The sequence below is a fragment of the Cupressus sempervirens genome, chromosome 10, assembly GCF_028749045.1.
Source record: "Cupressus sempervirens isolate cs-2001-9-10 chromosome 10, ASM2874904v1, whole genome shotgun sequence".
Taxonomy (NCBI): domain Eukaryota; kingdom Viridiplantae; phylum Streptophyta; class Pinopsida; order Cupressales; family Cupressaceae; genus Cupressus; species Cupressus sempervirens.
This window is the reverse complement of record NC_143127.1, coordinates 506,694,127-506,838,305: the sequence shown is the minus strand read 5'-3', so window position 1 is coordinate 506,838,305 and position 144,179 is coordinate 506,694,127. Positions and strand designations below refer to the sequence as shown.

General features: G+C 34.8%; 1 pseudogene; it reads right to left on the bottom strand.

Annotated features, from left to right (window-relative positions):
- Positions 1-41,610: 41,610 nt before the first annotated feature.
- Positions 41,611-109,366, bottom strand: LOC149534887 (vacuolar-processing enzyme-like; annotated as a pseudogene).
- Positions 109,367-144,179: the final 34,813 nt, after the last annotated feature.

The window sequence follows — 144,179 nt, the reverse complement described above, 5'->3', positions numbered from 1 at the left end:
GTCTTTACGTGGAATAATAGGAGATGTGGTGCTGAGGCTATTTTAGAAAGACTTGACAAATTTTTGGTTTCCTGTTATTGGGGGAACAATAGGTGGATTACCAGTTCAAAAATTCTTGATTGGAGAGGCTCTGACCATTGGCCTATCAAGCTCTCGATTACTGCTTATGGAATCACAAAAAACCCTTCTTTTAAGTTTCAGTTAATGTGGTTAAGAGATCATTCCTTGCAGGACCTTATGGTGGATTGGTGGTATGAGGGGATGCCTGCCCATGGGACGGCAATGTATACATTTTTTAAGAGGCTCCAACATGTTAAGTACAAGCTTAAGAGGTGGAATAAACAATGTTTTGGGAACTTACAAGCTCAGAGGATTGCTGCTCAATCTAAGTTAGACAACATTACTCGGTTCATTCGGGATCAAGGGAGGACCCTTGATCTAAGTGAAGCTAATTCCTTGGCCCTAAAAGGATTAGAAGAGTGGGAGCTTCAGGAGGAGATCTTTTGGAAGCAAAAATCTCGTGTTGACTAGCTTCATGAGGGGGATAGGAACACTGCGTTCTTTCATAACTCGGTTAAGGCTTGGAGATAGGGGAATTCCTTCTCTTTGTTGATCACATCTAAAGGGGCTCATCTTTCTTCCACTATTGATATTTCTAGGGCTGCGGTCAACTATTTTTCAGATCTCTTCTCTAAGGAGGATCTTGATGCTAGGGAGGAGGAGAGGGTAATCTTGGATTGCATTCCTCACCTAGTTTTTGTGCAGATGAATGAGGTTCTCTTATATCTTATTTTGCTATCTAAATTGGAAAAAGTGGTGTTTAACATGAAGAGACATAAGGCCCCCAGCCCGGATGGGTTTTTGATTAAGTTCTTTCAGGAGTTTTGGGAAATAATAAAATTTGATCTCCTTGAGGTGGTTCAAGAATCACATAGGAGCAAACAGATGCTCAAGTCCATGAATTCTACTTTTTTGGCTCGTATACCAAAATAGGAAGGGGCTAATCAGCTAACTCAATTTAGACCTATTGCACTTTGTAATGCTGTTTATAAGATTATTACTAAGCTGATTGCTGAGAGACATAAGCCTCTCCTTAGTTCTCTAATTTCTTCGGAGCAGGGGGGTTTTGTTGAAGGAAGACAAATTTTGGACGGTGTTGTGGTTGCAATGGAAGCTATTCATTCTATGGCTAACTCTAAGGAGAAGGCTATATTTATGAAGCTTGACATGGCTAAAGCTTATGATCGGGTGAGTTGGGAATTCTTATAGAACATTCTCTTGGCGTTTGGTTTTGATGAGGAGTGGGTGAATTGGATTCTTAGTTGTCAATGGTGAACCATCTAATTTTTTAGTGCCTCTCGGGGACTTCAGAAAGGGAACCCCTTATCTCCTTATTTATTTATCATCATGGTAGAGGGTCTTGGAAGATTTATCAAGTCTCAAGTGGAGTGAGGTCTTATTCAAGGCTGGAGTTGGGATGACTCTATCCCTTCCTATTCTTACCTTTAGTTTGTGGATGATACTGCGTTGATGGGCATTGCCAGAGTGAGTGAAGCTGTGAACTTCAGGCGATCCCTAGACGTCTATTTGAAGGCTTTAGGATAGTGTATCAATGATGACAAATCTTCCATTTACTTCTTCAATACCCTTTAGTCTATTCAAAACAAGATTGCTAGGATCCTTAGATTTCATATTGGTTCGCCTCCCCTAATATACCTTGGGGTCCCTTTGGCACTGGGATCTCAGTATAGGGTGTATTGGCAAGGGATCTTGGATAAGTTTTAGAGTAAGGTCAACCATTGGAGTTACAGGTGGCTTTCTTCTGTTGGGAGAGTGGTTCTTCTAAAGACTGTGGTGCAGTCTCTCCCTATTTATAGGTGTTGTGTGCAAGTGCCCCCTGCCATCTTTGTGAAGGATTTTGATGCTCTTTCCCAACAATTTCTTTGGGTGGGAACCCTTCTCTCATCAAATTGGATCTTGGTTAAGTGGGAGCATGTTTGCAGGCCAAAACATGCTGGGGGCCTTGGTCTTAGGTCTATGACACTTGTTGTCATGGCCTTGGCTGCTAAGCTGTATTGGAGATGGTGCAATAATTAGCATTCAGATTAGGCTAGGATTCTTACTCACAAGTATTTTCTTGGTGTTGAGAACTCAGATGTGCTGCATCTCACTTTCATGGGGAAGGGTTCTTGTGCTTGAAATACTCTTAAGAAGGAAGCCCAGCTAATTAAGGAAGGTCTATTTTGGATTTGTAATAGTGGATCAGATGCTTAGTTTTGGCATGATTCTTGGGATGGCCACCCACCCATGCTCTCTTGCTTTCCCCAGCTTCAGCTTCTTTGACATGCTATTACTAATGTTGGCTAGTTTAAGGTGGAGCACTTTAAAATTGTCAAGTATTTGGGTTAGGTGGAGGTGACTTGCTGGAAAGATTCTCAAGAGTGGCCTGCTAGGGGCTCTAAAGAGGACCGTGCTCTTCTTTCTCATGTGCTAGAGGATAGGTTGTGTAGCTCCCTTAAGGGGAGGGATGTTTTGGCTTGGAGTCCTAGTCTAAAGGGAAAATTCTTTGTGGCTCAATGCTCTACTATTCTTGATAGGAACCTTTATGGTCTAGCTAAAGTTCACTGGTGGAAGAAGATTTGGAATAATTTTTCTTGGCCCAAATATAATTTTTTCCTATGGTTGTTAGCTCAGAAGAAATGTCTCACTTGGGAGAATCTTCGCAAGAGAGGTTTCCAAGGACCTTCTATTTGCTTCTTATGTGCGCATAATGAAGAATGTATCTCTCACTTATTTTTTCTCTGCCCTTTCTCGAGGGAAATTTGGCATAGATGGTGGGAGGTTTGGAGCCATGGTTGTGTCCATGCCACTTCTCTCATTGATTTTTGGGATAGCTTGGGTAGGCCCCCAGCGAAGACTTCTTTCTTGCAGGTTGCCTGGATGGTTGGACCAATTTTTATTCTATGGAACCTTTGGTTGGAGAGGAATCACATGATTTTTTGTGACTCCGAGTTAGATAGTCTTTAGTTGTGGAGGAAGATTCTTAGTAGGCTTTAGGAGACTATTTTAGCAAAATGTGACATGTCTGAAAGTATAGATCCTGTGATCAAGCTATTGTGAGAAATTTGAACCTAGATGGTAATAACCAGGGACACACTCTTGGAAGAAGGCATTGTTATGGTAAGCAATGGGCATGTAGGGTTGGGAGGTGGACTCCTCCCTCGGTTGGAATCTTGAAGATCAATATAGATGGCTCTTCTTGAGGGAATCCTGGTCATGCTGGTATTGGTGCCATAGGTAGAAGTAATGATGGTGGGGTTGTTTTTCTTTTCTCTATCTACAAGGGTCAACATTCTAATAATCTGATGGAGGCCCTTGCTATTAAGATTGATATTGAGAGAGGATACTCTTTAGGATGGAAAAAGATTATATGTGAGTCCGACTCTGAAATTGTTGTTGATATGTTGAATAACCAGAGATTGGAGAATGTTAATTGGAAATTAGCCTCTCTGGAAAGACAAATTCTAAGTCTTTGTAGTTCCCTGGATTCTGTTTCGTTTCCTTATATCCCTCACAAATGGAATAGAGTGGTGGATTGTTTGGTGAAGTGGGCTTCAGAGAATGTGGATAGTTGGGAAATTAGAGGAAGGGATGAATTACCTTCGAAATATTGTGGGATTATTGATCAATTGTTATTGGAAGATAGCCATATGTAGTGTTGTTGTGGGCCTTTGGCCTTTGCTCTGTACCTTGACATTATTTGAATAAATTTTTACCCCTTTTTCAAAAAAAAAAAAAAATTACTATGAAGGAAGAACACATAAGGAAGGATAAAGGATCTTTTTTCTAGCTTGAGAAGTCCTTTACTTGGCTATCATAAAACAAAATCTTGTTAGAATAGAGAATATTGGCTTCAAAATATTAGAAAGATAGGATATTTATGTATCTCTCACATTTCTTAGGATTCAAAATTTAAGATAGGCTAACCACAAGATCTAATTTTCTACCAAAACACTTCAACGAGGCTATGGTTCAAATTTTGGCTTAATCCTCAGGGAATAAAATGCTTTATGTACTTAGGAAATATAATCAAAATTTAAATAATAATTCAAGAAGATATGTGATAGATGTCAAATCAGGGAGAGGTAGGTACTTAGATTAAGTATAATAGACATGCTATCTCAGAATCAATTAAATGATACCTAATGTAGAATCAAACTATGAGTGCTAAATTTTTAGGACGATGCAACTTCTATGCACATCATACTTTAAAAGATTCAAACACTTTTGTCTCACACTTTCTTGGATCCATTCCCCCTTTCAAATCTATTTTTTATCTTCATAATATAGCTTTCATGGTTGCTTCAAACATCAGTATTCTTCCATTTTGCTCTATTTTTTTCTCTTGGAAAACCAATTGCCTCTTACCTGTGTAATTCTCTAGAGTAAGTTCCATGTCCTTTCTCCAACCTTACTAATACTGATTGCTCCTCTTGAAATCATTGAAGGCTTAATTTTATAGATATTAGAAACATTGAGAGGCATTACAATGTGGTACACAAATCTTCCCTTTCATTTACCTTAAATTAACTTTCAAAATTCTTATGAAAATGTGTAAAATTCCTCATCAAATGCATTGAAATATGGAATCTAATATTTCTAAATTATATATCAAAAGACTTGATATTGTAAACTTCTTTCAAAAGTGTATAAAAATAAGAAACAAATTGTGTTCTTTTATAAATTGAAGTCTTAATTAATTTTCCCAAAACCCACTAAAATTTTCTTCCATTTTGGCACTCAAGTTAAAAGAACAAGAATAAGAAAATAAATTTAAAAGGTTATTTTCTTTATGGAAACTTCCATGAGGAAAAAAAAAGAGCAAATTAACCCATTTAAAATTTATTATATTTCAATTTCTCCCTTCAATGTTTGGAACTTTAAGATTATGCAATATAATACTATTAAATAGCTTGTTTGCTTCTCATTTTGAAGTTAAAGCCAAGCCTTGATGAAAATTATATTTGTTGGAATATTATGGAAAGGTAGGATGCTAAGAGGGGGAGTGAATCAGTATCCTCTAAAACTTTGACCTTTAGAAAATTTAGTAACATTCTTATCCTTTTCACAACTTGGTAACCACATAACACTAACCACAATACTTGTAAATGAATATAAATTTGTCAAATCTAACTTATGTCAACCATTAAACCATAAATATAAAGTCATAAGATCATCACACATAACATAAGTATATGGTCACACAAAAACCCTTAGTTATAGGGAAAATTACAGTGGGGATGGTACCCACAAATCCATCACTATTGCAGTAAGAGGGTGCCTTGTTAGGGCTACAATATCTTTATCACTTCTATTGAATTACTTTGTTAAGAGTATGCAATCATATATTCTAGGATCTACCTTCCTTAAGGATTTACAACACTATTCTAAGTGCATACTCAATTAATACATTTACATAAAGATTCTTCACCTCAATCATAGAAACATGTTTCATGCTCGAAAAAAAAGTTTACATAATATTTTGTGCCATTACAAACTCATATATAAAAACTACATAACTTGACACATATAACCGTTGACACTTGGTCGTGCTTGATTCTTCCACCTAACCCTCGACATATACTATGCTCGGCTTACATTGTTTTCTCTCTAAATTGGTTGATGCATATGGCACTCAAAATATACATTATCTTTCCTTCTAGATATCTTGAAACCCACTAAATTATTGTAGACTATAGGTTGCTCAACACATATTGAACTTGTGAACTTCTCTTTATAGCTTGGCCTTCATTGTTGCTCAATCACAATGTTGACTGACCAAATCTGCCTTGTAAATGACTAATTTTTTTGCACTAATAGACAATACCAAGATTTGATTTAGGGTCAATAATCTCCCCCTTTGGCATTAGTGGCAAAAACACTTGTTATAATAAAAAATCTGACATAGCCCAAATCTTCAAAAATTTAGCCCCAATTAAAGTGTGCTCCATACCTATAGCTCAATCATTTTCAAAAAAATTTAGCATTAGATCAATAAACTATGCCTCCTTATTACTCCAATACACATAACTCTCCATTCTCCCATGTTTCTATTTAAAAATTACATTTACATTTCCCCTTCATACTTTATCATACTCATTTCCCCTTGTTTTTGTCACTTATGCCAAGTAGTGACACTTAACTATGGATTGGGGATTATACCAAATTCATTCAAAAATGGGTGGTGTAATCTAAAGATAACATCCATTGTTTTGTCTCAATTGTTCTTGGGAGTCTCAAGAACTTGTCTCTCTATCTCCAATCTAGCTTCTAGATCTACCATATTGTTAGCTATAGACAATTGTTGACTTTGAATAAGGTCCTTTACAATATACATATGTCTTTGCATCACCTCTAATTGAAGTAATAAAAATGCTTGAATAGACATGACCTCTGATCTGATGTTACATTCCTTGTGCAATAATTATGATTGCTTACCTTGCAAAAATATGACATTAGAAAAATATATTGAACTAGAACTTGGGTCCATGTTCAGGTCTTTAACACTCTTTAGTAGATCTACATTAATCTTATCCATCTTGTTCCAAATTTATTTTGTAAATCCTAGGAAATTACATATTTTAGAAAATAATGTATTTACATTCTGCAGTAACTGCTCTAAATCAGTAACAAGAGTGGAGAGTTCAACCTTTTTAAGTGCAATCTCAACTCCTACTTTCTCTAACACTATTCTCAAACTTTCTTTCTAGCCACTTAATGAAAATTTATTTTTGTGTCTATGTCAAGATCATTGAGTTTCTCAACAATATTTATGAATTTTTCTATTATGGGGGCATTTTCATCTAAATTATCTACATCAATAGTCTTAAGAAATATATCTTTAATATCATATAGCACCTATCTTTGTTGATGATCTCTCCTCAACTCCTCTTGCTTGGAATTTTTGTTTAATAATTCACTAAGTGTCCTTATTTGATCAACACTTTGATTAGATGTGTCCCAATTATGAATCACAATCTCTTCATCAAGAGTAATTGGTTTATCCTTCATGGTCTATGGAGACAGCTTCATCTTTCTCTTTAATCTCTTTCCTTTGGAATTTGAAGTATTGTAGCTTGATTTTGTTTGTCGTAGTCCTTGTGTATGAAATTCTATATTTTTCCTTTGTGTCTCCTCTTTAATATCCTTAGCCTTCTAAGGCTCTACATATTTCTTTTTCTCCTTAATATTGTTCTCCTCAGTAGTCTATTGTTCAGATTCATTCTTCTTTTCCTTGCCATCATCAATTTTGAGTTCTCTAGTGGCATTTTGTTGTCCAACATCTTTTTCTCCCTCACTAGGTCCTATTGAAATTGATCTATCACTAGTAGTAAACTAATATTTTTGTCATCTTGACTCTTTCTATCTTTCTCACCATCTGTATTAACATTATTATTATTGTCCTCTTTGACATCATCCTTCAGTTCTTGTCTTTCACCTTCATTAGTTGGCTGAATCTATTGCTCAACTTGACTCACATTTACATAACCTTGAATAACATCTAGACTAAGTGAAACAATAAGAATAGTAAAGATAATAGGTGTTGAATCTACTTATTGTGTGGTCACCTATATATCAATCTTTGGATAATCTTTAACTTATTCTAACACTTGATTTGGATTCAACAAGATTTCATGAGTTGACTTGGATGTTGGACCTTCCTCCTTCTTCTCTATCTTAGCTAGCACATGACCATCACTTCTACTTTAAGGTTCAACCATGAAATTTTCTTCTTGTTTCATATCCTTTGCTGGCTTAACCTTTAGTTCATCTTCAATCACAATTGTGTTGGTTTATCCTTCATCTTGTTAAACAATGTCATCATTTATGTCCTTTGTATTATCCAATTCTACATTTTTAGGTTTAGTTTCTCTTCCTCACCTTTCTTCTAATCATAAGACATTAGTCCATAGATTTTATTCCATATGATTTTACTCTCTTCCACTACATTTTATATTTTACATTTCAAAATAGAAAATTCTCTTCTTTTAGGAAAAAATTGTTATTGTACTCACTCATAGATTTATAAATTTGTTTCCTACTCATCACAAGCATAATATGTACCTTCCTTGATTTGTCTCTCAATCTTTAGTGCATATTTCCATCTTTCATCTATCTTCCCATTCAATTCATTAAGTATCAAGATACCTAGATCTAATGGCATATACTTGAAATTTTCCATCATATCAAGAACTAATTCTTCAACCTTTTCTTATCTATTGTATCCAATTTATCATAATTTATATATTTAAATCCTACCATACCTACACTCTAGATTATGCACTTTAATTCTGAATTGACTAGTGTCATCTGACTCGGTCTTTTCTTCTTCTTCATTATCATCATCATCATCTTTCAATATTATAACCTTTCTTCTCTTCTTCTTTGAGGGTTTACTCAGCTCATCCTCTTCTATGACATTTTCCCTCTTTGTCAAGATCTTTCCTTTACTAGGCTTAGAAACTTTAGCTACTTCTTTCTTGGGTTTGATCACTCCTACGATAGATGTCGTAGTCCTTTGCCTTGTAACTCTTTGAGTTGCAGGGATAGACTTTGTGACCTTCTTTTTTCTTTTTCTTCCATGTGGATCAACATACACTATTTATTTTCCTTTTCCTTCCACCTCTTCTTCTTCATTTCCTTCCTTTTCATTACTTGACATATCTTCACATTTTTCCTTAGTGATCTACAATGGTTGTTCTTGTTTTACTCCTTCTCCAAGTTCTTTGTCTAAACTCTCTATCATGCCTTTCCTCTTCTTATTTATTTTGGGAGCATTAATATGCACTATGATTTTTACCTTGGCAATCTCATATCTACCAAATGGCTTGACATCTTTTTCAATAGGCTCATCCAACAAAGCTATAATAGTTGCAATAGCCTCATCAATGTTGATTTTATATGCTAAAGGTCTTAACCATGCAATTCTAGGGATGACTCCTATACATAAGTTATGTATGCGTCCACTAACAAACAAATGTCATCATAGTACTTATTTACTAAGGATTTTGGAATCCTTGTCCTACTCTTCATCTTCTTCTTAAAATCTTCATAATATCCATCCATGACTTTTTCAAAATTGTCTCCCAACTAATTGATAAATTCATTGATTTGTTGCGTGACATGTTTCTTCTTTCTCTAGGTAACATTTCCAATTGTAGGGAAATAATTTTGAACATAAAAGAAACTATAGACAAGTAAAGAACCAAATTTACACATACTGTTCGTTGCCTTCCTAATGCTCTCCAAGTTCTTAGCCTTCATAACTATGATCCTTCTTTACAATCTTCCATGCAACATCCATAGCTACACAAGGAATGTTGTCTAATCAGCTAGACTGATAAAACTTATGTGCAATAACCCTAACCATAAAATCAATCTCTACATCTTTAATGGTTGAAATTGACATTCTAAGTTTGTTCTACTTTTCCAATGTGTCAGTGTCAATAGTCTTCTTTCTTTGGCATCAAATAGTTTTTTTACTTTTCCATAACAGGATAGCCAGTGACATGATGAATTTTCTACCTTGTTATCTCAATTGGTTCTCCTTCCAACCATAACTTCATATCATGGATTCAACTCAACAAAATCTTAATCAAATCAATCTTGAAAACCCTTGGGAAGTCTAGGGCATGTGTAAGCCCTTTCTCAGAAATATGCTTATGTTCATCCTTCAACCTTCCATCTACACATAGTTTCTCATATTTACTTCTTAATAAACTAACCAACCTCTCTAATCTTACACATGTAGCATGATCACACATCATGGACCAAAATAACCCTTGATAGGATCGAGGATATGGTTGCAGAAGAATCTCCCATTGCTGCAATCTCAGGATATGCCTTGAATATTGGTGGCTTGCATACTTGATTTCTAACCAATTCAACATTACTAACCTTTGTTTCCTTTGATTCCATCATCTTCTCTGCAACTAATGAGTTGGATTCCATAACCACTCTTAGGGTGTGATCTCACAAAATTATACTTCACTTGACTGCTAAAAAAATGCTCACAAATCTGCTTCTAATACCTATGAAATGCACTACGATCTACTCAAACTCGTTCAACCACACACATAAATAGCTCAAGATCAATTCTCTCTTAAAAAATTGAGTGCAATGTGATTAAAATGAGAGATAAAATTCACTATGTAGGTCAGAAATGTGGTTTTAGGGTGTCACTAATGTTTTATATGTATAGTTGGTGCATTATAAACTGTCTTGGCCACTACTATGAAAATTGGAACTAACAATTTAATTTGAATTCGGCCAAAACCATGATTTGATCATTGTTAAATAATTCACTTGGCCACTTAACAATTTTTAACCTTTAATACTGACACTCGTCCATTAAAAACTTTGCAACTTGGCATCCAAACATTACCTTGATTGATATTGAAAATCTATCCTTATGTTGCATCTAATCTTATGCTCATTTGAATTTTTACACTTTTAATCTTAGGAACTAATATATAATTTGACAATTTGAAATGCAGTTCCATACTTCTTTATCTTAGTTTGTGGTGGTGGAATCACCTAGTCCATTAGATTGGGTGATTGCAACTACTGCATTTGATATTTTGCTTCCTTCATATTTATTCTTCTAGGTTTGATTCATCTTGCTTCTTCAACATTGACTTTGTCTTTTCCATTTTTCTCTTCATCATTGGGTGTTTATGCTTGGTTCCTACAGTCTCTACTTAGGTGATTGAACTTCTAATAGTGAAAGCATACCTTGGCAAAGTTCTTCTAGTTTCTTGATCTTCCTTTGAAATGTGTTCTTGCACAATTTTCTACAATAGGTCGATACCTTGCACATAACTAAAAAGTGACCCAAGTATTGTAGTACTAATTTATTGCATTATCTTTTCTAGTTACATTGCCTTGACATTTAGATGCCCAACTATGCTTTGCATTAGATCTACAATTGTGTGCCTTGTGACCATACTTCTAACACGTGTAGCAATAACCTTCAAATATAGATGCAACTAGTGTCTTACTAATGTTTTATTTTCACTTATATTCTTGATGTCCATACTTTTTGCAATTAAAGTAATAACCATTAGATTATGTTTAGCATTGGACTTACTAGTTTTGCTCGTACAAATATTTATTGTTTAAGTTGATTTTCCACAGTGATAGCATGTAGGCTTCTTGTTATTTCTATATCACCTAATTTAGTAGTGCAACATGAATAGTAACTATTAAACAAAAGCATTAACAATACTAAACAAGCCAACACTTAAGATAGGATCGAAGGTTATCACCACAAAAGGAAGCAAACCAAGAATGGTAGGCTCCTAATGGTATAACACATGATACAAAGGATTTGTCCCTAATAAGAGGGGATGTATGCTCATGTTGTGCTCAAGCTTCCAAAAGATGGGGGGTTTTACCAAATGTGTGTATGGATGAGGGTTTCAAACAATGGAGGTATGGAGGGATTTTAGCATTATGATGGTATTTTGGTAGTTTTCAAGCTCTCAAAATAGAATTATAACATTGCATGAATAGTGGATGATATTTGTGAAGGGAGAGGGTTCCATTTATAGGCCAAGGGGTAGAGAGATGGATGGTCAGGATTCAAGGACGATAAGATGGCGAGGGAGGGTCAAGATGCACTCAAAAGAAAGCACATGGATTATGCTTGTTTAGCATCAAAAGGGAGGTGACACTTGTAAGAGGGATGTAAGAGTCATCAAGTGAGGTGGAAGAGATATTTTGAGGATGTGAGAGGTGTGGTTGAGTTTTTTAACTTTGGCTTGGGTTAGCAAGTCTTAACCCTTTCTTAAAGTTGTGCACATGTTTAGGAGGAGGATTAGGATTAGCTTAGAAAAGGGGTTAGGGGATAAGTGAGGTTAGTATGGGTGAATGGGTTGGATTAGGGGTTAGGATAGGATTTAGGAAGGCTTCAGGGGTTTAGATATTTTATTAAATGATGTATTTAATAAAATGGGGATATGGGATTAAATTAAATAGATTTGAGAATTTATTTAATTTAATAGAGGAATAGGGATTTAATTGATAAATTGATTTTAGATGATCATTTGATTTTATCAATTGGACTATAGTTAATTTAATTAATTAATTAACTAGGGGATGATGATTAATTAATTATATAGCAAGTATTTAATCAATAATGTCCTAGGAGAAGACTAAATATGACTACCTAGTGATGTAATCAGATTTAGGTGTCTACACTTTGGTTTCCCATTCATTTGATCTACACTCTTTGATGACTCACCTTTATCAGTAGATGATATGTGTAATCACCTAAAAATGGTCACTTAGACTATTAGCCCCCTTCTCAGCATTTTGGCTAAGTTATTTAAATATTTGCCTAGGCCAAATTTCTAAAAATTAATTTATTTGATTTTATCCTGTAGTTTGACCACTATATCCTAAGTCTATATTTGATTAAAAGAACATGTCCCCTTTTAATTAAATAAAAGACCCCATTCTTCCAACCCACTCTAATGGGCACACATAAAGACTTCTTCATATTTACAAGTTAAAAGAAAAGACTTTGTCTCGCATGAAAAGTCAAGTCATTTCTATTGGTGGAAATGGTCTTGCACATGGATGATACCAAAAGTCAACTCCCACCCTTGATCACCCATTTCTTGATCTTAATCTCAACCATTCATACATCTTTAAAAGAGAGAGTTCTCTCCTTCTCTAAGGATCCCATTTTTGAGCTATTGTTATGTTGCAGGTTTACTTACAACATTTTGTGGAGAACTTCTATCTTCTTGTCTCATTATTGCATCCTCGTGCTATCTTAGCCTCATTTGAATTTATCTAGTTCCTTTACAATAGCATAGTAGACCTATTTTAATTAGGATGGCTTGGTAACACTTTCATGTTATTAGCATAGTTGCATTGTACTTTCATTCTAGCATAGTTTCATCTTTGCATTACATAATTGATAATTCTTAAACACTAACATTCTTTCTCTTGTCTAAAGAATCTCACATTTAATGGTGTACTAGCAAGGGCTACATCTATAAGGCTTAGCTAAGAGCTATCTTATTGCTTTTATTGTATGTCTTTCACACTCCATGACTAGGGAGCTCTAAGCTACAATTCAAGCTTTCCAACCCATGGAATAGTGCATGTCAAAGACCTTAATTTAAAAGGATACTGACTCTTGTTTGTAGGGTTGCCTAAAAATAAAAATAAAAAACAACCAAGTGTTCTTGTATTTCCTTCCTTTTATGTGCGACAAAATACTAGTTTCTCATTTTCCATAGGTACATAAAATTTGTAAGTAGGGTCTTTTGGTGGTAGGAAAGTATGCTCTTCACCCTTGAGGTGAATCATAAATCTTATCCCACCCTTAGATCTCAAAAATGAATGGTATACTCCACTTTTTAGTAGTTTTAATTAAGATTCTTGGTGTGTTTGGGGGAAGTGATTGGAATAGGAGAGTAATATCTTTGCCCTTGAGGTGAATAAAAAATATTGACTTCCAAGAGTGGATCCATTTTGTTGCTATCTCTTAGAAAAATATTACCTTTAGAGGGTCTACTATTGGTGGAAAGATACCAAAAGGATCAACCCAAAGTGGGAATAAGAAAAACCTAGCTAACCCAACCCACTATAATCACAAATCCCCTGATAAAGGCCAAAGCCTTGGGGCCATAGCACTTTTCTTCACTTATTATAAGTACTTGTGGGATAGGGACCATGAAAAAAATACTAAGTAAGAATTCTTAAGGTACTCTTGTGGCCATGAGGTTCATTACCTATCGCAAGGTAGGGTGTCCTATTCATAGGTTCAAGAGGAGTGTTGCAAACATGACCCTTTCTAAACACCATAGGGATAGAAGATACCTTATTTATTTTCTCAACATCTTGGTGCAAGGATTGATCCTAGTGGACTACCCAGATCACCCCAAGATTTTACACTCATCATTTGTGTCCCCTTGGTTGTGCCAATGGCATCTCCATGACAAAGCCAATATCTATTGTGGGAAACCACTTTGTGTGAGGCAAAGGGGCATCAAGTGTAGGCCAAGGTGTTGAGTAATGAACTGTGACCTTAGGTAGTTCTGCTTGGAATGTGTCTTCGAATGTGACAAGACTTGTGTAAACATTCTCAAACATCAAAGATGGCATTAACATTCATACGATTTTTCTTTTGATATCCCAATTGCTTGGGCTGGAAAGGTTGCTTTGTCCCTTATCCAACTATTTGGGACATGTTCATTTCCCTTACTTTTTTCAAACCATTTTTTTTTCTGCTGCAAACTAAAGTTTTGTGTTGTCAATATTGCATTCTAGTTCGAGACATTCAAAAAATAAAACCAAAACATATGTCTTTTAAGCTTTAATTGCATTTCCCATAGTTCACTAGCCCTTTATCCCATGACTTCCTAAGAAATATTGTTTGATACTTTGCACCTGAGAAAGTATTGCATGGTAATTTAAAACTATACCACACTCTAGTTATAAAGGTCTATTGCACTGCTTTGTGAAAATTACAGCATGAACCAAAAGTATCTCTTGACTGTAGAAAATTTTATTATATGATCATTATTGTTGATCCTATATCACGTGGCTTACTGAGAAGTATTTCCTAGCCTCTATTGCTTGCAAAATTGAGTCAAAATTGCATCATAGCTTATTTAGGGGTGTCTTCACTATGTCCTTTCTGAGTATAGTTCAAAACCTTCATGTTTGGTGTTTTTCTAAGTTGAAAGGTTGGGTCTAGTTTGTCAGATGCGAGCTAAAACATCACTAATGATCACTTGTAAAAATTTGATTACCTTGTTTTTCTAGCTATTTTCTATCAAGCTTCTTGCTTAACTTCATAGCTCGAGTCATTAGTGTTGTAATTTCTTGAGCACTCTTGGCAAGCCACTTGCTTATTTTATCTTTGACAAGTGATCATTTTGACCATATAAACTCTAAGTCTGAAAAAATAAAAAAAATCATCCCATCTCATTAGACAAAGACATATCCTTACATGTTAGTTGTGAATAGGCTCCAAGTCTATCAACGAAGTCATCCTTCATTCACTTTTGAACAATTGACAACTCCAACAAGGTGTCCTCATAGACAACCTTGTGAAGAAGAACTTGTCTCTGATAAGCCAAAAGAGGATAACACTTGGCACAATCCACTCTATAACTTTGAGAACCCTTTTGATACTCCCTTTGATACTCATAGGGCTGAAGACAATGTTTCACTCACCATGCATCTTGAAGAGAGGAATCACTGCCTAGAGAAACTCTTTTCACAAAAAGAAAAATAAGCACACTTAGAAAAATAAATATTTCAAGAGGATATATGCATGTCCACTAGGGAGAGATCTTATCATCAAGACAAGATTAATTCTCATACACAACTATGAGAATATACATGCACATGGTTAATATAGAAATCCTTTCAAGAGTCACCCTGTTGGTGGTAATGGTGGAAACAACACACCACTTAGGTCTCCAAGAATACACATAGAAGCATGTCCATCACCACCTAGACACTCACAATCACATCATAAAAGTGAGATAAATGGTGAAATCACCAGTGAAGATCTTATTCAATTCTAACAAGATGAGTTTTCCCAAAGGCTAATGCTCAAAGCCTTAGAGAAGAATGGTGACCAATATTTCCAATATATGACTTATTGGGGATCGAAACTCTTGCGTGACTTTGATGTGAAAGGGATCATTGAAAAGAGAGAACCCACTAAGGCTGAAATATTGAGGGAAGAAATGTGAGAGCTCAAAACCCAACTTGCTCAATTACAAGTAGTCAAAGAACAACCTAAAACTTCTTTTTTTGAATCTATATGTGTTCTTCCATTCGAAAGAAGTCTCTACATGGTCCCATTTCCTAGGGATATAGAGGTTCCCAAATATGATAAATATGATGGAAATGGTGATCCCTATGATCATGTATAACACTTCTATGCTCTTAGCATGTATTTATGCATGAAGACACCTATCTCATGAGGTTATTTCCTAGGAGCTTAAGGGGACAAGCTATGGAATGGTTCACAAAATTTCCACCCCCCTCAAGTCATTTGATGAGCTTGTACAATTATTCATTTAGGAATATTATTACAATATTCAAAATCCTATCACTATGTTGGACTTGTGTAATGCCAAACAAAAACAAGGTGAGCCCTTTGCTACATATCTCCAACATTGGAGATCCTTACACTAAAGGTACAATTGATAGATTCCTAAAATTAAGAAAATTGACATTTTTGTAATCATGCCATAATTGAACTATACTATGACCTTAGAATACAATTATTCACATCCTTCAATGACATGATTGAGAGCACTTACTATTGGCCATTTTTTCCCCACATTCAACCCATCACTAATACTTAATTAGAGAAACCTTCAATGAGCTAAGTTCTTTGTAGAGGGTTAACATCATGCTAAAATTGGTGGCTAACATTTCATGTTACCTCAATCACTTCATTGACTGAGTTGGCTCGATTTTCTCTTGCTTAAGTTGACCCATGCAGATGTGATCCAATGGCTTGCATGTTTTAATGAGAATATTTTTCCATCCTCCTGAAAGTACGAGATGTTGTCATTCTAACATTTCTTCATACTTAGGAATCTTTGTGAGGCTCTAAAGTCTAGATTTACACAACGTGGGAGAGAGCCCCATCTCTAGTGCTTAAGTTAACCCAACATACACATGCATAGATTGATGGTAGAGATTTAACAGAAGATTAAAAGATCACCATCTGTTTTGTCAAATGGAAAAGCATATGATGTTGCCCCACATTGCCATTCTAATGTTTCATCATGCTACAATGTTTCTTCAATGCTCCAAAGCCTAAAATTATGTCATGCTACCACACATCACTATTGCAACATTTCTTCATGTTGTAGAGTCTCCATGAGGCTCCAAAGTTCAAAATCGCATGACAGTCTTGGATTTGGCACATCTTGAAGGGTTTCCTTGCCACATCTGGGTCATTCAACTTAAGGGGAAGATCTTCATTGATGGTGGTGACTTAATCTCTTATTGGGGAGATTCCCTCACCATCTAGGTCATTTGTTTCAAAGAGAAGACCTTCATCAATGGCCAGCAATTTTTTTAAAAGAAAATCAGATCCCCCCATGTGGTCAACCTTGCATATTGTGGGTAGATAACACATCTTGTTATCCCTCCCCATGTTTTCTTCTAGTGGCATAAATCAAATTCTTGCGGCCATTTCATGCCATTAGGGCCAGTTCTTTAGTGTTGAGTAACTTCTTAGGCCTTATTTCTATGGTACCAATGCACTCCATGCCTCTTTAATGCATATAATGATTATATTTTTGGTGATTTGATCTCTTACACCTAGATGCATCATTTTTTCTCTTCCTATCACTTCCATAGGTAATCACACTTCATGTTCAGATTTTCTTTCTAATTCTCAATTATTGCTCTCATTTGCAACTCAACTCCACTTGGTTGGGGTTTGAACTTGATGTAAACATTAGAGTGTTAGAAGCAATAGTCCACCAAGATAACTAAGAGGGGGGTGTGAATTAGTTATCCAACAATTAAAATATTTATCAACCTTAAACAATCTTATCCATTCAACCAAAGTAAACAACAACCATAACAAGATGCACATAGACAATTACACCAGATATGTTAACTAGGGAAACCCTTGATTAGAGGGAAAACTTTGGTAGGAATGATGCCCACAAGATGATGTGATAATATAAATATTCCTTGTCAGAGGATGGACCATGTTAGGATTTTATTATAACATTTAGTACATATGAGTCCCTATTAGGAGACTTTAAATCCTTGTTAGGGGATTCCAACCCTGGTAGGAGTTGTAGTACAATGTATGCAAGAATAACCCACTGCCCAAACATGCAATTCCAATTACAAGAAGAGCTCACTACCCAAACAAGTAATTTACTATTAAGTTCCTCTTTCCTCTATTATATCAACCAAACTAATTATTTTTAGACCTTTTAGACTAGGTCATGAACCTCAGATCCAAGTATCCAACTTTAGATCACTCAATAAAACCTCGGCAATGAAGTTTCTTTCACTTTCACTTTGTTGTACTCAACTTCGCATTCCACTCTCTCTGTTGCTTATAATAACTTCTTCATGTCATCCATGATAAAGTAAAATTTCCTTCCTTTATATTGAATCCATAAAAATATTCCCTAAGTTGGCTATTAGACCTTCTCAAATAATTATTATAGGACCACATTAAGAACATGTTACACTTAGCGATAAGATTTATCTTTCGCCTTGCAACTTAAATAAAAAAATTTACATGCAATATTATGATGAGTTAACTTAGCCACATTATCACCAACATGTCTTCTTCACATCCTCAACCTTGATTCTTAGAATAACAATTCTACTAAGAGATATAACAAGTTTACCAGAACATGCCTCTGTAAACTCCATCTCAGAACAAACATCACCAAAACTTACATAACTTCTTCTAGACTTAACATTTCACCTAACATTAACTACATATACTAAATACTTAGAAGTATCTTCCATAACCTAGGATAGTGAGAATACTCAACTATTCATTCATACCAACTTGATCTTTTTGTTGTTCTTCTGTAAAATACCATAGAAAATTGCTATGTTGACATCAATGATAAACACAGTCATGAATGTAACATATCTACAATACTCCCCCATAGGAATATCATTAGCATTCATGCTTCCAACACAGAGTTGTGCCTAAACTCTATAAAGGCAAGTTGTAAATATTTATGAAGGATTCTTCTCTGTTGATATTTTGCAGTAGTGTTATGCTCTACAACTTTTGTCTTCCATTAATAAAATAGCAATATTTCTTACCTCTTCTTGTCATTCATTATTGTGCATGCCTTTTTCCTTGTTTTGAAATTTCCTTTCCTTTTTTCTTAGAGTTATATGGTGTTTTTAATTTATTGATAATTATTTTATTATGAAGATATCCTTCCTTTCAACATTTAATCAATTCTAAACCTGCATGTGAGTTCTTTGAAGGTGGATTGGAGTCTAGATCTATGTATTGGAGTGTTTCATTGATGTTTTGTGTAATTTTGGGTAGAGTTGTAACCATAGTTCTATCTTGGCACATCACCTTTCCCTTTCAAAATTTTAATTTATGTTCTCCTTCTCCCTTTTCCTCTCAAGTAGTAGTTTAGGTGCACCCTGATAGTGAGAAAACTGACCTTCTCTAGAGATTTACCCTCAGAGTGCAAGTCCCACACTTGGAGGTTGTTTCCATATTACACAAGGTCACTTAAGGTTCATAACTCAATCAAGGGTGCATACTTTTGTGTCAATAGTTTTTGGAACACCCAGTGGGATAATTATTTAAAGATTTAAATTAGTTTCCAGAACCTCCACTAGTCATACCACAACTTTTGGCACGCCTAGTGGGACATAGATTTAGCTTTATAAGTCCACTAGTCAGCCGATATGTGACCTATTCATTAAGAAATTGGGCATTTTTCTTAGTGTAATTAGCCTTTGGAGGCCTTCCATCAAACACCATGTTGAATCTAAGTGCATATACTAGTTTAAATAGACCTAGTGTTGGTATGATTTTTATAGTTTTATGTTTCCTTAAGATTTCTATGAAGTTGTATCCTTAGATGCCTTATCATGGACCCACTTCATAGAGATTCCTCCCATTTTCCCCCATTTAATGAAGAGGCTAGTTTTACTCTATATCTTTATATTATTTTTGTTCATGAATGTGTTGAGATTTCCCCCTACAAGTTCATATCAGTACAAGAGTTCCAGGAGCAACAAGACATGGAGAAATAATCAATCCCATATGTTAATTCCTCCTTATGTTTGGTCTCCCCTAAAACATTTCTAAAGGGTTCATCTCTGTCTGTATTTTGTAGCATTGTTATGCTCTACAACTTTTGCCTTCCATTAATGAAATAGTTCTATTTCTTACCTATTCTTGTCATTCATTATTGTGCATGCCTTTTTCCTTATTTTGAATGTTTCTTTCCTACTTATTAGAGTTCTATGGTGTGTTTAATATACTGATAATTATTGTATTGTGAAGATATCCTTCCTTTCAATATTTAATCAATTCCAAACCTACATCTAAGTTCTTTGAAGGTAGATTAGAGTCTAGATCTATGTATTGGAGTGTTTTATTAATGTTTTGTGTAGTTATGGGCAGAGTTGTAACCACAGTTCTATCTTGGTGCATCACCTTTCTATTTCAAGATTTTAATTTTTGTTCTTATTGTCCTTTTTCCTCTCAAGTAGTAGTTTAGGTGCATCCTGATAGTGAGGAAGCTGGCCTTCTCCAAAAATTCAACCTCAAAGTGCAAGTCCCACACTTGGAGGTTGTTTCCAAATTACACAAGGTCACTTAAGGGTCATACCTAAAGAAAGGGTGCATGATTTTGTGGCAACACTTACCATATTGAGGATTTTGTTATTAAGAAGGGACATCATGTTAAACAAATATAAGAATGGAAATAGAAATGGCGAGTATAAAAATAAACCTTGAAACAAGAAAAAATACATCATTAATGATGGAGTCATAGATGCTCCTAAGAAAAAGAGCTAGCCTTCCATTTGTCTAATGTTATTTATGCTGCCAAATAATAAGAGACTTCAAAATCTCAACCCTTTGACAAAACTAAGAAGTCTTCTAAACTAAAATGTGTCTACACACTGATGGTAGAATCATACGAGGTAGTCCTAAAGACCTTGCTTGCTAACAAGCTTATCACATTACCTGACAACACCCAACCCTATGACCCAACCATCTAGTCTATTTGGTGGAGAGATGACCACTTTTTAAACTACCATAGGAGTAAGGGACACACCACAAAAAATTCTTTCAAGATTAAGGATGTCATCCAAGACCTCATTGATGGAGGAAAGGTTGTTACAAATGGCTTAGTTAAGAATTATGATCACAAGTCCTTTAAGAAACCATTACCTAAGTATGAAAGGGGTAACCATCTCATGCTAACAAGAAGGATCATGATACTAAGATAAACTACACTTACACTGATACAGACAATGTAATCAACATGTTGGAACCCGTTGAACATATTTGCATGATGTGTCCTAAATTTGACAAGGAACCAGACTATGATACTAATGATGAAAATTCTAAAGTAGTCTCAAAAACACACAGCTCTTAGCAAAATTGTAGAGACACTCGGCCTAAGGTAACTCTTAAGGTGACATAATATTCCTCTTCTCATGGTAAGACACTTAGCATTGTCACTAGGGGGCAATCTAAGGTATTCCTCAAAGTAGAAAATGATCCTAAGAATACATATTTCCATCTTTGAGTTGCTAGAATTTTCTCTTTTGGACAATGAGATTCTTGAAAAGGCTTTACGAATAGCCAATGTCCCCACAAATATTGATGTTGAGAGGTTCCAAGATATGGTCAACCACATCTCCTTGCCTCACTATCTCACTTTATCTAAAGAAGATGACAAGTCCCTTGGTCATCCACACAATCTAGCCCTCTATATTTAATTCCAAATCTTTTGCACTTTAGTTCACCAAGTTTTGATAGACAATGACATTGGGCTAAATATTATCTCCTTTAATTTAATTCAACAACTCAGAATATCAGAATTTTCTATCGATCCTAGACAAAAAATTAATATCAAGGCATACACTAAAGATGAATGATCTTCTAAAGGCCTAGTTGTGCTACCTATCCATGTGAGTCCTATAGAGAAAGATGTGGTCTTTAAAGTCCTAAAAATCCTTCTTGCATATAATCTATTTCTAGGAAGACCATGGATCCATGAAATGCAAGTTGTGCCATCGACATACCATCAATGTATTAAATTCCCATTCAATGGTGTAGAGATCATTATTCTAGGGGACAACTCCATGTCTATTAACATGCTCAATACTACAAAAATGCTAGTCCCACATAATCACTCTTCTTGTGATCTCAAACCATCCCTTAAGGCATCTGAACAAAAACTGAAAATAATGAGCCTTGGTATGGGAGAATATAATTTAGATTTTATTCTCGAATTACTGGTTTCTCCAAGATCTTATGGAAAATCTTCTAAGAAAATGAATCCCTTGGCTTCTTCCATGACTTTCTTTGGGACCTTTGTCCAGTCATCCATTCCTTTAGAAGAAGAGAAGGAAGACCAAGCTTTAAGAGATTAGAACTATAGGGAAGAACAAGATGTTGAGGATGTTATTGTTACTACCCCTATTTCTCCCAAATACTATGGAAAAGGCTATAAGTTCTTGAAAAACATGGGCTATCATGGCCAATGATCCTTGAATGGTGACACAAAGGCTCTTGTAGAACCCCTTAGTCATACTAAGGGAAATAAAAGCAGAGATACTATTGGTTTAGGCTTTGGTAGATGATGAATTACCAAGGTTCAATAGAATGACCCCTATGGCTAGTGAATCAGAAGATGGTGATCCACCCTTTGCTACATTCTCTACACAAGAAGAAGAATTCATGCCCCCTACTTTCCTCCTTTGGGGAGAAAAAACAATGATCACCAATAATGATGTTGAAGCCTTTACATATAGACAACATGAATCTGATAATGAAGATCCTAATAGAGGTAGAATAAGAGAAAATATTGCTTGACTACTAGCCCAAAATCAGAGTATCAATTTCGGTGAATATGGATGGGAATCTCTTTTAGATGCCTCTTGTGAATTAGAAGTGGATGTCATACATGCCTATATCACCCAACCCAATGTAGTTGATGAGTCTAGTCTAGGTTCTAATGAGTTTGGTTCACAATTTGCTTTAGTGGATCCCATTGATCCTTCTAGGCCTCCTCTTGATTTAGATTCCTTTGGACATTTCTCTATAGGCTCAACTTCTCTTATCACTAGAGATGATTCCTTCCATATAAACAATCTGAAATCTTCCACCTCCCTTTCACTCATACACCTCAATCCCATAGATTGGTCTATTCAACATCAAATACCAAAGCTACCATCCTTCCAAAATGACTATGAGATTGCCTTCTATCTAAATGCTATTGAACCTATGGTGTCTTCCATTAGTGAACCAATGACTTATATGATAGAGACAGATATCAAGTACCCCAGTCACAAAATAAAGAGAAAAATGAAAAAACAAGTGTTCAGATGTCGAAAACCACTTTGTGGCGGTATCTAAACCTCAAAATAGTGAAAATAAAGACATATCCAAGGGAAAAAAACCTCTTTGAGGCACTTGAGGATGAGGTTCTTGGTAGTCTCCCAAGCTATTTTCAAGACAAGTCATCAGTTTTGATCGAACCAATGTAGCCAATCAATCTAGGTATTGAGGAGTCTCCTAAGATAATAAATGTGGCTCAATCCCTCTCATTAGAAGAGAAAGACCAATTTATAAGTTCTTTAAGGAACATAAAATCATTTTTTTATGGACCTATGTTGATATGCCTAGTCCTGATACATAACTAATTGTGCACCATCCCTCCATAGCTCCTGGCATCAAACTAGTCAAACAAAAGCTGAGAAAAATATATCATCATATGGCATTGTTAGTTAAAGTTGAGCTTAAGAAACTATTAAATGCCAAATTCATTCGAGCTATTGACTATATGGAATGGATCTCTGTCATGTCCCCTAATTAGGGTAATATAAGTAAATTATTATGAATAAATAAATATATTATTTCTTAATGTTAAAAGAAATATTGATATATTATTAATGGTATAATATATTATTAAAGAATAAATAATAATATATTACTAAGGTAATAAGCTAATATTAAAGGTGAAATAATTATTAAATAAATATTAATAGTAGTGCATCAAGCATTATTATATAATATTGATATATAATTATTATTATGATAGTATAAAAACATATAAATAAACGATTAATGATATTAGATTATGAAATGGACATATTCAAGGATAATATTATAATATAACTGAGAATTAAATATTATTATAAATAATATATAAAGAAAATATACTATGTAATAGTATTAAGAATAATGATACTACTAATATTATTATTAATATAATATATAATATGTTATAATTACATTATAAATCAATAAGATGGTAATATATCTAACTATTATCACATTTGAATATAAATACTATTGATAACTAAAGATAATGAATTGATTAACTAATCATATATTGAATATCACTGATATATTAAAATAATAACTTTGTTCAAAATTTACAATGCAATATATATCAAATGAAAAATGAGAATTTTGAAATATAATATTGATAGTAATGACCTATTATATATAATAAAATATTAAAATACTAATGTTAAATATTATTTCAAAAAATAAAATATTAGCATTTATTATAATCAATACCAAGTGACTCAGAGCAAGGTCATGACCTTTCCCTCAACACCTTATATATTCTAACTATATCAAGAGATTAAGAAGGATAATCATATCTAATATCTACTCTTCAGAATGAATATCAATATCCATTATCAATGCCAAGAATAATATACACTAAGGGACTTTGACTAAACAAATATCAATTAAGGGAACTAACCATTCCATTGGTTAGTTATACACATAATGATTGTATTAAGCAAGCAAGTCTGATTACAAGCAATTATATAAAGGTATGATTAGAAGGGTGCAATTAAACAATAACCAAGATACGATCAAGGAAATCTATGACTATTTGGTAATTAATGGATGCAACTATTCAAAGATATTTAAGGAGGGTCAACCCTCATGTCCAATGGTAATATATTGTCGGTATCCATATTTCATCTGCTCAATCAACATTTACCTTTGGCATCAAATAGGTTGCATAGATGGAAGAATAAACCTGAAGATCCATCATCATAGAAAATGTGGCAAAAAAAATATATAAAAGGGAAAAGTCGGAAATAAACAATGACTCCCAAAATGGATTCATTACAAGTGGTATGAGAATAGAAATCCTGCCAACCTGTGAAGAATAGTTTATGAAATCAATTAGAGGATATGCAGAATGCCGAGTTCAAGGCAGCAGTAGCAGAAGACGAAATAGTGAATAAAATTGAATCTGGAGTCAAAGAAAGGAATGCTAATAACGTGTATGCAAATAATTTGCTTTTACAGATTGCTAAAATAGTGGGAGTTCCTACTGATACCTCCACCTTGAAACAAGAGTTTGAAGAGTTTAAAAAGGATATGGTAGATGCCCAACTTCAAAAAAATCAAGTAGTGGTTCTACAAATGGAACAAATCATCAGATTGCTTGGTTGGGCAAATGTTGCATCATCTGCCAAAGAGAGAGATCAGAAATACCACGACAAGAGGATCTCCTTGGGTAGTCATCCTTTGCCTCCCTTACAATCTTGTTATTGCCCGATTTCACAGGAAGTAATGGAAGATCCTATTGGGATTTGCTCTGGACAGACATTTGAAAGGAGTGCTATTGAAAAATGGTTTGCAGAAGGGCATACGACTTGCCCTTTGACTAACCACATGCTCACCAGCAAGGAGCTCAGACCAAACATCATCCTGCAAAGATCCATACAAGAGTGGAAAAATAGAAATACAGTCATCACAAAATCTCTACTGAAACCTAAACTAGAGCCTGGAGAAGAATAGGCTGTGTTGTATGCTATAAATGAGCTTCTGAGATTAAGTGATGAGAAAAGACGTAAAAATAGCCTACATACATTGCTAGCAATGAGATAAAATGACGTCTCCTCTAAGGTTTCTGTAACAATGTAAGATATTTTAGTACCACAGTGCAAACTCAAATTGTTTTACTAAATGATGGACAAATCTACTCAGGCTCACAACGAAGTACATCTTTTGGAAGAGGCTATTATTGATACAGTTTAAACTCACTGCATAACTTTATGTGGATAAAGAGAAAATGGCAGTGAAGATGTGGGTTGAATGTCTACGAACCTGTTATATATCAAGGGCATTAAAATGACAAACCTAAAATATCATTGTCACGATATTAGTAGGCACCAATGGCATCGGGAATGTTATTTATTTCCGCATATATCTATTCATAGTACTAGAACCTAATTCATTGATGAAATTTTTTTGTGTTCAATACCATCGAATTGAGGAAGTATCTAGTAATGATAATAAGTAATAATGTGAGTGTGCTAGTGATTAATGTCAAAAGGAGGTGTATAAAAATATGCTTCATTCTAAGTTTGATATAGATGTTCTATGAAAGTGGAAAATGTGATATGATAGTAGTGATATAAATCACAACTTCTATGTACCTGTGGGTGGCAGTATGGAACGATTCCTCATAGTGAATGATATTGCTGATAATGAATATCATAGAGGAACTGTTCTCACGGATGACCAACCAAATTGGATGGTAGGTTGCTGCGTGGGCTCAAACTGATCAATTTACATTCAATTATCTCAGAATATCCTTCAAAGAGTACATATTGAGCAAAAGATGGTGGTATTGCTTAGGGTCAATACAAAATCATTGAGAGTTCTTTCTCCATGTACATTCTACAAGTCAACGTCAATGTGAACTTGATCAGGGAATTCCAGCGGCAATCATGATTATCGAAGAACAAGACCATTACAAAAGGAGAGAACTCATAATTCTATTTCCTTCCTCCATTCAAGAGACACATCAATCACATACCAAAGACTATTCGGGAAATAAGTACTTGTAATACCTAACCCTAATCACATAATCAAAAGGGGTGAATGAATTTACTTCCCGATATGGCAGAATTAGAAAATAAAAGATATGGCTCTCAGATTTGCTTCCCACACTAAACATCTCGGAGGATAACCCACGAGAAACTCTGCTTTACTTCAACGAAACAAGACATAGGCATAGGGGTGGCCTGTTGCGAGAAAAATTGTGGAGCCTATTGGAAAAGGAACCACATTTTGTCATCGAAGAAGGATTTTGCAATAGCGTGGGCCGTGGGCAATCTATACAAGGTATGCGAAATGCAAAATTTTGCGTGCATCCAGCTGGAGATACCCCCACTTCTTGTCGCCCTTTCGACGCAATCGCTAGCTTGTGCATTCCAATTATTATTAGTGACAACATTGAGCTTCCATTTGAGGGCATGATCGACTATACAAAATTTTCTGTGCATGATGCATTGCAACCAAAATGGCTTGTTAATCATCTTAAAGCCATAAGTGCAACACAGCAAAGGAAAATGAGTGAGATTATATCTCAAGTTCAACACATTTTTGAATATGAGAATGATCATCTTGTGGGCATTGGCCCTGCCGTCAGAGACGGTTTAAGACATCCATCTAGTGTTGAGGAAGGAAACTCTGCCCAATCGATCAAATAATTAATCTGCTCTTCCAAAGTGCACGAATCAATGACTTGTTGGATTACAGATAACATCCATAATAACATTTGAAATGTCAACACTGCCAATTGCAGCCATGAGTAGCATCACTGTGATGAAAATGGACATCATAATGTGTAGGGAGATGACCAGTAATGAGAACAACCCCATAAAACCTGTCTAACATATAAAGTAAAATTTGAAATCAGAAAGTTTTGCATGATATATTCATCTCAATGTCAGAGACAGCATAAGAAGCTTCCAACAAAAGAGGTGAAACTTTTGGTATATGATTGAAACTATTGCACTATAAAGAATAGAAACATATCAAAATTGGCGATGATGGAAAGAGACGTGACACATTTTAAACATGTGCAAATAGCATAGTTGGTTATTATAACTAATAACTAACTCCTTCGCTTCACTTTTTTCTCAAATAATCTAAGTTAAGAAATGTAGAAATGAAAGATTATTCAAAGGCCATAATTGTGGCAAGAAAAAATAATGGGGCCTCATCGATTTCTATTTAGCAAAGGACCACATCAACACGAAGGCAATATCAACAATGGAGAAATAACACAAGAGGATGCTTAGTACTGATCATTGTTTAACCAGGACTACAAAATCATATAAAGGATATAAATATATTATTCCAATAGTTAGTGATATCGGAAGAGATAAAGCACGGGAAAAGATTAAAGAGAATATTGTTAAAGGTAATATTGAGGTAATGTTAAGGTAATTACTATTTGTTTATTTCGTCATGAATCTATGAATTAAGTGAATGATAGATTACTCAATGTATTTTCTAATGATAACGAGAATACATATTAAAATATATACATTGAGTATATATATACATAAGGAAATAAACAAGGGAAAGTGGATAAGAAGTTACCCTATACTCCTAAATCATCACTTCAAAAGCATAATGGTAATGAGGTATGGTAAGGAGGTAAGTTATTCATATATTGTTACTATATGGAAAATTGTTATATTGTTATTAGATGAAAAATTGTTAACACAAGATATAGTTATTAGTATCTTTCCCATTATTGACATATGTAGTTATTGAATAGTCTAACTCCTACTATCAATATCCTGACTAAATAGTTATATATAAAATAAAATGGGATCGATTTTCAAGTTGACAGGAAATAATCAATTATCATATTATAATATGATAATTAGGATTAAATAATGATCAAATGGGTTGAGAAATTAAAAAGGTGTTGCATGAGCCATGTCAAATGTTATCCCACCACTCAAGTGAAGTATTAAACACCATGGAAATATATGAAACGAGGTGTAGTGACCTATCATAGTTTAGTGACTACTGGTTTTACACCTGACATTACAAAAAAGTAAATACATGTCCATAAAGTAGTGTATATTCCAAAAAAAGAAAGAATTTAACTAATTATGATAGAAGGGAAAGACATGTGATTAGATAGTACATAGGGGTCTATTTCTCATCCACATTATGACCTCTTAAGATAGGGAATTGGTGGAGGGAGAGGCAGAGTAAATTCGAGCACTTGACAGATATCCTCCAAGGAACTGCTTGTAGCTTGTTTCACGCACCCTCTGCACTGTCAATCTACCATCTCAAGATGATCATCATGAGGAGAGAGAAAGATTCCTATTCATTAGATTAACTCTCATCTTCTCATCCACACTATGATATCCTAAGGTAGGGAGTTGGTGGAGGGAGAGGCAGAGTAAATTTGGGCACATTACATTTATATCCTCTAGGGAATCGCTTGTAGCCTATTTCACATGCCCTTTGCACCGTAAATCTACCATCTTATGACCATCATAATGAGGAGAGAGAAAGATTCCTTCAAAAATATTATGTAAATGAGAAAAGGGATCACCACAAAACTCATCTTTTCTTTAGAGCTATTATATGTTAATAATTATGTGTTGTAGGATCCATGATCAAAAGGCATATTAGGGAAGTACATTTTTCATTCCTTTTACTCTACTTCATTGTGAAAATCAACAAAGAATGTATGATGTTTCTACATCGTGTATACTTTGTGTCTTCATGCATTAATGTGTCTTCTTTGTGTATGCTTCGTGTTTGCAAGTACTCAGATATTTACTTCATGCATTATGACATTAACTACATGCATACCTTATGTATTCTTTCATTCTAGTGTATAACTTGTATATTGAATTCACAATAAAAGTTTAGTATAAACAATCATTGCTTGAGGACAAGCAATTTGAGGAAGGGCGAATTGTCATGTCCCCGAATTAGGGTAATATAAGTAAATTATTATGAATAAATAGATATATTATTTCTTAATGTTAAAAGAAATATTGATATATTATTAATGGTATAATATATTATTAAAGAATAAATAATAATATATTACTAAGGTAATAAGGTAATATTAAAGGTCAAATCATTATTAAATAAATATTAATAGTAGTGCATCAAGCATTATTATATAATATTGATATATAATTATTATTATGATAGTATAAAAATATATAAATAAACGATTAATGATATTAGATTATGAAATGGACATATTCAAGGATAATATTATAATATAATTTAGAATTAAATATTATTATAAATAATATATAAAGAAAATATACTATGTAATAGTATTAACAATAATGATACTACTAATATTATTATTAATATAATATATAATATGTTATAATTACATTATAAATCAATAAGATGGTAATATATCTAACTATTATCACATTTGAATATAAATACTATTGATAACTAAAGATAATGAATTGATTAACTAATCATATATCGAATATCATTGATATATTAAAATAATAACTTTGTTCGAAATTTACAATGCAATATATATCAAATGAAAAATGAGAATTTTGAAATATAATATTGATAGTAATGACCTATTATATATAATAAAATATTAAAATACTAATGTTAAATATTATTTCAAAAAATTAACATATTAGCATTTATTATAATCAATACCAAGTGACTCAGATCAAGGTCGTGACCTTTCCCTCAACACCTATATATATTCTAACTATATCAGGAGATTAAGAAGGATAATCATATCTAATATCTATTCTTCAGAATGAATATCAATATCCATTATCAATGCCAAGAATAATAGACACCGGAGGGACTTTGACTAAACAAATATCAATTAAGGGAACTAACCATTCCATTGGTTAGTTATACACATAATGATTGTATTAAGCAAGCAAGTCTGATTACAAGCAATTATATAAAGGTGTGATTAAAAGGGTGCAATTAAACAATAACCAAGATATAATCAAGGAAATCTATGACTATTTGGTAATTAATGGATGCAACTATTCAAAAATATTTAAGGAGGGTCAACCCTCATGTCCAATGGTAATATATTGTTGGTATCCATATTTGATCTGCTCAATCAACATTTACCTTTGGCATCAAACAGGTTGCATAGATGGAAGAATAAACCTGAAGATCCATCATCATCATCATCATCATCATCATATATATATATATATATATATATATATATATATATATATATATATATACAAAAGGAAAAAGTCAGAAATAAACAATGACCCCTAAAATGGGTTCATTACAATCGCCAATGTTGTGCCTATGTCAAAACATGACAAATCCATCTGTCTATGTACTAATTTTAGGGATCTTAATAAAGCATGCCCAAAGGATGACTTTTTTCTACCTAAGATTGACATGATAGTGGACATGACTATGGGTTATGAAATGCACTCCCTAATGGATGGTTTCTTTGGGTACAATCAAATTAAGATATCTCCAAAAGACCAGAGAAAACAATTTTTACTTATGCATGGGGAACCTTCTATTGGAATGTAATGCCATTTGGGCTTTAAAATGTTGGCACTACCTATCAAAGGGCCATAACCACTACCTTTCATGACATGATGCACAAAAACATGGACTATTATGTTGATGACACTTTGTCCAAATCCAAACAAAGAAGCACTTACTTGTCAGACTTGGCTTTGATATTGGACCATATGGAACAATTCCAACTGAGGCTAAATCCAAAGAAATGTTCTTTTGGCATCATGTCAGGAAAAGTGATAGGGTATATCATCTTGGATATGGGCATAGAGGTAGACATTGAAAAGGTACAAGCTATCATGGACATGCCACCTCCTAGAAGCATTAGCCAACTGAGGAGTCTTCAAGGCTGCCTTCAACCAATATGGAGGTTCATCTCTCAACTTGTTGATAGGTCACAACCCTTCAACAAGAATATACATAACGGTGCATCCTATACATGGAATGAAGAATGTGAGAAAATCTTGACTCAAATAAAGGAATATCTAGCCAAGCCTCATATTCTCATGCCTTTGATTCAAGGGAAACATTGATCCTCTATATCTTAGCTACAACAAATTCATTAGGAGATTTGTTACAACAACAAGATGAAAATGGGAAAGAAAGGTCCATTTATTAAATCATTCATACCTTGTTAGCCTATGAGATCAATTATAAATACATTAAAAAGGATTTAGTAGTAGTATTTGCATCCCAAAAACTCATATATTATATACTTGCACATACTACACAATTGGTTGCAAAAATAGATCCTTTAAATACCTCTTAAGTAAAGCTACACTTATAGGTCGACTTACCAAATGGATGATGATTCTTTCCAAATTTTAAATTCTATGTGTTGAACGTAAAGCTATTCAAGGACAAGCAATTGTTGATCAATTGGCTGAATTCTGAATTACAGAAAATGCTCCAATGCAGATTGACTTTATAGATGCCTCTATTTTGTATGTACTGAGAGAACATGGAAGATGTTCTTTGATGGCTTATACACTCAAAATGGATCTAGTGAACAAGTTTTTTTAGTTACACCTCACAGCTACACAATCCCAAAGTCTTACAAACTATTGTTTCCATGCACTAACAACATAGCTAATTATGAGGCTTTGACTAATGGGATTAAAATATTTGTTGAATGAAGAATCAAAAAATTGCATATCTATGGGGACTCCCAACTTGTCATTAATCAAGTCAGCAATGACTACCAAACTAAGGATGACAAGTTAGTACCTTATAAGAAGCTAGTTGATGCCCTAAGGAATTATTTCACATTTGTAACATTCCAGCAAAGGACTAAAAACAAGGGTATAGATGCTATGGCCACTTTAGCATCCATATAAGAATTGCAAGAACATGAGTCTCGCTTTGAGTTTTTGGTGGAATAATTATGATACCCAATCCATGACTCCTCTGACAACCATGTAATCTACACTATTTTTGGCTAAAAATCCTCTTGCTATTCCACCATTTTTTCCTACTGATGTGACCAAATTATCCCTAAAAATCTCACGCGCAATAAAAATTTCTAGCTCATTCGCAATGCCTCACACTATACCCTTGTCTCTAGTGACTTGTATAGGAAGGGTCTAGATGGAACACTTCTTAGGTGCCTAGAGATAGAAGACTCTAAAAAGGCACAAGGTGAGTTACAATCTGATTCATGTAACTCGTTCAATGAAGTAGAATATCAAGCTTTTGTGTTTCCAGTTGAAGGAATCCATGACTCAATCAGTAGTGATCAGTTTCATTTTCAGTCTGATGTCAGTTATTATGATCACGCTGATTCATATTTTCATAGTGAGCAAGGTGTAGAAAGTTTGTCTGATTTTTATATGCACTATGAAGATGATGATAACAGTTTTGTTTTGCCTAACGAAGTAATTGAAAGTGTTGATATGATGGGTGAAACAAATAAGGATGAGAGTTTCAGTTTGCCTCAAAAGAATGTAAATGAAAATAAGGTGTATGATAGAGGTAAAAAGTTTTGAAACTTTTTGGTGGCCTGGGGCCATCCCTTGTATATAGTTAGAGTAGTTTCCTTGTTTTCAATAAAGCCGTTCAGGAGATTTTTTGCTGTCAGGTGTGTGGTCTGCTTTTCCCAGAGATCTGGAATCTTGCCATGCCCGCAAGGGGCATGCATCCCTAGATAGGGCCACTGTTGGGACTAAAAATTGCATCCTTCAATTTTACTCACATTTCAAAAATTTTGAGAAAATCAGGCCTATAAATGCTTGTGTACCCGACTGTAACTGTAAAGCCCCAGAGGTGTTAAATGTTTCTAACACTTTTTGTTCAGCCTATCTAAGTGTTCCATGAAGTTAAAATGTCATTCCAAACTATTTGGCGAAGTCTTGTTTTGAGCAAATTTCAAATCTGCATTTTACCCTAAGTGTCAAACAGCGACAGGAGGCTATGTTTACCATTGAATATCTTGCACCCATAAATGTTTCACGACTTACCACTTTGAGAATGTCTAGTGTCCATACCCAAGAACCTATGTTTTAGATTTTGCATCGTTTCGAGACCGTTTGACTAGGTTTTGAATCCCTCAAAGTTGGTCATTTAAATTTGTCATGTTGATGCACATTGCACATAGTTCTGGGAAGCCCTATTTGACGAGTAATAACTTTTGACCAGTTGATCCAAATGTTGAAATTCCTATTGCATTGCATTGTAGGCATCAGAGACTTGTTATATTTCAAGTTTCATATCATGACGAATCCGTTTGATTAGTTTTCAAGCGTGATTCCAAATGGAATTTTTGATTTTTTGCTGGTGTCAATATTTGCAGATTGATTAGCAGGCATGTTCGTGGCATCATAAATCCTAACCCGTGATTGGTCAAGTCAAATGGTTTGTTCCCCTATACTATCCACTAAAAATACTTCGAGTGTGTCAATTTGCAAGTCATGAAGAATCCATATGCACACTTTTCCAGGTCAATTCTGTTTGCCAAAATCATTTTTCAGTCAATGTTCCTAGTTACAAAATTCTGAGTAGTCTACTTTGAATGTTCGCCATTTGTGCCCAGTTATTCATCATGAACCCAAATAGCATATTCATATTCACCTCATGACATAGAATCAATGTCCTAGTTTTTGTTTCCCCATGTGCTCATTTGCCTAGTTTTTCGAGCCAAATCCAAACCCAGTTTATGGTATTCTGACATGTTTTGGTGCAGGTAATTTTGAAGGGGTGACTTTGATGGTCGATATCTTTTGATCCTAATGTCATCATGCAACGAGTTTTTGCATGCCTGTTGAAAATGTTAGAGAGAATAGAGATCCTGAGTTTCGAAGCTTGGTCAAGTGTTTATGTCAATTTTTAAGGCCAGTCAACAGACCTCCTGGTGCAAATTTGACAAGTTGGAAAAAGTTGATAAAGTGAGTTTTATTTGATTAATCAGTGATCGAACTTATTTCAAATCAGTTTGAGATGTTCAGTTGGTCAGTCTGGAGTATCAGTTGCCCGAAAATGAAAAAAAAATTTAGCCGAACCCACTTTGGGGCCGACTAAATTCATCAGAGTTGGGACAACCATTAAGGATTCGGTTGTTGATATGGTGAGTAAGTTGAATGCTTCTGAAATGGAAAACATGGGGTTGAGAATTGAAATTGATAACAAGTGGCAAAGGTGATGAGGATGCCTTTTTGAGAATGAGTCCTCGGAGGTACTGTTTTCTCTCTGCTTGGCCGAACAAGATAGAACTCAGTTAAAAGAGATGATGTTTACAAATTCTCACTGGTTTTCATTTGAAGAGGAGTCCAAGGGAACAACAATAGCAATTCTAGTTTCCTCACCTGTAAGGATGGATGATAATCCAATAAAACATCATTGATACTTCAACTCTCAATGATTTTTAATAAACAACTGCCTTTGATGCCAATATATGTAGTGATCAGCATGGACTACAAATTCATAATAAGAGCAGCTACCATATTAATAGCTAAAGAGCTCAAAGCCAAGTTTGAGGGGCCATGCAAGGTTGTCAAGGGTGTTCTTGGTGCTAATTGAAAAAGAGAGTGGTTTCTGATCATGCTGCTATTTGGTTATAGGAGAATATGGATGGACTGCCAACATGGAGATTAAAGAGGAATAGAGCTTCATGAATAGATTGAAGAAAGTTGTAGCAAGAATAAGCTGAAGCCACTGCAAACCAATTGCCCCATGCTAGTCAAAGAATCAAAACATGTCAAGTTGCAAATAAAGAACAATCCAAGCTGCCAAGGAAATAAAAAAGAAGAGAAGGCAACATTAGAAGAGTAAGCTGACTCGAGGCAAAAAATAGAGCTCTGCTCATGCAAAAAAGATAAAGAAACATTGAGAAAAATGACTGGAGCAGAGGTGGTAGCAAGCAAATGAAATCGCCCAAGCTGGAGATTGCGAGTTCCATGCTAAGAAGCAGAGCAGGCAGGGCATCAAGGTTTTGAAGCCGTGAGCAAGAAGGTAGGATCCCATGCTAAAAAATGCATCTAATGCCTAGCAAATGATGAAGATGCCTAGTCAAACTCGCAGACAAAGTAGCAGTCGATGTGAGCAGGGGCGTCCACTAGCAAGAAACCAGTCTCAAAAAAGACTGCAGTTCAAAGAACATATGTAGTCAAAAGAAACAAGAGTCCACGTAGACAATATGTGGAGGAGCCCGTGGTTGTTTGGAAGTCTGAAGCAATTAAGAGGAACTCACGTCTTGAGAAATAAGCATCCACGCCTGGCAAAAGGAAGATAAAATCCATAGTCAAAGTCATAGGTAAATGGAGGAGTGATGGCATTGGATTAATCCCATATTGCTCAGGGAATGGATATTATTTGTCCTTAAATAATAGAACAATCATTATGACTTGTATCTTATGAGAAAGGCTTTTGGAAAAGCCACAGCCTTATGTGGGGCCCGTGGGGTCAAAATGATAAATTTTGGCGGTCAACGCAAGTAAGATTAGCGTAAGGTTGGGAAGATGGAGTTAGGAGGTTCACGATCTTACGCTGAGGTAAGAGCAGAAATGACAATGAAAAGGAATTCTGATGTTACGCTTGCGTATGAGCAGAGGTCAAAAGTGAAAGGACACCCGATAATTCCCTCATGTAAGAGTGTAAACCAAAATTTGGAGACCTCCGGTGATACATGACTGCATAGCAGCGTAAAAGAAATTGGCGCTCGTAAGAGCATGGAACAAATTTTAAAGCTTCCTGGGGTTACGCTTGTGCCCGTAAGAACGTAAAGCCTGTGTCAGCGTAAAGCAAGTGGCTAAGCAGATGCACGTAAAGGAAAAAATTAAAGCCTCTGATGCTACGTGAAGTAAAATTAAAGGATTGATTAATTGATATTAATTAATTAATTAATTAATCTTCTATATAGTGCATAGCCAGTCAAACTTCGACAAGTGGTGAGGGCAGAAAGAGAAATGATTTTAAAAGTAAAGTCCAAATATTCAATGGATAGATCATTAAAATGAAGGATTTGAAATAAATTTAAAGTTTATATAGTTCAACTATATAAATCTTTTAAATTTTTGAATTTTAATGCTCTGGTTCAATCCAAAAGCCTGAAATTCAAATGGCCATATCAGGGGCATTTTTTATTAGAAACAAGCAGTGCAGCATACCGTTGGAACCGAGAGGAAGTAAATTTTCCGAATTTGGGATCAGATTATGCACAGGTCTTTGCGGGTTCAGTCTATAAGTGGATTTTCAATTTTTAAAGGAATTCTCAGTGTAATTACTGGTTTTCATCATGAAGCATCAAAGTTGGTTCCAAAGTAGTTTGAAAGGCTTGGTAAAGTTTAAATGTGAAGAAAATCAGTTTCTTGGCTTTTAGAAGTCAAATTTTAAACTGATTTTCATTTTACCATGAGTAAAATCAAGAATCAAATCAATTATTTCTTTTAATCATAGTTTCAGATATTTGATGCTTTTAGAGCCATAATTGAAAAGGATTTGATTCAACATTTGAGGGAAAAGATCTGAAAGTTGTTTTGAACCTGTTGAGAAGGTTTTTCCAAGTTGACAGATGTCAGTTGCAGATTTAGATCCAGGAATTAACTTCTCCTATATCATTCTTTCTTTCTTTCATTGCAAGGGTTCTAGGTCTTTTGGAGAAAATTGGCACATTACTATAATACCAAGGTTTTTGGATCCAGTTCTGGATGCATTCCCAATACTGAGACACCATATTCTTCAGCAAATTCTTCTTGTATGAATAGTTATAGGAAGATTAATACAGATAGTTCAGATCTATTAGGTTGTTTCATGTCTTTCATTTCATGCATATGATTGTATAATTTCAAGGAAATAATACAAAGAGCAGTAGATGATTGAGTTTCAGTTGAATCTTGTCTCCTTTATCAACTAATTTGCAATGTTTTACAGTCTTTGACTTAGAGCTTAGGTTGTGATTGCAGTCCCTTAAGGTTGTATGTTATTCATTGTTGCTTATGGCCCAAGAGGTTGTGTAAATGCTTCAGGGAATCAACAGGGTTGTAGGTTTACTGATGGGGATATCATGTAAGAATGGGATTTAATTTGAGCATTGATGTCGATTTACAAGTCAAATAGATAGATCAGATATCTGAAGATGCATATATGTCTCAGATATTCATATGTATGTTTGTGATTGATGGGACTGCCCAATGGTTAAGGCACTGATCAATTACGAGATCATTAGGTCTTATTATTGCATACCTGAGGTTTTGTTGAAATTCAACATTATTAATCAAATGTTATTTCCATTTTATGTTGAAGGACTTAAAAGTTTAATCCTCACTCAGCTTGTGAATATTCTAGATCTGCATTTAGCTACCGCATATCTGCGTCATTTCATGAGCCTTTAGGAGATATAAGGGGTTTCAACCTGCTTAATAGATTTAGGGATATGTTTTGCATTGGTACGGTATCAATTGAATCTTAGGTCCACCTGCCTAGGTTTAGCAGAGCCTGAAGTAGAAGAAGGGTCATACCTTATAGTTGGCCCTATGTCTGAAATGATATGTTGATAATGGGAGTTAGCTGCCCCTAGATATGTCATGTTCTCATGGGGATAATTGAAAACCCTCCAGTGTTTTCAAACACCAACATATTGCTATGGTATTTTATCCTCTACTATCACTGATAATGGAGGGCAATTAAAAATAAGGATCTCAAGCAACAATGCAAGAAATTCAAGATTAAATAGCATTGGTCCTCTATATACTACCCTTAAGGGAATGGCCAAGTTGAGATTTTAAAAAAAACACTATTAAAAATCCTACGTTGAACCGTTCACAAATTAGGTAGGGATTGGCATCTACAAATCATTTCACCACTATGGGCTTACAAGACTACTATACACACTCCTATAAGGGCTACACATTTTTCACTAGTCTATGGTTTTGAACTTGTCCTCCCACTATAGGTCAAGATTCCCTCTTTATGAGTCTCTCTACATGGTTTAATTATTGATGAGGACCATAGAACTATCATGATCCATGAACTAGAAACTCTAGATGAGTGTTGCAAGGCCATTTTTTATCACATGAGGGCCTATCAAAAAAGGATGTCCACTAAGTATAACAAAAATTCAATCCTTTTGAGTTCCAAGTGGGTAAAATTGTTCTTCAAGAAAATCCTAAGAACCAATAGAATAGGTAACATAAAAGAAAATTTCAGCCTAATTGGTTATGTCATTACATCGTCACAACAACATTCAGTCTGGTGCTTATGAACTTTCTACTCTTGAAGGAGAATAGTTCCATGAGCCTATCAATATCCTACATCTAAAAAAATTCTATGCTTAAGGCTCTCATGGCTCAGTTGTTTATACATATCTTATGATCCTGAAAAAATCCAAAAAAAATCATATATGGTGCTAAAATAATCCTAAAAATAGAAAATTTCCTAAAAGATTACCATCTTAGAAAAAACCTAGCAATAGGCATTTTGATGCATCATCAAAAAATATATAAAAATATATAAAATTACAAAAAGTCCTGAAAAAAATTCCAAGTGGTGAAAACCTAGAAATAGGCATTACTTGATACCCTCATACCTATGTCTATCATTCTCACTTCATGCTCATTCAGTTTATAGTACCATTCCTAACTCGGAATCAACTCTTTTCCTTGTCTAGGGGGCATGGTTGCTTAGCTTATCAGGGTCTTCTTATGCCTTAAGGGTTTCTCTAGCAACTTGTCTAAAATAATATTTCTCAACACTTTACCCCTTGACATCAAGTGTTTCTCAAAACTTCATGGATATCTTACTTATAGACTAGGATGCCACGATATTTCTCACTCTTAGATGTGATTCTTAAAGATATGGCCATGTGACTTACACATACACACACACACACATAAGCTTAAACTTGTTGAGACATGTTGAACTTTATCTTCTTTGTGTGTTGTCTATTATGATTTCTTTGTTGAATGTTCCCTCCCTAATAGTCTTTCGAGGATGTCATAGACTAGAAGGTTGGGGGCATGGGGCATCACTAGTACATTTGGGCTCATTTTTTGACCTAGGTTGGTCAAAATTTGAACCAACCAATTAGTCAAAAAAAATTGCGTCAAAATTTTGAACAACATACTGGTTGGTCAAAATTTTGACCAATCCATTGGTCAAAAACTTTCCAAATCCCTTGGTGCAATTTCCACCAGGCATTGGTCAAAATTTTGACCAATGCTTGGTCAAGTATTGGTTGAAATTTGGTTGAAAACCACTAGGAGTTGGTTGAAATTTTGACCAAGGCCTGGTGGAAAACACCCAGGTGTTGCTCAAAATTTTGACCAATGATGGTGGAAAACACCTAGGCGTTGATCAAAATTTTGTCCAATGCTGGCAGAAAACTACCAAGCATTGGTCAAAATTTTGACCAACACCCGGGTGTAAATTTTTTTCAGGCATTCTATAAAATAGTTCACATGCCTTGCATATGATTTGACATTTTGCATGCATCTTGCACTCTCTCATCCGGCTGATGATGGATTATAGAGAGTGATCTGAAACGATGATGCTAAAAACACACACACAATCAAATCCAAAATGAACTTGCATTATAAATGGATTGTGGAAATCTAATATATATATGTTTAAGTTGTGATTGTGCTGGTAGACATGCATGCAAAATTAACATTATCAGATTTCCACAATCCATTTGTAATGCAAGTTCATTTTGGATTTGATTGTGTGTTTTTTTTAGCATCATCATTCCATATCACTCTCTATAATCCATCATCAGCCAAATGAGAGAGTGCAGGATGCATGGCGCAAAATGTCAAATCATATGCAAGGCATGTGAACTATTTTATAGAATGCCTAAAAAACACCAACAATAACTAATCAAACTATCTTAAACAATGACAGTAACTAATATGCTTCTTCATTAATATGCTCAATACAATAAGTGAACTCGACAACTATGCACAACAAGTTATATGCTAAAAGGAAATCATTTAGGAGATACAGAATATGGGGAGAGTAGGAAAATCCCTATTTGACACTTGCTCTAGAGTATGAAGTTGCATAGATTGAAGTATTTGGGCAAATGTTTTTTCAGAACCACATTTATAGAGGTTGGAAATTGATTCATTGGAGTCCCTTATCTAGCATAGCTTTGGCTAAGGCTAAGTTGGAGTATCCAAAGGGACGCATATCAAGAAGTGTTTATGCTATTTTCAAGGTGGTTAATGTAGTAAATATAGCTACTAATTTGCTCAAAGGACTTCTACCTAGTTTGGGTTTGGCTATCTAGACTACAACCCCATGGACAATTCTTAGAAATGCTATTATTGTAGTCAATGGTCAACTTCTTTAAGAAATGGTCTAGGTAAGAACAAAATCATCTGTAGATACTACTACAAAAGGTGTTAAAAACCTTTTTTTGAAAGCAACCAACATATTGTTGTTGCAGTAGATTTAGTCAGTACTCTACAATTGAAGTAGGGGATTCAGCTTGATGTATTTGAATATTTTGTAGTTTAGGTCTTGAAAATTACAATTATATCCATCCCTTAGAAAATAGGGAATACCTTATTGTTGTGGGTGGAGATTACATAATGACAGAATCTAGAATAAGGCTGGTTCATATTGCTCTAGGCCATAGCCAAGAAGATTTTTTGACTAGCATGAAATATAAGCTTCCAGTACTATCTCCTATAGATGATAATGGCAATTTTACTAAAGAAACTAAGCAGTTTACTGGTTTGGATGTCTTGGGTGATGGAAATGTGGCAATTTTCAAGAGCTTAGATGAACACTTCACTGATAATATCATCCATAAAACCCTTGTCTTTGCATGGCCATCTTGGATTTACCAAGCGATAAATTGTGAGCTTCTCATTTGGGAGGTCTTAAATTCAAGTCTACTTGAGCTTAATACATAATCTCAACAAATCTCAACAAGCAACAATAGCATCATACTCAAAGAGTCCTCTTATGTTCTTGTATTGAATGAATTGGACCTTGTATGCTTGTAATTAAGTTGTTTTCACTATCCGAAACCATGAAGAGAAATGTAGGTGTGGAGATTAAGGACTCACCATTGTTTTGAGATAGTCCCAGTCATCAACTAAGGGCTGCCCAGGAAATCTCACAGTATTCAGCACCAAAGGACCCATTTTAGAGCCAAATAAAAGCTTTCCAATAAGCTTCACACTCTTGTCAAGATGCATGTGATGTTTCATCACGTCAATCAAATTCTTTTGTGCTTCTAATTTATCGGTGGAATTCTCCATAGATCTTTTATATTGACCAAAGGAATCCATTCCCTCATTAGCTTTAAGTCAAAAATATACATTCATTTGTCTAAAAGAATGTAATAAATTGATTACAATAGATGATTCATGTAATATGTTTCATGGCAAATACAAGGAAGTCAAGTCTGAATCTATGTTAAATTATTGTTGGAGCTTATCTGATATAGTTTTAAAGCCTAAAAACATATTTATTAGTCTAGATCAAGTGAAAAATAAAAATGATAATTCATCAAATCACTTTCCCATACAAATAGAGACATGATTACCACCTTTTTCCATAGGTAAAGAAGGTCTACATCCCACTAGTTTATAGCCCTTGCTTTCTTTTCATCAAAAACTTCTTCAATCCCATTATCAAAGGTGAAAGTAGCATTAGCATTTTCAAGGGCACTTCCCATGTATAGAAACAAATGCTTTCTGCTGATAGGGATGTCACCGTACTGCATTACGTGGGTTCCAGTCCTGTATGTGTTATGATCTGATGTCCTCATTTTAACTTGTTAATGATTTTTTGTATCAATATATGCAATTTAAAAATATCAAGCACCTTCTACTTCCACTTTATTAGAAATAGGATCAAATGGAGTTGGTTTTCTAGTATATTTACTAAGTTCAATAAAAACCCTAACTATTAATGGTAGTACTAGCACCATAACCCATTATAAAATCTAGAAAGTGAAAATTAGCACTTACACATGAATGTGATAAATAGAAAAAGAAACATAAATATTAAACCCCATGAAGTAAGTGCGACATGTCTTAAAGCCATAAGGAAAGTGCAGTCTAACTAGTGTTTTGTTTGTTCAAACTCCAAATTAAATGTCCTAAGTAGATTCATTGAATCAATCCCCCGATTAATACTTGAGAAACAAATTTCTATAGCATTTAACATAAATTAGGGCCATGAAAAGTTATCACTTATATTATCTCCAAATTGTGCATCTCACTGCCATTCACATTAAATTAGTAAAGAGTTGTGTGCTCAAGATTGCCCATATAATGAATTTTATTTGACTGATTGTTGTTATTTGAAAGAGAAAATATTAACTTGTCTTCCATCCATGCAACACTGTACAAATCTCCAAGGCATGTGAAATACTCTTGAGGGGGTGAGGGGGACATTCCGGGACAATAAGTTCCCCAGCTATTTTCTTCTACACTGGCAGTTGTTGTAGAGTAGATATTCAGACCTTTTGGTAGAAGACCTTCAAAAATGCTTCCGCTTTTACATGCCTCGATATAAATGAGCTAATGATGCAAACACTTAAATCAATGAGCCATGAAAGAAAGAAAACTAAACATGGACTTAAAGTGCATTGCTAATTCTTCAAAAATGAGGAAAAAAGAATAGTCCTACATTTCTTAAGTGGTTGTATTTCCTCACCATTTCTTTAAATGTGCCAGAAGCATGATTTTTCTTTACGACTTCAATGAAGTCATTTGCAAAAAGATAAGGAAGGGTGGGCATGCCTACAATCACAACCAACATCATCATCACCTCTCTGTATCATAGCTACATAAGTCATACTGATTTCTTCTAACACATGATCAGAAAAACACTAGAATTGTATTTGCTACATATGATGGAGACTTCAAGTGGAAAACGTTAGAGATTTCCAATAAAAAGCTATAGTTGTAGAAATAAAATGATAAATGAATGAATGAATGAAGATTTTTAATGACATCCATGAGACTAATCAGTCTAATGGACCACGAATCAAAGCCTAAATGATTACACATATTAAGTTGACAAAGGATGTGACATGGAATGGCTTAAGAAAAATTCCATTCTTTTATGACTAACATGTTGCAAATATCTGAAAATGCATATTAAAGAAGACATTAGTGAATTGGGAGGAATATGCATAGTTTTCCCTATCTAAGATGGTTGAAAATGCATCTTGTTCTGCAAAAGACAATAAATGAATGATCGACCATATTAAGCCTACTAAATAAGTGACATGGAATGACTTAAGCACGATTCCATTCTTGCATGAGTTTTAAGCTATTCCAAATGACTGCAAAAGCATATGGAGGAACATATTAGAGTGTTGTCAAGAATATGCATAGATTCTTTTAGGGTAGGATTACTATTTTTCTAGAAACAAGCCAAATAAATCTGATCAGTCCAGTAGAGAATCTGTAGAAAGAGAGGTTAAAATTCACTATTGTGACAATTTCAGAAACAATGGGATATGTCTCTATCATAAATGGGACAATGTCAATCGAAAATTCTTTAAATAACAATCCAATTTAGTATATGGAGGGTTATACAACCTAGAGTAGTCAAGAAATCTATTCTGAAAAATAATGCAAAAATGTTCAGCTTTTAGATTCTCTTTAGTTTGAGTATTCATTGGCAATTTGGAAATTCCACTAGAGATAATTAAAGACAATAATTAGAATTTTAAACAAATATAGTTACTCACCAAGTACTCCAAGTCCTCCATGATCAGAGTAATAGATGAAAATGTGGTCATTGGGGCCACTATCCACCACTTTACCAAGGAGGAGATCTTTCATGCACTCCAATGCCCACTCTCTAGAAAGGGTCCCAAAGAACTTGACAAGGGTCTGAAAAGTTTTGGAATCAATAAGGGAATTGATAGTTTCTATTCAATTTCAAGAGCATAGGATGTTTCATAGACCTATGGCTCAATAGCATGGGTGTTGACAATGACATGTTTGATATCAGGCAACTCTGTATAGTGTTGTAACCTAACTTACAATATTAGTGATGCATAAATATTTCCTAAGAAACCATTTGACATAAGGAAAAATGGAGTAAACCTAAAAAATATTTCCACAAAAATTCATATAGACAATATTTCATACAAAATATTCAATCTATATTAAAGTTCAAGTGTACTCTTAATGAATCACCTACCTGAAGTGCGCGCATATATAAACTAGCTTTCTCACACAACTATGATATACAAGGATGGTCAGAGTGACTAAAAATTCCATTTGCCAAGATAGCATCAACAACATTAGGGAAAATGATCAAATTAATCTCAAGAACCTGCAAGGAAAATAAAATTATAAAAGACAAACCACAGTAATTTCTACAATCAACAATGTATAAATAGTTACATTTGCACTCTTTCTAGACTTTGCACATTAGTGTACTTTTAAACTAGGTTTAAAAGCTAGTTGATTCATGATCATATTAACAACTTGCCTTAGTTTGAATATGTGCATGTTCTAGCAAATTAGGCTTCAAAACGTCCAACAAAAATGATGTTGCTTCATGGATCATATTACGTTGCATATAGATTTAAATTGGAAACAAAAGTATAGTAAGTTACAAAGAAGTTTCCTTATGGTCTCCGCAGTCTACTAAACCTTTTAAACATTTTTGATTCATCTTGTAAGATACTATCACCCTAGCTAACACCTTTCAAGGCTAACACTAAATGAAACACTCCATTGCATTTTCTCAAGCTATGTGTTCTTTTCAATAGTAGACAGCAAGAATGGTATATCAAACATTCAGATACTAGAATTATTGGAGAATGGTATTTATCTAATAGACAACTAGCTATGAAGAAACTAAACCATTTTTATTGATGCAAGTACATCGAGGAGTTTATAATCTAGATAATATCAATAGCCTCTTTCTTATTCCTGATATTGGTAAATGAAAATTCCTCGATTGGGGTACTAGTTAGCAAAACATCATAATCTTGTAAATACTTAAAATTAAATATTATCAAGCTTGTAATAAAGCAAGGAGTGACATTGCTTGCCATTTGGTGTGACATTCCTCCTTGCAATCAAATAAATTTTGTATCTCATTTTAGTTCTCTATGCCTTGCAAGGCATGCTATAGTGAGCACATGCAATTGTCAATGTTGGGATGTCAGCACGTTATAGGAAAGTGGAGGCACGTTATAGATTTCCAACCATTCTTTGACAAGTTTCAATTATTTTTCAATTACAAACATCATAGATGTTACAAGAGAAACTTACCAATGATATATGCCTAAGTCACAATCCATATTTATAGGCATAATAAAAGAAACCTTTGGGAATACCACAGACCTACAGATTTTCCACCCCTCTTCATAAGAATTCCACCAACTAGAGTTGCCCAATAGTCTCCAACAGTTGACCAAACAATGGTCTAAATGAATGGGGAAATTTTGTTGGTATTTGATTAAAATAAAGGCCAAATAACCACATGTGAAAATCTACATTTACTATGTGGTACAATCCATCATAATCTTATCGAAAGGCTACACCTTTTTGTGAAACACATCAATTTCAAGTAAGACACCAGTAGTCTTCCAAGCTTGACCTGCTAAAGTCATCTCTGGAAGGATGAGTTTCTATAAAACCACCTATGGTCTTTAAAGATGTATTATGGAATGGATTGGTATTATGTTATCAGGAAGTACACAATGCAAATTTCCTAAGGCTTGGCCAGGTCCTCTACATGATTCTTCTACTCAGGCCACCCATGCAATAAGATTGGACTTGTTTATTAAGCCCATACAACATACTATCGACAAACCCAAAAAAAGATCACACAAAATGACAAAGGTAGGGATGAATTACCATCAATAGATTCTCTCCTTAGCATTTTCAATCTTAGATCATAAGCCCTTCTCTTACATCTTTTTGTTGATGATCAGCTTTCTATAAAGGAGTTTCTTCATTTTTGCACTTCCCATTGTTATGTCACTTCCACATTTTTGTCCAGAGCTATAAAGACCCCAAAAAATAGCTCAATATCACAAATCTATTATAGAGTAAACACCCAATTAGTTAATCTAAGCATTGATGCATGATATATGATATCATTTCATCAAGTCCAAAGTTTCTCCGAACATTCAAAAATGGTGGAATTTCAAAAATTAAAACATAAACTGATCATAATCTATCTCTCTAAAGATTCAAAAACAATTGAATTGAAGAAATTGAAATATGCAACATCATTATTGTCGATACTTACCAAATTTTTGGCCCTTGGAAGGTTTCCTCTTTTAGCAAGATTCACAATAAGCTCAAAGTTGTTGAGGTAGAGAAATGCAACACATACATTAGTTAATATATGGAGAGCATTAAATGGAAGGAAAACTTCAGTCAAAATACCATTTATCAAAAAACCATCTATCTGCTAACAAAAGGCACAATTGTAGCTTCACTTGGTTTCAAGAATACTATAATATTCTCTACTTAACAAGGTCAACCACATGAAGGTGGAAACTCATCTGGCCTCACCCCCCTTCCCCTAACATCAATCTATATCCCCCTTTAACATCTAATTACATACTTCATTCATTTCATTCATCCATTTATGAACTATAACATTCAATCAATACAATCACATAACATTCATTAAAATGATATAAAATTCATTAATACGCAATAGTGATCAAGACTTTATATTATATTATCAAAAGATTTTACAAAAGTTTTGTTCTGTTCAACTGCAGGGACCAGGGGAAAAAGAAGAGGGCAAAGAAAACCCCCAGTATAGCCCAGGACCGGAGTCTTGTATACATTACAGATGCCCTTTATAAGGGTCTTTAAGAAGGCATACCTCCTTTTATACATGGGGAGGATTTTTGATAGAAGAATCTCCAAAAATAAATACAAGGTTGGATCAAAATCCATCTCAACCAGATTCCCTTCCCAACATATTGGGGATTACAAATAATAATGACTAAGAGGGTTACAAATATCAATGTTGGAGGAAATTGGAGTGACAAAATTTTGAGGAGATCTCTGGTCTAGTTAAAGAAATGGTGGACACTAGAGGTGAATGTTGTAATCCTTGAATAACCTACAATAAAAAACAATATTACATGGCAATGAAAAGAAGGGGCATAAGGGGTTAATAGGTCTTACCCCCCTAAAACAAATATTTGACAAGTCACCTATTCTCAAAATAGGAATTTGCAAAACTATTTAGCACCTTACACTTCTAGCTTTGGTCACAAATAGAAATGTACATATACAGAGGAGAGTGTATGAATGATTCAGATCTGCATATGTATACATATACAAGTATATATACTTGTGGGAGATAGTTTGTATATATATATATATATATATGGAAATATACATTTAAACATATATATGTATATATATGTATATATATATATAGACATACATACATATATACATATATGGAAATATACATTTAAACATATATATGTATATATATGTATATGTGTATACACACACACACACACACACACACACACACACACACACACACACATTTATATTAGAGATTAATTTTCACTAGTGATTAAAAATGGCAGACAAAAGAAAAGAAGGAACAACAATTTATTATTCTCCTTAGTATTGCAGGGACGTAAAACAATGAGTTCAATATCAAGTGTTGTCAAATTAATGGACGGTCATATGCTGAATCATTTCCAATCAGCATAAATCAACATAGAAGCTATACGAAAGTATGAAGGAACAATCATACGGTTGACTTACCTCAAACAAGCTTCACCCTCAGAGCCAATTCAATAGTACGTGAACCAAAAATACAGAAGTTGTGAAATGAGAAAAATATATTAAATAGGGTTGCAAACAAGAACACAGGTGATATTTTTACTCTTCACAACGATCCCCCTTATGCCAATGGAGATTTTCATATTGGGCATGCCTTAAACAAGATATTGAAAGATTTTCTCAACAGATATATGTTGCTTGAATGGTATAAGGTGCACTATGTGCCTAGTTGGGATTGCCATGGGCTACCCATTGACCTCAAAGTTCTGCAGTCCATAGACCAAGAGGAAAAGAAAGAGCTCATACCATTGAAACTAAGAAACAAAGCTACTTAATTTGCCAAGAAAACTGTGTCTTTATATATGTTTAAACACATATATAACATGTATGTTTATATTCAAGCAAATGCAATTGGTAGGTATAAAGCTAAATCACACAACCTTTGCCTACATTATTGATGCCTGTGCCAAAACAAGAGCTTTGGAATAATCTATGGACATGCATTAAAGTATAAAAAAAATTTGTCAGATGTTGTAGTCACAATTTCCATGGTAGACATGTTTGAAAAATGGAAGCATAGACAAGGCATGTGAATTTTTTGATATAATTCATGAACAAAGTGTGGTCATGGTATAACACTCCTAGTTTTTTATGTGTTGTTAAACTCCTTTACCAAACTCTTAGTTTGTTTTTGGGTACTTAAAATTGATAGTACAGATATAAGAATGGTAGAGATTAAGCCTTGGAAACCATGAAACATATTGGGTGAGCCAAGGATGGTGCCTTGGAGGACACACAATAAAATAGTTTAATTGCCTAATGGTATCACCTTGTTATCAAATTTGATCAATATAAAAAAATTCTATCAAGACTCAACAAACTTTATCTTAATTACTTGACATCAATGATTGAGAATTTCAAATCAGTCATAAATCAAACAAAATTGTTTCTCTGATGTTTAGATCATAATCCAAAAATCAAGTTGATGTTTTTCAAGTAAACATTTAACATCAAGCATCTATGACCTCCTCACTTCTATCAATCATTGGTATTGATTTTTTTCTAATGTCACATTCTAGAACACTTATGAAATTCATCTCTGAAGCTAATTATAGGCTATCATAACTTTGAAATACAAAGAAGTTTTTTTTTGCACAAAAGCATATTGGGACTTTCACAACATGATAACTACTTAAATAGATATATCATATTAATTTAACACCAAAAATTAAATCCAATATGATTACAAGTATCAATACAAGAAATCAAAAGTTGAGCTTACTCCTTAATCCTATGTATCCTCAAAAATCTACAGACAATAACATTAATGTAAGAGAGATACAAAGATATCATTCCTACCCTACATAGTTTAGTGATCTAACAAACACACCTTTAAATTCCCACTAATCAGTGGTTCCTAGTCCCATATGTTTGAAAATTGGAAGCATAGACAAGGAATGTGAATTTTTTGATAGAATCCATGAAAAAGGTGTGGTCATGGCATGCCATGATTGTCAAAAATGCATCAAAATAGATTTGATGAAATTATATATATGTTTAAGTTAAGATTGTCCTGGTAGACATGCATGCAGAATTAACAATCCCATGGATAGTTCCTAGAAACATAGTTGTTGTAGTCAATTGTTAGCTTCTTTACATAGTGGTCCAGGTAAAATGAAATAAGTTTTTCTATTTCATTGTTTGGTTTTCACAGAGTGCGCGAAGGAGCTAGAGCATGCAATTTTGTTGTTGTTGAATTTTAGCATTTGTCAAAGTAATTATCTGACTCACATATACATACCTATGTATATATATGTATGCATATATGTATATGCATACATATATACACATGGATATGTATACATATAAGCTGAGTATATTTGATACCTTTGATTATAGTAGGCTTGTTAAAGACACTTGCTATACTACTGATCTGCATATGTATACATATATAGGTATATATACTTATGGGAGATATTTTGTATATATATATAATTGATTGGGTTTCTAATCTCGACTTGCTCAACATTGTTGATTTAAGGCCTCTTCTTCCAACCTTGCACTTTCTTCTTTGCAGGTTTTTCTTAAACACAACTCTACATCATCCCCAGTTTCAAGCAATTTGGCAATACATCTATTTGCTACAAAAAACAATACCCATTTCTTGTTTTGGTTTTTGATAGGTCTTGCTCAACTCTTTCATTTGGAGAGAAGGTTTCTATCATGGTAGTAGCACATAAAACATCTCAAGATAAAACTAAAGATGAAAATGAGTAAAAGCATATGGTTGACTTACCTTTGACAAGTATCACCCTCAGAGCCAATTCAACAGCACGTGAACCAAAAATATAGAAGTTGTGGGATGAGAAACAGATATTAAATAGGATTGCAAACAAGAACACGGGGGATATTTTTACTCTTCATGATGGTCCCCCTTATACCATTGGAGATTTACATATTAGACATGCCTTGAACAAGATATTGAAAGATTTTTTCAACATATATAAGCTACTTGAAGGGTATAAGGTGCACTATGTGCCTGGTTGTTATTGCCATGGGCTACCCATTGAGCTCAAAGTTCTACAGTCCATAGACCAAGAGGCAAGGAAAGAGCTCACTATTATTACATACAGGATCTCTAATAGAAATACTAATAAAGATAATTACAATCTTATCTTTCTTGGTGCTGATGTATGGATCTTTAGATTTATTCATCAATGGCAATTGTTGACAATGTGTATTCTAAACCTGTAGGTTAAATCGATCTTAGGACAGCAATATATGTTTGTACTTGATATGTTGCATTGTCTCCAAGTTCGATGAGCATATATAATACATGGAAGAGTCATGTCCCCCCATAGGGGCATGACTCTAGGTGGCCAAAGGCCACGTAGGGTCATGACCCTATAGGGTCATGATAATATCGAAAGCTTTGTTTAGTTAATAGATAACAACACCGATATATATTGGGTGTTTAGACAAAGCAATAAGTCCAATACTTATCGAGAGTAATACAAAACATTGTATAACCATTCAATATGCATAGCAATCATCATCAGACTTTGTTTGAGATAATATATAGCCTGATTCAATATTGGATGCTTGTATAATAAGAGATAGCAACATTAGTGATTAAGAACGCAATCCCTGATCAGTATAGTAGCCAGTGTCATTTAGGCAACCCAATATGAATCAGAGGCAAACATAAAAACTTAGATACTTTTGTGTGTGTGTGTGTGTGTGTGTGTGTGTGTGTGTGTGTGTGTGTGTGTGTGTGTGTGTGTGTGTGTGTGTGTGCGCGCGCGCTTATATGCATATGTATATATATGCACAGGTACATATAATCTGATAATTACTTTGATAGATGCTAAACTTCAAAACTCACACCATTGAAACTAAGAAAGAAAGCTACTCAATTTGCCAAGAAAATTGTTGATCCTCAAAGGAAATCATTTAGGATAGGTACCATACATAGAGAGTGGTTTCAAAGCTCCTTATTAACCAACATAGCCACTAGAGGATAGGCACCATACAAGAGTGTTCTAACTCATGGGTTTGTCTTGGATGAGAGGGGTCTAAAAATGAGTAAATCACTAGGAAAAGTAATAGATCTACTTGTTGTAATTGAAGGTGGAAAGAATCAAAAGGAGGATTCCAAGTATGGAGCTGATGTCCTAAGACTTTGGGTTTCAAGTGGGGATTATTCTGGTGATGTAATGATTAGTCCACAAATTTCCAAGTAAATGTCCGATATATATATATAAAAAATTGCATGGAACATTGAGATATCTTCTTTCAAATCTTCATGACTGGAAGCTAGAAAATTATTTTATTTACAAGGATCTTCTAATGATTGATAAGTATGCACTATACCAAGTAGCTAGTGTTATCAAAAACATCAAACAGAGCTATGGGAGCTATCAGTTCTATAAGATTTCCCAAACTATTCAATGTTTTGCAAGTGTAGACTTATAAAATGTTTACTTTGATGTTGCCAAAGATCGGCTTTATGTTGGTGGTAGAAATAGCCAAACAAGGAGGGGTTGTCAAACTATTCGTGTGGCTCATCTACTTTTCATTATGTGGGCTATAGCTCCAATTCTACCTCACATGGCCAAGGATGCAATGGAATAAACATGGGATAAACTTGCAATTTTTTTTGAAGGTTTTGTTATTGAATTTCTAATGGCATTTTGCACCCTGTTATTTCTCCATATGGCACAATTTGCATGTTGCAGTCTGTGCCTAATGCTTCAAGCATATTGTTTGTGTGATAAGGACATTTGATGATTGATAGCATTATAGAACTATCTAGGCCTAAATTTGCTGTAAGTTTTAGTGTTGGAACAAATAATGTACTGCCAAGTAGTTTTGTTAACATCTCATTGTTGTCATCATATTTCAATCAATTCAATTTATGGCATATTTTTTGTATTCCAAATGAATACTATTTTTGTTATCTTTCAATCATGTGAGCACTCATTGATTTCATTAACAATTGCCATTGCCTTCCATTTGAAATATGTATCCTTCTCTCAAAACAGTCAATGTGTAGTATATTTATTTTTCTCAAAATTGAAGTCTTGGAATAAAAGAAAATCCTCTACTTTTTTTAACTTGTAGACTCCTTTATTCATCTTTCTTGGAGTTCTTATATTTTTGTGTAAGTGAATATTGATTTTTTAAGCCCCTGGACAAAATTGTTTTAATTTGGATGCTTTGTTCCCCTATTAAGGCATTGTCAAGAATCCTTTGAATAATAGGAGCCTAAACAATGTACATTGCTAACATTGAGATATAAGATTGAAACGATAGAGAAAGATTCTTTTGTTAAATTTAGAAGAAAGCAACTAGCAGATATGCATGTAAAGAAAAAAGAGCATTCATTCAAAGAGATGCATGTAAAAAGATGACTAGGGGTGGCAATAGCAACTAAAATAATTTGATCGACCAATCTTGTGGATCATCATTGAACTATTCACAATTACCTCATAAAAAATGAAATATTTGAACTATAATAACTTTGTCTATGATGCATATAGGTCATAGAAACAAGCAATGAAACTTTAATCCTTATTCATCCACAATGATACCATCTCTAGAGATATCATTTCCCAGATATAGTTCATGTACTAGCCAAAAAAGTACTTATTTTTTGTGGTACATAATTTTAATTCTTCATGCTATTGAGTATAATTGCATGGTTCTGAAAGTGTTATCATTAGTTTTCTTGAGGTGAGGACAAAATACCTTATAGGTAGTTCTAAATAACATTTATAGGATGAAATAACTTTAGGACAAGATACCTTTTAGGTCTAAATAACTGAGTTGGTCTAGAAGTAGATAGAGAAGCATGGTAAATAATTCTTAACCACAAAAATATGTTTCAATAGCTTTTTATCTTTATTCTCGAGTCTCATTCTGATCTGATCATAATCATAATTAGATATTAGGTCATATTTGGAGAAGCTACATGCAACTCATCAACTGACTATTCTATTCTAGAGACAAAAAAACTAGTAATTTTAAGCTTTCTTATTTAAGTCATGATAATCGATTTACATTCAAAAATAAGGATCCTTTATTTGTGTCTAATATTATAAGTCAATATGGTGGCATGGTGCTATTAAGAAGCCATAGTTTTTAGCGATATCATTGCAGTGGAGAGTTTCTTGTTGAAGTCCTAAAATGGAAGAATAGTTATTTCCAAAGGTATTCACCTACATAGGAATTATAGCAATGTTTCATACTTGTTCAATATGTAGGTGTTGGTTCATTTAGTGAACTTGTTTGATGATTGAAGTGTTTAGCAAGGTGGAAATTTTATTATGGTTTCTTCCCACATGATCACAAAAGATTATTCTCAATAGCATGATTTTTGGAAGAAACTGATTTCTTTTATTATGATAAGATTGTTTATGGACACAAGAGACTAAATAGTAGTTCTAAGTGGTGACTTGAGTTATTCTAGTTTTGATCAACCTTAGACATAATAGCGTGGACAAGCATCCAAGAAAGGCACAATCCTTTAGACCATTTCTATTCCTTTAATACCTTCTTCTAATAAACTGAAGCATATTCACAGTCAAAGCACAATGATTGTTTGAACAGATCTCATGAGCTTTGGAACACACCTATCATTCTTTCTTTGTTGTGACTATTTGATAGTTCAAATAATATCTTTGATTACTAAATATTAATTGGCAAGCATTTATATTTTTGTACTACTATTTGGTCATGGTGTAGTGAGTCAATGATAAGCATTATATTTGAAACACAAATAATTACTATGGTTAATATTTCAAATCTGAAACATCAAATTACAACATAGACATCCAATTTGCATTATAGTATGACCATTGTTTGACAAAGTCCATATAGAGGAGTACAAAAATTTGGCACAAATAGACAAGGTTATTATAGTGGCATCAATTTGTGCATCTTGCTAGCCCGATGGTGTTAGGGAATGAACATAACATGAGCAAGCAACCTCATGCTCATAGTAATTACCTTGGAGAAAGCAATTCAAATCTAGTTATAAATGAGGACGAGGAAGAAAATAGAATAAACATGGGAGACTAGGATCAACTAGAACACCCTATGATAAAACTTTACGATGGCTAAAGCATTTTACAGGCTGATTAAATTTTGATCTAAAACATTAACACACATATATGCACTAAAGTTGAAACAGAAACCTAAAACAATGCTACCTGTCGTGTCTTTCTTGTGACATAATAATGAATTAGGATCTTGTCCTCCCAAAGCAAGCACTTGCCTTCAACTTTTTCTTGCACCATAGAACACGCCACCACAATTTTTGTAAAGAATAATTATAGGATGGGGTCTATCCTCGGATGTACTAAAACACATGTATTATATGCTAACTCATGGCACATCCAAACACCACTTGCAAGGCTCAACGTGGCCCCTGCTGAAATGCCTCCCATCATTAATGCATTCTCATTTTGCAAATGTTGGTCTACAAAAACACCACTCACTCCCTTTCATCTGCAAAACACCCTGGTACACATGATGGTCAAATCCCCTTTACTTTGCCCATTCAACAAGTGTGTATTTCTCTTCACACGAAATAGAACTTTTTTTATTTTAACATAATGAAGCCCATGTTGGTCAAAATTTTGACCAACAAGGGCATGGATTTTTTTTAAAAAGATGTTTTTCCTTGCATATTCCAACCAATTTGACCCCATTTTAATAGATGGTAAAAAAATTTGGTCTCAAAATGGGGTCAAATGTACTAGTGCATGTTTTACTTTTTTTCTACTTGTGGGTATACTTTGTTAGTCTAAGGTGTTGAGAGCTTTTGTGCTTGTCCTACTTGACACTTTCAATCTAAAATGTATCACCATTGTTTGTTTTTGTATGACCACACTCGGGGGTTATCCTGGCACTTATGCCTTGATGTAAGTGTAATCTTGCGATATAAAATTAGGGAATCTAACTACATTAGTCATCTTGACCTATATACCTTTGATGCTTAGATTGGATTCTCACATATATATCTAATATATATCATATTCATATCCTCATAGTTATACTAGTGAGCATTTTATGATCTTCTAATGTTCCTAATAATGCTCTGATGAAATTAGAGTCTAAAAGTTATGTGTCCTTCGCAAGTAATCCACTTTCTCTACTAGTTTGTGTTGTAAGATTGTTTTATCTTAGTCTTTCATTTTTTATATGGAGAGAGCTCTTTCTTCACCTTTCATGGACATTTTAACTAATTTTGTTCATTACTTCTTATTCTTCCTCTTGATCATGTCCTTTGTGTTAGAATATATTGTCTACCAATATGAATGAGAGTGGGGGGGGAATCAGTTATCTAACTAATATCACAATTATCAAACTTAATAAAATCTTACCATATGAGCAATTTAATTAGAAACCACAACAAGATACTCATACACATTAACACTAGATATGTTAACTAGGGAAACCCTTGATCAAAGGGAAAACCTTGGTGGGGATGATACCAACAAGATGATGTACTAATATAAATATTCATTGTTAGAGGATGGACCATGTTAGGAGTCTATAACAACATTCAGTACATATTAGTCCCCATTAGGAGACTTCAAATCCCTTTTAGGAGATTCCAACCTTATTATGAGTTGTGTCAACCCTATTTGGAGTTGTGGAAGACAGATGGACCCACTATCCAAACAACTTTAGGGAAAGACCAATGAACCCACTATACAAATGATCTCTATATTATTCCTTGTTGTATAATATAAATGAATAGCACTTCTCCTTCCTATTTCTCTGTCATGTCAACTGGACTTCTACTCCTTCTGATCTTGGAACTAGATCACAAATCTTACATCCAATAATCCCTTGGATTGCTTACTCACATTCACCAAACACTGCTCATTTTCACACTTAGCACTCAATACAATGGTTCCAACACTTCTTATAAACAAGTAAAACATATTTCCTTTATATTGTATCTTCAAATAATTCCTTGAGTTAGCCTTGAGGCTTTCTCAATTAATTATAATAAGATAATTAATTAATTCATAGTTACAATAACACTATCGATTCACAATCTATACAACTTCTCACATGTGTGACACTAGGACTTGAACATTTATTGATGTCATCATCAGACTGTCATATGTCAATGGCTAACAACACATCTCCAGATTATATCTTTTTTAGACAATGTAATACAACAATTATAAATTGCTTCTTAGGTACTCTATCTCTATATTGCTCTTTGTAAATCAGGTATAACTTTCATACATCTTTGACTCAGGTATTGTGCATTGAACCTTCACTTCAGGACACTATATCAAACATGTCCATGAATGTGCATCATCAGACAATAAAAACATTGTTTGTATAACTAAGATCTTTGTCTGCTACTTTACCAGTCTTCATAGACTTACTACTATGTTGACATCAATGAAAAACACACTCATGAATGCAACATATCAATACTCTCCATTGCTTGGCATACTCCCCCAATGTAGTATCATCAAAAATTATGCTATTAATTTCCCCCTTTGGCATTGATGGCAACATAGATGAAAAACATTTAAGTTCCTAGAATAGAAAAATAGTACTTTGTTGTTGTTTTTTTATGTTCTCATCTTTTCAAATCTTCTTCATCAATAAAATCTAAAAAATGTTAGAACATTGTTATGTTCTTCATCTTTTTAGGATTGACAACAATTTTTCACATTAAATAACTCAACATACATCAAAATTCCTCATGTTTCATATCTCCCCCATAGAGATATTCCTCCTTCCTTCTTACATGAATCTTTCTAAATCTCCCTAATAAAGTAAAGATTTTGATGCACTCTTCTCTCCATATATACTTAGGAGATTTTTTTCATGCATATTCTCTGCCATTGACATCAATGAAAAAGGTCACATTATGTCAATTTACTGCTCCAAGTCTTCAACCAATTCAATTGTCCAAAGACACTGTACAAGAACAAATACTAAGAGTCCTTAATGACTCAACTCATAACAGATACACCCCCATACAGGAAGCATTAGCATTCAGTAGAGTCTAACAATAGTACTTTGTACCACTAGACTAATGCAATATCTGCATTATCTACTTAGAAGTAGGTAGGGGCATAACCCCAAGTGTATACCTCAAGTACTCAAATGTATCTTTACATAAGGGCTTCATAAAGATATCCATAATCTGATCTTTAGTACTCACATATTCCAATCTAATGTCTTTTCTATTGTGTTCTCTCTCAAGACATGATACTTAATAGATATATGCAACACAAGATACTTAATAGATATATGCTTAGTCTTAGAATGCAACACAAGATTCTTGGACATACTCACTATACTTGTGTTATCATAGTTTATGATAATAGATTCTATAAACTCAATCCTGGTGTCCTTCAGCATCTATTTTATCCACATAACTTGATTACAATTATTTGTTGCCACTACATACTATACCTCAACTATACTCTGTGAGATACGATCATGTTTCTTGCTTAGCCAAGAAACCAATCTTCCTCCAAGAATAAATGTTCCACCACTAGTTCTCTTTTTATTATCCATATTGCCTAACTAATCCACATCATTATATGCACATAGAGTGAAATCACTTGATCTGCCATACCATATTCCATAATCAGATGTTCCTTTCAAATATCTAAATATCTTGTTTATTGATGCATAATGATACTCCTTAGAATTAGCTTCAGATCTAGCTATAATCCTTATTCAATTGTCTATATCTGGTCTGGTGTGAGTTAGATATTGCAAACCTCCAATCATAAATTTGCACTTCTTCTACTTAATTGTAGGTGGCTAATCCTAGCTAGATAACTTGTGACCAGTTATCATAGGTTTACCAATAGGCTTACAACTTTCCAATCCAAACCTTTTCAAAAAATATTTCAGGTACTTATCTTATGAAATAAAAATACCATCACTGTTTTGCACAATTTACAATCCTAGGAAAAACTTCATTTCTCCTATCTTGGTCATTTCAAACTCATTCTTCATTTCTTTAGAAAACTTATCACTTTCTCAATTTCTTTCAAATACAAGTTACTATCTATCATACCTTTAGAAAATCCAAGTTTTGCCAAATAGCTATCCAACCTTGCATACCAGGTTCTAGTTGCTTGCTTAAGTCCATATATAGTTTTCTTTAGTCTATATAAAATATCTTTGTCTTCTTCAGAGGGAAGCCGTTAGGTTGCTCAATGTAAACCTCTTCTTCAAATTCTCCTTTTAGGAAGGTTGATTTAACATCCATCTAATATACTTTGAACTTCTTATTCGCTACTTAATCCAAGAACATTCTTACTACTTCCATTCTAGCTACAGTGGTGTATGTGTCCTCATAGTCTATTGCTTCTTGCTATGAATATCCTTTGCACAAAAGTCTAGCCTTGTTTCTTACAATGTCACCTTGCTCATTCATCTTGTTTCTAAATACCCATTTGGTTAATATAGCATTCTTGTCTTTAGTCTAAGAACTAATTCCCATGTTTCATTCTTCACAATATGATCCAGTTATTCATTCATTACTTGAATCTAATGATCATCTTTATAGGCTTCATCTACACTCTTAGGTTCAACTTGAGAAATCAAACATATCTCTTCATTAACTTTGTTTATTGTCATCACACCTTTATCTATTCTTCCAATTATTTTCTCTAGAGGGTGATTCTTTCTCCTATTCCTATTAAAGGTTGGAATTGTTAACTCAACTCTTATCTCATCTCTTGGTTTAGATCTATGTTCTCTTGTTTTCTCAACAATTGTACATCATTCTACAGATCATTCTTAGTCTCAAAGAAAACTTCTATATTTTGTCTAACAATTCCATTATTAGCTTCATCAATAATAGTTACTAGAGCTTACTCTTATTTTACTTCCTCTTCCTTAACCATTTCAAGCTTATTATCTTCATCAAGAGGTGAACTCTTTCTAGATTTTCTTGCTGTCATAGGACATCTTGATGAAAAGTGACCAAGCCCTTTACATGTCCAAAAAATGAAAATTTCCATACCTTTTGGCTCTCTTTTCATAAGTAGATCAATGTCTTCTTGGATCTTCATGTCTTCTTAGGATAATGATTTACTTGCACTTCTATTCTTTTGTATGCAACAAAATAATTCTAGATCGGGAAAATCAAGGCTCAAATCTTTACACATATCTAACAACTCACCAAGAATTTATATCTTCTATGAGACAAAAGTTCCTCTATCTCACTTTGGACTATCTCTTCTTGCCATGATCCACCAAAAATTTTAAGATTATCTTTCAAGGACTTAAAGCTCTAATACCAATTGTTAGAATATATAGTCCACCAATATGACTTGGGGGGATGGGGGGTGAATCAGTTACCCAACTAATATCACAATTATCAACCTTATTAAACTTTAACCATATGAGAAATATAATCATAAACCACAACAAGATACTCATACACAATAGCACTAGATATGTTAATTAGGGAAACCCTTCATCAGAGGGAAAACCCTGGTGGGGATGATACTCACAAGACAATGTACTAGTATAAATATTCCTTGTTAGAGGATGGACTCTATTAGGAATCTATAAAAACATTTAGTAGATATCAGTCCCTATTAGGAGATTTTGAATCCATGTTAGGAGATTCTAACCTCATTAGGAATTGTACCAACCCTGTTAGGACTTGTGGAAGACAAATGGACCCACTATCCAAACAGCTTCAGGGCAAGACCAATGAGGCCACTGTCTAAATGATCTATGTAATATTCCTTGAAAAATAATAGAAATGAATAGTATCGCTCCTTCCTCTTTCTTTGTCCTATCAACTAGACTTTTGATCCATTTGATCTTGTAACTAGATCACAAATCTCACATCCAATAATCCCTTGGATCACTTATTCGCATTCACCAAACACTCTACTCCTTTTTGCACTTTGCACTCAATACAATGATCACAACACTTCTTACAAACAAGGAAAACATCTTTCCTTTATACCATATCTTCAAAATAATTCCTTGAGTCAGCCTTGAGGCTTTCCCAATTAATTAGTATAAGATAATTAATTAATTCCTAATTACCATAGCACTGTCAGTTCATAGTCTATACAAATTCTCATATGTGTGACACTAGGACTTGCGCATTTTTTGATGTTATCATCAGAGTGTCATATGTCATTGGCTAGCCATGTATCTTCAGATTATATCTCTTTCAAACAATGTAATACACACATCATAAACTACTTCATAGGTACTCTGTCTTTGTACTGCTCTTTGTAAATTAAGCATATCTTCCGTACATCTTTGACTTGAGTATTGTGCATTGAACCTTCACATCAAGACACTATATTGAACATGTTCATGAATGCACATTACCAGTTTTCAAAATATTATTTGTACAACTAAGATCTATGTTTGCTACTTTACCAGTCTTCATAGAATTACTGCTATGTTGACATCAATGAAAAACATAGTCATGAATGCAACATGTTAATACTCTCCAATTTTTAGGATGTTTCCCCATTGTAGTATCATCAACATTCATGCTAACACTTTTTTCCTTGTCAATCACATCCAATCGCTTGCTTCTTCTATACCTATCATCATAAGGGGTTAATCTCATCGTCAAATCTAACCTATCCAAATATCACATTTTCAAAACATAAGTTTAAATCATAAACATTAGAGCTAAAACATGTGTAAGAGAGCTATGTGAGCATATAAAAATGAGCACACAAATTGAGCATACATAAGCATTAGCATGTGCACACATGAGCACTATCATATGGAATATGAACACATGTGTTGAAACATCCATATAGAACCATCACATTAGCATAAGATGAGACAAGTACACAATGAAATCAATTGAATCAAGTATCTCATATATATATATATATATATATATATATCAAAGTAAATCAAGAGTACATGTACATGTGAGATCCAAAATTTGGATAACCATTTCAAAATACATATATACATCAAAATGTGTCATGAGGACATCAGCCTAGACCTAGTCATAGACCTAAGACTGACTCCTACCCTCTTGGGATAGTGATGGTCATGATGGAGGAGCCTATCTCCTATCTAGTGGTTGTACTACATCCTTTTATCTCCTTGCTCACTCTAAATAATTAGGAAGCCCTTATCCTAGTGGTACCACACCCTTGTACATAGCACAATAGTAAGTTGCCCGCACATCATGATGCTTCACCTCTCACCTCATTGCATCCCTCTCCCTATAGAACTCCTCACTATGTGTACACTCATCAATGAATTATTGGTCCCATACAATGATGATAATTTGTGTCACTTGTATCTCTACCTCCTATGCTCAAATGTGAGCATCCCCAGCATCCTCTCCATCTACCCTTACAAGATACTCCTACCCCTCTCTACCCTCCTCCATCTCACCAACCACTCTACCTTCTCAGGCTCATCCTCCTGCTCATCCCTTGTGGGCCCACTCTTTGATCACATTTATTTCCCTGTAGCCCACCGGGTTGTACTCCCCACCTCCATCCACCTGACACCTCTGTTGCCTTCTCCTTCGTCTCCACCATCTCCTCCCTATCCTACTACCTTTGGTAGTGCATCTATTCTTGTAAACTAGAGAAATAGATGTCTCTATATCTCATATAGATAGGCTAGATCTACTCTCATGTTTGTAAGATCTGGATGATAGTCCCAAGGCTCTCATTGTATGTCTTAAAGCTACCTGATAGTCCGTCATAGGCAACCATCCTTGATCCTCCTCACCCCTGAAGTAGGTATATGTATTAGTCTCTATGGATATACCCTACCACTACCCAAATTGTCTCCACACTCTACTAATAACAAAATTCTCAACAATATCCAAGTATCTTCCAATGAGTGATCTACTCTAGCACACATGCTCTAGCTCCAATGCATCAAACCAGATCATGCACTAACTATATGGTCTTCATAAAAATGATGTTAGCTCATCAAATAGTCACCTATAGTGATAAATATCTCCACTGTGAGTCAGTGGGATGAAGCCAATATATCTATAGATGTAGGGATGGCTTCACTCCCTAGGCTGAACCCATGGCCACACTACCACAATATTCTCCCACGCCCAAATTTGGGCCAAAATTGTACCGCAGGCCCATGTCCACCCCTCTCGATATATTATCTCATGGAGCTTGTGATACATGTCTCCAAGGATCTTTGGTCCCCCTGCCATCCTTTAGGGCCATCTAATTAGATCTACTACTAACTAAACCCAACCCAAAGGGAAGCCCTTTTGGCTCATGTCTATGACTAGGACCTGGGCTACCAATGACTAGACAAGGTAGGCTACATGATATTGATCCCCATACTAATCTATCAATCTTTCCCAGCTAAGATGCTAGTCTAAAATGGTGATATCCTTGAATAAATAATGTACTACCAATCTCCCCTTTGTTGAGGTCTAATCATAGTAAAGTTGTGACATGCAAATGCTCATATTAGTATGCCTCATATGAAAAACCAAAAGCACAAATCTCAAGACACACAAATCTCAAGACACATCTATCACACTCACTAGAACACCATGGCATGGTACATGAAGGATGCAATACACATCCTCGAGAGTGATTGTGGCCTCACCAGTGGGAAAATGAAAAGTGTTCTTCTCACTATGTCAACTCTCAGCCAATATTGTTAATAGCCCATGGTTCACCTGGATATGGGGCATATGTAGCAACCATAGTCTCTAATGCTTCAATCTCATCATCCTCTAGGTGTCCCATAACTCATAACCCGACCACCTTAGGGGCTTTGATCAACAATGTTGGAAAAACTATCTGCATGACCAAAACAAGAAACAAAATAGCATCAGTACCAACCATAATGGAACAAGTAAAGCTCTAAGTAGCCAAGCATGAAATAAAATAAAATTCATATGCTCAAATTCTTCTTCTAAACATGAAAAATTCTCAAGAATAATTTGTGTGACACTTTTTGTTGATACAATGTCATTTGATACTTCTCATAAGAAGTGTGCAATACTTTTGTGTCGCGTAATACTTTGCACGGTGTCATGTGATATTTGGGTACCCTTGATATGATACAATTTATAGACTCATGCAATATATAATTTTTATCAAAAGTATCATGTGATACTTTTTTATAATAGGCGTATGATGCTTTTAAAGTATCACATGATATTTTGCACAAAAATCATTAAAAAAACACATGAAAATGTGTCAAAAAGTGCAATAAATAACCAAAAAGCTTGAAAGTTTTGAAAACTTACTTGGGCCTCATACTCTTGAGGTTGCTTATGCAACTAGCAACACTTGAGCTAGTGTTAGCGAGTAGGAATCCCTATCAAAGTCCTTATTATCTCTCTCAAACCACTCAAAATCTCTTAAATTCACAAAAGACAAAATGAGCTGAAAATGACCATTGACACCTTATATAGTCCTTTGATCCATTTTCCAATCTCCTCAAAATTCTATGAAAATTACACCCCTAGCTAATTTTGATATCTTGGATCCATTTTGGGATCAAAATTGATATCCAAATACATCTTGATGGTTAAAATTGCATTTTAAATTTTCTTCTTCTTTATGTAGTTAGCTGACCTTTTGAGGTCTAATCTTTGAATCTTTGCTAGAGCATCTTCATTTCTTCACATCTTCATCATTTCTAAACTTCTTACCTACTTCAATTCATTGTGTTTCACTTTTCTACTTGATTTAACCTAATTTTAATACTTTATCATTGTTGGTCAACTCTAGTCAAAGTGGGGCATTCTATCACTTCCTTGTGGTCACTTTGGGATTCTAATAACTTATCTATCATCATGGATCTTTCTCTATCTTGATTTGATCATACCTTGTTCATTTCTACATCCCCTTTACCTCATTTTGATTTTGATCCCAAAGGGGCAAGAATATTCTATCAATGCTTGCTTATTATAGCTATCTATTTCTTAGGAGCATATGCTTGACCTTTCCATTCTCTCTTGATCTATCTTATTTCCTTAATGAGTCCTGATATTATCTCTTTCTCCTAGTGTTTAGTACTACTGCTATCAAGTTGAGTATTTATGGGTTGCTATCTAATTCTGCACTTTTGTTCTTCGAAATTAGATCTCCCTATCTGTTGATGCCTACTTGGATTCTTCATTCTTTGTCATAATTTGTTCCTAGATTGATCACACATTAGTCAAAGTAGGGAAAATTTAATCACCTAAAAATGGTCACTTAGACTAGTATCCCCCTTCTTAGCATTTTGGCTAAATTATTTAAATATTTTCTTGAGCTTGGTGGTTGAGGCTTGCCTCCCCTGCTCTGATTTTGTACTCATTTCTTTTTGGATGTTCTATTATTTAATTTTAAAAAAAAATCAATTTATTTGATTTTATCCTATAGTTTGACCAATTTATCCTAAGTCCATATTTGATTAAAAGAACATGTCCTCTTTTAATTAAATAAAAGAACCCATTCTTCCAACCCACTCTAATGAGCACACATAAAGTCTTTTTTTCTATTTATAAATTAAAAGAAAAGACTTTTGTCTCACATGAAAAGTCAACTCATTTCTATTGGTAGAAATGATCTTTCACATCGATCATGCCAAATTTCAACTCCCACCTTGATCACTCATTTCTTGATCTTGATCTTGATCTCAATCATCCGTACATCTTTAAAAGAGAGAGCTCTCTCATTCTTCAAGGATCCCATTTTTGCACAATTATTATGTTGTAGGTCTACTTATAGGCTTTTTTGGAGCATTTTATAGAGGACTTATATCTTCTTGTCTCATTCTTGCATCCTCATTCTAGCTTAGCCTCATTTGCATTGATCTAGTTCCTTTACACTAGCATAGTAAACCTAATTTAATAAGGATGGCTTGGTAATACTTTCATGTTATTAGCATAGTTGCATTGTGCATCTCATTCTAGCATAGTTTCATCTTTGCATTACATACTTGATAATTCTTTGACACTGGCATTCTTTTGGTTGTCTAAATAATTTCCCATTTCATGGTTTACTAGCAAGGGTTTCATCTCTAAGGCTCAGCTAAGAGCTATCTTATTGCTTATATTGTATTCCTTTTGCACTCCATGACGAGGGAACTCTAAGTTGCTATTCAAGCTTTCTAACCCATGGAATACCTTGGATAGAATTTTTTAGAGGAGTGTACTTTCTTAGTCTACAATATAAACTTACTATAAATTTTCATGGTTCCAAAACACACACCCTATTTTTTACTTCAAAAATGCGGACCCCCCTTTTTCTTAATTTGACTCTCAGAAGTTTGTTCCTCAGAATAGGGTATCTTACAAGGTGCCTCAGGGAATGGAACTTCTGTAGTTCAAGTTTAGGAGTATGGTCAATTAGCCTCATTCAAAATCTACTAGCTAGGAAGACCAATTTATGCATAAAGGCCAAAGGTGAACAAACGCACCAAGTGCACATGTGTACCCTAGCAAGGTGCGATATGTATGTTGCCTTGACTTATTTTACAAGTATGTAAAAACACACCTATGCACCTTCCCAAGGTGCACTAGGTGTGTCCCTTATTAGGTTTACAGATGATGACACTTCACCCAATTAGCACACTAGGTTAGTCGGTTCTTGTCATTAAGTGACATTTTTATCCCCTAGCACTATCATATTTATGTTTATCTTTTATAGGTCATCATGGCATCCTCATCACCTGTGGTAGAAAAGATTACCATGGTATTTCATGTGCATATTCAACATAGATGCCTTGGGATTTAAAATAAAATAAGTAGAAGGAGTTCAAGTCCATAACAATATTGTACTATACAGAGGCTATAAATCATCAAAAAGATCAGGAATAAGTACACAAGAGTGGTCCTAGACCTCATTTAACCAAAATCTAAAAATCATTTTTCAAATGTGGGAACTTTTTATTTTTTGGCAAATTGAGCACCTTGGGCAACTCCTTGAAGGTGTGCTAGTATGAAAAGGTGTGTTAAGTGTGAAGGTGCACTAGTATGAAGGTGCATTGGTACAAAGGTGTGTTAAGTCTAAAGTTGCACTAGAGTACATATTTAAAACATCCAAAGGCCCCCAAGATTAACATGGCTTCCTCATCTTCTACAATAGCTAAGATCGCACTCAAACCCATGACTTTCAAGTTCCAAGGAGTGCCCAAGAAGTCATACTTCATGGATTTACACTAAGAAGTGAGAGATACTAAATGATGCTAGATGTTATACAATAGAAGAACTAGATACGATCAATGATTGGATTGAGAATATACATGATAGTAATAAGGTCATGTTATCTATGTATGAAGATATTCAAGATATGCAGAGAACACATGCCCAACTATTAAAAGTGGATAAATAGTACAATGCAGCCAACTTAGAGATTTTCTATGATGACTCTAGAACACAAATATGATTAGTGAAAATAGTTGTACAATAATTCAAGCATCATTTGAAGCAGTATCCTCTAAGGGTGATGTCAGATGCATTTTCAAAATTGAGGAGACACTAAGGGAGTTGGACTCTAAGCTAGATGATTTTGAATAAGGCAAGAAGTTTATGATTTCCATACGAAAGTGAGGGGAAAGTATGAAGCTTTAGACTTGTTATATCCTTAATAAATCACCTCTACCATTCAAAATTGTAAAAGGGAACATACAAACATCATTTTGGTTTAAGGTCAACAAGACCCAGATACTGGAAAACTATGGACTTAGAAATATTCTCACTTTTGGGAAATTGTGGACTTAGAAAAATCATGTCAGTATTGTATTTTTCATAAGGTTCACCAAACATAGAGGTATGATTTTCATAAGGTGTGTCAAACATAGAGGTGCACTTTTCATAAGGTGCACAAAACATGGAGGTGCACTTCTCACAAGGTGCACCAAACACAAAGGTGTGTCGACAGTTTTTGAATCAATTGTGATGCACCAATAGTTAACTACCAATTCCTATTTTTGAGCATTCCATGCACTTAGAGCACATTTTGATGGTAGCTTAACTCCTATAAACAACTAGTGAAGGTCGAACTTGCATTTGTTTGAAGCTCTAGTGACTCCTAGATCATCTCACGGCTTCTCTCTTCTTATCTTCTTCTTCTTTAATTATTTTTAGTCATGCAAAGGTGCGAGCACCCATTAATTGATATAAAAAAGGGTGGAGACCTACTTAGTACCATTTAGAAAGTCAATTTGTATATAATTGGCTTTATTTTATTTATTTTTTAGCTTAGCCTTTGCATTAGAAGAGCTCTCACTCCTAACACAAAATAAGGAGAGGGTTTCTTATAAATAAATGGATGTAATATGTACTCTAAGATGATATTTTGATGTAATACTAAATGTTAGTGGTGCTCTCATTCTGATTATAGTAGATCTTCTTGGAGTGTGCTATTTTAAATGAATTTATGTTCATGAATAGTAATGGACCAGTCAATGGTTTTGTTGTGTTACTATAATTGTGCAATCTTTTAGTTCTGGTGTTTTCCTTATGTTAACAAATTTTGTTGGTCTGATGAGTTGGAGAAAGGATCATTATTGTTCTTGCATAGAATTTTATCTTTTGCATGCACACTTTTTTGTGGTTGTACAATTTGTTGAATCATGAAACATCTTTCAGTTATCATTAAACTTCTCATTGATAATTGCATCAGTGGAGTTGAGGAAGTGTTGCTCCTAATTTTATTGGTTTCCTACCATATCCTTTTGATAATTCAATTTACATATGTGTTGTTTCTTTAGCTTATGCCTATTAGGAATTTCCTTTTTCATAATTTTCTTTAATCTCTCATTAATCTATCTTTGTTATTTTCTTTTCAAACATGTGGTTAAAATAGGAATTCATATAGTACCACTAATTATAAATTAAATTCATCATAAAATTAAAAAATACAAAATGTGTTGGTTTTGTGGTTACGTTTCCTCAAAGTTGTGCAGAATTAAAAGATACCACCAAAGCCCTCCTTATGAACATACACATTTATCTTTGATGTAGCTACCCAACTGGTTTGAAAAATAGCCATCTGGAACCTTGCAGTTAGTCATTGATAAGCTTTTCAAGAGAGAGATTCATGAGAATTTCTTCTATTAGCATCATTCCAAATGACTGCTCAACAGAAGTGGTAATAGAAGGAGGGCATGAAAATCACTCTGCCCAAAAGAAAAGTTTTTGTTTGATAGTTTTGCAAAATTCATAGTTTTTTTTTTTATACTTTACTAAGAATCATAAGGTGCACCATGTCAGAAGGTGCACTTTTCACTAAGGTGCACCTGTCAAAAGGTATGCTTTTCACCAAGGTGCACTTTCCAAAAGGTGTACTTTTTTGCAAAAGTGTGCAAACTAGAAGATCTTGACCCACAATCTCCCTTTCAATGAGCATTGAGGTCTTCACCCAACAAACAATAGTTCTAGGACTCAATCAATTTTGCAAGCCTCCTAGCAATAAAGGGATACGTAGGCTCCACCCACTCATATTGAAAATTCCATCATCATCATCCACTCTACATTCTACTTCAGCCATTCCCATCATCATGCACCATGGATTTTTTCATTTCCCAAAGTTCACCATTGAACCTAGCTGGTTCATTACATGACTTGTCCCAAAATCTTGAATTTTTTTCCCAGAGTTCATCTATGGAGAATCATGAACAATAAAAGATTATATTAAATTTTTCAAGGAAATCTATAATCAAAACCAGATTCACCATATGGACATGGTCTGTCACTTGTTCCCTTATACTTTTGGGGAAATGAAATTCAATTGATACCTCAATCTACCACTAGCATCAATCAGAGATAGGAACTCTTGTGAGAGAATTTTTTTGGCATAACTCAAGGTCTACATTGATCTAGCTATCCTACATCATCAATTCATCTCAATTAAGAGGGATCCCCACAAGTCTATTTCATAGTTTAACCATTGCTTCTATAGGATGTATCAAAGAATGGGGTTTCCTTACACTGTACCACAAGAGGCTTCCATCTAGATCTATTTGGGAACAATGGATTTGTTAACTTCTATTTTTCTAAGAAGGGTCCCACATAGAGACATTGATACCTTTGAATATGCCTTCAAAGAGGTCATTACATTCATGAATCAGGTAGATCACCATGGTGGAGGGAATTTTTTGTCTTCCTTCATTTTGAATAATACGAAAGCCATACCACCATTTCTAGCAGGAGTGTAAACTGTGCCCAGTCAAATGGCCTTGTTTAGTCCAATACCTTTACTACAATAGGTTGCTCTTACTCCAATGTCAATAATTAAATATTCATTGTATGAACCCCAAAAGACTATATTCTTTGATTAGAATACTTCTCCACCTGCTAAACTTGATAATTATATGGCTAGTTCTTTTGAGGCCATGAAGAAGACAATGTCTCTTTTATCCAATGAACTCATCAAAATAAAGTTGAAATCCTCAAGAAGCTAAGGCAATCATCTAAGACAATTTGTTGTCTATTGCTAGACTTCTAGTATCTTCCTTTAAGCTTCTAGGTTGGAGTCAAATTAATCCAATTCTTTCTAAGAGTCCAACTCTAGGTTAACACAAGTGGAATTTCTTCTCATAATTTATCTTTAAGCTTGCCTATGCAATATTCCAAGATTTTCTTGCTTTGCCTTCTCCTCAAGCCTTCATTGTGGGAATAATGCAAATTTAGTATATATTGGTCCTAGGTGATTTAGAACTATGGGGGATTGTTGTTGAGCATCTTCCCCTTATTAGAAGAAATCTAGGAATTAATTAGATCGGTAGAAAATTGTCCATGGATGTCACTTTTAGAGTTTCACCTATATGCCTACTCCTCTATTGAAAGTGAAGCTGATTTGGTGAATTTTTGACACATAGAGGAAGATAACCTCCAAAAAAATGGACTATGAAGGACGTAAGTGTTAGAAATATTAATTTCTACTAATTGTCTGATGCTTCTAGATTATTAGGTTTAGGTTTAGAGTGTGTTGGTTAAAGTATTTTCTAGAAATTTGAGTCGGCTGTAATATTTTCCAGAAGTTTGTAGATATTTTGTCTTCTTGGCTAATGCTAGATTTCTCTAGAATATTGTATGCTTGCCTATAAAAAGGCACTATGTACTCATTTGAGATCACGGTGAATGAAATAGAATATATTTTATTGTACGGCAGCACATTGTGTTGTTATGTGTTTTTGTTAGTTTTCCTGCTGCCCACCCAACAAATTGGTATCAAAGTCCAAGGTTAAAAAGATCATGGAAAGATAAAGATTTCAAAGTACAAGGATCAAAATCTTGGAGAGTTGAAGACTACAAAGTTAATGACTAAAAAATGCTGGTAAGAGTTGAGCTTGTGTGAAGCTTTGTTAATATTTTGTGTTGAGAAGTTAAGATAGCAAATGGAAATGTAGATAAGGTTGAAAATGAATGGGTGTTTAAAGTTATAATTCTATGAAGAGGAAAATGCATGACTTGATTTTTTTCAGATGTGTTATTATACTAGTTTTCAGAAAATGAATGAATGAAGTTTCATGTGTTAATTGCTAAAAGGGGTAAATATTTATTTGTGACAAAAGCTTTGAAGAAGTTCATAAAGAAATATTGAAAGGATACAATAGTGAGTTGTTGAAAAAGGATAAAGTGTGTTTAATCTCTTTTGTTTCAATGGGAAAAGTTGGTAGAGTTCAAAAAGAGAAGACAAATAAGTTAGAAGAAGAATTAGTGATGGTGAAGAAAGAAAATGCAAGATTATTGTGTGAAAAAGATATTTTACAAAAGGAATTGGAAAAAGTAAGAAATAAAATGGGAGAAGAAAATTATAAATTGTTAAATGAAATTAGTGTCCATATAGAGGCAATTGAAGAGCTAGAGGATAGGCTAAAAAATTTGGAAGAAGTATATAATTGGCAGATGAAGGAAACATGTATGCTTAGAGAGAAAAATAAAGAATTAGAAGAAAAGTTAAATTTGTTTGATGATGTTGAGAAAAAGAACAAAGTTTTAGAAGAAAATGTGAAGAAATTGGAAGTGAAAAATAATATGTTAAAGAAGGAATTGTCTACTTTGAAATAAGAGAATGTTGGAATAAGTAATTTCCCCTTCAAATGAATTGTAAAAGTATAATAGAGGATTCTAGAAATTCCTCGATGGACAAATAGGGTTAGGTAAAGTTTTGGAAGTCGTAGATAATTCTAGAAAAGTCTATTTGTGTTTTTTTGGCTAATTTAGATGTTTCCAAAAATTATCTAAGACCTCTATAAATAGAGGCATCATGTAATGTAATTGACATGGACAAAATGGTTATTGAAATATATTACTACCATAGCAAATTGAGTATTTTTCAGTTTTAGTTTGTTTTGTCCATCTACCTTCCACAAGGTGTATTCCTGGGTTTCTACAAATTGGTATCAGAGCTAGGGCAAGAAAATCCTATCACCATTTGTGATAGATGAATTAGAGTCAAGTTAATTGGGAGCATCCCATCATTATTTTTTGACAGAAGTAGTTAATCATTGGATAGCTGAAGAAGGAAGGAATTTTTTAGTCACCATTTGCGACAACAAAGAGAATTTTCTTTTGCAAAGCAAGGTTATTTGGAGAACCCTATCACCATTTGTGACAGATGAAGCTATCAAGGGGTAGCTGAAAGAAGACATGATTTTGATCAAGGTTATCAATGAATCCTATCACTAGCATTTGTGACAGATGAGGCAAGATATTTTCAAAAATTAAAGGCCGAAGCCTTGGAAGACATTGTTCATCAAGAAATTAAAGGATATGAGGCATTTTGGGATCAGGAAAAAGAAAGGATTTGGATTCATATGCAACAACATTTGAGGTTGAAATTAGGGGGGAGTGTTGGAATGAGTAATTTCCCCCTCAAATGAATTGTAAAAGTATAATAGAGGATTCTAGAAATTCCTCGATGGACAAATAGGGTTAGGTAAAGTTTTGGAAGTCACAGAGAATTCTAGAAAAGTCTATTTGTGTTTTTTCGACTCATGTAGATGTTTCCAGAAATGATCTAAGACCTCTATAAATAGAGGCATCATGTAATGTAATTAACATGGACAAAATGGTTATTGAAATATATTACTGTCATAGCAAATTGAGTATTTTTCAATTTTAGTTTGTTTTGATCATCCACCTTCCACGAGGTGTATTCTTAGGTTTCTACAGAGAAAAAAATGTTTGAATGTGAAACCATTTGTATGTGATGTATCTTGTGACACAAATGATTTAAGTGATTATAGGATTGAGAAATGTGATTTTGCTAAAGCTAAAAGTGTTTGTGATGAAAAGTGTAAGAAAGTAAATGACAAGAAGTTTGCAGATTTTGTTTGTTATGATAATAATAGTATTGGTTTAAAGATTATGGAAAGAATGGGTTTCAAAGGTAAAGGTCTAGGAAAGGATGAACAAGGATTAAGGAATCCAATTGAGACTACAATTAGGCCAAAATATGTAGGTCTTGGATATGATGCAGGTAGTGGAAAGACGAATAAAAGTTCAAGAGAATCATAAAGATTGTGCAATGTTTGCATTGTAACAAGAAAGGGCATACAAAGGATAGATGTTGGGATATAAATCCTTGTAATATTTGTGTCTTGAAAAATCATTGTGATAAAACATGTTGGAATAGAGAGTGCAATAAAGATTTTATGGCAAGTTGTATCAAAATGGATTGCAGATGGAGCTAGGATCAAATTGGTATAGAATTGTAGGAATGATTAAAGGTTTATTCAAGTACAAATGTTTGAGTGTAAGAAGGAATGCAATAGCATTGGGAAATAGATTAGAGCAAGGCATCAAAGAGGCAAAAGGTTATTAGTAAATCCTGCCATTGGCATTTGTGAAAAATGAGGCAAGATTATCAAGATTATCAGTGGATCCTATGAAAAGAGGAAATTGTTGGCAGCCAATTGTTGATAAAATGTTTGTAGAAATTAAAGGTTCGACACTACTCATGCAGTAACATATATGAAGATTACATGGCACATTGGAACTTGTATGCTACAAATTTTGATAGTAGAAATTAGGGGGGGAGTGTTAGAAATATTAATTTCTACTATTCATCTGATCCTTCTAGATTATTAGGTTTAGGTTTAGGGTGTGTCAGTTAAAGTATTTTCTAGAAGTTTGAGTCGGCTGTAATATTTTCCAGAAGTTTGTAGATATTTTGTCTTCTCAGCTAATGCTAGATTTCTCTAGAATATTGTATGCTTTCCTATAAAAAGGCACTATGTACTCATTTGAAATCATGGTGAATGAAATATAATATATTTTATTATGCGACAGCACATTGTGTTGTTTTGTGTTTTTGTTATTTTTCATGTTGCCCACCCAATAGTGAGTGGAGATGTCTAGAGAAATGTATTTAAAGAAAATAAGTCACTAAAATTGATACAAAAATGTAGACACAACTCAGTTTTATGTGGAGTCAACACTTCACCTCTGTGACTACTCTCTTACCTGGAGGAGCAGTTGGGAACCTACTTTTTTGACAAAGAAATATGGAATCCATTTTTAGTGATAAAAAATGAAGAATATGCTAAAGGTAACTCTATATCACCATTCTTGATGAAGAACACATGCTCAAAGCCCTGGAGATGAAGCAAATACAAAGTGTTAAACAGTGTTGGGAAATGGCTATTTTAGGTGTGCAACAAAGCCATTTACACCATTTTCCAAAAGCATGGATATGTGAAAACTCTATGGAGCTAATGATTGGAATTCATAATTCAGAGGTACATGGAAGGATTTTTTTCCCTTTGTTAGAAAATTATCTCTATGTGGATCTGCCTATAGAGCACCTTGGAAGGCACTTTTTTGAAATGTGAATCTACTTGTTGTTTGAGCTATGTGTATTAAACTATTCATTCTAAAGATATTTGGAGGTATCCTAAGTAGAAAAAAGCCATTTCTAGAGTCTCTCAAAAAAAAATGATTAGTTAGAAATTGCCCATTTTCACTGTGTCAAGGACCATGGAGTAGTTGTGATCCCAGTTCTCCAAAAGCAAGATTTGACCAAGTATGAAAGCTTTATTTCAAAAGGTTTGGCTTCCTAAACATATTTGGAGTTGTGACAATAAAAAAATAATCTATTGATTTTTTCTAAGTTAATATAGAGGTTTCAAAATTTGATCATTTCTAACGTGTTGGAGTACTTGCGACCTCAAATTTTTGAAGCAACAAATTGGAACAAGAAGATCAGGTATGAACATTAAGAATCCATTTTGAGGAGATAATTACATGAATTATGAGCCAAAGATTAGTCACATCATTGTATCCCATATAAATTCATGTCTTTTCAAAGTTGCACCATTTCAACTACTCCTCTGCCAAAGGAGCACTTCAGAAGCCACTTATTCAACAAAGCCAAATTGAGTGTATCCTTTGGTAAGAAGGAAGTAATATTCACCTATAGATCCTCAAGAGATGTTATCTAAAATGAAAATTACTAAGTACAAAGGTATTTTTAGAAAAGTAATAAATGGGTTTCTCCAGCCTAGAAATCCACTCAAAATGCTACATCTCCAAAAAAGTAAGTTTAGTGCACTTTTGGTAGCGGCTTGTTATAATAGGTGAATATTTGTGCGGGGATTCTAGTTTTATGCTACTCCAAGGAAAAAGAAGGCCATGTATAACAAAGTTTTGGGAAAACAAGAAATGGATTTCTCTATATTTGGAAAAACACCCCGCAAGCTACTCCTTTGATAGGCTAAGTTATAATGCTTCCGATAGTAGTGACATGTTTGTGAAGTAGAATATTTGGGTGAAGATTCTATTGTTGTACTTCCTAAAGGTGTTCAAAATTGTTGGTGTAAATAAGTATTTACTATTTACACTTTACTTAAGTTTACTTAGTTTAATGCATTATTTTACTATTTATTAGGTTGACACTTAGGAGTTTGTGTACCTTTATGAGTTGTCATGTTGACAACATAGAAGTATGCAACTCTAATTCAACAAATGGTGTCTACAACATTGGAGTTTGCATAATTAACTTAGTTTTCATGTAGACAACATAGTTATTTGCACTCCTAATTAAGCACATGGTGTCTACAACATTATTTTTCCATGCTACACCTTTGTAGGCTTATCCTCTCATCATCGCACTTACTCTTGTGCTAAATGGAGGATAACCCACACTTGGTGGATATGTGCTTGGTTGTATGACTTATCATGTTGCTAACTTCTAAGAATTCTAGATGGATCTTAGAGGCCTTTATATATAGGCACTTCTAGTGTACTTGTACATTGAATTGAATATTATATTGTTATTCTGATCATACTCTTGTCTATTTTATGCTTGTGCTTGAGTTCCTTGGTCTTGGGTGAATTTTTCCCTATGGAAAATTCTTACTTGGTATCAGAGCTGAGGGAGATTCTCATCACATAGCCATTAGAGACCTTGTTGCTTCATCTCTCAAAGGGACCTAATTTAGATCTAAAGCATCTACATTAATTAGAAGCATCTAGAGTTGAAGTGGACCTCGCCATTGTGTCCAGAGTGACAATTTGGTGAAAGTCGACTATAAATTTGCCTACCCTAGGCCAAAGTTGATTTTGAGAAAAAAAAATTGCAAACCAAAACCCAAAGGCCCAATTTACAAATTTGGTATGGTCATTATTCGAATTGTTCAATCATTTTTAGATTTTTTATTCTGTGCATTTTTGGAGCTATTTTTTCAAAAAAAATTACCCCAGTTGGGCATGCAGAGAAAAAAAAATTGTACAGGCACCGGGTAGTCACACCCTAGCCCCACACAGAATATCTTGTGGAATATTCTTCATTTAATTCTAGCTAGCATACTGCAATTTTCAGTAACAGAACTACATTTTTTTGGTAGACTTTGCATTTTTCGGCATTGCCCAACACAAGACTGGCAGCAAGCACTCCCAACCAGTAGGTAGCTAACTTGTGGTTGGTAGAAATGAGTTGTTTATTTTTTTGGCAGCCGATAAACATCAAACTCTGGCGGCCCCTCTCCAAACCACATGCTTCTTCGATGATTTTTTTTAGAAAACCACAGCCATCCTCACTTTCTGGCCTCCTGTAATGTTGTGAACTATCTAGCAAGGTTTTTCAAACTAGTGTTGACTTTTTCAGCCTCCACAATGTCTGCTTCACTAGACTTATACCTCTTGGTGCCTATCATAAATCCCCTAGTGACACGCAGATAGAATCCTACATCCATGTCAACTTGACATTACGTAGACCTGAAGCCACGTGGATGACAAGTCAACATTCACTCATCACCGCACAGTCAGCCTTCATACGCCAGCAAGCTATGACATTAGCAAAATCCACCCTAGACATCTCAATGATAGCTTGGCAGACATGTCATCTTTTTTGTACTACCACGCTACCACTTGTACATTGCTGACATCATTATGACATCACTGCCACATCAACAAGGACCTACATTTTTACTTACGTTAGCATTCTACTATCCTAAATTTGATAATTGTTTGACCATCATCTGAAGGCAATTTTGAACTACTATGATAGTCATTTGACCATCAAATTTAACATCATGTTTTCCTCTCTAGACCCCTCTTCAGATGTAGTTTTGATTTGATAGCCCAACTTTTAGAGGCCCTAACTCGGTCATCCAAACTCCAAATCAGGTGCAATTTTTTTAATTTTGGGTAAAATTTCCTAAAAAATTTAGTGGTACAGTTTTTTTTGGTTTTGGTGCACAGATTTGTCAAAAATAGCATTTTTGGTGACTGTACCTGTCTAATCTTGCATTTTGCAACTTCAAACGCTCTGTACAGGCTCATCTGGACTCCTATTCAAGTTCCTTTTTTTTTGAGACAGCATATTTTTTGTCTACATTTTAGATATGCAATCAAATTGTAGACTTGTGTGGAAAAAAATATGACTTTCAGAAATAAGTCCTATTTTGCATTGTATTGCTTCACACTTGCTATATTTTTTGAGCTAAATTGTAAAGTTCTAGATTTGTACTCTAAATAGAGGTTGTAATCAGCAAAATTAGAAGCTCACTTTATCCATTTTGACAAGTGGCTTATTTTAAACACACAACATATAAAGTGCCAAAATCATTCATTTGCGAGGGGGGGGAGGATTTTTTGATTAATTGAAAAAGGAGAGGGGGGGGGGGGGGTGTATTGTGTATTGTGTCTCCTTGATATTGTGCTCTTGCATTATGGGTTTTTTTCAAATTTAACTCCACATAATTATGCTACTTGGAAAGAAAACATTAAGGAACCATTGGTAGAAAAATGTTTACTGCGTTCTGTAACTGGGGCAGCAAAGAAACCTCCTACTGATGTTGATGAAGCTCGGAAAGAAGACTAGAAATCTAAACAAGAGATGGCCCTAGGAACCTTGTTGAAAAATATCTCTAATCCTATCAAATTTCACATTAGGAAGCTTACCGATCCAATAGAGGTATGGGCTAAACTTGAAGCATTGTATGGGACAACAGATGAAGACATGGCTTACACCATTGAGGATAAACTTCTCAAGTTGGATCCTAGGAATTTTGACACCATCAAAGACTAACTTCTCAAGTTGGATCCTAGGAATTTTGACACCATCAAAGACTATCTTACCCAAGTAGACATGTATACGGCACAACTTAAGGATTTTGGTGAACCCATCAAGGATGGAAAGATGATCAAACATATCATGACTCATCTTCTACTAGAATATGCTCCTTTTGTTTCCAGTTATAATACTCACAAATTAACAATGGGTAGTGCCTACATTAAGCCTTCATTTGAGAAATTTTTAGAAATTTTGATCTTAGAACATGAAAATTTAATGAGTATGGGAATTCTTGAATCTTCCAAGACCAAAGCCTTGGTAGCTAATGAAGGTAATTCAAGTAGTAAAAACTCCAAGTGAAAGGCAAAGCCACAAGATGACACACATCAATCCTCCTCAAAACAGCCATCTTTCTCACATCAATCTTCTTCCACTCAAAAATATTCTTCACAACAAGGAAAGTCTTCTTCCAAAAATAATCAAAAGGGGAACAATTCCAACAAAAGGGAGAAGAAAACTTGTTCCTATTGTAAGAAGAATGGTCATGATGAACATGAGTGTAAGGATAAGCAGATTGATGAATTGGTAAACATAATGAGGAAACACAAAATTGATGTACCAAATGCATATAAGGATAAGGGATTTTCAACCACTTCAAAGGGTAAGGGACAAGCTTTGGTAGCAAGTAAAAATAATGTTGAGGAATGGGTTCTTGATTCAGGAGCAACCCATCATATGGGTGCTTCAAGGGAGCAGTTTTCTTTTTGAAACCATCAAATGTACCTTACATCTATGTAGGCAATGATACTCAAGTGGAAGTAGAAGGAAAAGGAAATGTTGAGATGGATAATGGAATCTTCAAGGATGTTCTTCATGTTCCTAACCTTCGAACCAACCTTCTCTCCATCTACCAGATAACTCACTATGGATGTGGCAACAAAGTGGAGTTCCTCCCCAATACAGTTGTGGTGAAAAATCTCCAAGATGATTCTATGGTGGTAGTTGGAAAGTTTACTCATGAGACAAGACTTTATTCTTTCTCACATTTTGTGCCTAAGTCCACTTCTCTTTCCTTGTTGACTTATTCAAATACACAAAGTAAACTATGGCATGAGAGATTTGGACATCTCAATTATTGCTACCTTCAACAACTTAGAAGTAAGGATATGGTCACTGGTCTACTTCAATTCAAGTATTCATAGGGTGTATGTCCAGGTTGTGAAGCAAGCAAGCATCCTGAAGAGAAATATGACAAGGGAAAGTCTTGGAAGGCTATTGTTGTTCTTGAATTGGTCGATAGTGATGTAGCTGGCCCATTTCCAGTACCATCTTTTGGTAAGGCCCGCTATGTTCTAACCTTTATTGATGACTTTTCACGATACACTTGGGTCTTTTTTCTTGCTCATAAGAGTGAAGTATTTGATAACTTCATCACCTTCAAAGCTCAAGTTGAGAAAAAATAGGGAAAGCCATCAAGATTCTACAAATAGATAATGGCAAGGAATATTTCAACTCCAGGCTCATGGACTTTTGCACTCATGAGGGTATTGATCTTCAACATTCAGTTGCATACACACCATAGTAGAATGGTGTCACTAAAAGGAAGAATAGAACCCTTAAGGAGATGACCACTTGTATGCTTCAACAGAAAAATCTAGATCAAGTGTTTTGGGCAGAAGCCATGTGTTGTGCCAACTACATCCAAAATAGAAGTGACCATAAGGCCTTAGATGGAATAACACCTTTTGAGGCATGATGTGGTAGAAAACCAAGTTTAAAGCACTTTAAAGTTTTTGGTTGTCCAGCATGGGCAAGGATACCTCCATAAAAACAAAAGGCATTAGAACCTCAAAGAAAACCATGCATATTTTTTGGATATCCTGACCATCTCAAGGCATACAAACTCATGGATCTAGAGACTCATGAAATTTTTTACAAGAGGAGTGTTGACTTTGAAGAAACTTGTCCAAGTTTGGCTTCTTCAACTCCTCCTTCTTCCTCCTTCATGGACAGTGATCATAGTGATGATAGTGACTTAGAAGATGATATTCCTTCAAATTTGACTCATAGGACACCACCTTCATAGGGTCCACAAATAGTTGAGGACATTCCTTCTTCTTCTTCCACTAAACCTTGTTGGGCACAACAAACCCTTGATTCAATAGGTTCATTGGTGGGGAATCCTTCAGACACTCGGAGGACTAGGTCACAACACAAATCATTTCCACATGCATATATAGCCATTGCTTCAAATCCATAGTCATTTAAGGAAGCATCAGGGATTCCAAAATGGGATAAGGCTATGGAGGAAGAATATAACTCTTTGATGAAAAACAACACTTGGGACTTAGTTCCCCTTCCTAAGGGAAGAAAGGTGGTTCGATGTAAGTGGATCTATCAAACCAAATTTATTGCAAATGGAAGTGTGGATAAACATAAGGCTAGACTAGTTGCCAAAGGTTTCTCACAAGTTTCAGGTATTGATTATATAGAGACTTTTGCACCAATCGCCAAGATGAACTCCATTCACCTAACACTAGCTATTTTTGCAACTCATGGTTGGGTTGTACACTAGATAGATGTAAAGAGTTCCTTTTTGAGTGGTGATCTTCACAAGGAGATTTATATGGAGTAGCCACAGGGGTTCGTACAAGATTCTACTATGGTTTTCAGATTGAATAAGTCTATATATGGTCTTAAGCATGCTCCTTGGGCTTGGTATGCCAAGATGGATTCCTTTTTACTCTCAGAAAGATTCACTAGATGTCATTTTGATTCGAACATCTACATTCCTTAGAGAGATGACTCACATTTGATACTCATGCTTTATGTAGATGACTTGATCATTACAAGGAGTACTTCATCCATAATTGCCAGTGTTAAGACCTCTTTGCAGGACAGATCTTCTATGATAGACTTGGGTTTACTACATTACTTCCTTGGTATTGAGATCACACAGTCTTCAAAAAGGATCACACTTTCTCAACCCAAGTACGTTCTTGACTTTCTTTCTAGATTTCACATGAGTGACTGCAATCCTTCACCTACTCCCTTTCTTTCAGGTGTCAAGCTAGAGGCCAAGTGTACCACTCCACTTGCTGATGCTACATTATATAAGACTTAGCAGTAGGTACATTATACAAATGGGATACATTATGCAGTAGGTACAAGACTTCAACTAGTTGGATAGACAGACTCAAACTATGCAGGGGACCTTGATTCTCGCAAGTCTACTTCAAGATATATCTTTCAACTTGGTTCTGACCCTATTTATTGGCAGAGTAAGAAGCAAAATGATGTTGCTCTTTCTTCAACTGAGGTTGAGTATCAAGGCATTGTCAATGCAGCTACAAAGGCTCTTTGGTTATAGCACATCTTGAAAGAGTTTGGATTTGATCTACCTAAACCTACGGTCATACACTATGACAATTAGAGTGCTATTGAGATCTCTAAGCATCCAATTCAGCATCAACAGACCAAGAACATCAAGGTTCATATGCACTACATCAGAGAGCTAATACATGAGCAGATCATTGCATTACAATATTGTCTTAAAGTAGAGGAGATAGTTGATATCTTCACCAAACCCTTCACTGAGGTCAAGTATATTCATTTGTGAGATCTCTTGGGGGTGGAGGATGTTGTAGAAAGGGGAGTCCCTTGACTTCTCTCTTCTTTCTTCTAGGAGGGATCTTTTTCCTCATTTGAGGTCTTCTTCTTTCTCATCTTCTTTATTGTACTTATCTCTCTTTTTGGAGAAGGGTTTTTCCCATGAGTTTTTTCCTCTTTCTCCACTTTATGAGAGATTTCATTGCATCATTGTATATAGAGCATTGCTTTTGTACATGGATACCTAATATGGCCTCGTAGTCGGGACCCATCATGCATTCGTGAGCTTAAGTGCATTCCCCCAAGTTCCACTTAAGGGGGGGTGTTGGTGTAAATAGCTATTTACTATTTACACTTTACTTAAGTTAATGCATTATTTTATTATTTATTAGGTTGGAATTTAGGATTTTGCATACATTTATGAGTTGTCATGTTGACAACATAGAAGTACACAACTCTAATTCAGCACATGGTATCTACAGCACTAGAGTTTGCATTATTTACTGAGTTTTCATGTAGACAACATAGTTATATGCACTCCTAATTAAGCACATGGTGTCTACAACATTATTTTTCATGCTACACCTTTGTCGACTTATCCTCTCATCATTGCACTTACTCCTCTGCTAAATGGAGAATAACCCACACCTAGTGGACATGTGCTTAGTTGTATGACTTATCATGTTGCTAACTTCTAGGCATTCTAGATGCATCTTAGAGGCCTTTATATATAGGCACTCCTAGTGTACTTGTACATTTAATTGAAAACTATATTGTTATTCTGATCATACTCTGGTCTATTTTGTGCTTGTGTTTGAGTTCCTTTCTCCTTGGTAAATTTTGACCTAAGGCAAATTCTTACAAAAATAAAATAAAATAATATGTATGAAGGTTGCAGAAAAGTAATAAATCAGTTTCTCCACTATCAGAAGCACACCTAAAATGCTAGAATCCCAACAAAGGGAAATTGGTTGGGTTTTAAGCCTTTTAGGAAAGTAGCAAAAGAGGTATTCCTTTGAAAGAGTAAAAGGAAGTGTTGTAGAAATAAATAGGAAAGGGTTATCCCCGAGTAAGCTGAGTAAAGTGTTTTTCTTTTCGAGACAAATTCTCACATCAAAGCCTACCCCTCTGAAAGCATCTATATTAAGGAGTACTGAAAAATCATGATTTTCGCTACACTAGAGCTTACAAGCTCAAAAGCCATTATACGACTCCTCATTAATGTTTGACTTTATATGAAATGGAATCAGTAACCAACTGAATTAAGTGAAAATCAAATCATTGCAACATTAAAGGAGATATATGGGTTAAGGGGTCATTCTCCACTTGTGTGACATGGGAAAACCAATGCCCAACATTCAATTTTGAATACAATAAGATTGGATTGTTGGTAAATTCACTTCTTCATCATGCAATGGGTATAATTTTAATGGTAGGTGCAAATTTATGATGCTCTATGTGTTATAAAGTGAATGGCAAGGAGAATTGGGGGTACTGATAAGTTACTTGGATTAGAGAGTGAACTTAAGAGCTATATAGATACTTTATTTAGGTTTTATAGTCTTAGAGATTTGTACATAAGACTCAACTATCATCCCATTCATCCTATCACTCTAAAGCTCAAAGAGAGTGGGTTGGTTGAGGTCGTGGGGGTTTCCAATGGCAATTCAAGTGCTGGAATTAGTGAGAGAATGTATTGCAAGATATGATGTGAGCACTAAGAAAATCAAGATGTTGGATGAATTTTTCTTTCTTGCATTTGATAGAGGTTTGATGCAGAGTATTTTTGGGATTCTAGAAAGGGATGAATTCTATGACATAGACTTTAGGTCAAGTGCCTCCATGTTCAATGAAAAGAAGATTCTAAGGTGAGGAGATATTTTGACAACATGGTCCCATCCACCAAAGAGAAAGAAGAGTAAGCTCACAAAGACCTTGTTTGGAACCAGTCTCAAGAGGGAGATTGTAGATATCCCAAACCTACTTCTCATATGAAAGGGATATGAGGAAGTCTTCAATTTCATGGAGCACCATTTCTTTCTAGTGCAAGCAGTCTGTGTGGATGGCCAATTTATCGATTGGGCCCATATAATCTGTGATGAATTTACTAGCTAGATGAGCTAAGATAAGGCATTCAGGCAATTTTATATGTCCTCTTAGCTCATATATCTCTTGGAAATATGTTAGTTGTGACCTAGCTTACCATGTATAGGAAACTAAATTCTAAAAGCAATATTTGGATGAGATTACAATACATGGTGTAGTTATCACTACTGTGGTGAGTTTGGACACATTGGAGCAAACTATGTGAAACATCATATGAGGAAAATACATACTACAAAAAGATGTTTTATTTGTATAGAACTTGGATATCTTTCTAAGAACTGTATGAACAAGGGTAGAATTGAAGATGAAAAGAAAGCCAAAGCTGACAATATCAAAAATCAAATTAGGCAACAATGAGTACCAAAATCTCTAGAGAATGTAATCCAAATTCATGAAGTGAATGACACCCAAGTCAATGAGTTGGATGGCTATATCATTTCAATTTAGTTCCCTATGGAGACCACTAGAACTGTGATTCAAAAGAAGTCATCTAAACATTAGTTCCAGCCAACAAGAAAGATCCAAACCAGCATTCAAGATGCATAGGGACCACCAAGCATGATTTAAAGCAAGAGACCTTACCAAGCTAGGTCAGGTCACAAGACCTTACCTAGAAAGGTTGGGTTGTATATTATTTTTGGTTATAGAAATAGAGTTGATAGTTCCTACCGAGTGATGGTGACTCTACCGAGCTATAGATATCTTCTGAGCATTAAAGAATAAACTAAGTGGAGGGTAGCCTATCATCGAGTGAGTATGAAGTATGAATCATTAATGGTAACTAAAAAGAGGAAATTCATTAAAAGGAATAAATTGAATGCATTATATCACCATGAACTTCTAGAGCCATTTGTGAAGAGAAAATTCAGAGCCCCCGAGTGATTTTAGTATTTGTTATTGAAGAATTCTTGAGTTTTCAAAAACCTTAATGGGCATGGCATCTTTAAGCAATAAAGAAAAGAAAGGTTATGAAATATTAGTCTATAGAGTTGACTGGAAGGTACCTATATTCAAGTTGAGTCTGGTGATTGCAGAGGTGCTCGACCCAGCTAGTGCATAGTCCCAAATTTTGCCCAAGGTATTACTCATGCATGAAATCCATTCATTTTACCACTATTCTATTTAGGAACTCAAAACCATAGAAATGAATGTGGTGTTCAAGGAATTGTGTGTGGATGGTGCATTAAAACTCGAGCATCAACGTTTGGAAACTAAGGGTTTGATGCATATTTCACATATGCCAAGGGATTTTCAATTCAAATAGATCGGGAAAATCCTAAGCCATGTTCACAATGGGAAATTATGGTTGGATCAAAAAATTCATATTACAAAGAAAATGATTCATGGAATCATTGGACTACTAATTCTAAACAAAGCTAAGATGACCAAAACCCTAGGTCGGGTTGAATTGGTTAAGAGAACTCTTGTCGAGTGAGATAGAAGAGCTATGAAGCTGAGTAGCATGATAGACATGGAGCTAAAGTTTGACATACATGTGATTACACACAAGATATACAACTCTAGTTGATTGAACAATGTATCATGTGAAGCTTTTGATCTTGCATACAAATTGGTGAAGAATAATCTATCCTTCGACCTTACTGAGTTGTTGTTGAACCAATTCAAAAAAAACATGGGGAGAATCAGAGTGTCAAAAAATAACCCATGTAAGTTCAGTTCTCTTTTGACATGTTTATTCTTCTTTGTTCAGAAGTTTTCCCCCTCCAAATGTTCTGTGATATGGAGAAAGGATGTTCAAGTTCTATATCAAATAAATGAATATATAGAAGAAATGTGTGAAAATTTTGATAGCATCATGGACAATTATTCTGCAACATTCAAAGAAAAGATGAAAAATAGGTTTAGGATACCCAAGAGTTCTATGGAAGACTATGAGAAAGATATTTGTATCATGGTGGACTATGACAAAGTATATATTCGAGCAGTCAAACCTAGAGTAGCATGGGTTAAGCCTCTAGACTATGAGGTTAACATTGATGACACTAAGGATATCATAGAAGCTCTTCTGAATGATCCTATGGATCCTAAAGCCACCTATTTTGGAACTTATGATGAAGCAAAGGAAAGAACTGAGCTTGAGATCAAGCTACCTCAAGCAATAAACAAAGGAAGGAAGAGAATATAAAAGTTAATGAAAAGCACAAAACAAGTTGTAGGACCAGAAAATGGGTTAATATCTAACATAATATGAGAAAATCAAAAACTCAATAAACATACACTAATACCACCTAGTCTACAATGAAATCCAAATAAACAAAGAAAGTAACATAAAGTAAAAACCCCCTTTTCCATCTGTACCTCCCATGTCCTTCTTTCTTCTCCATATGATGTAGATCCAATTGCCTGTAGTGCACACAATCGAAAAGCAAAAGCCTATGATATGATAATGCTATGAGAATACTAGAAGAGTGGTTTTAATCTTGAGAGACCAAAGACCAAGGGACCTAAAGGACTAAGAATCAAGGGACTTGAAGGAAGAGAAATGAGAGGAAGAATGCTCAATTTATAGCCATCACGCAAGAGGAAAGCATTGGACTTGTCACCTTGGATATGCAACTTGGCAAGAGATTCCATGACACATATGATAGAAGGTGCCAAATGTAAGATTGTATAATGCATGGAAGTCAACATGGCTAAAAATGATGGAGGATCTATGACACATCATGTGACACCTCAAAGCCACTTAAAGCCAAGAATCTATGATGATGACAGCTAAATATAGATATGCATAAGGGAATCAGAATATATGGATTATGAAATATCTTAGCCAAGTGTAAGGATAAAATCTATGATCTAAGATATCCATGTGTCATGATGATGTCAAGATTATGCCAATATTATGTGGAATATTTGAATTAAAAATCCACATACCCACACAAATGGAAATTAGGAATTTGGAAATTACAAGTGGAAAATGAGACCTAGGAAATTGAGAATTCCCATGGTTTGTGAATGATGAATCAATTAATTAATAAAATTAATTAATTGAGGATGTTAAATAGGAATAATGATTGGTAATGCGAGATGAAAAATGATTGAAATGATATAGGATTAAATCATGGGTTATTTAATCCTGTAGATAAAATTAGTAGATGATTAGCCAATTCGATTAGATAAGTGTGACAATATCCTTTGATGAAAATTTGAATAGACTCGGATGATGACGGGTAGACCAAAGCCATGGTCAAATTGATTGATTGATTAAAATTGATAAAATGTCAAGGACATATGACATGGATTAAGGACATGTAACATTTAACTGATATTGTAAATGCTATAAGATCAAGATTGACTGATAGGGTTGATCATAATAACATCAATAGACATTATCAATGTTATTAAAAATGATTTTATGATGTCATGATCTGAAACTGAGGGACTCGACAATGTCAAAGATCAGATGTCAAGAATGACAGTTTGAACTAGCACTAAGAGCCATGACAATACTAAGGTCAAATTGATAGGTTTGATAGATTGATAGGTTTTTGAGGCATTGAAAGACACAAAAATGCCTAGAATTGGATAGATGATTATTGATTTAGGATGTTTAACATGTTTCAAGTTGATTAGGATTGATTCCAAGTAATTCTAGGTAGATTTGGGGTGATTCTGAGTTGATTTGATATGATTTTGATGATGTTGAAATGGTTCTAAAATGAGCTCCAATTGATGTGAAAGAGGATACAAATGATGATGGACATTGTTGGGATATAATCAAGTTTTCCAAAAGATCAGAATTAGTGGAATGAGAAAATGGGATGAGTTAGTATGAAAATGTGATTAAACTATAGTTGAGAACCATTTTTGAGTGTCTTCATTTTTTCCCTCTTTGATACGATGTGATTTAGAGCATTGTGTCAAAGAACACTAATGAGAAAGCAATAATAATATGCCCTAGTAGGGGTGGTCTATATGGGTTCCCCCTCAAGAAATTGACCAACATGGAAATATGATAGGTCAATTTGTTGATAGTGAGAAGACAAAGCCAGAGCAACTGATAGATCACAAATCGAAGCTAAAATGTGAAAGTTATGGGGTTCGAAGTGCAAAAAGGCAGCGTGACCAACATAGAAAGTGCCTCTTGCACATCCATCTAGGAAAAAATAGAATATAATAGGGCTTTTAGAGGGTTTGAAAATCATTTTCACCCTCACATTTGGCAGAAAAGAGCTCTAGAGTAAGCAGAATTGACCAGTTACCCAGGGAGCAACATCATGGTGAATGGGTGCATACCTACAAAAAATGGGCAAGCGTAGGACCTTCGATGAGTAAATAAAGGTTTTCTTTGTACTTTTTATGTTTTTCTATGTTTTTCATGCATTTGGGGTCAGTCAAAGGTCAAATGGAGCCCATCTAAAGTTTTGAGGTTAGTTTAGAGCATCAAAACACCCCAACTACACCCAAAATGCATCCAACTACATAGTGGGCGCACTTGGCATGACCAAGTATGCACTAAGTAAAATTTTCATGAACAAGTGTGCACCAAGAGCACACTTGGCAAGACCACGTGTACCATGGGCACAGTTGGGGGCCCCAACTACGCCCTAGGATGCTCTGGGGCTCAAAAAAGGGTTCAGATGAGCTTAGATTGACCTAAAACTTGGGGCATACTAGAAAAACCCTAAGATGATGTTAGAAATAGAGTAGGAATTAGTAAAATATGGTCAAAGTTGTCAAAATTGGTCAAACTTAGGGTAGATGTAGGTCAAACCTAGTCAGATGCTGACAAAGAGCAATGCAAAGGGCCAAAAAGAGGGTACACATACTCGAAATGACTCAAAACTTGGACCACATGATTAAAACCCTAGGAGGAGTTCAAAAAATAGGTCAAATTAGGTCAAAATGGTAAAAAAAGGTCAAACCTAGCTCGGATGGAAGAAAAAATTGATGGATGGATAGGCAAAGGGTTAGAATGATGTGAATGAGCTCAAAATGACCTAAAATGTGGTAGACATGTTCAAAACCCTAAAAAGAGTTCAAAAAATATGTTAACTAAGTCAAAAATGCTTTAAAAAGTCAAAATTAGTCAAACTAGGTCAAACTAGGGTCGCATGTAGGTTAAACTTGATATAAATCCATACAAGGTTGACATAGGCTACAAGGTTATGCAGGAACATCTACCCCTATTGAGGATGAGAGGACATAGGCCTCAAAGCCTGATGCTACATCATTAGACAATTGGTAGTGAATGAGAGATCTTGGCAGGACTTGGCTTGTATCATATCACATTTATGCTAGAGCTGAGAGGGAACAGAGCCCTACTAATAGCACTAACCGAGAGATGGCATTCAGAGAATAGCTCTTTTCATTTGTCGATGGGGGAGGCAATTGTGACCTTGGAGGATCTATGGTGTAACCTTAGGATTTTTATTCATGAAGAGTTAGCTATGTACAACTTGGCTACTGGGCAATTGATATTACACTAGTTGTTCGGATGTGGAGATGTAGAGCTGGGTATTTGAGATTATGAGATTGGATGGGATCTATTGATGGCATGCCATGAGCGACTGATAGTTGTGATCTGTTGGGGTGTGGGTGGACTACTGATACTTGATAGGCATGGACATGGGTACCGTATTGGATGGGGTCAGGTGTTCAAGAGAATGGTCATGGATGAGACCATGTTTTCCTAGGGACCATACATGTTGGGGATGTTGTACTACTATCTACACCAGGTGGCATATAGAAGCGAACAAGCATTTAGCACTAAAGATAGACTGCTACAAATCTGGGCATATGAGAACATTATAGTATTCAAACCACTCATAGAGAGAGAGAGAGAGAGAGTTAGTGGAGGATATGCCTTATTCCTACAACTATAGAGGCATACTGGCATGAGAACGATTGGGGTACACTCAATTCTTTAGGCATCAGTTGGATACTATGACATAGTTTATCTGGAGACCATATAGAGATTTCCTAGGGTGAGAGGATGAAGAGATCCACCTACCATACTATAGATGGGAGTTTTATCTTATATGGCACACAGTGATTGGTCATATGGTGATAAAGATGCACCTACCAAAGTGGGTACACAAACAGTTTGGGGAGATACATGAGATGTTGATAGGTCTGGCATTGTTTGCATAATCTAGAGCTGAGATTTGGGAGTGGGGAGCACCTATCAAGACACAAGTGGCTTACATACAATTAGAGGAGTTGTAGCCTAGGGTGTGGGGAGCAGCAATAGATGTGGTGGACACAGATATGACAATGACATATAATAGGTGGTTTGGGCAACATCATTTGAGGCCATTGACAAATCCAGTAGTGTTGGTACCACGAACGAGATCATAGGAAAAGTAGAGTGAGGAGTATGATGAGAAGGATAAGGAGGGGATGGGGAGGAAGGAGATGAGGATGATGATGGGGAGGAGGGGGAGGATGGAGATGATGATGTTGAGGCAGGGGGATGATGATGTGGGGGATGATGATGAGGATGCAGATGTGGAGGATGATGATGAGGATGTAGATGTGGAGGATGATGATGATGAGGATGATGAGGGAGAGGATGAGGGAGATGAGGATGATGGAGATGATGATGAGGAAGGTGAGGATGATAGTGGGGGTGGAGATGGTGATGGGGATGATGTTGGGGGAGAGGATGGGGATGATTATTAGGAGGGTAGGGATGATGATGATGAGGGAGGTGATGAGGATGACATAGGTGTGGATGTGGCAGTGATGGACATCGAGGGGGATGTAGTGGATTACACTAGGGGGTTGCCAATTAGTGGATTACTAGTACAGGTAAGGCCTAGCCAATTAGATCTTATGGAGGTGATTAGAGGGCTCTACAGTCAATTAGATTGGGTTTTAGTGGAGAGGGATGTAGTGATAGTAGAGAGGGATCAAGCTATGATAGAGAGGGATGTAGCAGTGCACAGGGCAGAGAGGGCAGTGTAGGAGTCACGAGAGTTCATTAGCAACATTAGAGATCCAAACTTTTAAGAGATGGTTATGATGATGACCAGGGTACATGTAGAGAAATAATACTAAAGGGATCATTATGAGATGGTAGAGCCACTGAAACAGAGGGTAGAGAGCTTTCATGCATCGAGATCTCACTCATAGTGGACATAGAGGACATAGAGTAGTGTAGGGGTGATGGGACCGATGAGGCCACCATAGACAACATAGGGATCATCCTCAAGGCCAAATAGAGGTCACAAGGCTAGGGACAACATAGGGTGACATAGACATGCTCATGTATAGAGGGGCTTCTCAGTTTTTCTTTTGGTTTTTTGAGATGCTCTTTTATGGTTCACACCTATGGGCAATTAGTATTGATGTAAACCATGGCCATGTGCTTTGATACTTTTGTGAGACATTTATGAGATACAGCTATGTTATGATGACTATATGAGATGGATTATGCATAGGTTTTATATATTTTATATGGATGCATTTATGCTTTTCTATGTGGAATTTAGATAATGACATCATGTGTTGGTTTATAACATGTTATTCTTTGGAAATGACATCTTTATTTATTTTTTGCCACATGTTTTTCTCATGAATGAATGTCAATGAGATGTAAATGATATGGAATGAATGAAAATGAAATGTAAAATGATATGGAATGAATACAAGTGAAATTTGAAGTGATATAAATTCCATGTTTATGCATATATGTATTGCTTTGGGTTTTTTGGACTTTTGACATATGCAGGACAACAATGCTTTAGGCGTATCAGAGTATGAGACCAAGGTGGCAGATAAGGAGATGTGGAAGACAAAGGAAATGAGATGAAAAATAGTTAGTATGAGGTGAGGACTTTTTCTTTTACAAAGTGCACTATATGTTATTGGAGCTTTATTTTGATGTGGCAGAGGGAATGCAACACATCATGGCATAAAGGGCTAGAGGCTAATGCAAATCTTTTCTATAAACAAGCACGATGCAAATAGAAAATGGCCTTGTCCTTCCTGAGGCATATATATATGCCCCAGACTCTCAAAGGTACATTGTTTAACAGACATAAAAAGATGACCATGAACCATCCCAACCACTCTCATAGATTAGTTTATATCATCGAGTGGCATAGGAACATGATCGAAGAAAAACAAAGCAAAAATAAATTACTCACTAAAGAGCACAAGCCAACAACTATTCTTGTCCATTATTACTTGCTTTTTAGTGTTTTAGATTTGTAGATAGTGGTTGACAGGTTGATCATGTGATGGTCTATTTATTGATTTAATTGATAGGTTCATAGTGACACGTTGGATTGATTATTGGTTCACATTGCTTAGATAGTGTGATTGGCATGCAAGTGCAGTCCTTTAAGTTTCAATATGTGAAAGTGCAAGTGTTTAAGCAAAAGGGGTGATTATCCACAATGAGTATTTACAAGTTTTATTACAAATTTTTGGTGGCTTTTGTGATTTTTTAGGGTTTTTTAGGATATTTGATGTTTTTTATGTGACTCATTTCTTCAGGACATTTTACAACTTTTATTATTTACTCCAGGACATTTTATGATGTTTAGTGTTTATTTCAAGACATTATATGATTTTTAGTGTTTATTTTAGGACATTATATGATTTGTAGTTTTTTTTCATGACATTTTATGAATTTTTTTTCAATTTGTTTAGGACATTTTAGGATTTTTGATGATTTTTTCAGGATAATATTTGATTTTTTTAGTGATTTGTTTAGGAAATTTTATGATTTTTTAGGATCATATTTGTTATTTTTTTAGTGATTTGTTCAGGACATTTTATGATTTTAAGGAATTTTTAGGATCGTAAGGGGTTGCAAGAGTTAGCTCCAATTTGATAAGTGATACGTTTAATGGATAATATGTGTTTAGGGAGATGCCCCCAGTTTAAGTTCAAACTCATGCATTGTGTAGGAAAATTCCCCTAGAAAAGACATAGACTATGTACAAAGGCCAAAAACAGAGTATGTACAAACTGGTGGTGTTTGGGTAAGATAGCAATGGACATTAACGAGATTATGGGCCATGATAAGGGATTAGGGATGACTTGCAATATGAAGGATATGATCAAGGAATGACAAAAAGGGTAAAACTAGATGGAATCTTGATAGATGGAGGAGCAACAATTGATTACACATAGTGCTTGTTTGCCAAGTTTTCACCATGGTACTTGCCCAAAGTGCCTATCTACTAGGTTTTCACTTTCGGACAAAAATTTTCTCTCAACTCAAATTTTCATGCCAAGACGCCTAATTGCCAAGTTTTCATCAACGCATCCATTTTTTCATCACTTTTTTTTGTTTCTTTTTTCATGACTTTTTTCTTTTTTATATATATTTTTTCAAAACTTTTAGACAAAATCAAGTATAGTACTTGTGGAGATGCATTTTATTGATGGACACAGGAAATGGTTCACCCTTTGGAGTTGCAAGCTGATATACTCCAGATCCAAATGCAGCAATAACTACATAGGGTCCTTCCCAATTTGGTTCAAATTTGCTTAGTTTTTTCTCTATGTTGTTGAGTCTTGTCATTTAGGACTAGATCACCGATCTCAAAATGATGACCTCAAAATTTCTTATTATAACTTTGTTTGAGTCAATTTTGGTAAGCTTGCAAATAGGTCAAGATGGCTCACCTCCACTCATCAAACATCTTGAGTTCATGTAGTCTAGATATTTTATAATGTTCATCATCAACCACATCTTGTAGGGATACTCTCACTGATGGAATTGCAACTTCAATGGGAAGTATTACCTCAGTTCCATAGACAAGAGAGTATGGTGTTGCACCAATGGGAGTAGACACACTTGTTCTATAGGCCCAAAGAGATGGATTTAGTTGTAAGTGCCAGTCTCGACCAGAATCATTGATAGTGTTTTGGAGAATCTTGACAATGGTCTCATTAGATGCTTTTGCTTGGCCATTGCCTTGTGGATGGAAAATACTAAATATCTATGGTAGATGTTGTATTCCTTGCAAATCTTATCCACATCCTTATTCTGAAAGGAACTACCATGATTAGTAATAATAGCCAAGGGAATTCCATACCAACATATGATATAGTTCAAAATAAACCTTGAAATTTGCTTTCTAGTTGTGAACATTAGAGGGATAGCTTCTACCCACTTGGTAAAATATTATCTTGTTGTGATGATGAAATTATGCCTGTCAGAGGAAGGAGGAGAAATAGTTCCAAAAATATCAAATGCCCACTGTGAGAAGGGCCATGGAGATATGACTAGTTGCAGTTCTTGTGCTAGTGTGTGGATCAAATTACTATGTATCTAGCACTTATAACATGTTTTGGAAAAATCATGAGCATCTTGTTCCATGGTGGGCCAATAATACCCTGCTCTAACAAGTTTCTTGCCTAGACTCAAACCATTGAAATGACCTCCACATATACCTTCGTGAACCTCATGTAAGGAAATTTTGGCTTCTTGCGAGTCAAGGCATCTAAGAAGGGTTTGGTCAAAGGATCTCTTGTAAAGGGTGTCACTAATGATAACATATCTAGTGGCTTGGTAGATAAAGGCTTGACATTCATTCTTGGATAATTTGGGGGTAGGATTTGGGCATGTAGCTAATCATAAATGTCTTGATACCAGGGGAAATTGGGACCAACAAATTCACACACAAACTTAGATTGAGAGAGTTCAAATGTTGGGATCAAAAGTTTCTCGATAATGAACTGACAAAACTCCACATTTTGAGGCATATCAATCATAAAAGTGATGGTAGCCATAGTGTAATCTTGCTTATTGTGTATTCTTGGTAGCTAACGAAAAGAGATAGTGACAAATTTAGATTTAAGAAAGTCTACCATCTACTTGTAAGGCATTAACTTATCATCTTTCATTTCATAGTCATCATTTACTTGGTGGATGACTAATTGGGAATCATTGAAGACTTTTAAATTATGTATGTTCCATTGGATAGCTAGCTTCAGGCCTGTGACCACTGCCTCATATTCTACTACATTATTTGTACAATTGAATGCTATTCGATATGACTTTGGGATGATGTCTCCTTGTGGAGTGATAAACATAATGCCAACTCCTAAACCATTTCTTGTATGTGATCTATCAAAGTAGAGCTTCCATTCATTAGCTATTTCCATGTTAAATATGGCTTCATCTGGAAATTTTATCAACATGGGATGATCATCTATCATAGGTACTTCTACTAGTTGATTTGCTATCACTTGCCCTTTGATTGTCTTTCTGTCTACATATTCAATGTTGAATTTACTAAGGATCATAGCCCATTTGGATAGGCACCTTGTGAGAGTGGCTTTGATTAGGAGATACTTTAGTGAGTCAATCTTAGAGACAAGCATTATTTTTTGATGGAGCATATAATGCCTCAACTTTTGGATTGCAAAGATGACAGCAAGGCAAGCTCATTCAATGAGTAAATAATTTAGTTTATACCCCACAAGTGTTATGATGATGTAAAAAATTTCTAACTCTCTCCCTTGTTCATCATTTTGTGCTAGGAGAGCTCCTAATACTATTTCTATAGCAAATATATAAAATGAATGGTTTTCCTAGAATAGGAGCCATTAAAATTGGTGGATGCAAAAATAGTCTTTGAGTTATTGAAAAGGCTCATCACACTAGTTGTTCCATTGAAAAGATACTCCTTTACATAATAGGTGTTGAAAGGAGTGGCACTTGTCTACTAGTTGTATAATAAACCTATGGATAGACTGTAATCTCCCTTGTAGACTTCTTAATGTCCTCAGCTTTTGTGGAGGAGGCATTTCAAGTATTGCTTTTACTTTTTGAGGATCCACTTCGATGCCTCATTGAGAAAGAATATACCCTAGGAGCTTTCCAGAAACAACTCTAAATACACACTTTTTTGGATTTAGATGGAGCTTATAGCTTTCCATTCTGTTGGATGTTTGATCTAGGATGCCCAAATGATCATTTCTTCTAGGGGATTTGCAAAGTAAGTCATCTACATAGTCTTCCATGAGGATGTGCATGAAATCATGAAAGATGGTAGTCATTTCTCTTTGTTATGTTGCCCCAACATTTTTAAGGCCAAAGGGCATGACATTCTAGTAGTATGTTCCCCAAGGGCATGTGAAAGCTATTTTGTGCTGATCCTTAGGAGCTATTCTTATATGATTGTAATCGGAGAATCCATCCATTAGTGATAGCTTCTCATATCTAGCTATCATGTGTATGATGATGTCCATATTTGGTAATGGGAAATCATCTTTAGGACATGCCTTATTAAGATCATAGAAGTCAGTTCATATCTGGATGCCCCCAGAGTGTTTGCTTACTGGTACTAGATTGGATATCCACTCTACATAGTCAATGGGTCTTATGAAGCTTGCATCCAATAATTTCTTCAATTTAGCTTTGATAATGAGAGCAACTTGTGGATGCATCTTTCTGAACTTTTGTTTTATTGGTTTTACTCTTGGTTTTAATGAAAAGTGATGGAAGACTAGCTTAGGATCTAATCCAAGCATGTATGCATAAGACTAGGTGAAGTTAATATGTCTTTCTAGAAAGAATCTGACAAACTCATCTCTTTCCTCTGGTGATAATGAGGCTGCAAAATGTATGATCTTGGGGTTGTCAGGTGTTCCTAGATTTATCTCTTCTATCATTTCCATAAGTAATGTTGATCTTTCCTTCAATAGGGGTATGTCCAATCTTCCATCCTTGGGAACCTTAGAGAGGTTTTCACCTTTGGATATGTCCTTTATTTTTACTTTTTCATGGTCTAATGATGTCTTTTGATTTTCACCAACAAACCTGCTTTTTTCTTTTTTTGCTATTTTTCCAATTTTGTGATTGGAAGATGGAGTTGACTCCTCAAAGTATTCCATGATGTTTAGGTTGATGGAATATCTTGACTTGTGATCTCCTCATGGTAAGTCTTCATGGAGCTCAAAGAATTCTCCAATGGCATCGTCATTTTCAAACTAGTCAAATGTTGGTGGTCATTGTTGGTCCCAATCAATAAGTTTGGGGTAGACTAGGGAAATTACATCATTGGTGTTGAATAAACTTTGGTCAAAGGCAAGGATTCAAGTATCATTATCAAAGATGTTATAAGCACCATGTATGGGATTGTTGTTGTAGAGGTACCTATTGAGGTTGTCCTTGTGTATGTTGTTATTGTAACAAGTGTTGTTGATAGGTGATTTGTTGCTCAAGGCGTCTTTGGTATTCCAACTGTTATTTTAGTTGCTCTTGTTGTTTAGCAAACATGGCTTGTTGTTGTTGGAATTTTTTCTGGTACATTGTGTGTAAATCAAGTCGATTGACATTGGGTTGCACATTAGGGATGTTGGATCTTGCACCACTTGAGGTTGTTATTGTGGTTGATGTTGTTGTTGATACGTTGAATGTGTGTTAAGTGGATTTTGACTTGGTTGTGTACTAGAAACATTAAGTCCTTGTACCACTGTAGGTTGTTGTTGTCTTGGAAGTTGGTTATGCCCATGAGAGTTGAACATCATGTTTGGGTTGTTGTTTTAATACCTTTGTGTGTTAGATGTTTCTCCTTGGGACATCATATTGATTTGGTAGTGAGATGTGCTCCTTTTGGGAATGGGTGAATATCAATAAGGCTCTTTCTTTGTATTTTAATAGGGGTTGTTGTGATTGATGTCTCACATGGTATACTCATGGGAGGCTCCATAACATTTGATGTCATAACATTTGGAAAAGTTAGGAGCAAGGGTGCATTTTGTTGACTTTCCTCCAAAGGACGTATGTTTGGGATCCTTATAGTGCAAGTCCCTTTAGGCATGTCTTGTTGTTGCATTATGTGATTGAGATCAAGTCTTAACATCCTTTTGGGATATGTAGGAAAATTCTCATTGTCATTTATTGATGGAGGTTCTCCAAACAAGGGATTGATGTTGATGTGTTCAAATGTACTTTGGAGGATTTCAATGGTTGATTATTCATGGGATCTTATAGGTGTCATCATTGTGTTTGAAAACTCTACAAGTTTTTTTCCCTTATCAAAGTCCAAATTAATCGTGGGTTGTATGTTTTCAAATGTTGGGTTGTTTTGATGTTTGGACTTAGGTCCCTTTAAGTGTGGACTAAATTTGACAATTGCTTGGGCTGCAAAAAGTTTGAAGTTTTTGCAAAAAGTCTTGTCATGGCAAGCCCTAGCCATTTCTTCACCATTGATGCCATAATTTGTGTCGAAATCATCACTTAGGTGTAAAGTACCTTGTATGTTTAGAGGATTGAAGGTACTTGAGTTAGGTTTACTAAATTCAAATGGGTGAGTTTCTTCATTGTCGAGAGTTGTAAGTACACTTCCACATCTGGGCAGTATAGGTATGAATATGGGTTCAAAATTAGGACTCTATTGAACCATTCCATGTGTAGGGGAAGTTATTGAAGAGAATCTCATAGTAGGTGTGTTTTTTAGGGTTGGTTGTGTCATTCCTTGATGGTTTTGATCTTGTGGATACATGTTTAAGGGGTCCACAAATAAGGGTTGTGATGCTTCAATTTGGTCTTCGTCAAATGTTTGTTGGGGTTTCCTATTCTTCTTTTTCCTTGGATTAGTTTTTGCTTGTACTTTGGGTTGTATTTGTACCTAATAAAATAAGGGTTGATAAAGTGTTTTAGGTCTCTAAGCTAATTTTGTCCTTGTAAGTGTTGACATGATACCTAAGGATGCAGATGCAATGGAGAAACCCCTAAATGGACACTTTGCCTCCAAAGTGTGCACCTAAACTACCAATTTTGCTCATATAGTACCAAGTGCACCCTTGGTGCACTTGGGAACCTGAAGGTAAGTAGTTGGTAAGAAGAAGGTATACAATTGGTAAAAAGAGGTGTTAGGATGACCAATATGTAGAATGTGAATGATTTGAGTGTTTTGGGTGTTTTCTAGGGTTTAGGAGTGCAATGCAAGGTATGAAAGTGCATATTAGGGTTCTAGAACCTAAAATGAAATCCCTAATTACCAAGTGCACTATGAAACTACCAACTGTGCACTGAAACTACCAACTACACACCTAAAGTGTGCAGTTGGTAAAACAAGGGTGCAATTGGTAAAATAGGGCAAAACTTGGAAATTTGGAAGTGCGTATGCATGATATGAGTATTTTTTGGATTTTTAAGTGTTTCAAGATGTTATGAAACCTAATAAAATGCCAAATGAACTAGGTTTTTGATATGCAAGATGCAAATATCCTAGGGAAATGATGCAAATGCAAATTGGAATGACGTTTTGGATTTTGACTAAAGGGGATGAAAATGACTCTATGAAGATTAGGGTTAAACTTTGGACTTGATGATGATGTTAGAGGTTGATATATGCAAGTAGTATTATGTAAAGGATGGTATATTAAGGTTGATAATGATGTTTAGAACATGCAACATGAGGGTATGAACTCAAGAAGACAACTTGATTGATGGACAAGTTGATAGAGTTTAATATCAAAAATGATGCTAGGGTTTTGAACAATGCAAGATGAAGGGGATATGTCACTGGGGTAGGTCAGAATGATATTTAGGGATACTAGAAATATGATAATGCAAGGAAAATGGTGGATGCAAGGTTTTGAACTTAGGATCAAATCTTTGGAAAGTATTTTGTTCAACAGTTTAACTATGAAGATGGACTTTGGATCTTGACCAAAAAGAGATTAAAGATGAAAAGATCAAGTTGATCAAAATGACAAGGTCAAATCCATCAAGACATAGATAGAGTTTGACCAAAGAAAAATGATAAAAAATGATAAAAGGACCAATCAAGATCCATCATCCTTCAACGCTTGGAGACACTCTAGGACACATACTTTGTTTGTATTTTTTGACTAATTTCAAAGGTTTTGGGTTCAAAATGATGTTTAGGGTGATCCAAATTATGGTTATGTGGATCAAATATGTAATATGAAAAGCTCCTAAGATGCAAAATGAAGTTTGGGGTGCGAGATGAAGTTTTGGGTGATATGCAGAATGAGGACCTATAAAGGCTTGTAAATAAAGTTTTAGGGTGCCAGAATGGAGTTTGGAGGCCCAAAATGGTTTTGTTGGTCACTAAGTGCACTTTGACAATACCAAGTACACTTCAACAACACCAACTATGCCTATGGTGCACTTGGGGCCAATTTGAGCATAGTTAGTAGTTTTATGCTATAGTTGGGAGACTGGGTTGAATGTTTGGTAATTTTAAGTCGGGTGATTGCTAAATTTCTATACTCGAGAGCTAGGTTGTTGGGGATGATGTTATGATAAGATTGAAGATGCAAAGTGTGTTGACAATTGGCTAATGGAGATATGTGATTTTTTTCATTTATGGCAGCACATGATGTACATGCTTATAGGAAACCTCCAAAATAAAGATACTTAGCTTTTGGTAATCAGAAAATTGTCTAAGTATGAATTTGGTATACAAAAATTTATTGTTTTGATTATAACTTGTTGCTAATGTCATATTATGACTATTGAAGTTAGATGGAGATAGTATACATGTTGATGATGGCATGTATAACCACAGAAGCTAGTATGGACTGTATGGAACAAAGATATTCGTGTTTTAATGAAATAGGATAGTAGAATTGAAGGAAAGGATCATTTTGTTTACAAAATAATTACTTGTCCAATTAGGGCCGACATCCTAGATTTTTACTCTAACTTGGAAAAGTATATTGTGGTCTTAGTTGACCTCGCAACAATTTGTGTAAAGGCATGGTATATATGCTAAGGACATCTTGTGATAAGGAAGAGGAAGTGTTATCATGTAATTGTTGTGTTGAGCAATTGTATGCAAACTTTTGTGAAAGTGATATATGTGAAGTTTGTGAAGTTATTTCAAGATCTGAGATCGAACTAAGAAAGTATCTATATTCTAGAAGTTTGATTACTTGTTTGGGCTATGAGCTCTTCTTGTAATTGGAAGTACATGTTTGGGCAGTGGGCTCATTGTGCATCTACTATACCACAAATCCTAATAGGGTTGGAATCTCCTACAGGGATTCAAATTCTCCTAATAGGGACTCCTTATACTAAATTTTCTCGTTGACTCCTAATAGGGTCCATCCTCTAACAAGAAACTTATATATTTGTATATTATCTAGTAGGTATATCCCCACCGGGGTTTTCACTTGGCCAGGGTTTCCCTAGTTAACAAAATATGGTGTTATGAGTTATCTTTGTGCATGGTTACTATTACTATTCAACATTACTTTATTACTTTTTTATGTATGGTTTAAAGTGAGAAATAATTATCTAGTTGATGAATAAAGTTTGTAGATTACTAATTCACACCCCCCCCCCCCCCTCCCCCCCCTAGTCCACCAAGATAACTTGGGGGTGGGGGAGGGGAATCAATTATTCGACAATTAAAACATTCATCTTCTTTAAACAAACTTAACCATTCAACCAAAGTAAACAAAAACCATAATAAGATGCACATAGACAATTACACAAGATATGTTAACTAGGAAAACCCTTGATAAGAGGGAAAACCCTGTTAGGAATGATGCCTACAAAATGATGTACTAATATAACTATTCCTTGTTAGAGGATGGACCCTGTTAGGATTCTATTACAACATTTAGTACATAGAGTCCTTTTTAGGAGACTTTGAATCCCTATTAGGAGATTCCAACCCTGTTAGGAGTTATGTCAACCCTGTTAAGAGTTGTGGTACAATGTATGCAAGATGAGCCCACTGCCCAAACATGTAATTTCATCTGCAAGAAGAGCTCATTGCTCAAACACATAGTTTACTATTATTTTCTTCTTTCTTTTATTCTTTCAACCAAACTAATCACTATCAGACCTTGTAGACCAGGTCACAAACCTCAGTTCAAAATATCAAATCTCAGATCACTCAGCAATACCTCAGCAACAAAGTTGCCTTCACTTCTGCATTGCTCTACTCAACTTCACATTCCACTCTTGTTGTTGCTTATCATTAACCATTAAAACCATACCATGATAAAGGAAAATGTCCTTCCTTTATAGCGAGTCCTCAAAATAATTCCCTGAGTTAGTTGTTAGACCTTCTCAATTAATTATTATAGGACCACATTAACAACACATTACACTTAGTGATAACATTAATATTTCTCCTTGCAACTTGAATATATTTTCATACACGCAATATTATGATGAGAGAACTTAGCCACATCATCACCAACATGTCTTCTTCATGTCCTCAACCTTGATCCTTAGAATATCACTCTGCTAAGAGATATAACAAATTTACAAGAATGTGCCTCTATAAATTCCATCTCAGAATAGACATCACCAAAACTTACATAACTTCTTCTAGACTTATCATTTCTTCTTCCAACATTAACTACATAAACTAGATACTCAGAAGTATCTCCCATAACCTTGGATAGTTATAATACTCATCTAGTCATCCATACCAACTTGATCTTTCTGATGTTCTTCTGTCAAATACAATAGAAAACTACTATGTTGACATCAATGATAAACTGAGTCATGAATGTAACATATCATCATAGTAACATATTTACAATACTCCCCCATAGCAATATCATTAGCATTCATGTTTTCAACACTCTCAATAATCCCTATTTCTAACAATTGGTATCAAAGCCCAATCACCCAAAAGAGGCTTAACTGCTTGAGTAAGATCCCTATGAATATGGAATAGCTGATGAAGAACCTTGAAGATGAACTTAAACAAATTGATCTCCTTACTGAAGAGAGAGATAAGTTGAAGGATAGATATGAAGACTCCAAAGTATACATTGTAATATTGAAGTAAAAGATTGAACATCTCAAATCCAAGCTTGAATCTACTGAATCTAGAACTAGTGATGATGATTATTTGAAGTTGAAGATAGAGTACAAGATCTTGAAGACATGAGTTGAAGATTATGAATCTGAAGTTGACTTTTAGAAATGATCCTAGGAAAGTTGAATCTGATTTGAAGACTGAGAATGTAGATCTTAGAGCAAGTCTGGCAAAGAAGACATCTAAATTTGAAACATTGAAAGAAGATCAGGAACTTCATAAATACAATACTATTGTGAAAGGTGAATTAACTTAATGCAAGCAGTAGCTTGAGAAGCTTTATTCTAGGAGAGAAAAGCTTGATGATTCAATGTCAATACAAAGACCTACTTATGATAAGACTAGTCTTGATTATCTATTCAACATGTCTACAAAGAAACCTAAGATTAGATTAGATCTTAAAGAAAAAGATCAAATCTAATGATAAGATTGAATCTAGTTAATCTTCTGATAAACCTAAAGAAGTTGGACAAGACAAGGAAGTTGAAATTTTAGATGAACCAAAGCAAGTATAATCTCCTAAGGAAACTAGGTATGAATTTAGAGGTAAGTGTTTTTCATGTAATGAAATAGGTCATATGAAAAGAGATTGTACAAATAAGTCATTTAATCATGTTAAGGAATTTTATTGTCATAATTATCATGGTATGGGTCATAAAGCAATTGATTGTAGGAAATCTAAGATAACAATGATAGAAGAAATAGTATAATGTCTAGAAATACTAAACGCTACATTAAGAAGAAGATCTAATGAAAGGACATCAAGAAAAGGAAGACCTTATGAAGATAGAAGACAGATCATGTATTATAAGTGTAACAACTTTGGACACATAGCTCAAAACTGGCATGCACCTAATGATCAGCAAAATCCTAGAAGCAGACCACCAATATGTTAGTTATGCAACAACTTCATAAATACAACAAAGTATTGCAACATGGAAAAAAACTTTGGAGATAGAAGGAACAATGGAAGAAACTTTAGAAATAGAAGGAATCATAGAAGAAACATCAAAAATGACAGAAGGAACCATGAGAGCAACTCCAAAACTAACAAAGACAATGAGAAAAAAAGGAATGTAATCAATGAACTTCAAGAAGAACTCAATGAGGCATTTGTAAAAGGATTGGACATCTCAAAAGATAAATTAGATGATGGTAAGACAAGAAGATTGAAGTTAGTTATTGAGTTTGATTCAATTAAGTTGAATTAAGCTTGTTCACAACACCAAAATTTGAAAACTTCATTTAGAGATCAAATTAGAGGTTGCAAAGTTGGGAAAAGGTGTATCAGAATAATTTTAGATGGTACCTAAGCTCACTTGTAATTTGGAGCTTATCTAAACAAGTTACAAAGGAATTAAGAGTTATTGTTATTACAAAAAAAGTTAATTCTGTAGCAGAAGATGAAAACTATGTTTTTGCATAGAATTTCATGAAGCGAAGTCTTGTGGAGCATTGTCATGATGAAAGGAGGCTATAGTAAACCTCAGGTGGCATCTGAAGATCAGATAGATGATCTTGAGCAATTATTTGATTATAGAATGTAATTGATAACTTTTTCATGTTTGTAAAGTATGCAATTAATGCAAGTTCATGTTGATGGAATAAATGGAGTATAGATTTGATTTTCACTTCATTGTGAATACATTCGAAGTAGAAAGCACTCAAAAGTGACTTGTTAAGGCAATTTTGAAGCAAACCCTATTTTTGGAAAGAGGTATTTTATCAATTTTTTTGCAAATTTATTCGATAAAAGTTCATATTTGTTAGAAGCATGGATATGTCAATAGTGCACAATGTTGAGAATAAGAATAGACCTAAGTTGAAGGTTGTTTCTATGAAACCTATGGAAGGAAACCCTAACTCAGCATTATCCATTACTCTGAACAATGCAGTATATCTAGAAGATATAGGAAGTTATCTTAACAATAAGTTTGAATCTATTGGGAGTGAATATATAAACAAGGATATGGAATTGGTTTTCAATCATGACATGACTGTAAAACTTGGATTTGAACATTTGAAGGAATTAGACCTATTCAAATATCATTTCTACAGAGAATTGGACACAAATGAGTGGACACAAATCATGTTAAGAAGAATACATGATGGGAAATTATGGATGCAAGATAGTGTAGTTGATATTTCTACCGACCCTATTTGTGAGGTAACTGGTCTTAGTAAGCAAGGAAGTGTACCTATAGGTGAGAAAATGGTCAAGAAAAAAGTTGAAAGTTATACCAAAGCAGTGTACAATGGAAAGGCCATGGTGATCAGTACCATTAAACAAGATGATGTAAGATTCCTAAGTAGAATTATTGCCTACTCTGTATGTGCAAGCTCAAAGATTGATGAATTGTTAGCTAGATTCATCTATGTAGCATATAAGATATGTATTGAGAAGGAACAAGTAAACCTCAGTGAAATTTTGAGTTTGCAACTACTTGAGAACCTTGAAAAGATCAAGAGGACTAAGAATAGTGTGTTTAGATTTTAGTCACTGATCAATCACATATTCTTCCTGTGCTTAAAAGATTTCCATACTTATTAGTCACAAAGACAATGAGCAGTGATAGATGTATAATGGAGAAGATCACAAAAGTATGTAGAAGACATCCTGTAGATAAGATATTGGATAATGGAAACCTGATAATGAAGATATTTTAGAATGAAATGAGATAGAAATTCAGAATTGTACCTGCAATTGTAGATAGATTTAAAAATGACATTTGTGTTATGGTTGATATAGATTTTACTTATATTCAAGTATTACAACCTCAGGAAACATTTCTTGATCCCTTAGGTTATGAATTGAATGATGCTATAGAAGTTAGATACATTGATTTGTTGTTGAAATTAGAGAAGGATAAAGTAGAATACAGTTTTGGAACATATGATAAGATTACCCAGTCAACTCATTAGGCATCCTTGGAGAAGGCATCACACAAGAAGATATAAACTATTATGAAGAAAGCTTTATCAAAGGCCAGTATGACTAAGATTGAGTTTAAGGTAGTCAAGCAAACCGTGAAACAAGGCATACTAAATATACAACCCTTGTTAGTATCTGTTGTAGAGACATCTTTGGAATAGAGCATTCCATATGCAGCAATGTCAGATGTACAACCAAGTGAGATAAAGAGAAATTCTAAGGGATTAGTGGAAGCAGTGACCACAAAGACTAAAAGGGTCAAGCAACAAGCCACTAGGCTAGGCAAAAGACAAAAGACATTGTTGACAATTTTTGAGTCCAACGATGAAGAACAAGAACAAGAACAAGAAGTCAAGCAAGTAGAGAAAGTGACAATGTCTAAGCAATCAACAGGAAGCTCAGTAACCTTGGAAGCCGAAGATAGAAAAGATAAACTCAGTTATTTCCATTGAGGGAAACTTTGTTTAGATGAAAAAATTCTATGATTTGTATAACAATTTTGAGAAAGATCATATTGATATCTCTACTATGAGATACATAATAGAAAATAAATTGAAATTAAAGGATATTGAGAGCATAGTAAACCAAAAGTTCTATGATATACTTATTGAGAAGAAGGCCCCAACAAGAGAAGTAGATTTAGAACTTTGGAAGTCTATGCTAAGAACTATTTGCAAGACTCGTGATGAAGAAGAGATTAATAGTTTATTGAGTAATCTTGCACCTTATCTAAGAAATAAAGTGAGACCATTTTTGTTTATGGTGGGTGAGAATTTTTTTGTAAGAAGTGGGAATATAGAAGCAATAAGTCAAATGTTGATAGAATCTAAGGTAGCATCTCCACTAGCACCTAGAATCTCAAAAGTGTCAGTGAGCAGTGACACTATGTAGATAGATCAGACCAATGTTACCATTAATACTGATGACACTAATCTATTTGAAGGTTCTAAACTTAATGAACCTATTACTGAGAATATTAAAGACAAACTGGGGGAAATTGAAGAAGATAAAAGATTATTAGAGGAAGAGAGAAAGAAAGTAGAAGAGGCCAAGCAAAAATTGCTTGAGGATGAAAAGAAAAGAAAGGAAGAGGAGGAAGAGAAAAAAGTGGAAAAAGTAAAGAGAAAGAAAATAGAAGAAGATGTGAAGAAGAGATTGGAAGAGGAAGAAAATATGGAAAAAGAAAGGAAGAGGAGGAGAAAAGAAAGAAGAAGAAGAGAGAAGGATCATAGAGGTAGCCAAGAAGCAAAGGGAGGATGACACTAAACCTTCTAGTTCATCTACTCTACTTTCACTTGCCAGTCTAGCAACTGATGATGATGATCAAATTGACTTGATCTCATCCCTATAAAAACTCATTCAGAAGAATAGAATAGTGAAGAGCCTACAAAAAACCTTAATGGAGGTTACTAACATACTACATAGTACTATGGCAATGCAGTACATAGAGGCAGATCTAGAATAGAGGGCACAAACAGTACTAAAGTCATTTAATGAAGAATTTACTAATTTGTTGAGTGTTGTAGAAGCAAAGGTACAAATTTCACATGATGCTAACCTATTTAGCACCATTTGTCAAAATATTAAGAATGATTTGATAAGTCTTGATACTTGTATCAAGGAACTTCAAAAGTGTCAACAGGATGGAAAGATATTGTACATTAAGTGTACCCTATTTTATAAACTAACTAAGGACATTGATGATCAAATTGGAGGTAAGATGAGTGAGCTAGAGGCTCTATCTAGCCAGATACAACATCCATCCCTTAAAGTTGATGATTTTGAAGGACAAGTGGCCAGTATTCACAATGATATTAGGAAACTAGAACTTTGGAAAGAACAGATTTTGAAGAGATTATTGGATTTCAAAGAGTCTATTGCTTTGAATGTATCCTTTGTTGAGAAATAGTTGGAGGAATGTGTCAAGGCCGAGGACACTTATTCTAACTTTTTGTACTCAGACTTGAATGCAGTTGAGATTGCATCGTATACCTTATGTGCAATTCTTACCTTTTCTGAATCTACCAAAGAGACATGGACTAAAGGTATGAATAATCTTAAGGAAAATTTTGATGATTGCATGAAGATTCTAGTAGCATAAGGCAAAAGGACAACATTTTTGACAACAGATGGATAGTTTTTGGACAAATTTTGACATTTTGTGTAATGCCTACCCCTACTTGACTTTTCTGATTGTATTGTCAAATTCTTTTAGATCATTTTTTTAATTTTTTTTTATGTTTAGCGATGTTGGGTTACAGGAATTGATTAATTATATTTCATATTCAGTTAATATATGTGGTGAGTTACTTTAGTATTAGTTATTTCAGTTATTTCATGATTGTTTCGATGACGATATATATGTTCATTTAAGTGACTTTCAATTATTTAATGATTTTAGGTAGACAAATGTTTTTTTTATGTGGTTTCTATGGATATTTACCCCATACTTGCATGTGTATGGTGTGCGTGTATGTTTTCTTTATGTTTGACATTTTTGGTGTGGTTGAGGAAGGGAGTCGTAGTCGCCCACTAGTCGGGATCTACATGATGCACCACTTCCTAGCATTACCTATTTAGTGTAGAATATTGTGTTTGTACATGTGTGGATTTTATGTAGATTGCAGGTACCATTTATTGACTTCCCTGAATTGCTAGGATGAGCATACACTATCGTAGTATTTCAATGATATAAGTGGGGAGATCCAAATCCTAAACACTAAGCCAATTGTCATAGAAAATTATCTAAGTTAGTTTTACCTTTCCAAATTCGTCAAGTGATGTGAATTTGTGATTTTAACCCTGGAATTGATATTGTCCTTTATCTTCAATTGAGTTGTCATTTTTGGTTTTGTTGGTCTGTGATGTATTTTTGTTTTAATTAAATCAAATTAAAAGATACTTTAATGATTTAATTTAAAGAAAAATTAATTAAATAAAAGAATTAAATTTAAAAGATTTAATTAAATTTCTAATTTTGATGTATTTATATTTATTCAATTTAATTTTAATAGTAAACTTTAAATAATATTATTAGTTTAGTAATAAATATTATTTGGTTAAAAAGAAAATATTAAGATATGTGAATATTTGATTAATGAAAAACTAATTAAATTTATGCTTTAAATAAAAATTCTAAAATTTGAAATCTAAATTTAGAGGTCTAAAATTACAAGTCTAGATTTAGAGGTCTTAAAGTAGAAGTCTAAATTTAGAGGTCTAAAATTAGAAGTCTAAATTTAGAGGTCTAAATTTAAAAAATTGGTTAAAGAGAAATTAGAATATGATGTTATTGGACGAAGACAGAGTTGCGATGGAAGGAGGAATGACGATAGCATTCCTGGTCTAGGTTTCAGCCTGGAAGCCCTTGCCAGCCTGCGCCCTGTTTCGTGGCATCTTCGCAGTGCATGAGGGGTTTTGTGGGCTGTGGGGCCTCTGTTGCGGGTCACTGTTGTTTTGGAGACTGGCTTGGTTTGATTCGGGCTCGTGGGTATCTTGCTTACCTGCCTGGTTGTAGGTTTTAAGCCAAGGATGCACTTTGGAGGGAGATCTGAGGCACACGGTGTGTGTGGGGACTTTGCCCTATCTTCCTCTTCCTTTTTGTTGCACCCTAGTTCATTGGTGAATGGGGGACCGAGGGTTAGCATCTTCACAGATTTCGATTGACGATATGGTGATGGGTGAGCCATCCTCTTTGATGCATGAAAATAATAAGGTTCTAAATGGTGAACTCGAGGCAGAGGATGGTGTTTCCTCTCCCAAAGGGATGCTACGATTAAAGAAAGTTAACGGATGCTCGCAGCGTACTAAAGATCGACATGTTCTAGTTATTCAACCAAAACAAGTATCAGAGGATGTTGAATATTGGAGTAATCATGCCCTTATTTGTAAATTTTTGGGCCTTCTAATCTCTTTTCCTGTGCTGGATTCTTAGGCTCATCGAGTGTGGAACCCGAAAGGAGATATGGAGATCTTGCTAGTAGCAAATAACTATTTTATGATTATCTTCTCAAGCATGACGGATAGGAATAAAGCTTTCAAAGGGAGCCATATTTCTTTAATCAGGTGGGGCTTTTCATTAAACCCTGGCATATGGGATTCAACTCAGCTGAGGAGATCCCTTCACAAGTTTCGGTGTGGGTTCGCTTGCCGTGGCTTCCGTTGTAATTCTGGCGTGAGGATATTCTTCACTCAATTTCTTTGTGGCTTGGAAAACCTATGGGTTCAGCTACTTAGACACAAGATGAGAAGGTAATTTCTTTTGCCCACATTTGTGTTGAAGTAGATTTAAATAATCCATTACCGGGCTCTATGGAGATTTGGATGGGATCATCTTCCTAGATCCAATAGTTGGACTATGAGACCCTTCCATCCAGGTGCAGAATATGCCATGAGTATGGACATTTACACCGCAGATGCCCCAAGAATAAATCCTCCTCCTTGGATGCCCCTGGTCTCCCTAAAGATAATGTGAGGAAGGCCCCCCAATCTAATGGACCTATTGATAGTGAAGGATTTATTCAAGTTAGGTCTCGTAACAAAGGCAAGGGTAAGCAGAGAACTAAGATGGACAGGCAGACTGAAGACACCTTTAACAGATTTGATGTTCTTGGAGATATGGTCCAAGAGGAAGGAAATTTAATTGAGCACTCTTTGGGGGTTATTGGTCAACGGACATTTCCATTTGAGGCTATGCAGAAGGAAGATCCAATTCTACCTGTAGGGAACCAACAGGTTGGATAGGTGGATATTGATTTGCCACCTCCTGCTCAGGACAATGGAGACCTTCGAGGGTCACAAGTTTCAAAGGGTTCAGTCTTGGTGACTCCTAATCCCACTACACCTGGGGGGGCTCAGATTCTAATAAGTGCTCTAAGGCTCCTCCTATCTTAGGCATACAACAGAAATCCTTCAAAAAGGGGACTTTAGACAAAGCACCAAAGAGTGGCAGAAAGAATCATCAAGAGAAGGTGAAGATAATTGGTGAGAACTTGGTGGAGTCTAGGTCTATAAAACCCATTGATTCTCATTTCTCCCAATCCCATAAATGATTGTTTTGTCATGGAATGTAAGGGGGTTAAACAGCATCCCCAGACAAAAGGTTGTTCACAAGTTAATTGAATCTCAGTCTCCAGATGTGGTCTTTATTCAGGAAACTAAGCTTACAATGGAAGGATTAGCTACTTGTGCCCCGCAGATTTGGCCCCAGGGCTCTTGGCAAGGGGTGGGTGCTTTGAATAGTTTTGGGGGGGTGGCTTGTCTTTGGAACCCAAGGAAATTTTCCCCCTTATGGTAGATTTCTAGTCGATCCTCTATTTCTTTGGTTGCCTCTAGTTTTGAAACTAGGGAAAGATGTTTTCTATCCAATATTTATGCTCCTACGAACTTCACTAGTAAACCCCGTTTATGGGCCCATATTAGATTCATTCGATCCCTGGACCCGTTTCTTCCATGGATTGTGGCTGGTGATTTTAATGCTATTATCAGTTTGGAGGAAAAACATGGTGGCTTGGCTAGTTTGGACATGTCTTCAAATCTTCTCAGGGATATGATTGGCTTTTTGAATCTCATTAATGTGAAGCCAAGTAATGGTGTCTTTACATGGAATAATTGAAGATGCGGTGGCGAGGCTATCTCACAAAGGCTTGATAGATTTTTAATTTCCTGCTATTGGGTAAACAACAGGTGGGCCACTAGTTCTGAAATTCTTGACTGGAGGGGGTCCAATCACTGGCCTATTAAACTCTTGATCACCTCATACAGTGCAACCAAGAATCCCTCTTTCAAATTTCAGTTGATGTGGTTAAGGGACTCATCCCTTTTAGATTATGTGTTGGATTTGTGGTACGAGGGGAAGCCTACCCATGGAACAGTTATGTACACTTTCAACAAAAGGCTCCAACATGTGAAGTATAGACTTAAGAGATGGAATAAATGACACTTTGGGAATTTACAAGCTCAGAAGGTTGTTGCCTAGACCAAACTAAATGATATCACCCGTCAGATTCGGGACCAGGGGTTGACCTCCTATTTGAGTAAAGTTGAATCCGTGGCTCTTATGGGATTGGAAGAATGGGAGCTTAGGGAGGAGATTTTTTGGAAGCAGAAATCTTGCATTGATTGGCTACAGGAGGGGGATAGGAACATGGCTTTCTTTCATAACTCAGTCAAGGCCTGGAGACAAGGGAATTCTCTCTCCTCTCTTATTGCATCTAATGGCACCCAGATCTTTTCTTGTGAAGAAATCTCGAGGGAAGCTGTTAATTACTTTTCCAGTCTGTTCACTAGAGAGGATCTTCTTGCTGGGGATGAGGAGTGTGCCATCCTAGATTGTGTTCCCCACCTTGTCTCTATTGAGATGAATGAGGCCCTCATGCACCCTATCTGGTTACCTAAATTGGAGAAGATTGTGTTTAATATGAAGAAAGGTAAGGCCCCTGGCCCGAATGGATTTCCAATTGAGTTTTTTTCAAGAATTCTGGGAGATAGTTAAGTTTGATCTCCTAGAAGAAGTCCAAGAATCACATAGGAACAAGCAGATGCTGAAGTCTTTGAACTCTACATTCTTGGCTCTCATTCCTAACAATGAAGGGGCTAATCGGTTGGATCAATTCAGGCCTATAGCATTATGTAATTTTGTCTACAAGATCATCACCAAATTGATTGCTAAGAGACTCAAGCCTATTCTTGGTTCTTTGATTTCTACTGAACAGGGGGGCTTTGTTGAAGGTAGGAAAATTTTGGATGGATTGTGATCACTATGGAGGCGGTCCACTCTATGGTAGCTTCTAAAGAGAAAGCTATGTTCATTAAACTGGACATGTCTAAAGCCTATGACAAGGTGATTTGGGAATTCTTACAGAAGATTCTTTTGACTTTTGGTTTTGACAAGGAGTGGGTGGATTGGGTTCTTAGTTGTGTGACTTCATCCTCCTTCTCTGTTCTCATCAATGGGGAACCTTCAGACCTATTTGGGGCTTCTCAAGGACTTTGGCAAGGGGACCCTCTATCTCCCTACTTGTTCATTATCATGGCAGAGGGTCTTGGTAGATTTTTAAAATCCCAAGTGCGATAAGGTCTTATCCATGGTTGGAATTGGAATAATGATAGTCCTTCCTACTCCCATCTTTAGTTTGTGGATGATACCGGGTTGGTGGGCATGGCTAGAATCAGCGAGGCAGTAAACATCAGGAAAGCTTTGGATATCTATTTGAAAGCTTCAGGTCAGAAGATTAATGATGATAAATCATCCATTTATTTCTTTAATACTCCTTAGCTTATACAGAGTAGGATTGCTAGAATTCTTAGGTTCCAAATCAGATCCCTCCCTTTGATGTATCTTGGAGTCCCTTTGTCCTTGGGTGCTCAGCGGAGGGGTTACTGGCAAGGGATCTTGGATAAGTTTCAGAATAAGGTTACTCACTGGACCTATAGGTGGTTATCTTCGGCTGGCAAAGTGATTCTGTTAAAGACTGTGGTACAATCTCTTCCCATTTACAGGTGTTGTGTTCAGGTCCCTCCATCAAACTTTTTGAGGGAGTTCGATGCTTTATCTCAGAAATTCCTTTGGTCTGCTAACCTTTTGTCCTCAAAGTGGAGCTTGGTTAAGTGGGAGTTTGTGTGTAGACCGAAGCATGTTGGTGGCCTTGGTCTTAGATCAATGGCTCTAGTTGTCACGACTTTGGTGGCCAAGCTGTACTAGCATTGGTGCAACAACCATGATCAAGATTGGGCCAAGATTCTTGTCCATAAGTACCTTCCTGGAGTTGATCACTTTGATGTGCCTCACCTTCCTTTGATAGGTAGGGGCTCTTATATTTGGGACACTCGTAAGAAGGGAGCTTATCTGATTAAGTCGGGTCTCTTCTGGATTTGCAACAGAGGTTCAGAGGCTCTATTTTGGTAGGACTCTTGGGACAGCCATCCCCTCATTCTCTCTAGCTTTCCCCAGCTCTAGCCTCTTTGTCATACTTTCACTAATGCTAGTTGGTATAAGGTGGAACATTTTAAGACTATCAAGCAATTGGGTCAGGTGGAGGTAACTTGCTGGAAGGATTCTTAGGAGTGGCCTGCTAGAGGCTTTGATGAGGACCGTGCCCTCCTTTCTAAAGCTTTGGAGACTAGGTTTTGTAGCTCCCTCAAGGAGAGGGATACTCTGGCTTGGGGTCCTAGCCCTAAAGGTAAATATATGGTGGCTCGGGGATATGCTACTCTTGACAGCAACTTACACGGTCCAGATGAAGTGCAGTGGTGGAAGAAGGAATGGAGCCACTTCTCTTGGCCCAAATGCAATTTTTTCTTATGTTTGTTAGCTCAGAAGAAATGTCTCACTTGGGAGAACCTTCACAAACGAGGTTTTCAGGGTCCCTCTATCTGCTTTCTCTATTTGAGTAATGAGGAGAGTGTATCCCACTTGTTCTTTCTATGCCCTTTTTTGTGGGAAATATGGCATAGATGGTGGGAAGCTTGGGGTAAGGGATGTACCCATGCTACTTCTCTGATTGATTTCTGGGAGAGTTTGGGCAGACCGCTAGTGAAGACTCCTTTCTTGCAGGTGGCCTGGATGGTTGGGCCAATTTTCATTCTCTGGAACCTCTGGCTGGAATGAAATCATAGAATTTTTTGTGATTCCAAACTTAGAAGCTCTCAACTTTGGAATGTCATTCTTAATAGGCTTCAGGAGACTCTTTCTACTAGGTATGATATGTTCGTTGCTATAGATCCTGGTGATCAAGGTATTGTGAGGAATCTGAATTTGGGGGATAACAGTTGGAGATGCACTCTTCGAAAAAGATCTACCCCTGTTAAGCAACGAGTCTGCCGAGTTGGGAGATGGACACTCCCTCCAGTTGGTATCTTGAAGATTAATACTGATGGCTCTTCTAGGGGGAACCCGAGTCATGTCAGTATTGGTTCTATTGGTAGAGGTAACGATGGTGATGTTGTTTTTCTCTTCTCTTCTTACAAGGGTCAACATTCTAATAACCTGATGGAAGCCCTTGCTATCAAGATGGTTGTGGAGTGTGGATGCTCTTTAGGATGGAGGAATATCATCTGTGAGTCTGACTCTCAGATTGTTGTGGATATGTTGAATAACCAGAGTTTGGAGGATGTTAGCTGGCAACTTGCTTCTTTGGTCAGACAAATTCTTTATCTTTGTAGCTCCTTGGACTTTGTCTCCTTTCGCCATATCCCTCGTGAATGGAACAAAGTGGTTGATTGTCTAGCAAAATGGGCTTCAGAGAATGTGGGTACATGGGATATTAGAGGTAGGGATGAGTTACCTTTGGAGTATTCTGAGATTCTTGAGCAGTTGCTAGTGGAAGACAGGAGTATGTAATGTTTTCTTGGGCCTTTGGCTTATGCTTTGTATTTGGGTTTTGACTGAATAAATTTTTAGCCCTCTTTTTTCCAAAAAAAGAATATGATGTTATTTAATTACATTATTAAATATGTACTTCAGTTTAAAATATTTATTTTAAAAGTCTAATTTAAGAAATTGAATAAAAATAGAATTAAAATATTAAAAGATTAAAGATTTAATTATGTTTATTATGATTACTTAATTAATAATTATTAGATTAGAGTTGCATTTAAATAATGAGCTTTAATATTCTTATTAATTTAAATAATAAACTGTGCTTTAAATAGTGCTTGCACTAATTAATGAAGTGGAGGAAAAAATAAATATAAAAGAATATTTTAATTAAAAAGTTTTTTAAATGTGCATGAAAGAATTAAAATTAAAAGACTATATTAAAGTTCTATTTTTGATATATTTATATTTATTTTATTTAATGATAATTATTTAAGAGTTTTATTTTAATAATAAAATATAAATACTATTATTAATTGAGTTAGTAAATATATTAGTAAAAAACATCTTGTGAATTTATTTAAATAAAAGAATGAAAACTTAAAGATAAAGTTATGGTTCTAATTGCGGCGTAGTTATATTTATTTAATTTAATGACAATTATTTAAGAGTCTAAATAATATTATTAATTAAATTAATAAATATATTATAAAAACCCTTCAAAAATTAATAAGGAAGAGAAATCTTTAATTTAATAAAGTTTATTTTAATTAAATTGAATAAAGTGTGTGCATGAAAATTAAAATATAATAATTAAAGACAAAGAGTTTTCGCATGATTGCATAATCAAAGCCCTGATTTGGGGAACTCTTTATTAAGAAAATTAGAGCTCATTTATAGACACACAGGTTTGGAGGAGCCAATTTTCGAAAAGAGGATTTTTGAAGGAAAAGGAAGATTCTTACATGTTTGTGCATTCATTGTTTTAGCATTAGATCTAGGTAGGATCTTGTGGATTTGTGCAATAGTTGCTCGTTCTTCAAATTCCTATCTTCTCCGTGTCTGTTGTGTTTCTATTTTTAGAATTTCTCTAGGTTGAAACCCTTGTTTGAGAAAATTGATTTCCATTATAGAATTGTCTGTGATTTAATCTAAAAACCTTTAGTAAATATAGAACTTTAGGGTTTTCAAAGCCTAATGAATTATGAAGTTCACTTTTGTATGCACTTTTTTTTTATGACGTGCAATTTTACTATTGGGTGTCGGGTTGACTTAGCTTTGACCAATCAGAATGTTTACCAGAGGCTTGGGAGTTTTGTCTATGATGTCATGATGATGTGTTGTATATGAAAATACTCCACCATGGTAATGTGTCTTCTATACTCTATGCGGTGTTTTGATCTATTGATTGTTATTGCTTTCCACTGTTTTTGTGTGAAACAGAGGTGAATGGTTTGACCTATCTGATATAATCTTTGAGTCTTTGATCAGTTATTTTTGGATTGCTTTCCAATCGCTTGTATATGACTGAGGTGTTTGTATGATTTGTGCTTGGTGATGTCAGGTTATGACATGGTTTAGTTTATGTATACTTGATTTTGGGATTAGTCCTGTTAGGATGATCATTTTGGGGGAATTCGTGATTATTATTAGTGATTTTTGGTACTTGTAAGTTGCTTATTTAAGAATTGATGTATGATATGTGGTCTTTTGTGATATTTTGATTTTACTGAGCTTAGGGTAGGTTATCTACATGTCGTGTTGGGAAGTGGCTTGCAATGGAAGTCAAGGCCCTAAAGAGGCTAATAGGTAACCCATTGTAGGTTACTTAAAAAGTGATAACATTTCATTAAATGGGTTTAAAATTAATTAACAAGATATTGGTGCTACAGAAAGTCACTAGGGGGGAAGAAGATTAAAAGACTAGCCAAGTAACCTTAGAGTTGACTTGTTAGTATGCCTTATTAGTATGAAAGGATACTAGTGTCACATAGAGTCACTAGGGGGCTGGAGGAATAAAATGCTAGCCAAGTAACCCTAGAGTTGGTTCCTGCGATGACACTTGTCCACATGCATAGTAGATTTCCTACATTTCATTATTGCCTCTAGGTTTAGATGTCATTTGTATCTTGGTACCTTTGAGTTAGATTCCTTTTAGGTTTTCCTTGACTTAGATGTTGGATTTGATTATTGAGTTTGTTATCATGTTTGGGACTTGAGACTATCTCCTTAGCACGGTGGGAGTGTGCCTTTTTGGGTTCCATGAGGTCGGGTGGTAATGCTTTTCTTATACCATTGAGATCTGACCGTTGGATGTTGTTGTTGGATGTGTTTGTGTAGATGTTCCTATCTATCTATTCCTATATTTCTATGATGGATGGTTATACCTAGTGTATTGTATTTGATTTCATAGATCTTACGAGATGATGTAATCTATTTCTTGATGTGTATTATTTCAGCCTCTCATACCCTGTGATTTGTACAATGGATGATTGTGCATTATGATTGTATATTATTTAAATGGATTTATACTTGTACATTATTCTTTGATGAGGAATTATTATATATTGGATTTGGTGTTAATTAAAATTAAATGTGATTCAACGTCATGGGACCTTTAAGAGTTGTAACTCGTTTATGTGTTGTTGATGTATGAGTGTATGTTTTAGCTTCTGCTATTTTATAACTGTTGTTGCATCTTTATCTTGAAAAAAAAAAAATTTCAAACTTAGTGAAACTTTAGGTTAATTTCTTTTGGGTCACATGGCAGGGCATTACATTTTGACCTTTGTCATTAATGTTAAAGGGGGAGAAGTACATGAGAAAATTGTAAATTAGGTAAAGAGAAAATAATATTGTAAAGCATATTATAAGGGGGAGCATATGTAAAGATAAACAAATTGTAATAGATATGTTGTTTACGTTAAGTTTTTGTTACTTAGCCAATTTTCCCTATTTTGTTGCCATCAATGCCAAAGGGGAAGATTTTTGACAATTGGCTGATGGAGATATTTAAGTTTTTCTCATTTATGGAAACACATGATGTACATGCTTATATGAAACCTTGGAAATAAAGATACTGAGCTTTTGGTAATTAGAAAATTGTCGAAGTATGAATTTGGTATACAATAGTGTATTATTTTGATTATAACTTGTTGTTGATGTCATATTATGACTAGCAAACTTAGATGAAGATAGTATACATGTTGATGATGATGTGTATAGCCTCAGAAGTCAGTAAGGACTGTACAAAACAAAGATATTTGTGTTTTAATTAAACAAGACAACAAAATTAAAGGAAAGGATTATTTTGTTTGCAAAACAATTACTTGTCCAATAATGGCCGACATCCTAGATGTTTACTCTAAGTTGGAAAAGTATATTATGGTCTTAGCCAACCTTGCAGCAATTTGTGTAAAGGTATGGTATTTATGCTAAGGACATCTTGCGATAAGGAAGAGGAAGTGCTATCATATAATTGTTGTGTTGAGAAATTGTATGTGAACTTTTATGAAAGCAATAAATGCGAAGTTTGTGAAGTTATTTCAAGATCCGAGATCAAACTAAGAAAGTATCTATATTCTAGAAGTTTGATTACTTGTTTGCGCAGTGAGCTCTTCTTGTACTTGGACGTGCATGTTTGGGCAGTGGACTCATCTTGAATCTACTATAACACAAGTCCTAATAGGGTTGGAATCTCCTAACAGGGATTCAAAGTCTCCTAACAGGGACTCATTATACTAAATTTTCTCATTGACTCCTAACAAGGTCCATCCTCTAACAAGGAACTTATATATCGGTATATTATCTAGTAGGTATTATCCCCACCGAGGTTTTCCCTTGGCCAGGGTTTCCCTAGTTAAAAAAATATGGTGTTATGAGTTATCTTTGTGCATGGTTATTGTTATTGTTTAGCACTACTTTATTACTTTGTTATGTATGGTTTAAAGTAAAAAATAATATCCAATTGGTGACTAAAGTTTGTAGATTACTGATTCACCCCCCCTCTTAGTAATCCCTATTTCTAACAAAATGAGGGTTATGACCTAAGGAATGAAGCCTAAAGTGAAGACATTGATGGTTAGGACATGCAAAAAGAAGATCAGGACATGCTAAGAAAGGGGGGCCTATCCAGGTACCTAATGACACTTTTGAGGTCCAAAAATGCTATCTGGAAGCCTAAAATGGGTTTTTAGACTACCAAGTGTGCTCAAACAAAGCCAACTAAACTGCACTTGGGGCCAATAAGAGTGTAGTTGGTAGTTTTAGAGAGTAGTTGGTAAGCTGGGTAGAAACTAAGGTGTTTTTTGGGTTTTGTGGTTTCTAGATTAATGTTCCAGTGAACCAAATGGTAGAGGAGAGTGTTAAGACTAGAATGATGGTTAGGAAACATAGACTTAGGGTTAAAGTGTACAAAATTAAGGTTGGGCGTGCAAGGATGCAAGATGGAAGATGTAAGATGCAGATTTTGGGGTTGAAATGCAAAGACAAAGGGATGCAAACTAAACCCTAATGAATGTAATATGAATGATGAGGGATACACAATGAGGACTAAAAAGATGCAACATGAGGCCTAGAGGATGCAAGCATGAGGCTCAAACTATGGTGAATCCAAGTGTATGCTATCTAAGAGTGAAATCTAAGTCATGCCAAGCACTTCTAGGCTTACAAGTTGCCATGTTTTCAAAGTTTTGAATGTTTTTGGACAAAGTTTGCAACATTTTGATAAGAGGTGTAATGTTTTGGTAATGTGTAATGTTTTGACAAGGTTTGAATAGTATCCAAGGTGTAAATTTTCAAGTTGAATTTTATCTTAATTAATGTTTTACACACATAATACATAATAAGACAAGAATAGTTGTTGTTAAAGTGAAAAGACACACCACAACCTAGGCTTCAAGACTGTATCCACTGAATTCCCACTTAAACCAAAGTTCATCTACGCTTATCTAGAGTGGACAACTTAGAATCTTAGCACCACAGGCTCCCCCTTATAGTGCACTCACTTCTCAAGGCTATCAAGTTCTGCTTCCTAAGGGGCATGACTTCCCAAGGGATTGTTGTCTCTACTAAGGACTGCAAGAATGTGAGATGTCTTCATGGGCATGGGTGACCCCCTAAACTAGTGGATAGAAATGTTTTTAGCCTCTAAAATAAGGTATTTATTGTAGGCATTCCATTTGGCAAGTGAATGATAAACTTCCTTAGAAGGTCTCCTAGCCCTGAGAACTAAAGTTTGACGCACCACAAGGTTACTGGAGGAGAGCTATCACACAGCAATATTGTTTACATGGCATTAACCGTATTGAGTTTGTTATAGCAGCTAGAATGTTAACCTAGCTTTGGCCTATTATTGCTTTGAGGTCATCCCTCGGGGCTCACCAAGTGGTAAGTCTTGGGTCCAAGGCAGGTCTCTCTATAGAAGTTACAGAGATTTCTCTTACACCCAAGATCCATGAATGACAAAGGGAGAGGATACATCCATGTAACTCCTGGGGTTCTAAACAATGCATGGACACCAAGTAGTATAAAAAGTTCATTTTGGTGCACCAAAAGAAGTGGTATCTAATCTAGTAAATCCACACACGTGGTTTAGACAAGGACACGAGTCTTCAACAATGTCCTGCAAACAAGCATTAGTAGTTTTTCAATGAATGCCTTCTCCCAATGATCATGCTGCAAATAGATCATCAATAACACAAAATCATCTACTCTAGGTCCTATAATGAAATTGAAACCCTAGATGTAGATTTTGATCAAAATAGGTGCTTTTTGTGAACCAACTATACTCTAACAGAGCATATTGCACCCCAGAAGGCCAAAATGACTCAGGATGCCCCCAACTGTACCCAAAAAATGCTAATTATACCCATGGTACTCTTGGGGCCTATAAGGGCACAATTGGTAGTTTCTAGGCATAGTTGGGAGAGTGGAAGTAGGTTGTGGGGAAATGGTGCCTAAACAAGACCCAAAAATGAAAATTTTGAAACCTAGCTAACCAAGTGTGCCCAGATAGTGCATAGTGCACCCATGGTACCCTTGGGCCCAGAAGGGCACAATTGGTTGTTTCTAATCATAGTTGCTAAGTTTTGAACATCATATGGGGGTTATGGTGACCCTTAGGCCACTAAAACTACTTTCTAGAGGTCCCAAGTGTGTCCTAACAGAGTAAAGTGCACTCTAGGACAACAAGTTAACAAAATGCATAAATGAAGGCCAAAATAATGTTGCTAGTCTCCATAAGGAAGAGAAAATAGTCATTATACCCTTCATAGTGAGCTCCTTCCTTGCACCTACAAGCACAAATACAAGAAACCCAAGTTAGTTAAGCATGATCTTCACATTAGGTTCACTAATTGTAGGACTAGAAAATGGGCTAATATCTAACATACTATGAGCAAATCACAAACTCAATAAACAAACACTAATACCCTCTAGTCTACAATGAAAACAAAATAAACAAAGAAAGCAACATAAAGTAGAAACCCCCTTTTTCATTTGTAGCTCCCATGTCCTTCTTGTTAGAAATAGGAAATACTGGGGGATGGGGGGTGAATCAATAATTTACAAACTTTATCACTAACTGAATATTATTTATTACATTGAACCATACATAAGAAAGTAATAAATTAATGTTGAAAAATAATAGTAACCATGCACAAAGATAACTCATAACACCATATTTTGTTAACTAGGAAACCCTGGCCAAGAGAAAACCCCGGTGGGGATGATACCCACTAGATAATATACTGATATATATTTTCCTTGTTATAGGATGGACCCTATTAGGAGTCAATAAGAAATTTTAGTATAGAGAATCCCTGTTAGGAGACTCTAAATCATTATTAGGAGATTCCAACTCTGTTAGGAGTTGTAGTACAATAGATGCAAGATGAGGCAATGCCCAAACATGCACTTCCAATTACAAGAAGAGCTCACTACCCAAACAAGTAATTAGTCTTCAAGAATATAGATGTTGTAAATTCTTTCTTGATTGATCTCTAATCTTCATCTCGATCTCGGATCACAAAATAGCTTTACAAAACTTTGCATATATTGCTTTACAGAAAGTTTGCATATCACAATACATCATTTTCTTGCATAACTAACACACTTGAATTTGCAATATGTCCTTTTCATAAATACCATGCCTTTTAAGAAATTGTTTCTTGGTCAACTAAGAACATAATATACTTTTCCAACTTAGAGTAAACATCTAGGATGTCGATCCTAATTGGTCAAGTAATTATTTTGTAAACAAAATAATTATTTTCCTTTAATTTCACTATCTTGTTTCACTGGTAAAACACAAATATCTCTTTTTTGTACAATCTTTACTAATGTCCAAGGTTATACATGTCATCAGAAACATGTATACTATCTCCATCTAACTTCACTAGTCATAATATGACATCAATAACAAGTTACATATAAAACAATACACTGTTGTAGACCAAATTCATACCTAGACAATTTTCTGAATACCAAAAGCTAAATATCTTTGTTTTCGAGGTTTCCTATAAGTATGTGCATCATGGGTTTCCATAAATGACAATAATTACATATCTTCATTAGCCAATTGTCAACAATATCCCCCTTTGGCATTGATGGTAACAAAATAAGGAAATTTGGCCCAAGTATCAAAAACTTGTCAAAAACAATATAATAATAATACACTAATCACCTATTACAACTTGTCCATCTTACATATGCTCACCCTTACAATATGGTTTTATTCCTTACAATTTTATCTTCTTCCCGTTACCTTATTTACAATTTTCTTATGTATCTTCTCCCCCTTTGACATCAATGACAAAGTTTGGAACTTCAAAATTTATTGTCGAAAAATATGTTCTTCTACCTTAAACTGATAGATCTTCATACAATCGTCAAAACTTGCCTTAAGATTGGTTAAAATTTTTATCCATGTATCCTTGGCTGATTTAGCAAAGGTGAGAATTGCACATAAGGCATATGATGCAATCTCAACTGCATTAAGATCAGAGTATAAAAAGTTTGAGTAAGTGTCCTTGGCTTTGACTCTCAACTGTCTCTCAACAATAGATATTTTCAGAGCAATAGACTCTCTAAAATCTTATAATCTCTTCAAAATTTGTTATTTTTGAAGTTCCAATTTCCTAATATCATTATGAATATGGGCCACTTGTCCTTTAAAGTCATCAACTTTTGTTTGAAGGTTGTTGTATCTAGTTACATAGAGCCTTTAGCTCATTCAGCTTCCCTTCAATCTTACTGTCAAAATCCTTGGTCAACTTACGAGATAGGGTACACTTGATGTACAATACCTTTCCATCCTATTGACATTTCTAAATTTTCTTGATATAAGTATCAAGACTTAGCAAATTGTTCTTGATATTTTGACAAATTGTGCTAAACAAATTAGCATCATGTCAAATCTGGGCCTTTGACTCTACCACATTCAACTAATTTGTAAATTCTTCATCAAAAGATTTCAATACTACTTGTGCCCTCTGTTTAGGATCTACCTCTGTATGCTAGACTGCCAAAGTATTGTATAATCTGTCAGTAACCTCCATTAAGGTTCTCTACAGGCTCTTTACTTTCCTATTATTTCCAATAAGCTTTGTCAAAGATGAGATCAAGTCAATTTGATCATCATCATCATCACTTGTTAGGCTAGCAATCAAAAATGGAGTAGATGAACTAGATGGTTTAGATTCATCTTCCCTTTGCTTCTTCTCAACTACCTCTTTGACTCTTCTCTCTTCTTTCTCTTTCTCTTCTTTTTCTTTTCTTTCTTTTTCTCTCTTTTCTTCCTCCTCTGTTCTCTTCTTCCTTTCTTCCTCTATTTTCCTCTTCTTTTCTTCCTCATCTTTTCTTCCTCAACTCTTCTTTTCATTTTATCTTTAAGAAATTTATGCTTGGCTTCTTCTATTTTCCTCTTTTCTTCCTCTAATAGCCTCTTTTCCTCTTTAACTTGTTTCAATTGATCTTGTATATCTTTGGTATGAGATTCAGGTTGTTCAGAATTATCAAAAAGGTTAGTATCATCAATGTTAATAGTAACATTGGTCTCATCAATTTACAATGTGTCACCACTTACTAACACTTCTGAGGTTTTAGGTGCTGGTGAAGGTGTTGCCTTAGACTTTGTCATCATCTGACTGATGGCCACGACTATTTTGCTTCTTATCTTATCCTTCTCACCCACCATAAATAGAAATGGTTTCACCTTGTTTCTCAAGTAAGGTGCAAAATTGTTCAACTATCTCTTGACTTCTTCATCATCAATCTAGCATATTATCCTTATCATAGACTTCCAATGTTCAATGTATTCTTTTCGAGCTAGTGCCTTCTTCTCAATAAGTCTATCATAGACTTTTTGATTTACCGATTTACCATGCCTTCAATATCCTTAAGTTTTAGATTGTTAGCTATTATATACCTCACAATAGAGATATCAATCTAATCTTTCTCAGTATTATTATACAAGTCATAAAATTTGTTCATTTGATCAAAGTTCCCTTCATTAGCAATGGCTGAATTAATTTTCTTTATCATTTCTAGGGTTGTCGAGCTTTTTCTGCTAACTATTTAGAAGTAGTTACTTTCTCTACCTGTTTAGCTTCTTGTTCTTCTTGTTCTTCTTCTTCGCTAGATTCAACAATTGTCAACAATCTATTTTGTCACTTTCTTGGTCTAGATTATCTTCATGGTTATAACTTGAACTAATCTTTGTAATTTCCTCTTCAACTCACTTGGTTGTACATCTGACACTGTTGCATAAGGAATGCTCTATTTTGAAGATGTCTTTGCAATAGACACTGATAAAGGTTGCAAATATGTTATACCTTGCTTCATAGTTTGTCTAACTTCCTGTGACTCACTTTCTATCATACCAACCTCAGTTAGAGCTTTCTTCATTGTTGTCTATATCTTCTTGTGAGATGCTTTCTCTAAAGATGCCTGATGAGTTGATTGGTTAATCTCATCATAAGTTCCAAATCTATACTCAGCTTAGTCTTTCTCAAAGTTCAACAATAAATCAATGCATCCAATTGCTACATCATCACTTATCTCATAACCTAAGGGATCAAGGAATGTTTCTTGAGATTCTAATACTTGAATATAGGTAAAATCTATATCAACCATAACACATATGTCATCTTTAAATCTTTCTACAATTGCAGGTGCAATTCTAAATATTTGTCTCATTTCATTCTAAAATGTTTTCATTATCAAATTCCCACTATCCAAGATTTTATCTGTTGAGTTTCTTCTACATACATCTGTGATCTTCTCCATTGTACATATCTCACTACTCATAATATCTATGACTGACAAATATGGAAATCTCTTAAGTACATGAAAAATTATATGATTGATCAGTGACTGAAATCTAAACACACCATTCTTGGTCCTCTTGATTTTCTCCATGTTCTCAAGAAGTTTCATTCTTAGAATTTCACTAAGGTTAACTTATTCCTTCTCAACACATATCTTATAGGTTGCATAGATGAATCTACTTGACAATTCATCAATCTTAGAACTTGCACATATAGAGTAGACAATGATTCTATTCAAGAATCTTACACCATCTTGTTTAATGGTGTTGATCACCATGGCCTTCCCATTATAAAATGCTTTTGTGTAGCTTTCGACCTTCTTCTTAAGAAGTTTCTCACCTATAGGTACATTGCCTTGTTTTCTAAGACTAGTTACCTCCTAAATAACATCAGCTAGAATATCAACTCCATTATCTTTCATCCATAGTTTTCCATTGTGCATTCTACTTAGTATGATATGAGTCCATTCATTGGTATCCAATTCTTGGTAGAAATGATATTTGAAAAGGTCTAGTTCTCTAAAATGTTCAAATCTAGGATTTACAGTCATATCATGATTAAAGACAAATTCCATATCTTTGTTCATATACTCACTCCCAATAGATTCAAACTATTGTTAAGATAACTTCCTACATCTTCCAAATAAAATACATTATTCAAAGTAATGGATAATGTTGAATTAGGGTTTCCTTCTATGGGTTTCATGGAAACAACCTTCAATTTCAATCTCTCCTTGTTCTCAACATTATGAATTATAGACATATCCATGATTTAATAAAATATAAATTTTATCAAAGAAATTATGCGAATAAACCATAAAATACCTCTTTTTTAAAATAGGGTTTGCTTTGAAATTTCCTTATCAAATTTCTTCTGAGTGCTCTATGCTTCTGATGTAATCGTAATGAAGTGTTAATCAATTTTGTACTCTATTTTATTCATCCAATTCAAACTTGCATTAATTGCATACTTTGCAAACACAAAAAAAAAAATAGCCAATTACATTTTGAAATCAAATATCTACTCAAGATCTTCTATCTGATCTTTAGATGGTACTTGACGTTTACCATAGCTTCCTTGCATCATGAAAATGCTCCACAAAACTTCACTTCATGAAATTCTTTGTAAAAACTTTTTTTTTCATCTTCTGCTACAAAATTAACTTTCTTTGTAATAACATTAAGTCTTAATTCCCTCATAACAAATTTTGATAAGCTCCAAATTTCAAGCAAGCTTAGATATAATCTAAACTTATCTCAATATACCTTTTCCCAACTTCACTACCCATAATTTGATTTCTAAATGAAGTTTCAAATTCTGGTGTTATAAACAAGCTTAATTCATCTTAGTTGAATCAAACTCGATTATTGACTTTGATCTTCCTCTCTCACCACCTTCTAACTTTTATTTTGAGATGTTTAATCCTATTACAAATGCCTCATTGAGTTCTTCTCAAATTTCACTAGCTACATTTCTTTGTTCCTCATTGTCTTTCTTAGTTCCAAAGTTCCTTCTATCATTTCTAACATTTCTTCCATCGTTCCTTCTATTTCCAAAGTTTCTTCCATTGTTCCTTCTATCTCTGAAGTTTATGTCCATTCTACAATACGTTGTAGTATGCAAGTTGTTGCATAACTGACATACTGGAGTTCTGCTTCTAGACTTTTGTTCATCAATTGGTGCATGACAATTCTAAGCTATGTGTCTAAAATTGTTACACATATAACACACAATGTGTCTTCTTTCTTCATAAGGTCTTCCTTCTCTCAATGTCCTTTCATTAGATCTTCTTCTATCTACAGGGTTAGTATTTCTAGGCATTCTACTATTCCTTCTATCATTATCATTATCATATTTAGGTTTCCTATAATCGATTGCATTGTGACCCATACCATGAGAATTATGACAGTAAAAATTCTTAACATGATTAAATGACCTATTTGTACAATCTCTTTTCATATGACCTATTTCATTACATGAAAAACACTTACCTCTAAATTCATACCTAGTTTCCTTAGGAGGTTCCACTTGCTTCGGTTCATCTAATATCTCAACTTCCTTGTCTTCTCCAACTTCTTTAGGTTTATCAAAAGATTGGTTGGATTCAATCTTATCATTAGATTTAGCTTGTCTTTCGGATCTAATCTATTTTCTGATTTCTTTTCAAACATGTTAAATAGATAACCAAGACTAGTCTTATCATAGGTAGGTCTTTGTATTGACATTGACTCATCAATTTTTTCTTTGTTGGAATAAAGCTTCTCAAGTTGTTTCTTGCATTGAGTTAGTTCACCTTTCACAATAGTGTTGAACTTATGAAGTTCTTCATGATCTTCAATGTTTCAAATTTAGATGTCTTCTTCACCAAACTTGCTCTAAGATCTTTATTTTTAGTCTTCAAAGATTCAACTTTGCTAAGATCATTCTTAAAAGTTAACTTTAGATTCATGATCTTTAATTCATGCTTCAAGATCTTGTACTCTGTCTGCAGCTTTGAATAATCATCATCACTAGTTTCAGATTCAGTAGATTCGGGCTTGGATTTGAGATGTTCAATCTTATCCTTTAATTGTCCAATATATACTTTGGAGTCTTCATATCTATCTTTCAATTTATCTCTTTCTTCAATAAGGAGATCAATTTTTTGAAGTGCCTCTTTAAGGTTCTTCATCAATTGTTCCATATCCATAGGGATCTTACTCAAGTTGTTAAGCCTCTTCTAAGCAACTGTGCTCTGATACCAATTTTTAGAAATAGGAATTATTGAGAAGGGGGTGAATCAGTAATTTACAAACTTTAGTCGCCAACTAAATATTATTTATTACTTTAAACCATACATAAGAAAGTAATAAAGTAATATTGAATGGTAATAGTAACCATGCACAAAGATATCTCACAACACCATATTTTGTTAACTAGGGAAACCGTGGCCAAGGGAAAACCTCGGTGGGGATGATACCCACTAGATAATATACTGATATATATGTTTCTTGTTAGAGGATGGACCCTATTAGGAATCAATGAGAAAATTTAGTATAGAGAGTCCCTATTAGGAGACTTCAAATCCCTGTTAGGAGATTCCAACACTGTTAGGAGTCATAGTATAGTAGATGCAAGATGACCCCACTGCCCAAACATGCACTTCCGATTACAAGAAGAGCTCACTACCCAAACAAGTAATTAGTCTTTAGGAATATAGATGATATAACTTCTTTCTTAACTGATCTTTGATCTTCAGCTTGATCTTGGATCACAAAATAGCTTTACAAAACTTCACATATATCACTTTACAAAAAGTTTGCATAGCATAATACATCATTTGCTTGCACAACTAACACACTTGAATTCGTAAGATGTCCTTTGCATAAATACCATGCCTTTTCACAAATTTCTAGGTCAGCTAAGACCATAATATACTTTTCAAACTTAGAGTAAACATCTAGGATGTTGACCCTAATTGGTCAAGTAATTATTTTGTAAACAAAATAGCTCCTTTCCTTTAATTTTGTTGTCTTGTTTTACTAGTAAAACATGAATATCTATTTTATGTACAATCTGTATTGATGTTTGAGGTTATACACCTCATCATCAACATGTATAATATCTCCATCTAACTTCACTAGTCATAATATAATGTCAGTAACAAGTTACATGTAAGACAATACACTGTTGTAGACCAAATTTATACTTAGACAATTTTCTAAGTACCAAAGCCAAGTATCTTTATTTCCAAGGTTTCCTGTAAGCATGCACATCATTGGTTGCCATAAATGACAACAATTACATATCTTCATTAGCTAATTGTCAACACTTCTTTCTTCTCCATATGATGTAGCTCCAATTGCCTATAGTGCACACAATTGAAAAGAAAAAGCCTATGATATGATAATGCGATGAGAATACTAGAAGAGTGATTTTAAGCTTCAGATATTAAATACCAAGGGATTTGAAGGACTAAGAATCAAGGGACTTGAATGACTAGAAATGAGAGGAGAATGCTCAATTTATAGCCATCATGCAAGAGGAGAGCATTGGACTTGTCACCTTAGAATAACCAATTGCTAAGAGATTCCATGACAAATATGACACAAGATACCAAATGTAAGATTGTATGATGCATGGAAGTCAACATGGCTAAAAATGGTGGAGGGTCTATGACGTGTCATGTGACACCTCAAAGTCACTTAAAGCCAAGAATCTATGATGATGATGGCTAAATATAGATATGCGTAAGGGAATAAGAATATATGGATTATTACATATCTTAGCCAAGTGTAAGGATAAAATCCTTGATGTAAGATGTCCATGTGTCATGATGATGTCAAGATTATGTCACTATTATATGGAATATTTGAATTAAAAATCCACATACCCACACAAATGGAAATTAGGAATTTGGAAATCAGAAGTGGAAAATAAGACCTATGAAATTGAGAATTCCCATGGTTTATGAATGATGAATCAATTAATTAATAAAATTAATTAATTTAGGATGTTAAATAGGAAGAATGATTAGTAATGTGAGATGAAAAATGATTAAAATGGCATAGGATTAAATCATGGGTTATTTAATCCTATAGAGAAAATTAGTAGATGATTGGCCAATTTGATTAGATAAGTGCGACAATATCCTTTGATGAAAATGTGGATCGACTCAGATGATGATGGGCAAACCAAAGCCATGGTTAAATTGATTGATTGATTAAAATTGATAACATGCCAAGGACATATGACATGGATTAAGGACACATAACATTTATGTAGTGCCTGCCCCTAGTTTACATTTTCGAGCTACATTTCTGATATCATTGCCAAACTCTTTTAGGCCAATTTATGTTTGATGATTAGTATTATTATTTTAGAGATTACCAAATGATGTTTACACTCAGTTTATTATATGATGAGATTACTTGGTACTCTATATTTCATGCATGTATGATGATTATCCAATGGTTTCAGATATCGATGATGATTAGTTAGATGGTTTATTATTCCATGTGCTTCTTATGGATACTTACCCCATACTGCATGTGTATGGTGTGCGTGTTGTTTTATTTATGTATGGTGTTTCTGATATGGTTAAGGAAGGGAGTCGTAGTCACCTGCTAGTCGGGATCTACACGATGCACCACTTCCTGCCATTGTTTGTTTAGGTTAGAATATTGTGTTTGTACATGCGTGGATTTTATGCAGGTTGCAGGTACCGGGTATCGACTTCCCTAAATTGTCAGGATGAGCGTACCCTATCGCACTGTCTCAATGGTAAGAGAGGGGAGATAAACTCTTAAGTCCAAATCCTAAACCCTTTAGCCAGTTGTCCTAATTGATAATTAGGATAAGTATCTGAATTAAGTACCCTCCGAATGCATCAAATGATGTAATTTCGTGATTATAACCCTTTTGTTTGATTTGGTATGTATTTTTCTATGATGGGTTTTTGTATGTTGCTTTATGAGTCCTTGGTGTATTTTCTATTAATTAAGTCTAATTAAAAAGATTAATTAATGATTTAATTTAATAGAGAATTATTATGATATCTTTATATTTAATTAATTAATTAATTAATTAAAAGAATTAAATTTGGAGATTAAAATTCAAAGATGAATTTAGAACAGAGTAATATTTAATTAATTTAATAATAATATATTTGGAGTTCATTTTTAAATAAATGCTAAATATTATTGTTATTTAAATTAATTAAATATGTTATCAATTAAGTTCTAAAATAAATTAAAAGTTGAAAGATATTAAATTATTAAGAATTCTAGATCGCATGATCTAAGCATGAGTTTAAATATGAGAATTAAATTAAAAGATTAAATTATAGAAATTAATAATGTTATTTTAATTTCTTAAAAGTGCACATAAGATTTAAGTAATAAATTAATTAAGAATAGAAGTCAAGTGAAATATTAAATAAAGTTATTTAATAATTCAACTTAATGTGCATGAAAGTTGAATGCAAAAAATAAGAAAAGATAATAAAGGTTAATTTGGAGTTAACTGAGTTGTGCAAAGAGTCTTCTCAGGTAAACACACAATTAGTGCCCCGATTTGAGAAGAAATTGCTTATCACAACTTTGGGGGTTCATTTTTGGAGGATACGAAGTTGGACGGGAATTTTTGGAGAGACAATTTTTGGAAGCGAATTTCAGAAAGCTGATACCAAGAAAGTTTTCCAAAGGAAGGTTATTGAGAGGAGCGAATTCTTTTACAGTTTTTGGAGATTGCATAAGAGCATCAGGATCAGGTAGGGTCTTGTGTTTTCGATTATCTATTTATTACGCAATTATCCTTTCCTGTCTTCTTCGTGTCTGGGGTTTGTAAATCTGAAATTCTCTGTGAGGAATACTTAAACATTAAGATATTGGTATTTATCAGATGCTTGTTTATAAACTTCTGTATACATGAGATTTAAATGGGAAGGGTTGAATCTAATACCAAGATTCTAGATTAAACGTTTGGATGATTGACTATATTTTCTATATCAAGATAGAGAAGGAAACAATTTTTCAATGCATATATTTATATATATATTAAAAGAAATTATTTTAATATATAAATATATATATAGTTAAAAAAAAATTTATATATATTTATATCCAAACAAATTCAAATTTAAATTTTTTTAAAAAAATATATTGATAAACACAAATTCGTACTCCATTTATAAAAAAATAATAATTTATATAAATTTTGTGGGGGGGAGGGAATTACCCCGTGCCCACCCCCACGGTCGGCATAGCCGACAGAACCTGCGTCACAGGTACTGCGACTGCAGGTACGATGTACCTGCTGCCGCAGGCCCTGCGTCCGCAGGACTGCAGCAGGCCGTCGGCTTATATAAGCTGACGGTTATTTATGTTAAAGGAGTTTTATTTTATTTTTATTTTTTTAAAAACGTATTTGGTTAATTCATTTTTCTTTTAATATATTATTTACAAAATGATTTTTATTATTAATTAAAATTTTTAATTAATAAAATTATAATATATTTTATTTAATAATAGTTTTATTTTTATTAATACTTAATAAATAAATATTAAATGTATTTCACATAATTAGTAAATATTAATTTATTGATAATTTTGGTTAAATATTAATAAATTAACAATTAATGGATAGATTAAAATAAGTAATTAGATCAAATGATTATTGATTAATTTAATTAAAATTAGTTTAATTAAAGTTAATTAATAATGAATATTATCTGATTAAATAGTAGATTTGGATGATTGACTTAATGGAAGTTATTATAGAAATGGGTTAATCGTAAGGGGTAGATATGAAAACTTTGTTACTTGAAATTCGACATTAAATGGAAACATAAACCTTACCTTAACTCAAATAATATACTTTCAGATCCAATCTCTGAGACTTTGATGTTGTCTTTGTGCTTTGAACGTTTTGGGGTTGGTTTAGCGTTGACCAGTTTAGGTTGTTACCAGAGGCTCGGGGTTGTGAATGTGATGTCATGATGATTTGGTTTCGATCTTTCTTAACCTGACCATGGTTATGTGATGAAGTGCTCTATGACATGATTGTATTTACTATTTGTTATTGCTTTCCAGTTTCCTTGTGTGAAGCTGAGATGTACGTATTTGAGATACTTGAATTAACCATTTTTGAGTCTCAATCAGTCATATTTGATAACCATTTTTGAGTCTCGATCAGTTATACTTGGATTGCTTTTCAGTCGCTTGAAAGGACTGAAGTGTTTGTTATGTTCTTGATGATGTCATGTGTTGACTTGACCATCTTTGGAGTCTTCGATCAGTATTGTAATTTACTATTGGGATACTTTCTAGTTGCTTATTGGAGAACCATTGGATTTTGTGATCTATCATTGATACCTTCAGTTGCTGATAGAGAATTGTCGTGATCAGGTGATTGTTATTTGATGCTTATCTGTTGCTCATGAAGAACTGATGTAATTTTGTGGCTTATCGTTTATGATGTTTTTCAGTTGCTTGTATAGGACTGAGGTGGTTTTATTATGATTCTTTGAATTATGTTTTCATGAGCCTAGGGTAGGTTATCTATGTGTAGAGTCGGGAAGTGGCTTGCAATGGGGGTTAGAGCCCTAAGAGGCTGCCTTGAGAAACCCATTGTAAGTCATTTTTAATAAGTGAAAACATTTACACTAAATGAGAGAAAATGAACCTAACAAGATAATTGTATGTTCTCTCCCATACCATGAGTGCTAGTACAGACTAGGATGGGGTAGAGAGGACGCTTGGTTACGACCTTGCATTCCATAGTAGGCCTCGTCAGTATGAGAGGATACTAGTGGCCGCAGGATCAGTAGGGACCCGGGATTCCTAAGGGATTGCTCGGGTAACTTCTACATGACTTTTGCGATGACACTTTCCCGCTTGCATTTTAGGTTTCCTACGTGTCTTGTGGTACCTCTGGGATTTAGATGTCGATCTTTTTAGGAACCCTTGAGTTAGCATACTTATAGGATTTCCTGGGCTTAGAGAGTATTTATGATTATAGGTTTTGTTATCCTATTTGGGACTTGAGACTATCTCCTCAGCGCGGTGGGAGTGGACCATTTAGGTTCCACGCGGTCGGGTGGTAGTGCTTTTTACTCTTACCATTGAGATCCATTATGTGGTCACCGTGGTTGGAGTTTTCGTGATTGGCTTTTATCTTCACTATGTTCTTGGATTATTATGATGGATGGTTAGATTTTATGATAGATGTTTTATCATTATGGATGTATGGATGTATCATGTATGGTGAATAGTTTCATATATTTCTACTGTACTTTGTATCATGGATTTGAGGATGTTGTATCTTTATCTTTACATATGTATATTCTTTTAAGCCTTTCATACCCTGTGACTTGTATAGAGGATGATTGAGCATTCCAAATTAATTTGCCAAGAGGCATTCGGAACAAATGTATATTATGGACATGGGATTTTCTGATTATTCTTCATATTTATGTGATAGTTGTTAGACTTAGATTTAATTAAATTTAAACGTGACTCAATGTCTTGGGATCTTTAAGAAATGTAACTTGCAATGTATGTTTGTCGATGATTACATGTTATTGCTTCCGCTACTATGTGTTTGATGTGTATGTTATACTTTCTTACTTTAAAAAAAAAATGTTTAGCAAACTTAGTGAAACTTTAGGTTAATTCTTTTGGATCCATTGGCGGGGCGTTACAATTTAATTGATATTGTAAATGTTATAGGATCGAGATTGATTGATAGGGTTGGTCATAATAACATCGACAAACACTATCAATGTTATTAAAAATGATTTGATGTTGTCATAATCTGACATTGAAGGACTCAACAATGTCAAAGATTAGATGACAAGAATGATAGTTTGACCTAGCATTGAGAGCCATGACAGTACTAAGGTCAGATTGATAAGGTTTGAGGCACTAAAAGCCACAACAATGCCTAGGATTGAATAGATGATGATTGATTTGGGATGTTTTACATGTTTTAGGTTGATTATGACTGATTTTAAGTGATTCCAAGTAGATTTGGGGTGATTCTAAGTTGATTTGATATGATTCTAAGTTGATTTGATATGATTTTGATGATGTTGAAATGGTTCCAAAATGGTCTGCAATTGATGTGAAAGAGGATACGAATAATGGCGAACATTGTTTTTTAGATTACAATAAAAATAGGTTTTGAAGGGACCTCGAAACCCTTTCACATCTTCCAAAAAGGAAAAAACAAGCCAACCAACAGGAAAGAGCCCATAAACCTACTGAAAAGTAGAACCAAAATCAAGTTTTACAGGGACCTGAAACCACTAAAAAAGTCCAGATAAAGTACCCAGGTTTTACAAGGACCTGGAACTGACAGTACAAGTTAAACTAAAAGCCTAAAAATAAGACCAAACCCAGGAACCAAAAGTACCAACTAGCAAACAGGACCTGAACAGAAACCCGACAAGAAAAGAAGACCTAGGAAACTATTGCAGTATCATAATAATCTTTATATCCTCCTTACCAATCTTAGTCGTGTCCTAGATGGAATTAGTAGCCAAAGAAGTAGCAGCAATCAAAGCTTTCTTCCTTGAAGTCTGTCTTTTCCTCTTGCTAGGGCCCTTCGAAGATATGGTTCCTTCATTAACTCTTTTGCCCAGTGTCACCGTAGTTGCATAGATGCTTGAGGTTACTTGCTCCATTTTTGTTCCACTTTCCCTGATGAGCACTCTAAGATTCTACTCATAATCCTTTAGTTTTTTTTGGATATCTCCCATTTGTACCTCCATTTTGTTGAATAATAGCCCGGTTAGCCTCCTGGTTTTGTTGCAAGGTATCCACTTTCTTCTTTAGCCCCATTATTTCATTATATAACCAGGAATCGACCTGAAGGAAAGAGTCAGCTTTTTGTTTAGCAAAGTGAAGGAAGGAGAGTTTAGTTTCCCTCCTCAGGGAGTCACCCACATCATCAACAATTGTGTGGTAAGGGGCCAACTTTATCAATATGAATCCCTCCATCCAATGGCTCCTCTTCACCAGACTCCACTTAAATATGGTGGCTTTGGCCCTCCTTATCATGTCCCTCAATCTCCTTAATAGGAGTGGAAGCTTTCCCCATGTTTTCCTCCTCACTCAAAATGGCTAGATCATCAATTAAATTTTCTTTCTCTTAATCACCTCCCCCAGACACGATATAAGTGTCCTCATTTTCAGACTTCATCTGTTCCAAATTCTCCTCAGTAGTATCCTCCTCTCTCCCATCCTCATTTTTGTCTTTTGAATCCAGGTAACCATCTAGGTTAGAGCTAAAGTCCCTAGCATCCATCCCCTCCTCTTCCTCAGGGGCATCCTTATCTGAGCCTTCAGTGCACTCCACCTCTGCATCCTTTTCCTCAATTTGTCTTCGAGAGCTGGAGGGTTTCAGTTTAGCCTTAATTTTCTCTTTAATACTCTCATATGTTTTACCTTTTATAGGATTAGGACTCTTATGCTTACCAGTGGACGAAGACGAAGCAATGGACTTATTTTTACAAAAACCCTCAATGAGTAAAGTCAAACCTTAATGTAATATAGGTCGAGACTGTTTCTTTTTATGGTCATTCAAACTTTGGAGCAAAGAAAAATACAAATAGAAAGGGAAGGAAATTTTGTCCTTGTACCTGAAATGGTTAAGGAAGACAAAGTGGAATTTATGCACCCTTTTATTTCTTCCATCAAGGATGAAATACTCATGAATACAACCAAGCACATCACGCCAAATACCTTTTATCTGTTGCACATCATAGAACTTGCCATTCTTTTCCAATTGCAACTCCTCTTCTTTCGTCTTCGAGAATTTTTTGTAGGCTGCATTGGAAATACTGGTCTACTTTGAAAACTTGATACCTTTTATGGGGAGGCCAGTGACCTCAGCAATGAATTCCTTTGTAAGCTTTATAGAAACTCCATGTAGAGTAACTTTGTCGTCCACCCAGTTTTTGAAGAAGGCGGTGGTGACATGGGGTTTGAAACCATGCAACTACTCCAGGTAGCTGACCACCTTCCCTTTCTAGAGAATCTTCCAAACATCCTACCTAGCCTTCCAATCATCACATTTTTTGGGTTCCTGCTTCCTCGGTTCACCTCCCATATTGCAGAGCAAACAAAAAACTAGAGGCACCCAGATATCAATAGCAGAGAGGTAGAAGTGAGACCAGTTTTTTGTGACACGATATCGAGGATGCCTTTTTGAGGATACGTGTAGAGAGCACATAGCCTTCATATGAATGTACCTCCTTGGGAATGGTAATCTAATAGTCTTAAGGCCACTCTCGCAAATCATTAAATTTCTAATCCAAGCAAATCTTTTCCACTCTGGAATGAATAACATCATAATTAATAATCACTTTAAGATCCACATGTTTGTTTAAGTCATCGAGCCACCTCATCTTTTGCCCCATTTGAACTGTGTGATTAGCTATCTAATTAGCAACCCCGTTGGCTTCTCTATAAGTATGGGAAATTACCACCTTTTCAAAATTTTGAAATAAGGTTTTGATTTTCATAACCGTTGCCTCTATAGACCAAGAGATAGAATTTTTATTATTAAGAATATTTATAATATTCAGAGAATCTCCTTCCAACCATAATTTTGAGTACCCAAAATCAACAGCTAAAATAGTGGTATAAAGGGCAGCAATAGCTTCAGCAATATGACTATTCGAGTGACCAATAGGGATAGCAACAACATCAATAACATTTCCCATATGATATCTAAGAACACCTCCACATCCTGCTCTTCCCGGGTTACCCTTGGCAGCTCCGTCAAAATTTCCTTTGATCTATCCACTAGGAGGAACAAGCCACTTTATAATCGATCTAGGATTATCAATTTTCAACTTAGATCCTTGAGATCTTAAAGGGTGATCAAGTTGGAAGGTCTGAGCAGGCTCCCTCTAGGACATAAAATTCTCCTTGAAGGCTCTGATGATATTTTGAACAAGCACCCATCTTGGAAGATCTTTATTTCTGAATATCCTATTATTTCTTTCTTTCCATATGCACCACTAGAGGTGGGGGAGGGCAAGTTTCCAAAGAAATTGGGTATCAGGATCCTTTGAGGGGCATCTCCAACTCTTGAAAGCAAGATCCACATTGTTTTGATGTACCCATGTCATGCCCCAAAAATTGAAAATCTTAGTCCAGACTTCCTAGGTATAAGAGCAACTCAAAAACATATGATCTCTATCTTCAAGTCCCTTTCTGCATAAAGAACACCTATTAACCAAATTTATACCTTTTTTTTGCAAGTTATCAAGAGTCAGAATTTTGTTTTGGAGAAGAGTCCAAAAGAAAATGTTAATTTTGGGAATGAGACCCTTGATCAAGGCGTGAGACCAGAGAGGTTGATTTTTCTTATCCTTAGGAGCAAAGATAGAAGAGACTTTAAATTTCCCACTAGGGTCAGCATGCCAGATAATCTCATCCTCCATATAAGGGTAAAGAGAAACAACATTAAGGGATAATTGGATATTACTGAAGCCATGATTTACATCAGTTAAATTCACCCATGAAACATTTTGCCAGTAATGACAAACAAGAAGACCAAATCTCTCCTTGCATTGATCAATTAAGGCCTTATCATTAAAATCTTCAGTCAAAGGGTGATCCATAAGCCAGATATCTTCCCAAAATTTCACTTTAAGTCCATTACCAACTTTCCAGGAACATCCTTTTTAAAAAGTTTTCTTGGTCCCCTAAATAGCTCCCCATATGGAGGAAGAGTGAATAACATCAGGAGATTCAAGGAAATCTGGAAGAGAGTAAGCATTGATGGCGAACATTGTTAAGATATAATCAAGTTGGCCAAAAGATTACAATTAGTGGAATGAGCTAGTATGAAAATGTGATTAAACCGTAGACGCAAACCATTTTTGAGTGTCTACACAAGTAAGTTCTAATCTCATGCTAATAAGAGGAAAAGGAGATGATGTAGATGATGATTATGAAGAGGATGAAGCAGAGGAACCTGAATCTGAAAAGGAAGAGCCTCCCAAGAAGAAGGGGAAGGTCATCATAGAATAGACCTGTCAAATCTTCCCATGTTGTATTTACAAGAAGGTCACCCAAATCTAAGAAGAAGATGAAGTTAGGTGAAGATGAAGCAGAGAAAATTATCTTCAAAAGATCTACACCTATACTTTAAGAAAATTTGAAAAGGATGGAAGAAGGATCTAGCATGAAAAATTTCAAATCTCTTAAGTATGAGACTAGGAATGCAGACGAGAAAAAACATATTGAGGATATGCTTATGTCAAAATTAGGCAAATGGAAGTACTCACTGGATAAGCTTGCACATCAAATTCCTAATGAACTTTTACAAGTGATTAAACCTAGATGGGAAAGTGCAGCAACAACTATCAAGGACATCTTTGTTTAAACTTTGAGGCAACTCATGTCGAATCTTAGTGAGAAGGAAGTGAAGGAATCCTTGAAGAAAAATGAGAAGAAGTTCACTTTAAAATTCAACATGTGTATGATATTGCTTAAGAATATTGAATTTGTGGTGAATATTTCTACTACCAAATGGAAAAACATCTATAAGCTGCACCAACCCAGTGGCTTTGTGGTACATGTTGATGACAAGGATGATAAAGATGAGAAAGAAGAAGTAGAAATAAAAGATGATGAGTTAGATGATATCAGTATGGATGATGAGGAGGAAGAACAAGAAGCTACTAGAGGAAGCCTTCTAGAGATACAAAGCATTGAGGAAATAAATGCAGAGAAAATTGCAGCAGCAGTCATGGCCTCATTTCCTCACTCTTTGAGCAATGCCTTAGTACAATCAAGCTTAGAGAAAGCTTCTACCAAGTTGGTTGTTGATACCACTACTACACCAAGCACCCAACCAAGCTCTAATTCTATTATACTGATTGTAACATTGACTGAAGTGCCCAACACTTCATTTTTTGAGCAACAAGTTCCTCCATCATCAGGCTTAACTGAGCAACAACAAGTATTCCTATTGTTAGTGTCATTTCTACATTTATTGCTAGTCTATAAATTTCTATAATTATTTCTATTCCAATTGTATCCATAGCTAGTACAATGATAGTTGAGAACCAGTCTCAACCAAGTACTGAAATCTTAGATAAGGTTAAACAAATTGTTTCTACCATTCTAAAGGAAAAGGGTAAAGAAGAGGTAGAAGCAATTGCTCTGGATGAAGACATAGTTTTCCAAATTAGGATATCTCTACCCTCGCTCCTGATTAAATGGATACCTTGGGTGAACTACTGAAGAAGAGAGCTAAGCAATAGAATCTTAGAGAAGAAACTAAGAAAGAAAATCAAGTTCTTGAAGACATAAAGATAATATTTCTTGATGCTTTGAGTATTGAGGTTGATGGAAAACAACCCATTCTGGACTAGTTAGTAGAAATTGTCCACAAATATAATGAAGACTTGAATGGACAAGATAAATTGATAGAAAGAGCTAAAAAATAATTTGAGAACAAAGTGTTGGAACAAGTTGCATAGAGAATTGCCATAGATCAAGTAGAGTTATCTACTATTCTTGTTTCATTGGAAACATCTATTAATAATGTTATTTCATTATTTGTCAAGTGACACATCTATCTTTATAAAGGAGATCAAGGATAAATTGTCCAAGATAGATGAAGATATAAAGGCAAGTGCACACCAGCTATCACTTGACCCAAGTCATAGTTTTTCACATTACACAAAGATTAGATATCTAACAAATATGCAGGCAGAATTATTGAAGGAAGAAGCCAGGATCATGGCCACACTTAGAGAAATTTAGGGCATGATTCTTCCTAACATGGATACATTGCATAAACACATTGTACATGTAAAGAAACTCATCCATGACAACAACTTCTCCATAGTTGATCACATGATGGAATTATCAGTAGGAGTTTAGATTGTATTACATGCAGGTAAGGTACTACAGGAGAATTGGGACAAGACTATGGTGCTTATTTGGAAGGTAAATTTTGATTTCTTGTCACATTTGGTATTAACATATAGATATTATATATCCTTGGAAATTATGTCAAAAGGGGGAGAAGTAAATATGTTTAATATAAAAAGAGGAAAAGTATACTATACTCGAAACGTATGTACATAGGAGAGATATACGTATGGGGTAGCAATATAGTAATATACAGATACTAGTACAATAAAGCATAAAATATCTTTACAAAAGCAATTTTGAAAAATAAGAAAAGCAGAGTATCTTACTAAGCTATAACTTCAAGAAGTCAAACTAAGTTGAAGACACAAAAGATGGTAAAGGAAGTTTTTGACTTATAGTTTTGAATGTTCAGATTTTTGGTTTGATAAGTGTTTTTGTCACTAATGCCAAAGGGGGAGATTGTTGACATTAAGGTCAATTTTTCTATCAGTGACTCAACACTTAGTCAAGTGATTACATTGCTACCAAGCTCTTTAGTTGCTACCAAGCTCATCATTCACTCTATAGTGTTAACCAAGTCTTTTGGATGCTCCTGAGCCAAGTAATCAATTTACAGTGTTTACCAAGTTTCAAAGTCAATGTATAGTGCAAACCGAGCATAACAAAGGCAACCAAGCTATTTAGAAGAACTAAAGAAGATCATAGTATCTACCGAGCTCACATTGTTAACAATGTGAATCTAGTGTTGACCAAGCCATGTAGTATCAACCGAGTGATTCACTAGCTACTGAGTTTCTTAGTGTTCACCAAGTCACACAGTGCTAACCAAGTTTGAGCTACTTGGAAGTAATTAGTATGGAATGAGCTTCAAGTTCAACCAAGTGCTAAAGATACTGAGCAGTAACAGTGTTTTTCATGTATCAAAATATCACTGAGTTTATCTTCAGAACCTGAGTTACAATCGTTGGGCTGACTTTGTGAATTATGATAAAATTGGTATTGTAGCCGATTCTGGAAGGTAATGATTTGGATTGGCATATATGTGATACATTGTATCATATCCAAAAATATCATAAGAGAATAATTTGATGAGAAGGAGTGCAAATTAAAGAAGGCTACAAGCAGTATAAGAGACAATAGAGATCTATCTATCACAATTAGGTGATCATTGCAATACAAGGAATCTCAACCAACAAATCAGAGTTGTAGATCAAAGATCAACCATTGGTTCATCCTAACAAGTGCATTAGTCAAATCCTTTAACAAGGTAGACTTAACAATATTTTGTTAAATCTCCTGACCGAGTCCATACTTCATTGTATGTTTGTAAATCCTTTAACAAGGTGGACCTCACAGTCCTTATTGCTCCTAATAGGGAAGCTCACCAGAAATGGTCAATTATAAGCCTTTACAAGTTCTTGTCCTCATTATTTCATGCATGCAATTAGATTAGAATATTATATGAAGGATTAATTACTGAAATAAGATAATAATTTTATTGGTTTTCGATTCACCCCTCCCCTCTCAATAACCTTGCTTACCTTATATTTCCAACACTAATTCACAAGCATTGATTTGTAAGCTTAAGGTACAAAAAGAAATAGGGAATCTTGAACATAAACAAAAGAATACAAAGAAAAAGGCACATAGAGAATTTGAATCCTCTTCCTCAAATAGGAAATCATCTAAAAAGGAGAAGACCATATGTGCATATTGCAAGAAATCTAGACATGATGAACATCAATGTTATTTAAAATAAAATGATGAGTTAAAGAATCTTTTGACACAAAATAAAATCTATTCACCTTCAAAGGATTCAACATATTTATATAATACAAAGAAATACAAGGGGAAATAACTTCTTTAAACTATGGATTTAAGTAAGGGAGATGGATCCTTAAATATAAAGCTTCAAATCATATGGCTTCATCACAAAAGATGTTCTCTTCATTTGAAACTTGTTCATCACAAAACATCCTGATGGATAACAACACATATATGAGTGTCAGAAAGGGACTATTGACATAAATGAAGGATTATTCAATGATATCCTTTGTGCACCTTCATTTTCCACACATATTATTTCCATTTGTTAGATCACACATGGTGGGGAAGGAAATAAAGTTGAGTTCAGTCCAAATTCTATGATTATTTGGGATTTTCATACTAGAGATATTATAGTAGTTTGAGAGGTAGACCATCAATCTTGATTGTACACCTTCTCATACTTTTCTTCTACTTTTTCTTTTGTTGATGGACACACACTTGCATCTAATGGAATTTTTTTGAGGAGGTTCAACATGGTCAAGTGAATCTTGGTATTCCTTCAAATAAGGTTCAAGAGACATGTATTGATATTACATCTTCAAAATGAACTAGTGCAAGGATTAGACGAAAACCTTACAACTATTCCAACAGCTAGGGAAATATCTAGTCTACTATGTATAGCATATTGTAGCTTTCCAATCATAGATCTATATAGTGTTTGATCAACCTCACTAGTAGTGTCTTCCTTTGAAAATTTCACAACAATCACCATAGGTATATTGGCTGGTTTAGACTCATCCATCCCAAATGTTTTCAATATTCCCTTCACATAGTTGGATTGAGTAATATAGATGCCTTTAGGTGTTTGAGAGACTTGTAAGCCAATGAAAAAATTTATTTCTCCAAACATTGACATTTCAAATGCAGTACTCATTTGATCAAAAATGACTTACTCAACATGTCATTTCCTCTAAATTTTGTGTCATTAACAAATATTTCAGAAATCAACACCATATATTGTGCTTCATTCTTCAAATACAAATTACTATTTTCACTAGTTCTATAAAATCCTATCATAATTAGATAAGATTGTAACCCTTCATATTATGCTCTTCAGGCTTGTTCCAATCAATATAGTGCTTTGTTCAACTTGCAGACCATGGCCTTTTTTCCATGTTCAAAAAATCCTTCAGACTATTCAATGTAGACTTCCTCTTCAAGTATTCCATTCAAAAATGCACATTTAAAATCCATTTGATATACTTTTAATATCTTGTATGTAGCATAATCCAATAGAGTCCTTACTCCTTCTAGTTTCACAATAAGTGCAAAAGTCTCACCATAGTCAATTCCTTCTTCTTGGGCATAACCTTTGCAAATCAATCTATCCTTATTTATTACCACTTCTCCATTCTCATTCAATTTGTTTCTAAAAATCCACTTTGTTCCAATCACATTCTTATCAGTAGGTCTTGGTACAAGTGTTGTTCTTCTCAATTTGATCAATCTCCTCATTCAAAGCATTACTCCAACGTTCATCATTCAATGTAGCTTTAATTGATCTAGGCTCACAATCAGGAGGTAAAGATGTACCTTCTCTTATTTTTCTTCTTTTCTATACTCCTGCACTTCTATCTCCAATTATTTATTCAGGTGAATGGTTTTTTCTCACATATTTGGCTAATACAGGTTCAATTCTCTGATTCTC